The sequence below is a fragment of the Tasmannia lanceolata genome, unplaced genomic scaffold, assembly GCF_043159265.1.
Source record: "Tasmannia lanceolata isolate RefF3 unplaced genomic scaffold, GAP_Taslan_0.1 ptg000029l, whole genome shotgun sequence".
Lineage (NCBI taxonomy): Eukaryota > Viridiplantae > Streptophyta > Magnoliopsida > Canellales > Winteraceae > Tasmannia > Tasmannia lanceolata.
The window spans coordinates 4,811,836-4,946,964 of NW_027518706.1; the positions used below are offsets into that span (position 1 = coordinate 4,811,836).

Genomic DNA, 135,129 nt, shown 5'->3' on the forward strand with positions numbered 1-135,129 from the left:
TATTTATATATATTTTTTGCCCACAAAAAATTTACTCAATTAAATCCAATGATTTTTCATGTTTTGATGTATCATAGTTACTAAAGATACGAGATGATCGTTCAATCCTCACTTGATTGTCTTCCAAATTAATTTTGAAGCTCTCACAAGTCATAAGATTTATGAGTAAATAAGCATTCGTAGCCCAAGTATAGGCCACGCCCCCATCAAAACATGAGGGGAAGTGATATATCCACCCTTTTTTCTAGTTGGGACCCAGCTTATGCATAGGCTTGCGTGGAGATAGTGGGATGCATGTACAACATCAAAACACGAATTAAAATGGTAGGCCTCACCCATCAAAACATGTGTAAAATGGGTGGGCCCCACCCATTCTATGCATATGGTGTAAAAAAATTACACCATAGAAAAAATTCCAAACCAGAAGACAATAATCAGTTTTAGATTCAAAATCAATTTTCAAAATCCAAAAACCAACAAGGTCGTTCCACTAAAAATCTAACTCTTACTTTTGTAATCCCTTGTATACACCTTGTTGGGTATCCATATAGGATGGTACTAAGACCATGTGAGTCACCCGATGATGTTTTACAAGATCAATGATCTTGATTTCATATTCATGTTCACTCATGTCCCTTTCTAAATCCCAAAATTATTTGGGATGATCATAAGAAATGACCTTGTATACCATTACCAAGTAGAGGGCAATTTTGTAGTTTTAGTTACAAAATATGGGCACAACTATTGTCTCTTTAAAACTCAAAATTGCTCCTTAAACCAATCATAAAAAAATTCTTGTATGAGGGAAATTTTGTAGTTATAGTTATAAAATATGGGCAATATAAGTAGAAGGAACAAACACCCTTACAATATAAAAAAGATATTCTGTACAACCACAAATCGGCAATGCAACATAGGACAAAACATCTATATTTTCTTTCATTGTGCTAAATCGTTTCTTATGTGTTTCTCTAAAAATTCTAGACTCTTTCCATGCTACTTAGGTTTCTAAATGTGAAGAGATCATTCAATTATCTATCATCTCTTTGATAAAATTTTCACCTTTTTTTCAAAATCAAACCTCATATTTGCTTTTAGTTTCTAACTGGTATCTTATATCCTTTATCACAACAAAAAGTGTAAAAGATGTGTGGAATTGCAGAATATGGGGCAGGTGGTCATGTGTCCACAACTGGAGATGTGTATAGCTATGGGATTATTTTATTAGAGATATTCACTGGAAAGCGCCCCACAGATGAAATGTTTAAGGATGGTCTAAGTCTTCACAAACTTGTCCAGTTGTCTTTGCTTGATCGAGTGATGGAGATTTTGGATCCATTAGTTCTTGTAGATGATGATGAAGGAAGAGCCACAAACATTACTGAGAATTACAATGACAAGATACGTCGTTTGCAGGAGTGTTTGGTATCTTTAGTGAGGATTGGAGTGGTGTGTTCTGCAGAATCTCCGAGAGAACGAATGGAGATGGGAGGCGTTTTAAAAGAAATGTGTTCTATTAGAAACATATATCTTGGTGCTGGGATCCACAGAGAATGATGAAATAGGGCCTTATTTCTCACTGAAGGTTTATCTTACCTCAGTAATTTTTGAGATACTATGAAAAAAGAAAATTTCACTGCTACATCCGCTTTTGTTTCCCACTGGACAAAGATTACCATTTTACATGTTATTTCTTTGATGTATTTGTAAGTTAATGTTATATTATTTGCGTTTTGTTCGGTGGTGCCACTTGCAAGTAATGTTTTTTTCTCATATATATATTTTCTTTACCTATTAATATAAAATAACTATCAAATCTTGAGTGTGAAGGTTTCCATTGCGATACATTGATCAGTCCATCTTGGGAGATTTATGGAAGATGAATACCAAGCCATTAATTAAAATAAGGTTGCTACATGTTGGAAATTAAAGATAAGTTTGTGGAAGAAGGCTTTATTCTTCATTCTCCTTTTTTCTCCTTTCATTTGAATTTGTATGTGATGAATGCGTTTCTTCACATTCAGTATTGGAGAAACCCTCTCTCCAAGTTTGTATGGAATGAGATAGGCCTATTTTGATGAGAAACACTCTCCTACTTTTTCTTCGTTTTATTCTCCATTGAATTTTTTAGCTTTGGTTTTCCTTTCTCTTTGATTTTTCCTTCCTTTAGGAGACCCAGGGGCGGAACTAGGAATTTACACCCGGGGGGGCCGGACTAGTTGTAAAATTATTTTTTTTGCAGGTAGGGTTTCGTCCAACCAAAAAGGAAGCTTTCTACAGGATTTTTTTTAACACAGGGAGATGGGGAATTGATATTTTCACCCCTTGGGATTTTTTTTAACATAGGGAGATGGGGAAAGTGGGAAACAATTGATTTTTTTAATGATTTTGCAAATCTTTGGGGGGGCCGTGGCCCCCCCAAAGCTATACGTAGTTCCGCCCCTGAGGAGACCCCTTGATTTTTTCCTTTATCGGACTCATCACGCACAAACGAATTAATCCCATAGTTAGCAAAACGTGATTCGGCAAAAACAAAAACGGGACAGCAAAATTTCGAGTTTAATACGGTACTGGTTTAAAAAAACATAGTAAAAAAAAAGAAACACAAGAAAATGAGTTTAGAATTTTGTCATTTACAAAATATGGTGGCGTTAAAATTAGAAAGTTGGCCTAAAAAACGTGTTTAAAACGTTTATAATGCATTTTAAACGTGTTTAAAACATTTGCCTAAAAAAAGCGGAGTTTTATTCTTTGTAAAAGTTTTAAACGACACACAATAAAAAAAAAAAGAAAAAACGCCGTTTTAAACAGAGTTTTGCTAACTATGATTAATCATGAGGAATAAAGGGCGTTTTATATTACTCTGTGATGTGTAATATAAAACCAGTTTTAGGAAGAATAAAGCCTAGAACTACTGTCCTGATGGGTGAAGAATACCCTGTTTTAGGAAGGGTGAATGGCACAACACCATCTTCTACTCTGCTCTAACCACAGGAAAATAAGAAAAAAGTTTTCAATTCCAATCCATTGATGAGTGATTAATTGAGATTTGAGGTTGGTGGGCTCTCTGTCAAACTATAAGAGAAGTAAAAACAAGGGAAATGATTTCAGCACAACTATGTTTTGATACATGGGCGCATGTATCTTGTCTTTTAGCATTTAATTGTCAGGTAAGTGCTTTTTGGGGACAGTAAAAACCCTTTTAAAGCTCTTTAAATATAAAAAACAAGAAACATGAGCCTCTTGTGTCAAAAGATGTGTGTGTTGAAATCATTTCCCCAAAACAAACAACAGTTGACAAAAGACAAAAGCCATTTATAGTTTGTTTTGCCTCACTCTCCCACTTCCATTTCCATTTTCATGATAGTGTGTTGAACAAAACAAAAGCTCTTCAATTGGAGTTTAAAACCATCTCCAGCTGACACTATTTTTAAGGTGTGATTCTATAGTCAAATCCATATCAGGAATCCTAAGGAACTTAATTAACTCCTTAATTAAGCCAGAAGCTACTTCCTTCCTTGCCTTCCATTTCTTTGAGGATGAGCTTTTTTAATTTATTTGTATCAATAGCCATCCTCAAAAGCATGTTTACATCATAAGGGAAGCATTGCAATGCAAGAGGCCAAACCAACTTTTTCTTTTCTTCCATGTGATTAATTGCAGCCCTATTTTCCTAGCAATACTTCCTTCTATTTGTCTCTTCCTAAGTAATGAAAAGGGGCGCATTTATCTTTCCCTATCTTTAATTTTATCTTTTTATCTTATCCCACTTGATAAGAACAAATAACAAATAAAGAAATTTTGTTCGTATCTTCATTCTACATGTCTAATGAGAGAGATTTAGAGTGAACCTAAATTATAAACGGAGGATCAGCCATTGGCATTGTCATTGTGATTTCTCATGATCCGCCCATTTGAATTTCCATTTTCGCCAAGGTGTATGACCTCCTCATGATGTGTTTTAATTTAATTAATTTATTTATCTTTATATCATTTTAAATTCAATATGTTTATCATATTCACATGAGAGAGAGAGAGAGAGAGCTTAAGGTCCCTTTTTGAATTGCCAAAAAAAAAACAAGAAACTTTCACAGGAAATTTTTTCTTACGGCTCTGTTTCTTTCTACATAAAATTTGTTTTATGTTGTAAGAATGAACATAAAACAAATTTTATGTCCAATTTTACGTCAAAAGAAACGGAGCCTACACAAATTTTTTCTTCCCACAATTTAGAGGGAAATTATGTGATTATCAATAATTTAGGGGGATGTCATCATAAATTGATGGTCCCTGTCAATGTAAATCGAATAGGGTTGTTTCAAGTTTCCTTTTTTCTTCTTTTAAAAAAGTAAGAAATTTTAGTGACACTTTTCCTTTCCAAACTTTTCAAGAAAATTCATGTTAGAAACATGCATGTCGAATGAGTGTGGAAAAACCCAAAATGATGATGATTTTTTTTTTGAAAGCGTAAATTTTAAATGTTAGATACGAAAGTTCTAAGCTTAGTTATTTATTAAGCTTAAAACAACAACACTACCTTGCGGACAAGAGTTTTCAACTCATATTGTTGCCGATTGTCGATGGAAGGGCTAACTTGCACACAGCCCAGGTCTAGTTTTAAACGAATATGATACATTAAATGGCCCAGTTAAGAGCTGTAAGCCCAAGGGTTCCCCATGGGTTCATTCAATCATCTTGTTTTGATGATTAACAAACGCAAATTGATTAGTTGTTTATGGACTGATCATTTGCCTTGAGTGTTGTGCTTTAGACAGGTCCTACACAAGTCAAATCGTACTAGCACGCACCTTGTTGGCCTATGCTTGAAGATGAACCAAACACAATGGCAAATGAGTTTGGAACATACTTGGACCAATCACACCTTGGAAGTACCAAGGAGAAGCTCATCACAACCATCTCAAAGCATTGAACAAGCAAAAGAATATCAAGCAATGAAGGCCAAAGCTTGCAAATGAAGGCCAAAGCTTGCAAATGAAGGCCAAAGCTTGTGGATCAACAACTTGCAAATGAGCTTGAACCAAATGGTGGCATCATCCTTTGAAGGTGTCAAGCAAAGAAGCTCAACCTTGAAGATCCCAAAGCAATCCATGCACTCAAAGAGAAGATCAAGCAATGGCTACTTTAAGAGTTCATTCAAGAGAGTGGTAAAAATGGTAGATTGTATCACCTATCTCTCTTGTGTTTTCTCTTATCAAGGCACATCTTAAAACCCCTAAAAATATATTTTTCAAATAGACTAACACACCCTTTAAGGACTTAAATGGATAAGTGAATGGCCATGGTGGTGGACCAACATGTTGGGACCCATATGGCATTCAACACAAGAATGAACAAAACAGAGTTCCGAAGCAACAACCTGGACCAGCAACTAAATCCTATCAAAACTTATTTAAAACATTTTCAAATATTTTTGAAAATATTTTTAACAGATAGCTCTCATTTTTCTCATATCCGTAGAGTATAGGAACGTCAAAATCCGATGAGAAATGAGGGAGATATGAATTTTACAAGTTCAACACTGTTTGCTGGAAACCAGTCTCGGAACTCCGAGAATTATTCTCGGAGCTCCGATCTCGGAACTCCGAGAAATGCTCCAGGTTCTTAAACATAAATCTCTGTTTGGTTTCTCGGAACTCCGAGAAACCCTCGGAGCTCCGAGAAACCCTCGGAGCTCCGAGAAACCCTCGGAACTCCGAGAAGTGTATTTTCTCAAAAAATTATAGCCGTTGGAGGCCCAATGGCTAGTTGATTTTTTGACCCAGTTTTGACTGTTTTACCCCCCAAACGGTCACATGGAGTTGGGACTTTATATATACCCATTCAAGGGTCCAAAACAATAGATGAACATTGTCCAACTTCAACAAACCCTAGAAAATCATTTGTGAACTATTTTTGGGTTAAATTCTCTCACCAACCAAACTCTTTGTGCTTTGATTTGAGAAAATCTTTTGAGATTGGTTTAGGCTTAAACTTGTTTATTCTTGGGAGCATCCTTGGAGCTACAACTTGTAATCAAGCCTAGTAAGAGGCTAATACTTCTTCTTCTTTATTCAATCGGTAGCAAGGGCATCCGTTGTTTTTAATTCCCTTGGGTGAAGCGCTTAGAACTCGGCGGAGAAGGAGAGTCATTGTAAAGGTGGAAAAGCATCCTTATTTAATTCCCTTGGAGTGTAAAAGCCTTGGAGCCGGGCGTCGTGGAGGTCTCAATAGTGGAAATCCTCAAGTGCGACCTTGAGAAGAGTGGAGTAGGCCGTTTGCCGAACCACTATAAATCGTTGTGTCACTTGTGTGATTGGTATTTCTCTCACTCCCTCTCACTCTCTTATTTGATTATTTGTGCTTAGAATTGAGTGAGTAGTTAGCATTGATAATCAACCTAAATATCTTAACCTTGCTAACTAGGCTATTAAAACTACCTAATTAATTTTGCTAATCAACAAGGGTTTTGAACTTATATTAATTTGTAATATTGTTTAAGTTCAACTATTTCAAACTTAATTAAACAAGGGATAAGTCTTGGGTGAAATCTTAGGAAAAGTTTTTAAAAGCTAAAGATTTTATAAACATCCTATTCACCCCCCCTCTAGGTTGCCAAACCAAGTCACTACTTGGATTTCAAGAGCTTTTTCGAAGCTCACAGTCTATCGCATAAAGATTCAAGTCTTGTTGTCACCGAATAATTTTGGATAAATCTGAGATTCAACAAAGCAATATAAGTTATTTTATGTCATGTTTCAACTATCTCAATCATCCAGGGAGCACACATGTAAACTGATAATCTATGATATTGGTCAACGAAAAGATTAGAATGGTCATTGCACAAAACTCACATTAATTTAACAACCCTATTTGCTTGAACATGTAACAAAAATGGGCAATTGCTTGCTAAGAAATGATATCAGCACTACCATGATTTGATATTTCCACAAAAGCTGCTTGTCTTTTAATATTTAAAGTGGCACACATGTAAACTGATAATCTATAATATTGGTCGACGAAAAAGAGTAGAATGGTCATTGCACAAAACTCACATTAATATAATAACCCTAATTGCTTGAACATGTAACAAAAATGGGCAATTACTTGCTAAGAAATGATATCAGCACTACCATGTTTTGATATTTCCACTAAAGCATCTTGTCTTTTAATATTTATTAAAGAGCTGTCAAAAGGTTATTACAGTTCCCACAAGAAAATTTAAAAGAAAAGACAAGCTGGGAAAGTGCAACTATTAAAACATGGTTGTGGTGATATCATTTCCCATGCTAAAATGTGACAAAAATGTGACAGGTGGTCCTTACCACTGGCAAATGTAAAAACATCAGCTATTATTTTAAGCAAATTTCTGGTGGTCAATAAGGATGATAAGAAACGAATGAATGAATGCTTCTTTTTTTTTGAAATAGCGATTTGTATAAAATGAAAAGGGAGCACCCGAGAAGGGGCAACCCAGAGAACAAAAACAATAAAGATACAGGAAAGAAGGAGAAAAAACAACAAAAATTACAATATTATACTACGGGGGAAGATGATCGAACTAGAGAATACTCTCCCCCCCAACACCCTGCTTGGCTAACACATCCGCCTTTTCGTTTGCCGACCTCCAAACGTGTTTAAAGACAATAGCCGAACCAGCAACAAAATCCTCAATTTCATCAAATAATGCCAAAAATCTCCAAGGAGGAGCTACTCCACCCTTCAACCACCGAATCACATGATGCCTTTCTCTTTTGAACTCGATCTCTTCAAATGATGCCTTTCTCTTTTGAAACAACTAGGACCGGCTGATAAAATGATAAAGAGGAAATCAAAGGTTTCCTGGCTTAAATGATGAAGGATTTTGGTGAAACCTCCAGATTCTGGTGAGTTGCCTAAAGAAGATGAAGCAAATACTCAAATCGATGAAGATATTAGGATTTGCCTGGTGAATGAAGGTCGGATCTAATAGAAAAGAGTGTAGATCTAGGGTTCTGAGGTTTTTCAATCTACTTAGGGTTTATAAGTTGTAAAAATAAATGAGGAAAATGAGCTCTAATGTGGATCTGAAATGGAAATCAAAACAAAAGTAGTAATCATGAATGGAAAGGTTGCCGGAAATTGATCAGAATGGAGTAGAATCGGTGAACGGAGCTCCGGTGAGATCATCGGAGAAAGACAATGAAGAAACCCTAAATCGCCATTTTTCCCGCTTTCTCTCTCTCTCTCTCTCTCTCTCTCTCTAATTAAGTAGAAAAACCTTGATTATCCTGAAAAAGAGAGTTAAACTGCTATTTATAGGCAAAGGAGGGTGTTGATATTGGCACTACTGAACTTGATGGGCGCACGGTTTGATAAGGCGCGCCCGCGAATCGTGTCTTATTCAGCCCAGGTTCGGCCCCTTACAGGATAAATTCACCCCCCCTTCAGGATAAATTCACCCCTTCTGAACTTGCACCGCGACACTTCTTCGGTTTGTTCGCTAGGCAAACAAGCTCGGATTTCGACGAAATTTTTCAGGGACCTTGGTGGGACCCTAAACTAGCCTAGGGTGAAATTTGGGGCTCCAACTCATTGATTTGAAAGGATTTTGCACAAATATGGAGGTTTAGGGCACGGTCAAAATGGGGTGTCTACACTTCCATGGAGACAAACGTCTCCTTATATAGCTTTATTCTGGTAACCGCTCTTAATTACCCCACGTTCTCTTGGAGGCTGGGAACTTTTTTTGTAACTACCCATGATGGGTTCCCTTATTCTCAGGTTCTCCATTGTCCAAGTGGTTATCATCCACCTTCTCACGATTGGAAACTGTAATGCCACATCCTTGAATCAGTCAAACCGGATGTTCTTAGTAATTCGGTCCCATTTGACAGATTGGCTTTAAGTTTGAACACACACTAGAGGGGGTCTTCGAATAACTGTTCATCTTTCTAGATTCCCATACAGGCCAAAAGCTTTGAGCGACCTGTGTTATTTTATCTAAAGACCTAATAAATAAACTGATGAAGTTAAACCGGATGTTCTCTTAGTAATTCGGTCCCATTTGACAGATTGGCTTTAAGTTTGAACACACACTAGAGGGGGTCTTTGAATAACTGTTCATCTTTCTAGATTCCCATACAGGCCAAAAGCTTTGAGCGAGCTGTGTTATTTAATCTAAAGACCTAATAAATAAACTGAAGAAGTCAAGTCAATTGATTTTAAGCCCATTTTTGTTTTGGATTTTTAGAATTAATTTTTAGTCGAGACCGAGCCTTGGTGCAACGGTAAGGTTGCTCTATTGTGACATGGTGGTCACAGGTTCGAGTCAATGAAACATCCTCTCTGCAAAATAGGGGTAAAGGCTGAATACATCTAGCTCTCCCCAGGCCCCGCCCTTTTTAGAATAGATTTTTAGTCCAAAACTGATAATAGGACTCAAAATAAAACGTAATTTCAGTCCAGTAATTGATTCTAAAAATCCAACACCAACATAGATTTTAAGTCCAAAACTGATAATAGGACTCCAAATAAAACGTAATTTCAGTCCAGTAATTGCTTCTAAAAATCCAACACCAACAGGGCTAAAAGCTCTGGGCTGTTATATAATCTAAACCCTGTTCATGTGAGTCGTGTGTAACACATCGTGAACACATGTGTACGGTGTACCAAACTACCAAATAATTGAAGGGATTGACCAGGTCAATTGATGGCTACATCACCAATCACTATAATCGAGAGAACATACGATTTTCCCGCGACTGGTATTCTCACGATGGAGAAATTTTTTGGACTGGAGTTAAGAGTACAGAAATTTAATTGAAAGGTGACTTTCGTGGACCCCCTTGAAGGGAAAAAAACCAAATACTAGACTTTGAAATTTGGAGTCCAGATTCCAAATCCAACACCAACGCGAATGCATGTGACATGAAAATTAGGAGTCCAAATTTCATGAAAAAACGTTAGCTAGAGGGAAATAATTGAAGGGATTGACGAGGTCAATTGATGGCTACATCACCAATCACTATAATCGAGAGAACATACGATTTTCCCGCGACTAATGTATTTTCATGATGGAGAAATTTTTTGGACTGGAGTTAAGAGTACAGAAATTTAATTGAAAGGTGACTTTCGTGGACCTCCTTGAAGGGAAAAAAACCAAATACTAGACTTTGAAATTTGGAGTCCAGATTCCACATAAAGGTCTAGTGAGATGAAATGGAAATGGGTAGACAAAAAAAAAAGGTGTATCTGTTCAGCACAAGAAGAGCTTCAACCAGGATGGACCTTTGGTCATTTATCCTCTCTAAATCTCTTCTTGGCTATGAATGTACTACTTTCAGAATCTATAACCACCACCACCTTACTAGGAAACGAAACCGATCGAATGGCTCTGCTCGCTTTTAAGGATGGGATAACGAGTGATCCTCTTGGAGCCTTATCATCATGGAACCATACTCTCCATTTCTGCCAGTGGAATGGAGTCACATGCGGTCGGAGGCATCAAAGGGTCACTGTATTGAACCTTAGTGGGCAGAACCTGGTGGGTACTCTATCTCCTGCCATATCCAACCTGACCTTTCTTAGGGAAATCCACCTCCAAGAAAACAGCTTCAATGGCCAAATATCCCAAGATATTGGCCGTCTATTTAGACTGCGACATCTTAATATGAGCTATAATTCCTTGGGAGGGGAAATTCCATCCAATCTCACCCACTGTAGGGACCTCGGAGTCATCGATTTGGGTTACAATGAGTTGACAGGGAAAATTCCCATCCAACTTAGCACTCTACCGAAGCTATCCGGGTTGTTTCTTTTTCATAATAATCTCGAAGGGAGCATTCCACCTCAACTAGGGAACGTTTCAACTCTCACCCTTCTCTATTTATATGCAAATAGTTTGGTGGGACCCATCCCAGATGACCTGGCCCGAATTAATAACTTGAAACGGATCGTCCTTTCTGGAAATTTATTATCCGGTACGGTTCCTTCCTCTTTTTATAATAATCTCTCGTTTCTTGTGGAGTTTACCGTGTCACAAAACCTGTTAAACGGAACCCTTCCACCCAACATTGGATTCTCTCTTTCTAAACTTCGATATCTACTTTTAGGAATCAATCAATTTACCGGACACATTCCAATTTCATTATCCAATGTTTCAAGTCTTGAATGGCTTCTAATGGGAGGGAACCAGTTTAGCGGACCAGTGCCTGAAAATATTGGATGGGCAAAGAACCTACTCAAACTTCAGTTGGACTATAATTACCTAGGCCTTGGTAGAGCTGATGACTTGAAATTTATCACTTCTTTGTCCAACTGTAGTAATCTAAATGAGTTGTCCATACAGAGTAATCATTTTGTTGGCCTATTTCCCAACTCCATAGCCAATCTCTCAACTCACCTTTATTGGTTGTCAATAGGACAAAACCAAATTTCAGGTAACATCCCTAGTCAGATCGGGAATCTCATCAACTTAGAAAATTTGGGTCTATATGAAACCTTCATCACGGGTTCTATTCCCACTTCAATTGGGATGCTCCAGAACTTGCAACAACTCTACTTGGGAGATAATAAATTGTCCGAGAAAATCCCATACAATATTGGAAATATTACTCGATTGACCACCCTCGATTTAGGATTTAACAACCTGCAAGGGACCATACCTCTATCTCTTGCAAACTGTACAGAACTTTTAGCATTGAGTCTTTCTCGAAATAACCTTCATGGTACGATACCAAAACAAATTATTGGCCTTTCTTCGCTATCAAAACTACTCGCTTTGTCCCAAAATTTTTTTACTGGTTCTCTCCCATCAGATGTGGGTAACTTGCAAATTCTAGAGCAATTGGATGTTTCTCAGAACAAATTGTCAGGTGAAATCCCAAGCACTCTTGCAAATTGTAAGAGCATGCGACAACTTTATATGCAGGGTAACGCCTTCCGAGGAGATGTTTCGTCAGTTTTTACTACATTAACATCCATTGAAGCCCTTGATCTTTCATACAATAACTTCTCAGGGAAGATTCCAAAATATCTAGAGGGGTTTAAGTTTCTACAGTATCTAAACTTGTCTTTCAATAATTTTGAGGGTGAAGTACAAAAACAAGGGGTCTTTGGAAATGCCAGTGCAATTTCAGTCATGGGAAATGATAATCTTTGTGGTGGTATCCTAGAACTAAAGTTGCCCACATGCCCAGTGGTAGCTAATGACAGACGAGGAAAAACCCATGTTTCTAGAGTAATCATCCTAGTAACAAGTGCGGTTGTATGCTTGATTTTCTTATTGTGTGTCCCTGCTTCACTTTACTGGATAAGAAAGTCAAGGAAGAAACCATCTTCCCTATCTTCTATGGAGGGCCGGCATTTAAAGGTTTCTTATGCAGAGCTTTGTAAAGCAACAGATGGGTTCTCTTCAGCCAATTTAATAGGCACGGGAAGTTATGGATCAGTTTATAAGGGAATCCTCAGTCGCATTGAAAATGTTGTTGCTGTCAAAGTGCTCAACCTTCACTTAAGGGGAGCTTCAAAGAGTTTCATAGCTGAATGCAACGCATTGAGAAACATTCGTCATCGAAATCTTGTGAAGATCATAACTTCTTGTTCAAGCATCGATTTTGGAGGTAATGATTTCAAAGCTCTCGTGCTTGAGTTCATGCCAAATGGGAGTCTAGAGAAGTGGTTGCATTCAAAATTCGATGGGCAACATAAATTAGGAAGTTTAAACTTCATTAAAAGATTAAACATAGCAATTGACATAGCTTATGCGCTGGATTATCTTCACCATCATTGCCATACACCGATTGCTCATTGTGATCTAAAGCCAAGCAACATTTTTTTGGATGAAGACATGAATGCTCATGTGGGTGATTTTGGGTTAGCCAAGTTTTATCCAAGAATCATTCAGAGCTCATCTGAAGATCAAAGCAGCACAACTGGATTAAAGGGAACTATTGGGTACATTGCTCCAGGTAATAATTTTATCAATTTTCGTCATCCTATCTATTCTCAATGAGTTTTATAAAATATTTCTCACTTATTAGGTATATAATGTAGTGCAACAAAGGCTAAATTGGCATCTTGAACCAAAAAAATTACTGGATAGCATTTCTATATTTATTGACAGAGTATATATGAATGTTATTTTACATCAAGTGGTCTCGTACATGTCACCCGAATAATAGGCAGGCTTTTTAGTACCTATGACCATGAGTTGTTTATGCGAAATAGTTGTATAGAAAATGCTAATCATGTAAATGGTTAAAAAATTATAATTTTGGAAAAATTCAGAGAAGTAATTATTCAATTATTCAATAAAATCTCTAATATTATTAGAAAATAATGAGAAATTTTGTAAATATATTTCCAAAAAACCCATGACTAATGTTTCTCAACAAAAAATGGCCCAACACTCCAATGATGAATCAAATCATGCTTCTCAAATGAGCTAGAGCAGTAAAACACCCCAAAGACCCATGAGAGAAAATATATTCCAAAGAAAGAAGCAAAAGTACCATGAAAAGTACCTTTTTCAAAATTATCCAACTTTTCAAGAAGGACCAAAACGCCCTGGAGTTGGCCAATCGGAAGAGCCCCTGTTCGATTGCATCCCACTACCGCTGGGCATCATTGCTATAGCCTGAAACCATGTGTGCATTCCCTTTGCCATTTCAAAGATTGGGTGAACCATTTCCTAAGATTGTCAAGAGCTGGACGATCGGCAACCACCCTTGAACGAAGGTATAACACTCTGAGGAGTGTGACAAAGCCGAACATTTAGCAACTACTCATCCACGAAGGTATAACACAATGTCTACTCTTGCATTTGTAGATTTTGTGGTTACTGCATCTGTAAATTTTGTGGTTACTGCATTAATTGTGGAGATTTTGGACTTAATAAGATTATTGGAGCCTAGGATTGAGCATCGTAGGAGGTCGGCTAATGAGGCGGCTGATATTCTAGCAAAGGTAGGAGTCCGTAGGGAGTCCATGTTAGTCGTGTCGCCGGTTATCTTACCTATCTAACATGCTTTGTAATGGGTCTGCGGACCACTTTTAAGTATCATGTACGGGACATCTTGTCCCCGCCCAATACTTTTTGTCTATTAATGCAATGTCAATTTAAAAAAAAAAACATAGAGTTAGGTCTTTGTTTTCATTCCACTGGTTCGGACGAAGGGTGGGGTCAAGTAGCCACTTTCTAGCATCGGCCTCACAAGGATTTCCAGATTAATGACTGCCGCCAAAGATCCCAATTGGCGCATCACAAGTTCACTCCACGCCATCTGTTGAAGGTGCACACACTTCCCTCTAGATGTCAGTGGAGGATGGTTCCCACACTCAGAACCTTCTTTCTTTCTAATAAATAGTTGTTTATATTAATCCCTAGTCAAACATTTCAACTTTTGGTGATTTTTTTCAAAGAAAAGTGGTTTGGAAGAAAGATGAACTATGTTCTCCAAAAGAGCTTGAGCACATGACAAGCAGCACTTTCCTAGTCTGGTTAGATGGTTCTATACAGAGTCATGTCCGGGACTTAGGGCTCATAATCCCTATTTGGTGATCCTAGGGTAATAAGTGATGCATTACCTCATTCCTTCTAGGATCGTAAGAATGCAGTGTGTGTGTGTGTGTGTGTGTGTGTGTGTGTGTGTGTGTGTGTGTGTGTGTGTGTGTCTATGTTTGTGTGTGTCTAATCCAAGGAATGAATTTTTGGCAATCCTCGATCGGAAGAGAAAAGATGGAGGAATATTTATACTTGCCATACGTGATATATGGCAAATCTAGAATTAGGAATGCAGAGGCTAGGGCAAGACAAGGAATGATTATTGTTTAACCAGCTACCAAAGGTTGTTACAATTCCAAACAAAACTCTCAGTAGCTCATTAAAAAGTGTAAAACAATGTGAGTCTTACTCATAATGAAAACATGGTCATGCGAATAATTGTAGCCTTTTGGTAACTATCCTAAGTTCCATTTGTCAATTATCCTAAATTTAAGGTGTTTGCTAAATATAAGTCAAGGAGGTTTCTAATAATTCCTAATAATAAATACGAGACTTTTGGATTAATGTTGTGACTGAAATAGTTTTTCTCTTGGAAAGGAAGGTTAAATGATGCCATTTCCCTTTCCGAGACACGTTTGGTTGGTGTGCACTATTCATTCTACTTCCTTGTGTTTAATGGATTTTTCAACAATTGCCTTTTAAGTTGCCTCTCCCAAGTCAACATGAAAGTGAAATTAAAGATTTGACATTTTCAACTATTTTGTTTGTACTTAGAAAATGACATCATTTCACTTTCCTTCTATTCTACTTATGTTTTACCTTATCAGTAGTATGAAATTAGATCTAATCTACTTTTGTAGTGCTTTTGCTTGTGTAATCACTGGGACTTGGTTGGTTTTAGATGAAAAAATCATGTTGAGAAATTATCATGGTCCAAAATTGGCTAGCATTTTTGAGTAATACATAGTGGAATGCTATTCATCACTTACATGACTTGATTGGCTGAAACCCATGTTATATTGATTTTTCTAAATGGGTGAAGTACCCGTGTGGCACACATACGTCTCAAATTGTACGAGTCTCTAAGACAGTTCTAGATCTCTTTTATCTGTTTTCTGTTTTATTGGATACTACTGCCACAACTTCATAATTATCACACATTTTGAATTTTACCCATCCTATTAGTAATTTTCTTTAAAAAATCAAATATTATATCTACTTAACTTATAAAAATTTAAATATGTTACTGGTTGAAATAATATTATTATGTAAAATTTTAAAATTTGACAATGGATTAAAATATTTTGGTGAATCTACAAATCATTCTTTTTGAGGTTTGCTGAATTTGACACTAGATAACCATGTCAGATTCTGACACTCTTACCTATACTAGGGGCGGAGCGAGGAATTTGCCCCACGGGGAGCGAAAACTAGTTGTTATATAATAATCAATAAATTATCTTAAAGTAAAAAAATATACAACAAATTTTAATTCAAATAACTTTCAATTTAAAAATTATTTATATTTTTTTTCTGCCCACAAAAAATTTACTCAATTAAATCCAATGATTTTTCATGTTTTGATGTATCATAGTTACTAAAGATACGAGATGATGGTTCAATCCTCATTTCATTGTCTTCCAAATTAATTTTGAAGCTCTCACAAGTCATACGAGTTATGAGTAAATAAGCATTCGTAGCCAATAGAAGTATAGGCCACGCCCCCATCAAAACATGAGGGGAAGTGATATATCCGCCCTTTTTTCTAGTTGGGACCCAGCTTATGCGTAGGCTTGGGTGGAGATAGTGCGATGCATGCACAACATCAAAACATGTGTAAAATGGGTGGGCCCCACCCATCCTATGCATATGGTGTAAAAAAAATTACGCCGTAGAAAAAATTCCAAACCAGAAGATAATAATCAGTTTAGATTCAAAATCAATTTTCAAAATCCAAAAACCATCAAGGCCGTTCCACTAAAATTCTAACTCTTACTTTTGTAATCCCTTGTATACACCTTGTTGGGTATCCATATAGGATGGTACTAAGACCATGTGAGTCACCCGATGATGTTTTACAAGATCAATGGTCTTGATTTCATGTACATGTTCACTCATGTCCCTTTCTAAATCCCAAAATTATTTGGGATGATCATAAGAAATGACCAAGTAGAGGGCAATTTTGTAGTTTTAGTTACAAAATATGGGCACAACTATTGTCTCTTTAAATCTCAAAATTGCTCCTTAAAGCAATCATAAAAACTTTCTTGTATGAGGGCAATTTTGTAGTTATAGTTATAAAATATGGGCAATATAAGTAGAAGGAACAAACACCCTTAGAATATAAAAAGATATTCCGTACAACGACAAATCGGCAATGCTCTCTTAAAGCGTAACTTTTCGTTTGTAGAAGGAAAAAAAATGGTTTCTTTAAGAAAAATTTTAGGCAAAAATCGAGGGGGGGGGCGCCCCCCTGCTCCGTCCCTGACCTATACTAATGCAACATAGGACATAACATCTATATTTTCTTTCATTGTGCTAAATCGTTTCTTATGTGTTTCTCTAAAAATTCAAGACTCTTTCCATGCAACTTAGGTTTCTAAATGTGAAGAGATCATTCAATTATCTATCATCTCTTTGATAAAATTTTCACCTTTTTTCAAAATCAAACCTCATATTTTCTTTTAGTTTCTAACTGGTATCTTATATCCTTTATCACAACAAAAAGTGTAAAAGATGTGTGGAATTACAGAATATGGGGCAGGTGGTCATGTGTCCACAACCGGAGATGTGTATAGCTATGGGATTCTTTTATTAGAGATATTCACTGGAAAGCGCCCCACAGATGAAATGTTTAAGGATGGTCTAAGTCTTCACAAACTTGTCCAGTTGTCTTTGCCTGATCGAGTGATGGAGATTTTGGATCCATTAGTTCTTGTAGATGATGATGAAGGAAGAGCCACAAACATTACTGAGAATTACAATGACAAGATACGTCGTTTGCAGGAGTGTTTGGTATCTTTAGTGAGGATTGGAGTGGTGTGTTCTGCAGAATCTCCGAGAGAACGAATGGAGATGGGAGGCGTTGTAAAAGAAATGTGTTCTATTAGAAACATATATCTTGGTGCTGGGATCCACAGAGAATGATGAAATAGGGCCTTATTTCTCACTGAAGGTTTATCTTACCTCAGTAATTTTTGAGATACTACGGAAAAAAAAATTTCACTGCTACATCCGCTTTTGTTTCCCATTGGACAAAGATTACTATTTTACATGTTATTTCTTTGATGTATTTGTAAGTTAATGTTATATTATATGCGTTTTGTTTGGTGGTGCCACTTGCAAGTAATGTTTTTTTCTCATATCTATATTTTCTTCACCTACTAATACAAAATTACTATCAAATTTTGAGTGTGAAGGTTTCCAATGCAATACATTGATCATTCCATCTTGGGAGATTTATGGAAGATGATTACCAAGCCATTAATTAAAACAAGGTAGCTAAATGTTGGAAATTAAAGATAAGTTTGTGGAAGAAGGCTTTATTCTTCATTATCCTTTTTTCTCCTTTTCATTTGAATTTGTATGTGATGAATGCGTTTCTTCACATTCAGTATTGGAGAAACCCTCTCTCCAAGTTTGTATGGAGTGAGATAGGCCTATTTTGGTGAGAAACACTCTCCTATTTTTTCTTCTTTTCATTCTCCTTTGAATTTTTTAGGTTTTGTTTTCCTTTCTCTTTGATTTTTCCTTCCTTTAGGCGACCCCTTGATTTTTTCCTTTATTGGACTCATCACGCACAAACCAATTAATCCTATAGTTAGCAAAACGTGTTTCGACAAAAAAAAAAAAAAAAGGACAACAAAAATTCGAGTTTAATACGGTGCTGGTTGAAAAAACGATAGTAAAAAAACAGAAACACAAGAAAATGAGTTTAGAATTTTGTTATTTACAAAATATGGTGGTGCTAAAATTAAAAAGTTGGCCGAAAAATGTGTTTAAAAAGTTTAAAATGCATTTTAAACTTGTTTAAAACATTTTGCCTAAAAAAAACAGAGTTTTATTCTTTGTAAAAGTTTTAAACGGCACACAATAAAACAAAAAGAAAAAATACCGTTTTAAACAGAGTTTTGCTAACTATGATTAATCATGAAAAATAAAGGGCGTTTTATATTACTCCCTTATGTGCAATATAAAACCAGTTTTAGGAAGAATAAAGCCTAGAACTACTGTCCTGATGGGTGAAGAATACCCTGTTTTAGGAAGGGTGAATGGTACAGCACCACCTTCTACTCTACTCTAACCACATGAAAATAAGAAAAAAGTTTTCAATTCCAATCCATTGAGGAGTGATTAATTGAGATTTGAGGTTGGTGGGTTCTCTGTCACATTATAAGAGAAGTAAAAACAAGAGAAATGATTTCAGCACAACTATGTTTTGATACATGCCCGCATGTATCTTGTATTTTAGCATTTAATTGTCAGGTAAGTGCTTTTTGGGGACAATAAAAGCCCTTTTAAAGCTCTTTAAATATAAAAGACAAGAAACATGAGTCTCTTGTGTCAAAAGATGTGTGTGTTGAAATCATTTCCGCAAAACAAACAGCAGGTGACAAAAGGCAAAAGCCATTTATTGTTTGTTTTGCCTCACTCTCCCACTTCCATTTCCATTTTCATGATAGTGTGTTGACCAAAACAAAAGCTCTTCAATTGGAGTTTAAAACCATCTCCAGCTGACACTATTTTTTAGGTGTGATTCTATATTCAAATCCATATCAGGAATCCTGTAACTTAATTAACTCCTTAAGCCAGAAGCTACTTCCTTCCTTGCCTTTCATTTCTTTGAGGATGAGCTTTTTTAATTTATTTGTATCAATAGTCATCCTCAAAAGCATGTTTACATCCTAAGGGAAGCATTGCAATGCAAGAGGCCAAATTAACTTTTTCTTTTCTTCCGTGTGATTAATTGCAGCCCTATTTTCCTAGCATTACTTACTTCTATTTGTCTCTTCCTAAGTAATGAAAAGGGGTGCATTTATCTTTCCCTATCTTTAATTTCTTATCTTTTTATCTTATCCCACTTGATAAGAACAAACAACAAATAAATAAATTTTGTTCGTATCTTCATTCTGCGTGTCTAATGAGAGAGATTTAGAGTGATCCTAAATTATAAACGGAGGATCACCCCTTGGCATTGTCATTGTGATTTCTCATGATCCGCCCATTGGAATTTCCATTTTTGCCAATGTGGATGACCTCCTCAAGATGTGTTTTAATTTTATTTATTTATTTATCTTTTATATTATTTTAAATTCAGTATGTTTATCATATTCGCATGAGAGAGAGAAAGAGCTTAAGGTCGTTTTTGGATTGCCAGAAAAAAAAAATTTCATAGGAAATTTCTTCTTAAGGCTCTATTTCTTTCGATGTAAAATTGGACGAACATAGAACAAATTTTACGTCCAATTTTACGTCGAAAGAAACGGAGCCTACACAATTTTTTTCTTCCCACAATTTAGAGGGAAATAATATGATTATCGATAATTTAGGGGGATGTCAACATAAACTGATGGTCCCTGTCAATATAAATCAGGTTGTTTCAAGTTACCTTTTTTCTTGTTTGAAAAAAGTAGAAATTTTAGTGACACTTTACAAACTTTTCAAGAAAATTCCTGTTAGAAAGAAGCATGTTTGAGTGTGGAAAAACCCAAAATGATGATTTTTTTTTATAGAAGCATAAATTTTAAAAGTTAGATACGAAAGATCTAAGCTTAGTTATTTATTAAGCTTAAAACAACAACACTAGCTCGCACACAAGAGTTTTCAACTCATATTGTTACCGATTGTTGATGGAAGGGCTAACTTGCACAAAGCCCAGGTCTAGGTTTAAACCAATACGATACATTAAATGGTCCAGTTAAGAGCTTTTTCGAAGCTCACAGTCTAACGTATCAAGATTCAAGTCTTCTTGTCACCGAATAATTTTGGGTAAATCTGAGATTCAACAAAACCGCTTGTCTTTTAATATTTAAAGCGGCACACATGTAAACTGATAACCTATAATATTGGTGGACGAAAAAGAGTAGAATGGTCATTGCACAAAACTCACATTAATATAATAACCCTAATTGCTTGAACATGTAACAAAAATGGGCAATTACTTACTAAGAAATGATATCAGCACTACCATGTTTTGATATTTCCACTAAAGCATCTTGTCTTTTAATATTTAAAGAGCTGTCAAAAGGTTATTACAGTTCCCACAAGAAAATTTAAAAGAAAAGACAAGCTGGGAAAGTGCAACTATTAAAACATGGTTGTGGTGATATCATTTCCCTTGCTAAAATGTGACAAAAATGGGACAGGTGGTCCTTACCACTGCCATATGTAAAAACATCAGCGATTACTTTAAGCTAATTTGTGGTGGTCAATAAGGATGATAAGAAACGAATGAATGAATGCTCTCTTCAATTGAGAGTTCTTTAAAAAGGGAAATTCTATCTAAGTAATCACAACTGACCGGTCTCTTGGATAACTACAACAGTTACACGTGGGATCTGGATAAATCCAATCCAATACTGACCATTGTTAGCAAAACTCCGTTTTATTACTGTTCCATTTAAAACTTTTATAATGAATAAAATTCCATTTTTTTTCGGCAAACGTTTTGAACACATTTTAAAGGCGTTTTAAACATATTTTTTGGGCCAACTTTCTTATTTGACCCCACCATATTTTGTAAATGACAAAATTCTAAGGTAAATGACACCCCCCCCCTCTAATCGGACTCAATACTTATTGTTTGATCTTGATGGTAACTAACTTTGGCCATAAGCTGAGATTAGATCATTTACACAATCTTTTGGCACGAATTTGCTTCTAATAATATTTTTGAGCTATTTTACCCGTTTATGAGGGGCTCACAATTCGACAATAATGATATTTATATTTAGGGGATTGACATTGATATTCCCACTCCCTATCGACAGTAATCCCACACCTTTTTGTTATGTAATTTTTGGGGAGTTAGAGTCACTAATTTTAATTTCCAAATGATTAGGAGTAAATGTCAGTAATTGGTCTGATATGGTGCATTCAATTGTTGATCGGAGTACTAACAAGTTCCAACGACTAATGTTGAGGTATATTAAGCCCAAAAACATTGTTGACTTGTAGAAATTTTGGGGGTTTATATTGAGCCCTGAGATATGGACTGGTAGAAATTTTGGGGGTTTATATTGAGCCCTGAGATATGGACTAGTAGAAATTTTGGGGCTTTTGTATTTGTTTACACAAGAGACCAACTTATCAGATGATGACTCGTTTGGACCGAGTTAATAAAGTTATACCCCAGGCAGGCATTCCACAGGGATCATTGAGATGATTTTGGGTTACAAATTACTTAGGTTTAAGCTCAACAAATTAATGGTTTGGATCTTCGAACTAAGTGGCCTAGTGAATTTTCTTTTTAAAAAAAAAGCCGCGTTATAGGTGCTCTGGGCCCGGTGTATATTTTGTTGCATATGTCCGTAAGTGAGCATAAAACTAGGCTCCCGCCATTGCAGGGTCTAGGGAGGGCTAGATGTATAATGAAATCCGTAGGTGAGCATATATTTCAAAAATATAATGAAAACCACGTTGTTTGAGGATCCAAACCTTTCGGTTGTTGGGCCTTAATGTTAATAGACTGTGCTCCAAAAATCAGCTCCATTGAACGATCCTATCTCTTTAATCTATAGATAAACTACACCATAAAGAAGTCTCTATAGATCAAAGAGGTAGGATTATCCAGTGGAGATGATTTTCGTTGTGCGACGTATCTATGTTGGGGCCTTCCAACTGAAGGGTTTAGATCTTTGAAAAAGGGTCCAATGTAAATAGGTCTTTCGATGACCTTAACTATCCGTTCCTAGAGGGTGCGTACTACGCATTCCACGCATACCCGTGTAATCAATAACCCACAATCACTCACTCTTCTATTCTTCAACAAACAAAAAATTCAAGAAAAAAAAGAAGAAAAAGAAAGCGAAAAGAATCCCATCATTTCTCATATTCATCTTGACTCAGAATTTCAAGGCAAAAAAATCAGAGGAATTTTGGTTCAGACCCATATAGAAATTCAGGTACGATTCTCTTTTTCACTCTCCTTTGTTCTTTCTTCTTTTCTTCTTCTTTCTTTTTGTGCTATAAGAGATTTTAGTTTTTTTTTTTTAATTGGATTTTGGTTTATGTAATAGGATTTCGATTCCTTTGAATTTGAATCGAGCTTACTATATTGGGTCTTGGTTGATTTAGTTTTTTTTTTTTTTGAAAATGTGGGTCTTGGTTGAGTTCTTTTTTAGTGTTTGGTTATATGTAGGATCAATTCTTTTCAGTTTTCTTGGGTTTGTTACAATCTTTAGGGTTTTAGTTTGGACTAGAGGAATCAATTTCCTTTTCATGTGTTCACTTAGACGGATGGTGTGATTTTATTTTTCTATTTGTTTAGGGTTTTGGTTGGGTTTTTAACTATTTATTAGGGTTTCTTTTTCTTTTTATTAGGGTTAGGGTTTTGGCCTTTTGGGATTTCGGTATTTTTGTGCGCGTGCGTGTCTGTGTGGGGTAATCAGTTGGTTTAAAATGCCATGGATGCTTGATTTTCTGTTTCTTTTTATTACAGGTTTCAGAACGAGTTGTTGATTCGGGGCTAATGCTTTATTTGGTTTATCATGTTTACACTCTTGTTAGATGAATTTTCACATTATTTCATTGTTGAAATTGCAATTGTATCTTGATTAAGGGTAGAGAAAGCAATATAAATCAATTGTATTTGACAGTTCTTTGTAATGGATGCACTTGAAGAATTGATTCGGAGTTACACGGAACCGGATTTGGAGGAGGATTCGTTTGAAAATGCGCAGGATAGGGATTCGAGGGTTTCAGGAAGGATGGAAAGTGGCAGAGGTCTTGGAAATGCGCAGGATAGGGATTCGAGGTATTCACGAAGCCCTGAGAGAATTGAGAGACATCATCAAGAGTCTGATGAAATTGATCGAGGTTCATCTCAATCTGACAATGAAAGAAGCATTAGCCACAGACGGAGGCAACGTGAAAAAGAAGCTTACAGAAATGATAGATCCAAAGGCAGAGAGATAAGGATTGGGGAGGTTCTAAAGATAGTTGGAGGAAAAGGCAGCAGAGCTGGAATGATAAAGAGGCAAAAGATGGGGATGGTGATTTTGACTATAAAACTGAATGGGACTCACAGAGGCGTGAACAGGATAGAATGGATAATGAGAAGCCTCATGGTAGACCTGCTTATAGAAAAGATAGAACCAGGACTGAAGGCGTGAAAAACTCGAGAGTTGGAACTACAAATGAGTATTCTGATGTGATAGAGATCAGGCCCAAGTCTCTCGATTATGGGAGCGAGGAGTCCGGATCCATGTCTTCTAGGCATACTACTAGTGCAGGCCAGACTTCTATTAGGGGTTCACAGTCTCCATTTGGAAATAACCAGGGACTGGGGTCTTTCAATAGGGGCATTCCTGAAGGAAGAATAGGAGGCTGGAGAGGACGAAGAGGAAGCGTTCAGGGGAGGGACAGGGAACGTGTTGTAATCCCAGTGCCTATTGTGGGACCTCCCTTTGGTCACTTGGGCTTGCCACCTGGACCCATGCAGCCCATTGGGCCGAACATGTCCGCAGCTCCAGGCCCACCAATTGTACCGGTTTTCACTCCTCCATCTCCAGGGCCCATTGTTTGGCCTGGACCTCGAGGTTTTGATATGAATATGTTAGCTGCCCCACCTGGACTTTCTCCCATACCACACCTCGATTGTCAGGACCGCGATTCCTTCCTAATATGGGGACTGGCCCAAACCATGCAATGTATTTTAATCAACTTGGCCCTGGAAGAGGAGTATCTCCTAGCGTAACTGGTCCTGGATTTAATATAATGGGACCAATCGGACGTGGAGTACTTCATGATAATGCTCCAATGGGTTGGTGTCCACCTAGCACTAGTGCTCCCCCTGGTAAAGCTCCTTCAAGGGGAGAGCAAAATGACTGCTCCCAAAATTTTGTGGATACTGGTATGCGACCACAGAATTTCATCAGGGAGCTAGAACTCACCAGTGCTGTGGAGGTACCTCATGATATTACTCCAATGGGTTGCGGTCCACCTAGGATTAGTGCTCCCCCTGGTAAAGCTCCTTCAAGGGGAGAGCAAAATGACTACTCCCAAAATTTTGTGGATACTGGTATGCGACCACAGAATTTCATTAGGGAGCTAGAACTCACCAGTGTTGTGGAGGATTACCCAAAGCTGAGGGAACTTATTCAGAGGAAAGATGAAATTGTGGCCAAATCTGCATCCGCACCCATGTATTACAAGTACGACCTGCGCGAGCATGTGTTGTCCCCTGAATTTTTTGGCACGAAGTTCGATGTCATTCTTGTCGATCCCCCATGGGAGGAATATGTCCATCGGGCTCCTGGTGTTACTGAACATATGGAGTACTGGACACCAAAAGAAATACAAAATCTAAAAATTGAGGTACCTCATTTACTTGTCCTAAGTTTATTCACTTCAGTGTTGGCGTATTTGATATGGCTTTTGGATGTCTTTATTTTCTCTCAAATCTATTTACATAATTACATATGCAACATTTGCTGTCCATTCATATTATTTTATAACTTTGTGCCTTTTCTCTGAAGTCTTAATTCTGCTCTTACCATGTTTTCAGGCAATTGCTGACACTCCTTCATTTATCTTCCTTTGGGTTGGTGATGGTGTGGGTCTTAAGCAGGGACGCCTGTGCCTAAAGAAGGTATGTTAGTTGAGCTTAACAGAAATTACTATTTCACTTACATCGGAATTGAGTATTGATCTTGATTAGCACAGCTAAGAGAGGACCCTAAAGAAAATATCTGATAGCATTAACATGATAACATCTCTTAACTTCATTGCATTGCTTTGGACTTTATTTATTTATTTTGGAAAATGGATGCTTGGAGTTTGGACTTTATGCTCACACATAATACAGACCAAAAAAAAAAAAAAAAAACTTCACTGCATTGCTCCCTGTTGGAATGCAGTAATGTTTTCAACTGTAATATATCCTTTCATTCCCTCTAATGTGCTTCTTTTTTGTTTGTATGGTATTTTTCTCTCTTAATTTAGTGGGGATTTCGGAGATGTGAGGATATATGTTGGGTGAAGACAAACAGGTTGAATGCGACTCCAGGACTGCGGCATGATTCACACACTTTGTTTCAGCCCTCTAAGGTTGGTTATAATTGCCTTAATATTTTCTGTTTGGTGCATATAATCTTCATTTTTTTATGGATAAATATCTTGTTATAATTTGTGGCCTCATTTTGTGGACTAGGAACACTGCTTGATGGGCATAAAAGGAACTGTTCGCCGTAGCACTGATAGTCATGTTATCCATGCCAACATTGACCCAGACATAATTATTGACGAAGAACCTCTTGATGGTTAGTATTCATGATTCCAAATTTGCCACCTAAAAACGTTTTCTGGCCTTCAAATCCAGAATCTGCACGCATTTCTTAAGTGGTTTATATTTCTTATGCCATTGTCTGCACTCTGCACAATCACGGAATAAGGTTTGCTCCCATTCATAGGGATTAGGTCCATATCCCATCAAAATTTGAATAATCAAAACAATATGGACTTTTTAGGAGATTGGATGCAGTTACCAATTCACCTATGATTTAGCCGGCACTTATTACCGGCACATGTGTCGTGTCGTGTCGTGTCCGATGCAACAAGCGTGTCCACACGTGTCGACACTCCTTTAGACACCTTTAAATGTACTGCTAGAAGTTTTAGACTTAATACGGGCTTGTGGACACGTTTTTGTACCGTGTCAAGTGTGACATTCTACTTTATTATAGAATATTGTATATGCCTCTTTTATTATTAACTCTTCTTTTATTATAAACTCTTCTTTGAACTCTTCGCTATATAGTATTTGTTGTTATATCCCCTCCCCTCCCCTAAACCTAAAACTCTAAACAAACTCTCTTATTCCAATAGGACCAATACTATGTTCATTATATCATATTGGTCTCCCTTACTAGCTGTATATTGGAGACGGAAGATAACTAGATTAAATTGATGAATGTGCTGTTATTTGATTATGTCATGTTTGTTTTAGATTATAGTTGAGATTTATTAGTTTGTTAAATGATTACCATATTTATATTGTTACAAATTATACAATAATTAGTAATTTTATATGTATGTACGTTTCACCATTCTTAGATTCTTAGATGTCCTCATGTCTGACAACTCGTATCCGTGTTGAAACTTGACATAGGAATCCATATCCACAAATTATGATTATATCTACGTTCTATTTTAGTTGTGTCCCCGTTTCGAAATTTTGGGAGTTTGCCGTATCCGTGTGTCAACACGCGACACTCGAGTTCGTATCCACAAATCATAACAATTCTCCCTCTCAAGAGGAGAAAAGAGTGAATTATTCCCTCTGTTTGTGTAGTCTATGTATGAATATCCATTAATATGATGTGTTTCATTCGTGGAGCCAACCGGGTGTAACAACCTGGATTTGGGGTAAATTTTTAGACATAATTTTTTTTTCAAAATCTCAAAATCCAAATCGCTACCCCAAAAGGGAAAAAAAGCTGACTCTCAACTATAAAATAGTAATTTCATTTCCTTTTGAATTTGCAAACCACCAACACAAAAAAATCTAGAAGCCTCCTAACATAAGTTGAAACTAATCCACTGAATAAAACAAACTAAGGCAAATTGCCTGACAGGATAACTAGTCAAACCAACAATGGCCGAACACACTTTCCTCGATCCCTTTAAGCTCTCTTATTTTGTGTTCATGTCATCATGTAAACCTATAAATACTGTAGTAACTGAGTCATAACGAGCTGAACAAAAGATCCCTTAGTGCCTTGCATAATAAGAGCTACAAAATGAAAATTACATTATAAAAACATTTCTTATGATTAAATGGTTAGTATAAGCAAAACAACTATTCATTAAAATAAAGGTAGAATCAGAACTGGAAGTAGAAATATAAATAGTAATAGAGATAGAAACTAAAAGTGCAAAGATGAATGCATGCGAAAGATTTAGAGGCTGTTTGGGTTAGGGTTGACCCTCATCCCGTAATATACATTTTTTTTATATTTTTTTTCTGTTTTTGTCACGACCAAGCCGAGCTTGACCTTGTATCCTTTTATCGGGTTAGATGGGTTGGGTTAGGGTTGATAGATTTAAAGGCTGTTTGGGTTGGAGTTGACCCTCTTCCCCTAATATACATTTTTTTTTTATTTTTTTTTTCTGTTTTTGTCACGACCAACCCGAGCACGACATTTTATCCTTTTATCGGGTTAGATGGGTTGATAGATTTAAAGGCTGTTTGGGAACTGACCCTCATCCCGTAATATACATTTTTTTTTCTATTTTTTTCCTGTTTGTCGCAACCAAGCCGAACCAGACCATCTATCCGGTTAGATGGGTTGGGCTAAGGTTGATAGATTTAAAGGCTGTTTGGATTAGAGTTGACCCTCCTCAACCTGGGGTTCGGATTGAGTCAGGCTAGGGTTGAGTCATGTGACCTCTGCTTCGGTTAGGTTGGTCACAAACCGACTGAATCGGGCTCGAGTGGCACCCCTATAATTAGCATCATGGTTCTTTTTTTATCTTTTTTTTAATGACATAGGGAATACTCCCACCCTAAAAATTGGGGTGGGGACACAGTATCCTGGTTCTTATACCTATGCCTCTACAGTCTACTATATAATATAGCGATGTGTCAAATGATCTGGGCCTCCCAAATTGTTGCCCAAAGCGTTGGATAATATATAATATTGGTTGAGAAAAGGTTTCTACACACTAGTGTAGATAAGTTATCTACTCACTAGCTTAAAATACAGTGGGGCACTACAACAAAAATGGTTTTTGGCAGCGGGCAAGACCGCTGCTCAAAGCCCACAAAACCGCTACCATTACCTTTAGTAGCGGTTATTTAACCGCTACTAAATCTCTCATCGCTATATGTTATAGAGGCGGTTCTCACCGCTGCTACATGGACCGCTTGTGTATGGAACTATTTAGCAGCGGTTATGACCGCTACTGTTTTCAACTCTTAATAGTCTAGGTTCGCCAATATAGCAGCGGTTCGAACCGCTGCTATATGTTTATATTTAGCAGCGGTCCTAACCGCTGCTAAATATCTGAATATAGCAGCGGTTATAACCGCTGCTGAAGTTGCTGCTAAATATATACATATAGCAGCGGTTAAGACCGCTGCTAAATATCTGAATAAGTTGTTGTCACCGCGACTAAAGATCTAACAATGGACTGGGTTTTGCACCATACGGCAGCGGTCATGACCGCCGCTAAAAGTTACATTTAAAAAAAAAATTATTTTCAGCAGATCCCAAAACACATGAATAACAAATTTGTTTGATACATAACCTGTTTTACAATTAGAACCTGTTATGTTATATACACATCACATTTATAAAAACCAAAAACTATACTATTTAAATCAGTGGCCAGAGCAAATGGACAGACATCATCAACCTCAACTGAATTGTTTGTAGTGCATTCTTTCACTTCATATTCCTTTGCTTCTGTGTTTTCTGCTAGCGTTTGAGGGTCTGAATCCCCTTGAATATGTTCATCTGAATCTGCAAGTGGACAATGAGTTCTGTAAACACTATGAAATCACCATATGCCTCATCAGCGCACCAAATATTATGTATTCAAACCAAACAGATAAGGAGTAAACATTTGGGCATGTCATTGTACCTTTACACTGTATGAATAACTAGAGTGAACCCCCAATGCCAAAACTATAAAAATCAGCATATTATCCAATACAAAAATAGTAAAATTGAACCAGTGAATGACTGAACTAGTGCATAAACCAATGGGACAGTGGCCGAGTGTAATCACAATATGAGTGTATAAACCTGTGGGCAACAGCCATATACATGGTTATGAAATGTGAAAACCTGTAAAGTAGTGGCTATATGCTTATGACCAATCCCAAAACATAACCTGAGAATGTGAAAACTGATAGGGCAGCAACCCCGATATATCTGAACAAATACGAGTCATAATTGTAAAGTGCAGGAACCTGTAGAACAACATCTATATATGCTTCCAAACAAATGCCAATCAGAACTATAGAGTGTAACATGCAAGACAACGTCTATATATATATAAAAAAGCTATGCATACTGACAAAAATGGAAAAAAATTGGGAATGATATCTGTATCTTTCTTTGTTTGTCATTTTCTAAAATGAGGAAAGGAAAGGTAAGGTTACATTCAACATAACTAAAATTATAACTAAGATTGACACATGAATTTGTAGAAAGTGATATTTAAATATGGGCTAATTGCGAATATTTTGTAAAACGAAAGAATATATCTCTGGGCACCATCTTCAGAATCTATATAAAGGCGGCATACAAAACATAAGCACTGAACAGGATGATACCGGTATGCAGCTGCATGCAGGAAGATACGGAGGGTAGCCCATAGTGTATCTTTCGACTGTGACAACATTATTGTGCTACATTCACTGCCTAGAATGAATTCTCTTCTAGGATGATGTGCATCAGATACATCAAATCATTTGCTTTCTTCCCAAATTCAGTTAATCCCAAAACCCATCTGCATAAGAAAACAATATGCCATATGAGTTAGAGCAAACCACTAAATTTTCAGGGACAAAAAGAAACTCAGCATTAGTTTTCAATTACTACAGGGCTTACTTCATATGGTCCTTAAGGGGCTGTTTGGATAAGTGGTATTTAGAATCCACGTTTTAGTTTGAAAGACATGTAAAATTCTGGATTTTATCTATATGCCAAGATGAAAAATCCGGATTTTATGATAGCCCTCCCTAGGCCATAGCAAATGAATAATGTTACAATCTATCATTAAATTGTCCATTTGAGTTTTATGAAGTTACAAAGCTTAGTGAGCTAGATGGCGATTATTCATATCAACCAAAGGATCACAATGATCTAGAATAAAATTGATACAGTTGAGTGAGCATAAACCATACAACATATGAGGAAAATAGATAATTTGTGGGGTGCATTGTGAATAGAAAAAGTAGAAAAGTGGCCCGAGGGAAGGAAAATCACAATCCCGTAGACTAAATCCAAGAGAAAGAGCTCTCCAGAAACTTGTAACTTGCAAATATTGGTCTCTATTTCCTTGGTATCTTGTGCTTTTTTTTATAGGTATGCTAGGATCGAACCTGTAACCTCGAGGTTGAGATACAAAGCTTCAACCATTGAGCTACAGGTTGAGATACAAAGCTTCAACCATTGAGCTACAGGCCCACCCCCCTTGCTATCTTAAATGCTACGGTTGAAACAATTCAAAACCTCGGTCCACTTACTTGGTAGTTAGCCTAGAGTTCCAAAAAAAACATAATTCAAAATCTAAAATAAAACATATTGAATCAGGGAAAAAAAACAACAGCCCCCCTCTCTAAAACTGACTCAAAGAGATAAGACATGATGGCTATACAAAACAGATATCAGAAGGGGTTAGTGGGTTTATCTTCTCTTTGCCTAGGGAAGATGGAAGGTTACACAAAGATTACATGATAGTGTTTACATTAGTGAAGGGCAGACATAGACCCCAAACTTGATGGGTCAATTTCACCACATCCATGCCCCAATGTGCAGTTGCAAACAAAGTAGGTCTCGTGAAAGAAAAATCAAAAAGCTTTCTTGGAAGAAAGAAATTACAAAAGAAAAGCCTCGCAAATTTAAAGCCATACTCAACTCAACTTTAAAGCCATATTTATCTATAAAAAAGGAGGAATATTTTTTTTTTAGCATTTCCAAGATGCTGACTACTTTTTGAAAAAGATCAAGGTATTGTAGAAAGAACTTGAAGAATATCTTAAAGCTAAAGTCCATGTAATTTTCCACGATAATGCCCAAGCAGCACTTTTAGTGGTTGGACTGCAGTACACAACTAAAACACCAATATTTCAATCCATATATACTAAGAAAATATAACTGGAAACCGTAATTCAGCGGGGTTACAAAAATGATGCAATTGGAACTTGTAATTTAGCAAGGATTGTGTTAAAGATAGTGATATAATGGGAAGTACCTTCAATGTGAGAAGATGCCCATTGGCCTGTAACTCTGAGCAGAATATGCATCCCGTGCCAAACATCCCCATTAGGTTAAACATGGGATTGCTATCCTTGTGCCGAGCATCCCCATTAGGGTAAACATGGGATTGCTATCCTTGTGCAGAGCATCACCATTAGTGTGGTCCCCACCATGTCTCCCGTATGATATTGAACCATGGCAAGATACCTGAAAATTGAGTACACCATGGAGAAACATAAGTTTCGGCCAACCAAAAAAAACATAAGTTTCGATGTCAAGATAGTACAAACAGTTTGTTCAATTGATAAAATCCTTTCCCGCTCTAGAATTTGTCCTGATCAAGTGAGGCATCCAAATAACTAATTGCAGTCACTGTTACGTAGCATAAAAGCATTGAAAAAAGGCATCCAAATGAATGATGGAAAGATAAGAAGTTACAAATAAGAAGAGAATAGAAGCTTTGGCTCCATGACATAGCTACTGTATAGCGAAAATGAGTTTTTTCCCAAGGTAAATAATGATACACAATAAAAATTTCCATATCAATAGTAATGTAATTTCGAATATAAGATTCTTTGCCCACAACATAGGTGTATTTGAAGCCATTTGATTAACTAACATAGCAACCATGTAGCTCAAAAATTCCACACCAATAATGTAATTTCGAATATAAGATTCTTTGCCCACAAAATAGGTGTATTTGAAGCCATTTGATTAAAAAACCTAGAAGCCCTTGACGAACATAAAACAGGAACTCCAAAAATTTGACATTGAAAGGTTTCATGAATACTGCTCTCAAGAGACGCAACCTGTGAAAAAGAAAGTATGAACTATAATGTTTTGGTATTGCTATCTGGTTTTGACCTTACTTGATTCCATGGATTGACAGCCTTGTCTCAGATGGTTATAAATAAGAGGCAGTGAACCTATGGAAAAAAAAAGTAAGACATACTTCTTAGCACTTTAATTGACAACCAATTCTAAGCTAAATAGAGTAAAACCCACAATTCTCAACTCAATGGCATTTTTTCAACATTCACTAAAGCATGGACCATATTACCACTTTGTTGCACAGTGGAAGGAAATAAAGTTGCTTAAATTCAATGGGAATGGAAGTAGAGCCTCAAACCTGTGAGCAATGTCTTGCGGCCAGCAGAGCATGGAAAGGAAGGTGTTTAATTTTCTGCATGTCTTTTCTTGCAGGCCACTTTTACTAAGAGAAATTTGTTCACTTCTGTTGCATGTGAAGAAGCTGGATACATTAGTTTATTTTGTCTGACTGGAAAAAAGAACAGAGTAAAAAAAGAGAGATAATTCTCTTATAGACACGGTAAAAAAAACAAAGGAACCGATCCATACAGAGCTTAGAACATTGACGTAGACATAAAGAACTTATATTGGGAAACTTCAACTAAAAAAGGCTATGCTGATGTAGAACAAAATCAAAAATCAAAACCAGATAGCAGCCTAAAAAGATAGAAAGAATATAAATTGTTCTATCAAACATGAAACATGTAATCATGTACCATGTATAGTAAAATACCCATGATGTACCTAATCATGTACCAATACTGTAAACAGTCACATACCAGTGATGAAGATAAATTCAGCCAAAAATGGAAAACTAGGCCATGCCAGAAAACAATTTCCTTAATGTACCAGTGGTGCGCATCAACACCTGGAAACTACAGTAAAGAGTTGGGCAAATGGAAGGCTGCAGATGTAACCAGAAAAAAAATAGTAAAAGAAGAAGAAACCACACCTGGACATGCCTGTATTTTTTGTGACGAGCAGCCATAATCAACCCATCTTCTGTCCATGCTGTAATCTCAAGTGAATCACTAGGAAAACTATAATTTTCAATCACAAGGCTGTGATATCTACCAGCACTGAAAGGGCTGCAACGCAATGACAGACATGGTGAGCCATGTTAATACTATCAGGCTAATATGTAAACTTTTGATGCAAACAGAATACAACCATATGAAAGGTACTTAGGGTTGGAGAAATGATAGTTTTCCTAGTGACAAATCATTCCATCCATGCACTTAGAGGATGTTGAATGAACGAAAAGAAAAAGAAGTTCGAAAAGTTGACCAAATAATTCAAGAATGGCTAAACAAATTGTATGTACAAAAGAAGGAATGTATTATAGATTCTGGGAGTCTGATATGATTAATAGTCATATGATTTTATGTTTCTATTATGTAAAAACAGGGGCTGAAACGGGGGCTGAAACTGTGTAAAAACAGGGGTGAAATGTGCTTAAACAGGGGCTGAAATGTGTTTGAAAATGTGCATAAAGCGGAGGCTGACTCATGGACAAAATTGTGCTTAAAAATGAATAAAACCGGGGATGACTTGTGCTTGAACTTGTGCATAAAGCGGGGGCTGACTTGTGGACAGAATTGTGCTTAACAATGTGCATAAAACCGGGGCTGACTTGTGTTTGGAAATGTGCATAGAGCGGGGGCTGACTCATGGACAGAATTGTGCTTAACAATGTGAATAAAACAGGGAATGAATCATGAACTGCAATTGCAAAACAGAGGCTAAAATGAGGGCTGAACCTGTGTAAAACATGGTTGAAATGAGGGCTGCTATATATAAAGCCATAATATAAATATTCAAAACAGGGAATTCTCATTATCCAAGGATGCACCTTCTCATGGTTCACTGTTATAGCAGAGAAAGCCTACGCTACAAGGGCTGAATCAGTGCAAAACATGGGCTGAATCAAAGGACTGAATTGTGAAAGAACTGGGACTGATTCGGGGGGTGAACTATGGACAGAATTGTGCTAAAAACTAAGGCTGAATCCAAGGACAGAATTGTGCTAAAACAGTGAGTATATCTATGGGCTGAAATGTGCTAGCAGGGAGCATATTCATGGGCTGAAATGCTAGTAGCAGGGCTGATTTGTGGGTTCAAAATGTGCATGAAACAGGGAATGATTCATGTGTTGAAACTAAATAAATTGTTACCTGGAGCAATGAACGCAACAGTTCCCTTTAGACCATTCGTGCTGCCTTGATCTTCAGAGGAGTTGCGAATGATTTTTGAATCAAACCTCGCTATCCCAAATTCACCTACATGGCCATTCATGTCTTCATCAAGAAGAATGTTGCTTGGCTTCAAATCACAGTGAATGATTGGAGTATGACCTTGATGGTGAAGATAATCCAATGCAGAAGCTGTAATTAAAACAGAACCGCTCCTTGAGGAAAAAATATCCAAACAGAGAAAAAAAAAAAGAACAATAAAGAAGTGAGGGGGGAAATGGCAATAAAAGAAGAACATATAATCTGAGAAGAAGAAGAGGGAAAACAACCAACCTTTCCATCACCCAGTATTTCATTGTATTCTCGGAGTTCTTGTTGATGCTTTTCCAAGACTGATGAGCCCTCTGTATGTGCAGTAAGACAGGCAGCTTTCCTTCTTGCAACTTCCAACTGCTCTTCTATCCTCTTCTTCTCAAACCTGATAAAATTATTGAAACTCTAAGCATTTGGGCTACATTCCAGAGAATATAGAGAAGAGAAAAGTATATAATTGATTTTTTTTTTTTTAAATAAAACTAAATAATTGATTACCGCTCCTTCTCTAGTTCTATCTGCAGCTCTGCAACATTGAGTCTGCTTCTCTGAACCTTGGATTGTGATACATCCAAAGATTGCCTTAGCTCCTGAGATACTTTCTGTACATCCAATAGTCTACTTCTAGTACTCTCCAAAGCAACTGAACTCTGCCGCCCATCATCTGTAAGTTTTCCAACCTGCTCTGACCACATTTTCAGCTGCAAAAGAAAGTAAATGGCTCACACACACACAAAATAAAAATAAAAAATTCATCAAAGTTCCATGCTCTAAAAGTTATCTGTTACATGTCATGATGGAACTCGTAGTTCCCTGCCAACACATCTCCTCTCCTCCATCTCAACATCACCTCCTTCAACAATCCACCATCAGCCTCCTCTCCTCCATCTCAACATCATCTCCTTCAACAATCCACCATCAGCCCCCTCTCCAATACATCCCAACAACCATCATCTCTATACCTTATAAAGTTCCCATTTGGAATAGACAACATAGAGACATTAAATAGCTTAAATTTGTACGAATTGTACATCAAAATACCTTACATAAAAATAACATAATGTGGCAAAATACACTACATGTGTAGATTGACTGTAATGATGCACTACTTCAAACTTAGAAATGAAATATAAAGGTTCATACATCAACCATAGATGCACTACTGATGAAATATAAAGGGAAAAAAAACTTCTTGTACTTACTGATGGTTAATAAGTTATAATATTACTCAACAGAGATGGTAGAGTAGCACAACAAAAGTTAATAACCAAGGTAAGACTTAACAACATAATGATGAGAGAGGACCCACAAAACCATCCTTCACGGCTTCACTACACAGAATAATTGGGATCTCCATTTCACCCGAAAAGTAAATCAAATCATAAAATAGCATAGCAGCACAAAGCTCCACTCTAAAATAAACTCTAACTCAACAATAACAATACCAAGAACAATCAACAACTAATATCAATTATTCTCTTCTTATCCTTAGAACAATCAATAGAGATTTTTGGGCAGAATTTCCTTGAATTTCGGCTGAAAAAAAAAAGAAGCGTTTCAGGTATACCCGATTTCGGTTTCAGTCTTGACCGAAATAAAAAATTTCGGTTTTCGGCCAAAATTTAAAACCATGACCGTAACATAGTGCCCATTAGGAACAAGCCTAACAGCTACCATCATTTTAGCATTTCAGTATAAAAAAACATAAGAAAATAATAGAGAAAAAACAACACCAAACCTAACACAGTAAACAATCAAAGGCTAGTTTAATCAAGGGTAAAAGTTGACACCACTTTCTGGAATTGGATAAAGTAAGGCATGCTAACAGAACATAGCCCCATGAGGGTAAAAAGGACATAATAAAATCAAACAAAACTCTTTCACAATAAGAAAAGATTCAAGTCCTTGAACCAGAAAAAGATACTTCTTCCCTAAGGCAGCACCAACCAAGAACAAAACTAACCTCAAATTCTCCTCATTAACCTTAAGCTTCTAACTTCTCAACGTCCTCCAGGATGATGGCCTTTGTAGGCTTCGCTAACAGATCTGTATATTCCTGGAAAGGGAATTTTGTAAAGCGTGTTTCCCTCCAGAAATCTGGTGTAAGGAAACCGTATGTCTTCAACAGGCAGTCAAATGTTGCCTGCACACGAATGAATTTTCAAATAGTGAACAAGAAATTAAAAAAAAAGTACTGATAAAGCAATAACAGAAACAAATAATAAAGGGATCCCATAATAAAATATCAAACTTCTATTGCAGATATATACAAATGGGACACTGGGCACAGCTTGTTTAATCACCAAGCCAGTGGACTAACTTACTAGAGCAATTAGATTAACTTACTAGAGCAATTACAGTAACTTACTAGAGCAATTAGGACTATTAATCAACATCCAGGCATACAATCTTATTGTGCTTTCTTAATATACGTTTCTACGTTATTTGCTCAGAATGGCGTACATCCATACAAGTATTTGTCTACTGTGTCTTCATGGGTCATGAGTTGGGAATTAAAGCAATAACTTCAATTCATATTCTCTAACAGGCATGGAACCAAGTTAATCAACGAATTAATAGCATCAACAGACCTCAATATTTGAGCTGTATCACAACAAAAAGACTCAACATGGAAGGTAATCAAGCACTGTGCAATCATATATAAAATGCAGAACATATCATAGCATGGTGTTTAGTGTGTGTGTGTGTGTGTGTGTGTGTGTCATATGGGGATGATATTTCCACCCCTACAATTAGCCATTCCATTAACCATAAAAAACCATTCAGCAGCAAGTAGGAGAGCAGCTGTTTGCAATTTTGTTGGCCAAGCTTGATGATTTGCTCCCTCCAATTTGAGAACACGTCTAAGATCCTGTGAATGTTTAGAAAGGATTTATTCTGCATTCTTTTGAACCATTAAAATATTTTTTACAAAGGTATGGTTTTGGATTAAAATCAACTTTTATAGAGGCATGGGTATGGATTTAAATCAGTCAAGATGAAATTTTCCTTTAAATCCAAGGACAGAGGCTGTAGCTATTTGCTAGTGGCCTTCAAAAGAACCAGAACTCACTTTGCTGGTATTGGTTGGGTACTGTGTAAGTGTAGAGAGAGACTCCAACAGACTGACACACACCTACTTTCATGTTCTTAATCTTTTGTCTCTAACAGTTCATGGGCCACTAAATGGGATGCCACTTGTAAGCAAAAACAAGAAGTCAACAAGGAGAGTGGCTAGAAACGGGGGTTGAAATATCCCCCCCCCCTCTCTCTCTCTCTCTCTCTCTCTCTCTCTCTCTCTCTCTCTTCCAATGATCAACATAGCACCTATGACATTGTGGAATATATATAATTCAATAGTATGAAAGAATTTTTTTCATACATCACTTACAATCGTACATCATACATAGGTTGTACCTAAAAAGCTTATGTTTTAGCTTTTGTTTCCTTTTGATCTACATAATCCTAAGATGCTACAGAACCATATAACTAGTGACTAACAAATTCCAAATCAAATACCCAAATTTGTCCTAAACATATGACATGTGTGGCTTCAATGTTGGGCAGAGAACCTCAGCCAGTTGAGGTAGACGCAAATGTCTATAATAATGGTCAGCAAGCCAATTCATTTGGCTCAATCACTAAAGAGAATGAAGAGATGCAAGACAAAGACAGCATAAACATGGCTTTAGCTTATGAAAATGTTGGGGACTGAAGATGGAATCTCATTAGAACTCGACCATCAATAAGCATAAAGACATTGTGTTCTGGGACATAGGGATTAATGTCGGTCCATGGAGATTAGCCAATCTATTGGATGAGATTAGAGATTTTTGTATGCATGGTGATTTCTATTTTTCTCTCCAACGATTTGGCTGATTCCCTTGCCAAATTGGGAGCTACTAGAGCTGCCTTGTATATGGGGCAGTCTCTACCCCATGAAGCGCACTGGTAATCATCTTTTATTTAATAAATGTTATCTTTCTTCAAAAAAAAAAAATATAGTGCATGACGAGTACAGCCCACAACAATGTATGATACAAAGATCCCCAATTAAATCGGTCTAAAACATGAACCAGTGAGCTGCGACTTTGAGGTTGTACATAAAGCCCTAACCATTTGAGTTATAGGATCAATGCCCTTTCCTAATGTCCGCAACCAAGTCATTTGGCCCTTCCCCCAAGGAAAAGGAAGAGACGCAGGACAAGGCAGCGTAAGCATCGCTTTAGCTTATGATAATGTTGAGGACTGAAGATGGAATATCATCAGAACTCAACTGTCAATAAGCATTGAGACATATTATATATAGTGGCATGACATATATAAAGACTAACCATTAATTTCAAAGATACACTAACAGAAGTTGTCAGGCAGAAAAGGACATAATAAAATCAAATTGAACTATTGATTTATCAATTCAAAAATGTAGTACACAATGCAATAGGAAATTCTATAAACAGGACGAGGTCCCCATGAATGAAAAAGTTGAGAACATGGGAATAAAAGTAAAGGGTGTGGTGGTAGTTGCTAACCGCCCCAAGATGAACTCTATAAATTGGAGGCGATCATTTTGGAAGGGGGATCGAATCATTTGGAGAAAAAAAGAGCTATGCTAAGGATAAGAAGAGAATAAGAGAGAAAAGTGAGAAAGATTTTTAACTAATTATATTCCTTTGCTCTTGGAGACTTCCTCTGAGAAGAAGTGGATCATTTTGAGTCTCTTCCAGGAGACACATTAAGAAGGTTTCCCTCAGCGAGAAAAAGATATTCCTTGAGAGCTCTCTTTGTAAGACTCAAGGAAAGGGAAAGAAGTTTTTATCTCCGCAACGAAAATTTCTCTCATCCGGGAAGAAAAGCAAGGGTCCGTGAAAGAATCTTCCTCAGAATATACCTTACAAAATCAACATCTCTGACTCAAGGGAATTCCTCTTCCGAGAGGACTCCTTACAAAAATGGAGTCAAAATCTTTTCCGACTAAAGGAGTTACTCTTCTAGAAGGGCTTACAAAAGAAAAGAATAAGTCGTCAAAATCTATCCTCCAAGAAGAAGATTTCACTCCTCCAAGCAGCCCAAGATGAAAATCTCTCATTTGTGAAGAAAAGCCCTCCCGTTTTGGGATGCACGTGAAAGAGTCTTCCTAGGAAGATCCTTTAGGGAGGGTTAGTCGCGGGGATTTTAAAATGCCAAAAGATTTCCCGGATTGTTGGTCACTCTAATGAAGTCTTGTGGATTGCGGCATTGTGGGTCACTCTAAGAATGCCTAGGACTCTTCGAGTAGGGACATCACTAGGGATGTTAAGTAATCTGGGTTTTAAAGTTTTACATTCTAATTTTTTACCATTACTATAGGAAGTTTGTGGGGACCCAATTGAGGGTCCAAATAAATAAATGTTGTGAGACCCACTAAAAAGGATTAGTTGTAAAGAAATCAGATATTGGAGTTTTAAAATAAGAGTATTTTTCATTCCAATTTTTACTATTGTCCCAAAAAGTTTGTGGGCTAAGTTGCGAGTCCAAATAAACAATGGCGTAGGTCCAAATAAAAAATATCGTGGGTCAATCTATGGCAGGGACCAATAAAAGGGTGGCCAAGTACACGAGGCTCCCGCCATTGCAGGGTCTAGGGAGGGCTAGATGTACGCAGCCTTACACCCGCTTTGCAGAGGGCGAGCCTTAGCGCAACGGTAAGGTTGTTCCATTGTGACCTAGTGGTCACGGTCATGCAAATAGGTGTGCTATTTTCCATGAGATAGAGTATTTTAGTTATTTTCTATATGATGAGGGGATTTTGGTCATTTTTATGACATAAGGGCCCTTTGGTCATTTTTCATAAAATAAGGGTTTTTTTTGCTTTTTTGAAAGTGCATCATCACACACATTCGCTTTTTGTGTGGAAGATACATAGCAAAGACAATCACAATCAACCACTTGAGACGTTATTTGGCACTTAATAGAGGCAGAGTAAAGAATAGAAAGCAAAAGACAAGTTACAAAATAGGAGACAATCTTAGCCTAAAGAACCATACAACATGGCAAGCATAAGAGAACCAGTAAGTTGTCAAAGACAAAATGTAATGCCTTGACACCTTATTTCTGAACCGCTTTTACACGCACTAAATCCTCTTCCAAAATTTTCATGTCAAGTCCTTGATATTAAAATATGTACGTTGCCTAGAAGGGGAAACTTCCAACGAGAAGAAAGCTTGTGGAATTCAACAAGCCAACTAAACAAGTCACAAAGTAGAGAAACCTACAAAACAACTTAACTATGTTCCATGTTTTTAAAAAAGTAAAAACAACAATCCAATGTATCATTAACTACCGCAGACACTCAAATGAAACTCAAAGACTTCAATTGGCTAAAAACTACTGATGGTTAATAAGTTATAATATTACTCAACAGAGATGGTAGAGTAGCACAACAAAAGTTAATAACCAAGCTAAGACTTAACAACATAATGATGAGAGAGGACCCACAAAACCATCCTTCACGGCTTCACTACACAGAATAATTGGGATCTCCATTTCACCCGAAAAGTAAATCAAATCATAAAATAGCATAGCAGCACAAAGCTCCACTCTAAAATAAACTCTAACTCAACAATAACAATACCAAGAACAATCAACAACTAATATCAACCAAACCATGAATATATTAAGAACAAAAACAGAATAAAACAGAGCAGCAAAAAACAAATGGAAGAAACAAGCAAAATCTTTTAAAAAAAGAACAAGAAAGAAAACGATAACTAATCCCAAAAATCAGAACTACAAAAATCTAATAATTCCAGAACCTAGCAACTAACAATCCCCAATATCATCCAATAAAACCACAAACCCAACAACAATTTCCACCCAATCAGAACACCACCAATCAATCCAAATTTAATCCCAACAATAACAACTTAAAATCAAATCAACAATCAAAGCACCACACATTCAAAAAAAAAAACAAGTACTATCACAACAACCCAATTACCACCCCATCTTAAAAACAAAAAAGTATAAACCCAACAAAATCCAAACCGTCACGAAATTCCCCAGAGTCTTAGTCGATTCACGAGAAGACGTAAACACATCCTCAATCCCAGCAAACTGCAAAACCTTCTTAGGAACCCTAGCAGCAACAATCCCAGCCCCACGGGGAGCAGGCACCATCCTCACAGTAACAGACCCACATTTCCCAGTAACCTTACAAGGAACAGTATGAGGTTTCCCAATCTTATTCCCCCAATAACCTCTCCTAACCGGAATTACCGAAAGCTTAGCCAAAATAATCCAACCACGGGTGGAGCAGATAAGACAAAATGGGGGATGGATGGTGGTTGAAGGAGATGGGCAGAAATAGTAGATCTGACGTGGGGAGTGGAAATTGGTCGGAATCCGGCAATGCCTTGCCGGAGAAAATGAGGAAGAAGGGTTTAAGGAGGTTAGGGTTGGGTGGCTGGGACGGTGATGGGTGTTGGCTGAGATGGGTTTGAGGTAGAAGATGAAGAAGAAGATGGTGGAGCGATGATGGGGAAAATGAGTTTAGGAGATAGAAGAGGGTTTGGTAGTGGTAAGAATGAGGTGGTCGGTGGGGAAGGAGTATTGGCTGAGGTGGGTTTGAGGGGCGTAGAGATGGATGGAATTTTAGAGGAAGAAGAAAATGAAGAAGAGGGTTTAGTAGGGATTTAACAGGGGAAAATCGGTTTGGGTGGTTCGGCTGATGCTGGGAAGGGAGAAGAGATGAAACCTCCTCGAAAGAAATGGGGCAAAACAGTAACGGGGACGGAGAAAATACTCGCGCGGGACGGAGAAAATTTTCGCGCCCACCTTGCTCGTATATACGAGCGGTCATATTTCATGTTTAGTAGCGGTCATGACCGCTGCCGAGTTTAGTCCTTCGAGGGACATTCAACAGCAGTCTAGACCGCTGGCGAATCAACAATTGGTGGCGGATTTTATGACCGCTCCTAAATGTCCGCTCCTAAATGTCACATTTGTTGTAGTGGGGGCCCACATTTCTTTTTGTTATGTAATTTTTGGGGAGTTAGAGCCACCACTAATTTTAATTTCCTAATGATTAGGAGTAATTGTCAGTAATTGGTCTGATATATAACTTTGGCCATAAGCTGAGATTAGATCAATTACTCATATCTTAGCATTCCCATTGGTGGCACTACAAATGGATGGTTGATATGGAAAATACATAAAGTGGTATTTGTGACCCTTGATCTGTAATTTACAATTGTTATGGGGCATCCAACGTCTGATTCCATTAAATCTGGACACATCTCAAGACAATTCCATCATTCTGAAAATATCGGTACCATCAGATTTTCTTTTTTGTTATGTAATTTTTGGGGAGTTAGCCACCACTAATTTTAATTTCCGAATGATTAGGAGTAATTGTCAGTAATTGGTCTGATATGGTGCATCCAATGGTTGATCGGAGTACTAAGAAGTTCCAAGGACTAATGTTAGGGTATATTAAGCCCTAAGACATAGTTGACTTGTAGAAATTTTGGGGGTTTTATATTGAGCCCTAAGATATCGAGTTGTAGAAATTTTGAGGGTTTTGTATTTGTTTACACCCATTTTTTGGGCATTAACGGTCACAAGAGACCGACTTACTCCATTTCCGCTTCTCTTCATCATTAAGCTCGTTAATCATATTGAAGTGTCTCTCCTCTACTGTCAACCTTTCTAAGTTGAAGACAAAATCTCAAACTTCTTGTTTCGAAGGAGAACCTTGCATTGCATTAATGCTATATAAACATAGGTTTCAATATCACTCATCATACCTAATCCATAAGAAGCAAAAAAAATAAAGGCATGCATATGTGTCAATATCACTCACCATATATTTCGCCTAAAAATATTGATCCAAAGACATTGATATCTTAGTAAGACAGTGGCCATTTCATCTCTTTTACTCTTGTTATGTCTTGGAGCTGATGCATTGCTTGGGACCTGATTACCGCATGGGCGTGATGCGAGAAGGGATTATCCCCGACCCGCAACCCGCTCCCAGATCACGGATCCACACCATCTTGTTTTGATGATTCCAAACACAAGTGGTTTTATGTCAGTAATATGTTTGAATGTTTGGGTTGTAGATCTTGTGTTATTTGTGCAATTCAAGGATGCTTGGATAAAGTCAAAGGATCTAATTTAGAGCATATTTGAGTGCCAAAGACTTAGGAGATCCAAGGAGCCAAGATGGACTTGAAACCTTGAAGTTTAAGAGAAGATCAAGTCGAGTTCAACTCTTTTTAGAATATAAAAATCCTCTTCTTGTTTTGAGGTTGTTAGAGGCACTTATTTAAGCTAATTAGTGTCCCTTAACGTGATAATATACATATGACAAGACTTAGCCAACTCTCCCAAAGATTGAAATACATTGAGCTTTAAATGTGCAAACTAGCAGGGCCAAGCGATTGCCCTACCCCAGTTGACTGGGGAAGTCGACTGGAGTGGGCTGAAAAACTAGTCGTTACGCTATATCAGCTAGTTGTTTGGGAACTTAGTAGATTTACCAACATGCCATTCCAACGCTTGTTTTGGTCTAAAACTGTATATATATATATATATATATATATATATATATATATATATATATATATATATATATATATATATGAGAAAACTGTTGGTGAGCTTAAGCGCACCATTTTTTTGGTGCGCTTATAACGTCTCCCATTGGTGCGCTTAAGTGGGACCCAGCGGGACCCATATATATATATATATATATATATATATGGAGGGAGAGAGAGAGAGAGAGAGAGAGAGAGAGAGAGAGAGAGAGTTCCTGAGGTTAACCTCATATAAGCTCATTTGAGGTGGCGCTCACAAAACATAAGGCACCCACTTTGTTTAGATGATCCAAACCATTCATTTGCAAGGCCCCATCATAGATAGAGTGTGTAGCAAAAATCAGCTCCATTGGATCATCCTAACCCCTCTAAAAGTGGAGGAAAAAATGGGCAGATTTGTGGACAAAAAGATTCTATTCATTTTGTCCTCCACTATTGGATGGGTTAGGATAATCCAATGGAGCTAATTTTTTGTACACACCCTATCTATGATGGGGCCTTTCAAATGAATGCTTTGGATCATCCTAAGAATGTGGGCCCCTTATGTTTTGTGAGCGCCACCTCATATAAGCTATATGAGGTTAACCTTAGGAACACTTTTCTCATATATATATATATATAGTTACTAAACCATTCTAAATGAACCAAGAACACTAAAACTTATTTGGAACGTCTTAAAAGAGTGAATCAACTTAAGTTGTTCCTCTCTCATCTTTGAACAAGATTTGGATATAGGACTTCTTTGTACATCTTCTTTACAACTTATAACCCTCTTTGAAGGGATTTTGTTTTTCTTTCTTCAAAGATACAAAGTTTTATTGGGCGAGTGTAGGAGACTCGGAAAATCTTTGATTGATTAAGTTGGACCTTGGCGAACCTAATTCCGTTTGAGACTGGTGGGTTTTCTGTAGACTCAGTCATGAGTTGGACCAGGACCTAGATGAACATAATTATCCCCCAATGGAAACCCTACACTCAAGATTTTATATACTTTGTTGACTCGGTCATTTTTAGGACTCAGTCTAGATAAAAGCCGGACCTGAACGAACCTAATTCCACCCTCCAACTGGTAGGAGTACTCGGAAGCACAGCCTCAGTACGTTAGCTACAGGACATGCTTGTTATCGTGCTAGAGAGGTGATTGTACTGGCGCAATTGGCACCATTTCTTCGGATAGAAAACCGAATAGTCTGTCTACCTGCTTAGAAAAATCTCGCTAGAGGACTGAAAGGGCCTCATCACTTCTGAAATTTGGCGAGCTGCCATTTATGACAACTTATGGGAATTCCCGTCCATATGCTTCGTAAGGGTCTAGCAAAGGATTTTCCCAATTAGAAGTCACTTTATCATGTATATCAACACTATTGGAAACATTAGAGTCACTAGAATTCTGGGAAACTGGGGCCCGTAGTTTTACGTCATGTATTGTGAGCCATTTAAATGCTATGCAATGCATCGTGTCCACTGTGCGTGCCAAAAAGAGTGTTGGCTTTCGATTGGAATGGAGGGGTGCTCCTGTGCGGTCAGTCAGTGTGACCATCTGATTTTGGTGTGTGCGTGTGGAGCGTGTGAGAGTGTGTGCGGGTTCCTCTTTACTTACACAGATGGAAAGGACTTTTCAGGTGTACTCGTGACTTCTAAACATAGAGACTCTCAGGGTCAGCAGATCGTTCGACTCAAGCTAAATGACAAAAGGGACACAGACAAAATGCTAGTGCGAGGTATAGTTTAGTTAAAGAGATAGACTCACCAGAGAAGATGAATTCATTGCTAACTTAATCCAAGTATAGCTACAGTTACAAAAAGTAAAGGGTTCAAGTGCTTAAAAGAAAAGATAAAAGGCTAAAAACATGTTTGGATTTGGTTTTGTGACCTCTTCCATGGAGACAAATGTCTCCTTATACAGCTTTATTCTGGTAACCGTTCTTCATTACCCCACGTTCTCTTGGAGGCCGGGAACTTTTTTTGTAACTACCCATGATGGGTTCCCTTATTCTCAGGTCCTCCATTGTCCAAGTGGTTATCCTCCACCATCTCGCGATTGGAAACTGTAATGTCACATCCTTGAATCAGTCAAACCGGATGTTCTCTTAGTAATTCGGTCCCATTTGACAGACTGGCTATAAGTTTGAAACTTTGAACACACACTAGAGTGGTCTTCTAATCATGGTTTAAAATTTCAGTTTCGGTACCGGTTTTGGACCCCTGAAATTTTGAATTAAAAATGAAGACATCTGTAAAAAAGTGGGGGTGTCACCAATTGAGGAGAAGATGAGAGAGCACCGCTTAAGATTGTTTGGGCATATCCAATGCAGGCCTTTGGATGCTCCAGTAAGAAGAAGTGACTAGTGCCAAGTTGATGGAGTAAAAAGAGGTAGGGGCAAACCGAAAACAACTTGGGTAGAAACAATGAGGAAAGACTTGAGGGCTTGGAACATAACAGAGAACATGACCTTGGATAGGGGAGAATGGAAGAAAATGATCCATATAGACGAACCCAACTAGTGTCAGGATTAGACTTAGTCAATTTGGGCTAGGTAGATCCTTTCACCTTCTTCATGAAATTTTTCTAAAGGATTCATTAGCCAACCCCAACTAGTTTGGGACGAAGGCTTAGATGAGTTGAGTTGAGCATAGGCTATACCCACGCCAATTTTTAGAGTGGGACTATTCCCTACAGTGCACGCAATCACCCATAAACCACATGCATCAGGTAAGCCACGGGGATTTGAACTCGCGTCAAAATTACCCTAAGAGCCACACCCGTACGGGTTTTCTCTACAGTTTGCTGACAACTAAACACTCATCTCATAGGTTTTCCAATTCGTTCTCCACATCATTTCCCTGCGCTGCACTTTCCTAATAAAGTGAAGCAACTAAATGAATTCGTAAGGGCTGTTTGAACGCATTGCAAATTTTTACCATGGAAAATGAATTTTTCGTTGTTTGGTAAACTTATTTTTCATGATTTTTTTCCCAAATTCCAAAATCTCCTCTCTTTACAAGGAAAATTGCTAAACTTCTAGATGTGGAATTTTTTTTCCAAAGAACTTTTTCTCATGGAATTTCTTTTCCATCATTTTGTCTCCCTAGATCCAAACACAAGTGATTTTATATCGGTAATATGTTTGAATGTTTGGGTAGTAGATCTTGTGTTCTTTGTGCAATTCAAGGATGCTTGTATAAAGTCGAAGGAGCTAATTTAGAGCATATTTGAGTGCCAAAGACTTAGGAGATCCAAGGAGCCAAGATGGACTTGAAACCTTGAAGTTTAAGAGAAGATCAAGTTGAGTTCAACTCTGTTTAGAATGTAAAAGTCCTCTTCTTGTTTTGAGGTTATTAGAGGCACTTATTTAAGTTAATTAGTGTCCCTTAACGTGATAATATACATGGGACAAGACCTAGCCAACTCTCCCAAAAGATTGAAATACATTGAGCTTTAAATGTGCAAACTAGCAGGGCCAAGTGATTGCCCTACCCCAGTCGACTGGGGAAGTCGACTGGAGTGGGCTGAAAAAATAGTCGTTAGGCTATATCAGCTAGTTGTTTGGGAACTTAGTAGATTTACCAACATGCCATTCCAATGCTTGTTTTCAGTCCCCACCGAATCCGAAATTTTGGATTTTGGTGGAAATTTAAAACCATGCTTCTAATAACTATTCATCTTTCTAGATTCCCGTGGTCCGAAATTTCGGATTTCGGTCGAAATTTAAAACCATGCTTCTAATAACTGTTCATCTTTCTAGATTCCCATACAGGCCAAAAGCTTTGAGCGAGCCATGTTATTTAATCTAAAGACCTAATAAATAAACTGATGAAGTCAAGTCAATTGATGGTTTTTTTTGGAGTGGAAATTTCAATGATAGGTGAGGCTTTCGTCAAACACGAGCAAGGCCAAAGCTACTACTTTTTTCTTGGCACGAGTGAAGAAAAAAACGTTATATAATGTAATTGGTAGTCAATACATTTTCATTTCTTTCCATATAAAATGAAATTGGGAGACAAAAAAATTCGTCATCTATGACGTTGTTTTGGTCTTTTTCTTATATTTTAAAAACCACCGCTTTTCTAAAAAATTGAAACCTTTTTCAACACCACTTTTATTTTTAAAATCCCCAACACCAATTACTACTTTTTAGCCTTCGGTGGGAGCGGATAAAGTTGCCCCTTCGACGATAAATTCGCCCCTTATGAGAATAGATATAATCAGATATAATCAGTTTTCAACTAAAATCAATTCTCAAAACCCAAAACCAACAGGTCCTTAGCTAGTAAAACCAATGCTCTACAATCCGTCTGCTGATACGTATGCAAACTCTCGTTCACTAAAAATGGTTAGCAATGGAGTATTCTAAGCCCATTTTTGTTTTGGATTTTTAGAATTGATTTTTAGTCGAGACCGAGCCTGGTGCAACGGTATGGTTGCTCTATTGTGACATGGTGATCACGGGTAATGGCTGTGTGTATCTAGCCCTCCCCAAGCCCAGCAATGGCAGGAGCCTTGTGCAGTGGGTCGCCCTTTTAGAATAGATTTGTAGTCCAAAATTGATAATTGGACGCAAGCTAAAACACAATTTCAGTCCAGTAATCAGTTTTTGATTTCAAAATTGATTCTAAAAATCCAAAACCAACACCAACACCGCCAAAAGCTCTGAGCCGTTATATAATCTAAAGACCTAATAAATGAATGAATTGATGAGGTCAAGTCAATTGACGGCTATATCGTCTGTTCATGTGACTAGTAAATGCATCATCATTTCGTTCTGTATAAAGGTCGAGTGTGATCAAATGAAATTGGGAGACAAAAAATAAATAAAATCTCGTCTTTGCTCAGCACAAGAAGAGCTTCAACCCGCAGCTACCAGGTATGAGTCTTCTTAGTGTGCTTTGGTCATTTATCTTCTCTGTAAATCTCTTCTTTGCCATGAACATAGTACATTCGAATTCTGCAACCACCACCACCTTACTAGGAAACGAAACCGATCGATTGGCTCTGCTCGCCTTCAAGGATGGTATAAGGAGTGATCCTCTTGGAGCCTTATTATCATGGAACCATACTCTCCATTTCTGCAATTGGAATGGAGTCACATGCGGTCGGAGGCATCAAAGGATCACTGTATTGAACCTTAGTGGGCAGAAATTGGTGGGTTCTTTGTCTCCTGCCATATCCAACCTCACATTCCTTAAGGAAATCCACCTCCAAGAAAACAGCTTCAATGGCCAAATATCCCAAGATATTGGCCGTCTATTGAGATTGCAACATCTTAATATGAGCCATAATTCCTTGGGAGGGGAAATTCCATCCAATCTCACCCACTGTAGGGACCTCAGAGTCATCCATTTGAGTTTCAATGAGTTGACAGGGAAAATTCCCATCCAACTTAGCACTCTACCGAAGCTATCCTTGTTGTATCTGGGTCCTAATCTTCTTACAGGGAGCATTCCACCTCAACTAGGGAACGTTTCGTCTCTCATGTATCTAAATTTAAGGGAAAATATGTTGGTGGGACACATCCCAGATGACCTGGCCCGAATTAATCACTTGAAATGGATCGTCCTTTCTGCAAATTTATTATCTGGTACGGTTCCTTCCTCTTTTTATAATAATCTCTCATTTATTGAAGATTTTGTCGTGGCAGATAACCAGTTACACGGAACCCTTCCACCCAACATAGGATTCTCTCTTCCTAATCTCCAATCTCTATCTTTAGCAAGCAATCAATTTACCGGACACATTCCAAATTCATTATCCAATGTTTCAAGTCTTGAATTGCTTGAAATGGAAGAAAACCAGTTAAGCGGACCAGTGCCTGAAAATATTGGATGGGGAAAGAATCTATTCAGATTTGACTTGAGCTATAATTACCTAGGCCTTGGTAGATCTGAGGACTTGAAATTTATCACTTCTTTCACCAACTGTAGTAACCTAAATTGGTTGTGCATACAGAGAAATCATTTTGTTGGCCTATTTCCCAACTCCATAGCCAATCTCTCAACTCAACTTTTTCGGTTGTCAGTAGGAGAAAACCTAATTTCTGGTAACATCCCTAGTCAGATCGGGAATCTCATCAACGTAAATCATTTGGGTATATATAGAACCTTCATCACGGGTTCTATTCCCACTTCAATTGGGATGCTTCAGAACTTACATCAACTCTACTTGGGTGGTAATAGTTTGTCCGGGAAAATCCCATACAATGTCGGAAATATTACTCAATTGACCGACCTCGATTTAGGATTAAACAACCTGCAAGGAAGCATACCTCTATCTCTTGCAAACTGTACAAAACTTTTAAGATTGAACCTTTGTCGAAATAACCTTACAGATACAATTCCAAAACAAATTATTGGCTTTTCTTCGCTATCAATTGCACTCTTTTTGTCTCAAAATTTTTTTACTGGCTCCCTCCCATCAGAAGTGGGTAACTTGAACATTCTAGCGCTATTGGATGTTTCTCAGAACAAATTGTCAGGTGAAATCCCAAGCACTCTTGCAAATTGTAAGAGCATGCGAGCACTTTATATGCAGGATAACGCCTTCCGAGGAGATATTTCGTCAGTTTTTACTACATTAACATCCATTGAAGTCCTTGATCTTTCATACAATAACTTCTCAGGGAAGATTCCAAAATATCTAGAGGGATTTAAGTTTCTACAATATCTAAACTTGTCTTTCAATAATTTTGAGGGTGAAGTACCAAAACAAGGTGTCTTTGGAAATGCTAGTACAATTTCAGTCATGGGAAATGATAATCTTTGTGGCGGTATCCCAGAATTAAAGTTGCCTACATGCCCAGTGCGAGCTAATGGCAGACGAGGAAAAGCCTATGTTTCTAGAGTAATCATCCTAGTAGCAAGTGCGGTTGTATGTTTGATTTTCTTATTGTGTGTCCCTGCTTCACTTTACTGGATAAGAAAGTCAAGGAAGAAACCATCTTCCCTATCTTCTTTGGACGGCCGGCATTTAAAGGTTTCTTATGCAGAGCTCTTTAAGGCAACAGATGGGTTCTCTTCAGCCAATTTGATAGGCACGGGAAGTTATGGATCAGTGTATAAGGGAATCCTCAGTCGCAATGAAAATATTGTTGCTGTCAAAGTGCTCAATCTTCACTTAAGGGGAGCTTCAAAGAGTTTCATAGCTGAATGCAACGCATTCAGAAACATTCGTCATCGAAATTTTGTGAAGATCATAACTTCTTGTTCAAGCATCGATTTTGGAGGTAATGATTTCAAAGCTCTCGTGCTTGAGTTCATGCCAAATGGGAGTCTAGAGAAGTGGTTGCATTCAAAATTAGATGGGCAACATCAATTAGGAAGTTTAAACTTCATTAAGAGATTAAACATAGCAATTGACATAGCTTCCGCGCTGGATTATCTTCACCATCATTGCCATACACCGATTGCTCATTGTGATCTAAAGCCAGGCAACATTTTTTTGGATGAAGACATGAATGCTCATGTGGGTGATTTTGGGTTAGCTAAGTTTTATCCAAGAGTCATTCAAAGCTCATCTGAAGACCAAAGCAGCACAACTGGATTAAAGGGAACTATTGGGTACATTGCTCCAGGTAATAATTTTATCAATTTTTGTCATCCTGTCTATTCTCAATGAGTTTTTTAAAATATTTCTCACTTATTAGGTATATAATGTAGTGCAACAAAGGCTAAATTAGCATCTTGAACCCAAAAAATTACTTGATAGCATTCCTATATTTATTGACAGAGTATATAGGAATCTAATTTTACATCAAGTGGTCTCGTACATGTCACCCGAATAATAGGCGGCATTTTTAGTACCTATGACCATGAGTTCTTTATGCAAAATAGTTGTGTAGAAAATGCTAATCAAGTAAATTGTTAAAAAGTTATAATTTTGGAAAAAATAGGAGAAGTAATTATTCAATAAAATCTCTAATATTACTAGAAAATAATGAGAAATTTTGTAAATAAATTTCCAAAAAAACCCATGACTAATGTTTCTCAACAAAAAATGACTCAACACTCCAATGATGAATCAAATCATGCTTCTTAAATGAGCTAGAGCAGTAAAACACCCCAAAGACCCATGAGAGAAAATATATTCCAATGAAAGAAGCAAAACTACCATGAAAAGTGCCTTTTTTCAAAATTATCCAACTTTTCAAAAAGGACCAAAATGCCCTGGAGTTGGCCAATCGGACGAGCCCTTGTTTGATTAGATCCCACTACTGCTAGGCGTCATTGCCACAACCTGAAACCATGTGTGCAACCCCTTTGCCATTTCAAAGTTTGGGTGAACCATTTGCCAAGATTGTCCAGAGCTGGACAATCGGCAACCACCCTTGAACAAAGGTATAACACTCTGAGGAGTGTGAAAAAGCCGAACATTTAGCAACTAATCATCCACGAAGCTATAACACCCTCTCTCCTCTTGCATCTGTAGATTTTGTGGTTACTGCATCTGTAAATTTTGTGGTTATTGCATTAATTGTGGAGATTTTGGACTTAATAAGATTATTGGAGCCAAGGATTGAGCATCGTAGGACAGCTGAAATGCAGGTGCGACAACCCAGGGGGGTGAATTGGTCAATTAAAAATTTTTGGCTTAATTAAATGGATTATGAAAATTAATTTACTAATTAAGCACTTATTAATCTAACCCTTCTTCAAATATTCAAGATAATGAAGTTTAGGGTTTAGATATTACTTTAAGCCTATTTGCCCTAACCCTTGTTTTAATATAACATAAATACAAGAAAGGGTAGAGTTTACCAATCACCAATGTGCAAATGAGAAGGAGAAGAAGAATCAACCCACAAGGCACAAGATTTATAGTGGTTCGGTCTATCACAAGACCTACTTCACTCTTCCATGTTTACCTCATTGGGATCTTCACTAAAATGATGAGATTCTTCAACGGGCGAATCTCCAAGCCGTACACCCGACTTCTCAAACTCCAAAGGGGACACACCCGTTTTCGTACAAAGCCATGTCGAGGGATCACACCCTCTTGTAATGTCTTCACCTTTCTTAACGAGCCGAAGAGTAGACCCTCACAGCGTCTTCACCTTTGTTGCCGGGCCGAAGAGGAGACCTTCAAATACAATGAAGAAAATAAATGAAAAACTTTTAATGCCTCATTAGATAGGCAGATTACAAACTTTAATAGCTCACTAACACTCCAAGGAAAGACAAAATGTAAAGCATATGGAGTACCTCTTGAAAGAATGTGCAATGCAAGATCAAAGAGGTTTGGCTTTTGATAGAAGATTTTAGCTCAAGAAAAATGGGTTTTGATCTTTCTTAAATGTTCAAAAGCTTCTAAAGATATGTTTTAATCATCTATTTATAGTGTATTTGAAAATATGACTGTTTGGGGGTAAAACCGTAAAAAACTGGCTTGAAAAAGTCAAGCAGAAAATGCCTCAACGGCAAGTTTGCCCAACCGTCGCGGTTGACTGAGCCACCGCGGTCGCCCGCCCCTATCGGGCGCCCTTTTATATTTTCAAATTTATTACCGTTGCGGTCGACCAGCCCCATGGCGGTCGTCCTGTGAGGCTAACCTGTTAGCTCAAAAATTCAGCTAAAAAACATATCCGCAGTCGACCGACCCATTGCAGTTGTCCGCCAAGCCCAACCTGGATGTTTTCTGAATTTCCAGAAAATCAATCCGCGGCCGACCGGATTGACCCGGTCGACCAGCTCGATAAATTTTGAGATGTCCTGGACTTTCAGGTTCCATCTCGCGGTCTCCCGAAAAAGCCCTGTCGACCGGCCCTTTGTGAAATTCCATTTTTAACTTTAAAAATCAGGGGCTTTTGGGCCATGGTCTTGGGCTTAAGTCCTAGGTTTTCAAACACATTTTTGGGTGTGTATATCGTTTTCAAAGATGTAAAAAGTTAAGTATGAAAACCATTTGAAAGTGCATTTTACATAAAATCGAGAGGACTCTAAATACATTCTAAAAATAAGAACCTTGAGTCTTCTTTGAATGTATCAGCTCCTTTGGACTTCCTTGGACTTCTTTGGCTTTAGTGAACATCTTGATCTTGTCTTGGCTCTTGTGACTTCTCTTCCAATCTCCAATGCATGTTGAGGTACATGAGGTGTCACCATGGCATGTTCAACTCCAAGCTCCTTCTTGACACTTGCTTAGGAACTTATGGGATCTTCATGTTGAGCTTCTTGACTTGAACATCTTCAAATGAGGAAGTGTCCAATGTAGGTGCAAGCTCTTGGTTACTTTGCTCCTTGATCCACAAGCCATATAATGTGAAGAGTTGTGTAATGACGATTATGATATAAAAATCCTGTATACAACATAACACAACACCTCAAAGCAACACATCAGTCCATAAATGCTAATCAATTTGGTTTGCCAGCATCAAAACAAGAAGGTAAGGTGAATGATTAACCCTTGGGTACCCTTGGGCTTACATCGGCTAATGAGGCGGCGGATATTCTAGCAAAGGAAGGAGTCCTTTGGGAGTCCATGTTAGTCGTGTCGCCGGTTATCTCACCTATCTAACAGGGTTTGTAATGGGTATGCGGACCACTTTTAAGTATCATGTGTGGGACATCCATTCCCCGCCCAATACTTTTTGACTATTAATGCAATGCCAAATTTCAAAAAGAAGAAACATAGAGTTAGGTATTTGTTTTCATTCCACTGGTTCGGACGAAGGGTGGGGGTCAAGTAGCCACTTTCTGGCATCGGCCACACAAGGATTTCCAGATTAATAAGTGCCGCAAAAGATCCCAATTGCCGCATCACAAGTTCACTTCACACCATCTGCTGAAGGTGCACACACTTCCCTCTAGATGTCAGTGGAGGATGGTTCCCACACTTAGAACCCTTGCTTTCTTTCTATTAAATAGTTGTTTCTATAAATCCCTAGTCAAACATTTCAACTTTTGGTGATTTTTTTCAAAGAAAAGTGGTTTGGAAGAAAGATGAATTAGGTTCTCCAAAAGAGCTTGAGCACATGACAAGCGATACTTTCCTAGTCTGGTTATATGGTTCTAGAAAGAGTCATGTCCAGGACTTAGGGCCCATAATCCCTAAATTTAAGGTGTTTGATAAATATAGATCAATGTGGTTTCTAATAATTACTAATAATAAATACGAGACTTTTGGATTAATGTTGGGACTGAAATAGTGTTTCCCTTGGAAAGGAAGGTAAAATGATGCCATTTCCCTTTTCGAGACATGTTTGGTTGGCGTGCACTATTCATTCTACTTTCTCGTGTTTAATGGATTTTCAACAATTGCCTTTTAAGTTGCCTCTCCCAAGTCAACATGAAAATGAAATTAAAGATGATATTTACAACTATTTTGTTTGTACTTAGAAAATGACATCATTTCATTTCCTTCTACTTCTACGTATTTTTTACCTTATAAATAGTATGAAGTTTAATTTGATCTATTTTTGTAGTGCTTTTGCATGTGTAATGACTGAGACTTGGCTGGTTTCAGATGAAAAAATGATGTTGAGAACCAAAATTGGCTAGCAGTTTTGAGTAATACATAGTGGAATGCTATTCATCACTTACATGACTTGATTGGCCAAAACCCATGTTATATGGATTCTTCTAAATGGGTGAAGTACCCGTGTGGGACACTTACGTCTAAACTTGCTGGAGTCTCTATGACAGTCGATCTCTTTTATCTCTTTTCTATTTTTCTGGATGCTACTACCACAACTTTATAATTATCACACATTTTGAATTTTACCCATCCTATTAGTAATTTTTTTTTAAAAAAGAAATAAAACATTATATGTACTTAACTTATTAAAATTTAAATATGTTATTGGTTAAAATAATAGTATTAAGAAAAAAAAATAACATTTGACAAATGATTAAAATATTTTGGCGAATCTACAAATCATTCTTTTTTAGGTTTTCTGAATTTGACACTAGATACCCATGTCAGATTCTAACACTCGTACCTGTAAAAATGCAACATAGGACATAACTTCTACATTTTCTTTCATTGTGTTAAATCGCTTCTTATGTGTTTCTCTAAAAATTCTAGACTCTTTCCATGCAACGCAGGTTTCTAAATGTGAAGAGATCATTCAATTATCTATCATCTCTTAGATAAAATTTCCTTCTTTTTCTTCAAAATCGAACCTCCTATTTACTTTTAGTTTCTACCTGGTATCTTTTATCCTTTATCACAACAAAAAGTGTAAAAGATGTGTGGAATTGCAGAATATGGGGCAGGTGGTCATGTGTCCACAGCCGGAGATGTGTATAGCTATGGGATTCTTTTATTGGAGATATTCACTGGAAAGCGCCCCACAGATGACATGTTTAAGGATGGCCTAAGTCTTCACAAATTTGTCCAGTTGTCTTTGCCTAATCGAGTGATGGAAATTCTGGATCCATTAATTCTTTTAGAAGATGATGAAGAAAGAGCTACTAACATTGCTGAGAATTACAATGATAAGATACGTCGTTTGCAAGAGTGTTTGGTATCCTTAGTGAGGATTGGAGTGGTGTGTTCTGCAGAATCTCCGAGAGAGAGAATGGAGATGGCAGACATTGTAAAGGAAATGTGTTTTGTTAGAAACATATATCTTGGTGCTGGGATCCACAGAGAATGATGAAATAGGGCCTTATTTGTCAGTGAAGGTTTATCTTACCTCAGTAATTTTGGAGATACTATGGAAAAATAATTTCACTGCTACATCCGCTTTTGTTTCCCAATGGACAAAGATTACAATTTTACATGTTTTTTCTTCGATGTATTTGTAAGTTAATTTTATATTAAATGTGTTCTGTTTGGTGGTGCCACTTGCAAGTAATGTTTTTTCTCATATCTATATTTTCTTCACCTATTAATACAAAATTACTATCAAATCTTGAGTGTGAAGATTTCCACTGCAATACATTGATCATTCCATCTTGCGAGATTTATGGAAGACGATTACCCAGCCATTACTTAAAACAAGGTAGCTACATGTTGGAAATTAAAGATAAGTTTGTGGAAGAAGGCTTTATTCTTCATTCTCCTTTTTTCTCCTTTCATTTGAATTTGTATGTGATGAATGCGTTTCTTCACATTCAGCCTTGGAGAAACCCTCTCTCCAAGTTTGTACGGAGTGAGATAGGCCTATTTGGATGAGAAACACTCTCCTACTTTTCTTATTTTTATTCTCCTTTGAATTTTTTAGGTTTTGTTTTGTTTTCTCTTTGATTTTTCCTTCCTTTAGGCCACCCCTTGATTTTTTTCCCGTTATTGGACTCATCACGCACAAACCGAATAATCCCATAGTTAGCAAAATGTGATTCGGCAAAAAAAAAAAAAAATTGTACAGCAAAAAGTCGAGTTTAATACGGTACTGGTTGAAAAATCCATAGTAAAAAAAAGAAACACAAGAAATGAGTTTAGAATTTTGTCATTTACAAAATATGGTGGTGCGAAAATTAGAAAGTTGGCCGGAAAAACGTGTTTAAAATGTTTAAAATGCATTTTAAACGTGCTTAAAACATTTGCCTCAAAAAAATAGAGTTCAAAAAGAAAAAATAACGTCGTTTTAAACAGAGTTTTGCTAACTATGATTAAGCAAGAGGAATAAAGGACGTTTTATATTACTCCATGATGTGTAATATAAAACCAATTTTATGAAGAATAAAGCCTAGAACTACGGTCCTAAAAGATGGGTGAAGAATACCCTGTTTTAGGAAGGGTGAATGGTACAGCACCACCTTCTACTCTACTCTAACCACATGAAAATAAGAAAAAAGTTTTTAATTCCAATCCATTGAGGAGTGATTAATTGAGATTTGAGGTTGGTGGGTTCTCTGTCAAACTATAAGAGAAGTAAAAACAAGGGAAATGATTTCAGCACAACTATATTTTGATACATGCGCTCATGTATCTTGTCTTTTAGCATTTACTTGTCAGGTAAGTGCTTTTTGGGGACAGTAAAAACCCTTTTACATCTCTTTAAATATAAAAGAAAAGAAACATGAGCCTCTTGTGTCAAAAGATGTGTGTGTCGAAATCATTTCCCCAAAACAAACAGCAGGTGACGAAAGACAAAAGCCATTTATAGTTTGTTTTGCCTCACTCTCCCACTTCCATTTCCATTTTCATGATAGTGTGTTGGCCAAGACAAAAGCTCTTCAATTGGAGTTTAACACCATCTCCACCTGACACTATGTTTTACGTGTGATTCTATATTCAAATCCATATCAGGAATCCTAAGGAACTTAATTAACTTCTTAAGCCAAAAGCTACTTCCTTCCTTGCCTTCCATTTCTTTGAGGATGAGCTTTTTTAATTTATTTGTATCAATAGCCATCCTCAAAAGCATGTTTACATCCTAGGGAAGCATTGCAATGCAAGAGGCCAAACCAACTTTTTCTTTTTTCCGTGTGATTAATTGTAGCCCTATTTTCCTAGCATTGCTCCCTTCTATTTGTCTCTTCCTAAGTAATGAAAAGGGGCGTATTTATCTTTTCCTATCTTTAATTTCTTATCTTTTTATCTTGTCCCACTTGATAAGAACAAACAACAAATAAAGAAATTTTGTTCGTATCTTCATTCTACATGTCTACTGAGAGAGATTTAGAGTGAACCTAAATTATAAACGGAGGATCACCCATTGGCATTGTCATTGTGATTTCTCACGATCCGCCCATTGGAATTTCCATTTTGGCCAAGGTGTATGACCTCCTCAAGGTGTGTTTTAATTTTATTTATTTATTTATCTTTTATATTATTTTAAATTCAGTATGTTTATCATATTCGCATGAGAGAGAGAAAGTGCTTAAGGTCGTTTTAAAATTGCCAAAAAAAAAGAAGGTAAAATTCTCAAAAAAATGTGATTTTTATCTGAAATACAAGGTGACAACCCAAGGGGGGGTGAAATGGCTAATTAAAATTTTAGGGCTTAATTAAGTGGATTATTAAAATCAATTTACCAATTAAGCCTAAACAAGTCTAACCCTTAATCAATCAATAATGTATCCTAGAGATTAGATTTTACTTTATGCATATATACTCTAACCCGTCAATCAAGCATAAACATAAGTAAAGAAAAAGATTACCAAACACCCAAGTACAAAGAGAAGGAGAAGAGAAAGCATCCACAAGGCACAAGATTTATAGTGGTCTGGTCACGACTTGACCTACTCCACTCTTCCAAGTTTTCCTCATTGGATTTCTTCACTAACCAATAAGATTCTTCAACGGGCGAATCTTAAAGCCGTACACCAACTCCTTCAACATCCAAGGGATCACACCCTTTCGCACGAAGCCTTTCTGAGGACACCTTTCTCTTACAATTGTTTCCGGGCCAAATCGGAGACCCTCAAATATAGAATGAAAAAATAAAATGAAAGAACTCTCAATGCCTCTTGATAGGCTGATTACAACTTTTAAAAGCTCACAATCTCTCCAAGGAATAGATGCAAATGTAAAGCCTATGGAGATCCTCTTGATAGAATGTAAAAATACAAGTTCAGAGAGGTTTAACCTTTCATAGAAAAGTTTACGTTCAAGAAGATAGGATTTGATCTTGCAAAAAAAAGGGGGTTGGTTACAAAGGTTTTGATAGTGTATATAGCCCACAAGGAAATATGACCGTTTGGGGGGTAAAACTGTGAATTACAGAGTTGAAAAAGTCAACTTGCGAAAGCCCCAACGGATCTATTTCCAAGCTGCGGCGGTCGACCGAGGCACGGAGGTCGCCCGCCCTTATCGGGCTCTTCTTTTGAAATTCAAAATTCATACCAACGCGGTCGACCGGCCCAAGGGCGGTCGCCCGGCTAGGGCTTCCTGTTTGAATTAATTTTCGCTCAAAATATTATCGTGGTCGACCGGACCCATCGCGGTCGACCTCTAAGACCAACATGGATTGTTTCTGTTTCAAACAGAAACATATCCGCGGTCGCCCGACTTACCCCGGTCGACTGGCCTAATAAATTTCGAGGCGTCTGGAATTCCAGGTCTCATACCGCGGTCACTCAGCATTGCCCGGTCGACCGTCGCTGAGTGAAGTTCTATTTTTAACTTTAAAATCTAGGGGCTTTGGGCTTTGGTCTTTGAGATTTAGTCCTAGGTTTTCAAGCACATTCTTGGGTGTGTTGATGGTTTTCAAAGATGTAAAATGTTAAGTATGAAAACCATTTTGAAAACCTTTTGAAGGTGCATTTAAACATAAAATCAAGAGGACTCCAAATACATTCTAATAGTGTATACCATTGAGTCTTCTTGGAATGTCTTTGTTCCTTTGCACTTCCTTGAACTTCTTCAACTTGAGAGTGAACTTCTTGAATTTCGTTTGACTCTTGTGACTCCTCCAATCTTGAATGCATGTTGGAAGGTGCATGAGGTGTCACCAATGACTTGTTCAACTCCAAGCTTCTTTTTGACACTTGTTGGGAACTTGTAGGATCTTTATGTTGAGCTTCTTGACTTGAACATCTTCAAATGAGGATGCTTCCAATGTAGGTGCAAGCTCTCGGTTCCTTGCTTTCTTGATCCACAAGCTATGTGTTGAGATGAGTTGTGTAATGGCGATCATGACATGAAATTCCTGTTGAAATTCCAAGGGTGGTCCAGAGTACGGCAACTTATGAGGAGAGAGAAATTAGGTTACTAACAAGTTTTAATTCTTTTGAAAACTCAAACCCAATTTTGGAAATTAAGAGATCAACAATAAAATTCAATTACACAAGTTAAATCTAAAGTGCAAATGCAAATAAAGAGCAAGAGTAAGAGAGATTGCACCCGAGATTTAAAGTGGTTCGGTCCTCAAAACGCGAGGCCTACTCCACTCCACCAACCAAACCCGTTGATGGCTTCACTATGTGATCTTCTTAACTTCGGCGAAGATCGGTGCCGATTACAAATTCCAATTACCTTTAACCTTGGTGGCAATCTTCACCACGGAGAGTGGGCTACGCTTCTCCGAACACTCGCCCGAATACAATTTCTTGAATAAGAAAGAAAGAACAAAAATCCCTCACAAGGGTTTACAACTTTGCAGAAGATGTACAAATATAGCCTAAAGATCCAAATCCTAATCTTAGAGGATGAGAGGCATAATCAAGTTTGATTCACTCTTTGGATGTTCAAATGAAGTTTAAGAGTGTTAGGATTGATAATTTGGAAGTTTGGAATGCCCATATATATAGGAAAACCAAAATATGACCGTTCAATGGCATTGTAGTAATTCCAGCAAAATTCCCAACGGCTCAAAATATGACCGTTATAGTGTTCTCGGAGTTCCGAGAAAAAATCTCGGAGTTCCGGGAATACTAACAGAAGATGAAAAAAAGTCTACTGGACCATTTCTCGGAGTTCCGAGAATAATTCTCGGAGTTCCGAGAATTCTCGGAGTTCCGAGAAGCCTATGTTGAGCAGATTTTCATTTCTGTTTTTAGGCTTCCAACTTAACACCAAGTTGGGATTGCTATGAGGGTTCCAAGGTGTTGGAACTCCACAAAGACAATCACTTATATATTTAGGGTGTGTGTTTATTTACTTAATTATGCCTTTCAGAATCCTAAACTAGGATTGGATCTTAATACAATCTAATATAACTTGATCTTCAATGGACTCTTCAAGTCTTCATTATCTTGGACTTCGATGTCTTTGGCCTTCCGAATGTGGTCCAATGCGAGCTTCTTTGGCCTTAATCCAAGCAATGATGTCTTTAAGCAATTATGATCTACAACTTAGACAATCAAACACATTAGTGATCATAAATCACTTGTGTATTGGAATCATCAAAATAAGATGGGAATGCCAAGGTGGAAACCATTGGGCTTACAATCTCCCCCTTTTTGATGATGACAAGCACAAGAGATTTTCCAATAAAAGCATTCATATTTTCCTTACACTAGAATTCTCTCCCCCTTTGGCATCAATAAAAAAGATTGGGGTAAAAGAGAAACAAAAGGGATGAAATATTCAATTTAAAGCTCTCTCTTTTTCAAGGAAAAAGACAAATCTAGAACTCCCCCTATTTAGAATTTTTATTCAACATGAGAGGGGATATTTAATTAACTTTGAAAAAGATATTCAATTTTAAGCATTAGCCCCTAATCTAAGCATATATGATGAAAATCATATGGGGGCTTTGGGAACCCAAGATTTCTTGGTTCCACCATAATCCCTAATCTTAGATGCACATTGGAATTGGTAATGACCATTTATTCCACAATAATGGCATCTAACATGAGGGTTAGATACGCTAGTCCTATCATATGCATGTTTAGGTCTTTGACTAGTCTTCTTTAAGATTATGTCAATAATTTTGTCACCATTTAAGAATCCATGGAGACATAATCTTAACCTTTCATTTTCATTATGAAGATGGGTTATTTGATTTAGAAAATCATTAAATTCATCTTCATAAGATTTGGAAGAGCTTGCCACATCTTGGAGTTTTGCAATTTGGCAAGATTTCTCATCCAAACAACCCTTAAGGGTTTCAATCTCAAGTTTAAAATTTTCAAGTTGTATTTGAGATTTGGAAGAAAATTCATTTTTCAAAAAATTAAGTTCATTTTCTAGTTTTGAAATGGATTTCTTTTGAACTTTATTTTTAGAAATTTGAGAGTGCAAGGTTGAGCACAATTCATCATATGATATTTTTTCACTATCACTACTAGATGAATAACATGAAGGGTTAGAGTTTACCTCGTCTTCATGGGTGAGTGCCATGAAGCAAAGATCTTCTTTCTTTTCTTCCCCTTCGCTTGAACTCTTTCCCGAGGTGCTAGTAGCATCCCATCCGGCGGCAAGAGCTTTATGTTTCTTCCATTCCTTCTTTCCCTTGTATTTTGAGGAAGATGACTTGAGAAGTGGACAATCCGGTCTTTTGTGTCCAGCCTTCTTGCAATTATAGCACCTTATTCCTCCTTCTACTTCACTTTCTTCTTTCTTCTTCGTTTTATTCTTTTTATGTTTCTTTCTCCATAAGCTTTTAAATTTCCTTAAAGCTTCTTCTTCATCGCTATCCGCCTCGCTAGAGGATGATGAGTTTGCTTTGAAGGCTTTTAGAGCTAGAGATCGACTCTCTTTCTCTTTCTCTTTCGGCTTCTTCTCCTCTTGTCGGCTAGTGAGGAGCATCTCATGGGTGATGAGAGATCCTACAAGCTCTTCCATGGTTAGCGTCTTGAGATTCTTTGATTCTTGTATGGCGGTTACCTTTGGATCCCAATATGGAGGAAGAGACCTAAGCAACTTACTCACAAGCTCATCAGTAGGATAAGATTTACCAAGATTTGCTAATTCATTAGAAATTTTAGAAAAACGGGTATACATTTCGGAAATGCTTTCGTTTTGATCCATTCTAAACATTTCATATTTGCTCTTTAACAAGTTTATTTTGGAATCCTTAACTTGAGATGTTCCCTCATGGGTAACGGCAAGTGTATCCCAAATAACCTTGGCGGAATAAAAAAGAGCAACTCGATTAAACTCCTCCGTAGATAAGGCGCAAAACAAAGAATTTATAGCTTTGTAATTTAAATTTGCATGCCTTTTTTCTACGGCATTCCATTCTTCAAATGGTTTGGAAGGCAACATGTATCCATTTTCAACAATGTGCCAAAGTTTCACATCTATCGAAAGGAGATAGATGCGCATCCTTGTCTTCCAATGTCCATAGTTGGACCCATTAAAGAAGAGAGGTCTAGTTGTGGAATGGCCTTCCGGAAGTCCGGTTCCATTTCTATCCGCCATTTCACAATTAGAAAGTTGCCAAAGATCTTATGATATTTCCCTTGTTTGAAATTTTTAAAGAAAAATTTACCAAAGATTTAAAAAAAAAGAAAATCTTTTAAGAGCCTTTGCTCTGATACCAAGTGAAATTCCAAGGGTGGTCCCGAGTACGGCAACTTATGATGAGAGAGAAATTAGGTTACTAACAAGTTTTAATTCTTTTGAAAACTCAAACCCAATTTTGGAAATTAAGAGATCAACAATAAAATTCAATTACACAAGTTAAATCTAAAGTGCAAATGCAAATAAAGAGCAAGAGTAAGAGAGATTGCACCCGAGATTTAAAGTGGTTCGGTCCTCAAAACGCGAGGCCTACTCCACTCCACCAACCAAACCCGTTGATGGCTTCACTATGTGATCTTCTTAACTTCGGCGAAGATCGGTGCCGATTACAAATTCCAATTACCTTTAACCTTGGTGGCAATCTTCACCACGGAGAGTGGGCTACGCTTCTCCGAACACTCGCCCGAATACAATTTCTTGAATAAGAAAGAAAGAACAAAAATCCCTCACAAGGGTTTACAACTTTGCAGAAGATGTACAAATATAGCCTAAAGATCCAAATCCTAATCTTAGAGGATGAGAGGCATAATCAAGTTTGATTCACTCTTTGGATGTTCAAATGAAGTTTAAGAGTGTTAGGATTGATAATTTGGAAGTTTGGAATGCCCATATATATAGGAAAACCAAAATATGACCGTTCAATGGCATTGTAGTAATTCCAGCAAAATTCCCAACGGCTCAAAATATGACCGTTATAGTGTTCTCGGAGTTCCGAGAAAAAATCTCGGAGTTCCGGGAATACTAACAGAAGATGAAAAAAAGTCTACTGGACCATTTCTCGGAGTTCCGAGAATAATTCTCGGAGTTCCGAGAAAAACTCTCGGAGTTCCGAGAAGCCTATGTTGAGCAGATTTTCATTTCTGTTTTTAGGCTTCCAACTTAACACCAAGTTGGGATTGCTATGAGGGTTCCAAGGTGTTGGAACTCCACAAAGACAATCACTTATATATTTAGGGTGTGTGTTTATTTACTTAATTATGCCTTTAAGAATCCTAAACTAGGATTGGATCTTAATACAATCTAATATAACTTGATCTTCAATGGACTCTTCAAGTCTTTATTTATCTTGGACTTCGATGTCTTTGGCCTTTCGAATGTGGTCCAATGCGAGCTTCTTTGGCCTTAATCCAAGCAATGATGTCTTTAAGCAATTATGATCTACAACTTAGACAATCAAACACATCAGTGATCATAAATCACTTGTGTATTGGAATCATCAAAATAAGATGGGAATGCCAAGGTGGAAACCATTGGGCTTACACCTGTATATGACACAACACCTCAAAGCAACACATTAGACCATAAAAGCTAATCAATTTAGTTTACTAGCATCAAAACAAGAAGGTAAGGTAAATGATTAACCTATGGGAACCCTTGGGCTTACATTATCTGAAAATCTCAAAAAGGGTGAAGTTGGCTAATTTCTCAAAAAGGGGTGAAACGCATCCTAAGGATTGTTTTAGGACCAAAATGCCCTTTTGTTGGTTCCCCCCCCCAAGAAATTAAGCAACGGATCCCAATGCATTTCACGTAACATTTTGACCTTTTTACCTTCTTCTTCCCCACGCCAAAATGAAACTCCATTGTCTAGGAAATGTTGTAAAAATCCATTCAAATTCCATTGCAGAGAGGTGAAAGTCCCCTCTCCTAAAATCAAGATTTAATTGGATCTCTTTATTTTTCCTTGGCTATGAAACCTAAGCTTCTCTTCTAGGTCCATTGTGATACATTTGCATAGTTTTAACATGTTCCTTACAATGCTATGGTGTATTGTCATCATCTTGTGCATTTGTTAGGGATTTGTTATGGTTTTGTTAGGCATTTGTTATTGTCATCATCCTCTTTACAATGCTATGGTGTATTGTCATAATCTCTCTATTGCCCTCTATGTTTCTATTTAGAGTAAACCTGGATGAAAATCATGTCTATACAATTACAACCACTATTTAAATGTGTAGAAGCAATATTTTGCTCTCGGAACCACTGTTGATATCTAGGAACCAATATTTAAACACTTAGAAGCACCAATTACACCTAGGAACCACTATTTACCACTGTGTAGTAGTTCCGAGGTATAAGTAGTGGTTCCAAAGTATAAATAGTGGTTCCATAGTAGAAATATTGCTTCACACAATCTAATAGTACTTCATTCGGTGTCAATGTTGCAATGAATTTAGGAACAATGGGTTAAATAGTTGTCTAAAGACTCAAATCTTATTGTGGTTCATAGTTTAGATTGCCTAATACTTGTTCCGAGAGCTTAAATTGTGATTACAAAAAGTTGTGCACTAAAAAACACTATAAAAAGTGAGAATGAGTTTATTTATAGGGTTTTAAACCCTCATAACCACTAATTATACCTAGGAACCATTATTTACTAGTATATAGTGGTTCCAAGGTATAAATAGTGGTTCCAAGGTATAAATAGTTGATCCAAGGTATAAATAGTGGTTCCAGAGTAGAAATATTACTAGTACTTCATTGGGTGCCAATGTTGCAATGAATTTAGGAACAATGAGTTAAATAGTTGTATAAAGACTCAGATCTTATGGTGATTCATAGTTTAGATGGCCTAATACTTGTTCTGAGAGTTTAAATTGTGATTAAAAAAAGTTATGCAGTAAAAAACACTATAAAAAGTGAGAATGAGTTTATTTATAGGGTTTTAAACACTCAGAATCACTAATTATACATAGGAACCACTAATTATACCTAGGAACCACTACTTACCAGTATGTAGTGGTTCCAAGGTATAAATAGTGGTTCCAAGGTATAAATAGCTGATCCAAGGTATAAATAGTGGTTCAAGAGTAGAAATATTGCTAGTACTTCAATGGGTGTCAATGTTGCAATGAATTTAGGAACAATGGGTTAAATAGTTGTCTAAAGACTAAGATCTTATGGTGGTTCATAGTTTAGATGGCCTAATGCTTGTTCCGAGAGTTAAAATTGTGATTACAAAAAGTTATACACTAAAAAATACTATAAAAAGTGAGAATGAGTTTATTTATAGGGTTTTAAACACTCAGAACCACTAATTATACCTAGGAACCACTATTTACCAGTATGTAGTGGTTCCAATGTATAAATAGTGATTCTAAGGTGTAAATAGCTGATCCAAGGTATAAATAGTGGTTCCAGAGTAGAAATATTGGTAGTACTTCATTGGTGACATGTTGCAATGAATTTATGAACAATGGGTTAAATAGTTGTCTAAACACTCAGATCTTATGGTGGTTCATAGTTTAGATGGCCTAATACTTGTTCGGAGAGATTAAATTGTGATTACAAAAAGTTATGCACTCAAAAACACTATAAAGAGTGAGAATGAGTTTATTTATAGGGTTTTAAACACTCAGAACCACTAATTATACTTAGGAACCATTAATTATACCTAGGAACCACTATTTACCAGTATGTAGTGGTTCCAAGGTATAAATAGTGGTTCCAAGGTATAACTAGTGGTTCCAAGGTATAAATAGTGGTTCTGAGGTGTAAATAGTGGTTCCAAGGTATAAATAGTGGTTCCAGAGTAGAAATATTGCTTCACACAATCTAATAGTATTTCATTGGGCGTGAAAGTTGCCATGAATTTATGTACCGTTGTAAAATATTAACTTAAACCCTCAGATGTTATGGTGCTTTACACAATCTAATAATATAAATAGTGGTTCCAGACTAGTAGGCATTCTTCTCGTCCAACAGCTTCTACCCGCATCACAACCTGAAATCCATTTCATATTTGGATCACAAATTCAACTATAATAACCCAATAGACATGTAAGACAACGACCGGTATGAATTATTCTCTCACTTGTGATGCTTCGAAAACCCCGTCAGCAATATGCGTAATCAACTTTCTATGCTCCCTCCTCTTCGTATCTATCTTACCTGTACACTTCAATAGACGTGGATACACATGGGGATGAGAAGGTACCCATAACACGGTATGCTCAAATAGCCATACTTGAAATCAAGCAATATGGTTTAGACAATCCAATACTTAACAAACACGAAACATTAAAGATTGCATGTGAAATTTACCTATAATAAGATAGAACATCCCACTATATGCCCATTTCCATTCGCAACATATGAATTTAATGACTCTATCAAGAAGTCATAGACGACGTAGGCCCATGCAACATTTCCAACCGTCTCCAAACCAATATACAGAAATAGGCAAGAATATGCCTTGTGATCCCTCTATGCAAATAAGCAAATGCTACAAAACAGCAAGTCACATGCTTCAAAGTGGACCTAATTGATTCTTCCTCATTTGAGAACATTTCGTATTTATTACCTCTAAAATCTGTTCAACGGTGGTTGTTGGAGCCCCAAACCTCCATCCATCATCAACGGTCGTGCTATTCCAAACTAATTTCGGTCTCTCGCTTCTCGCCTCTCATACTTAATCCTAAAATTTTCGCTAAATCACTAGCTACAAACATAACCAAAATGCCACCTATTTTGAATGCTTTCCGTTTTGGTTCCCATCATTTCACCAATGCCGTCAAAATCTTCTTGTGCAACTCAACACCTTCAAGGTGTAGTAGCAAATCTCCAAACGGGATTTTACTTATCAAATTTCTATGTGCCTCCCCTAAGTGAAACACCTCGACGCACTCATGAAAGCGGGAATGACAACATCTAGATACAACATACTTTGCCTACAAATGGAACTTGGAAACATTAACAGTTGAAGTAGTGGTACTTTTAGGATATTCAAATGGAAAAAGAAAAAGTTCATCACCATGAGAGGAGCTGCAGATGGAATAACAACTTCCGTCCCTTCTCTGCAGAAACAAGGGAAACCAGAATTAGTGCCTTCAAGCACATTATATATCCACTATTAAACAGAAGATTGCCTTCAACCAAATCTACTGCTTTCATCCATAAAAACTCTTAAATATCTAAAAAATATTACTTTGCGATACTTGAAAACACACTTACAACCCTTGGAACAACTATTCAACTAATTACTAGTTCAAACTCTTACAATCTCAGAAATAGTTATTCCAAGATTACTGGGAATAATAATTACTGCTTTCAATGGTTCTAAACTCTTAAACATCTCAAATTTATTGCTTTGAGGCCCTTCGAACCAGGAGGTCATACAACTTGCATCAATCTAGTGGTTCCAAGGGTCCTAAGCTCTCCCGACTCTCGGAAACAGTTGTACGACCTCATTCTAAAAAATATTACTGGGTTGAAGAGTCAATGGAACCACATTTACATTAAAGGAACAACAATTAAATACTAACAATTACCTGGAACCATAGTGGTTTCAAGGGAACATGTAAACAATATTGGTTTCAGATAGTTGGAACCACAGTTACAGTCAGTGAAACCACTAATAAACTAATTACTGCTATTATTGGTTCCAGGAGTTCTAGACTCTTCAAAATGTAAGAGTTATGATTTCAACGGCCTTTGAACCACAATTACAAGCCTTGAAACCACTGTTACAACCCTACGAAGCACTTAGTGGTTCCAAGGATCTTACTCTCTCCAAGATGTCAGTAACAATTGTCTAAACATGCAGGAACAATAATAGCAGCCATGGAACCACTAATTATTACTGATTCTCACCTCTTACAAAACTCCAAAAATTATTGAAAATATATGGGTTGAAGAATGAAAATTATATGGGTTGAAAGGGTTGAAAATTAATAGCATCCTTCGAACCACAGTTACAAGGCTGGAAATTAATGGGTTGAAAGGGTTGAAAATTATATGGAACCACTAATTATCACTGCATAATATGGAACCACTAATTATCACAAGGCTGAAAATTATATGGAACCACCAATTATCACTGCATTGAAAGGGTTACAAACACTCCAACAAATTTGAAGTGAACATGACCAAACCAAATCTAAGCATAAAAACCTTATCCAAAACCCTAAAGAAGGAAAACCCTAACATGACCAACAAATTAATGGATTCAAGGGTTCTTATTCGAACATTTTGATGAAGAAAACCATAAACCAATTCAAACCATAAAGCAAACCAAATCAAACCATAAAAATATTTTCATGAAGAAACCATAAACAAGGAAACCCTAATCTCAAATTTGAACACATACCGTGGAGAAGAAGATTTGTAGCGAAAGGAAGATGATTTGTAGCAAAAGGAAGGAGATTTCCAGCGAAAATCTCGTCTTCTCCGATCAAGAGCTCGTCGTTCCAAGAGGAGGGAGATTCAGTTTCAATAAAGAGTAAAAAACAAGAGAGATAAGGGGGGAGGAAAGAAGATGGTAGGTGAAAAGTGCCCAAAGGGCATTTTAGTCCAAAAACACTCCCGGGGATGCGTTTCCCCCTTTTTTGAGAAATTAGCCAACTTAACCCTTTTTTGAGAATTTCAGCTAAAAATCATATTTTTTTGAGAATTTTCCCCAAAAATAAAACTTCACAGGAAACTGATAATCTATAATATTGGTCAACGAAAAGATTAGAATGGTCATTGCACAAAACTCACATTAACTTAACAACCCTATTTGCTTGAACATGTAACAAAACTGGGCAACTAATTGCTAAGAAATGATATCAGCACTACCATGTTTTGATATTTCCACAAAAGCAGCTTGTCTTTTAATATTTAAAGTGGCACACATGTAAACTGATAATCTATAATATTGGTCGACGAAAAAGAGTAGAATGGTCATTGCACAAAACTCACATTAATATATAACCCTACTTGCTTGAACATGTAACAAAAATGGGCAATTGCTTGCTAAGAAATGATATCAGCACTACCATGTTTTGATATTTCCACTAAAGCATCTTGTCTTTTAACATTTAAAGAGCTGTCAAAAGGTTATTACAGTTCCCACAAGAAAATTTAAAAGAAAAGACAAGCTAGGAAAGTGCAACTATTAAAACATGGTTGTGGTGATATCATTTCCCTTGCTAAAATGTGACAAAAATGTGATAGGTGGTCCTTACCACTGGCAAATGTAAAAACATCAGCGATTATTTTAAGCTAATTTGTGCTGGTCAATAAGGATGATAAGAAACGAATGAATGAATGCTCTTGTCAATTGAGAGTTCTTTAAAAAGGGAAATTCTATCTAAGTAATAACAACTGCCAGGTCTCCTAGATAACTACAACAGTTACACGTGGGATATGGATAAATCCAATCCAATACTGACCATTATTCGCAAAACTCCGTTTTAAACAGCTTTTTTTTTTCCAAAAACAAAAAGGTGTTTTATTAGTGTGCCCTTTAAAACTTTTACTACGAATAAAACTCCATTTTTTTAAAGCAAACGTTTTAAACACATTTTAAAGGCGTTTTAAACATATTTTTTGGGCCAACTTTCTTATTTGACCCCACCATATTTTTTAAGTGACAAAATTCTCATTTTCTTGTGTTTCTGTTTTTTTACTTCGTTTTTTTTTAACCAATGCCCGTATAAAACTCGAAATTTTGTCTTTCCTATTTTTTTGCCGAATCATGTTTTACTGACTATTGTTGTGGTAACTAGATTAGTATTATGAAAATACAAAGTGAGGGTATGGCAACCCAAGCGCGGGGTAAATTGGGTCTTAAAAACTTTTGCAAATCAAACTTAATGGCAAATCAAACAACCATCCACAAATCTATATATATATATATATATATATATATATATATATATATATATATATAAAGCTGAATGTGGTAAGCTGTGGTGGCACCACGTGGCACCCCTACTGCATTCCGAAATTTAAAAATGCTTTAAGGGGATGTTGCACACCGTTTTACACTTTTGAAATTCCAAAAGTTCTTTAAGAGTCGCTAAAAAATACGAAAATGAAACGCCTTTTCACACGTATTCCTCTATCACACGAAACCATAGTAAAGTATCACAAGGGTAGGGTGTCAAAACCCTAAACGACCTTTTTTTACTTCCCACTTAGATCAAAAATCAAGGGGCAGGGTTTGACACCCTGCCCTTGTGATTTTCACGGTCGGGCATCATATAAATTGTCCTTTTTCCAATAAACATTTAACGCAAAAAAGTTTTCCAATAAAGAGTCCCAAAAAACATAGGAACTTTTCTAAATTGATTTCATCTAAATTGCAAAATAAGCATTTAACGCAATAAAGTTTTTCGGTAAATATTTAACGCAATAAAATTTCCCAATAAAGAATCCCATAAAATAGGAACATTTCTAAATTGATTTGTACAAATCCGTAAGATCATAAATTTTTCTTCGCCCCGTGCATCGCATGGGATTGCAACTAGTTAAAGATAGAACCAAATGTACAGACAAGAATAGAGAGAACAGATAGAAAGTGTGCGCCGAGATTTGCTTAGTTCTTGGAACTTGGCAGTTTTTACTAAAATGCCACCTCAAACGACTAGTTTTCACCCTAGCCTATATATAAATTCCTTAACCCTCTAAACAGAATTTAGAGCATATTTTGAGTGCCAAATACTTAGGAGATCCAAGGAGCCAAGATGAACTTGAAACCTTGAAGTTTAAGAGAAGATCAAGTTGAGTTCAAGTCTTTTTAGAATGTAAAAGTCATCTTCTTGTTTTGAGGTTGTTAGAGGCACTAATTTAAGTTAATTAGTGTCCCCTAACGTGATAATATACATGGGACAAGACCTAGCCAACCCTCCCAAAAGATACATTTAGCTTTAAAAGTGCAAACTAACAGGGCCAAGCGATTGCCCTATTCCAGTCGACGCGGGGGGGGGGGGGGGGGGGGGGTGGGGCAGTTGACTGGAGTGGGCTGAAAAACTAGTCGTTAGGCTATATCAGCTAGTTGTTTGGGAACTTAGTAGATTTACCAACATGCCATTCCAACACTTGTTTTGGTCTAAAACTATATATATATATATATGAGAAAACGGTTCCTACACATATGTGTAGAGAGTTCTCTACACACTAGCTTAAAATACAGTGGGGGCCCACATTGTTTGGGTGATCCAAGCCATCCATTTTAAAGGCCCTCACATAGATAGGGTGTCTACAAAAAATCAGATCCATAGGATCATCCCAACCCTACGATTTGTGGAGGTAAAATGGATGTCTTTAAACCTTCACAAATTAGTCCATTTTTTGCCTCCACAGTTCGAATGGTTAGGATGATCCTATGGATCTGATTTTTTGTGGACACCCTATCTATGTGAGGGCCTTAAAAATGAATGGTTTGGATCACCCAAATAATGTGGCTCCCACTGTATTTTAAGCTAGTGTGTAGATAACTTATCTACACATATGTGTAGGAACCGTTTTCTCTATATATATATATATATATATATATATATATATATATATATATATTTGAGAAAAGTTTCTCTAGTCGGCCGACTAGAGAACCTTCTCTAGTCCGCCGACCCAAAACACAGTCGGCCCACATTGTTTGGATGATCCAAAGCATTCATTTGATAGGCCCTAGCATAGATAGGGTGTGCCCAAAAAATCAGTTCCATAGGATCATCTTAACCCTTCGATTTGTTGAGCTAAAAATTGGACAGATTAGTGAGGTTTTATACCCGTCCATTTTAACCTCCACAAATCGTAGGGTTGGGATGATCCTATGGAGCTGATTTTTTGGGCACACCCTATCCATGTCAGGGCCTATTAAATGAATGCTTCGGATCACACAAAAAATGTGGGCCCGCACTGTTTTTTGGCGGGCGGACTAGAAAACTTTTCTAGTCGGCCGACTAGAAACATCAACCCCATATATATATGCGTGCGTGTGTGTGTGTGTGTGTGTGTGTGTGTGTGTGCGTGTGTGTGTGTGTGTGAGTTACTAAACCATTCTAAATGAACCAAGCGACACTCAAACTACTTATTTGGAACGTCTGATGCAGCCCACACCCATGAGGTTGACAAGTTTGAAGCCCAGATGAACCATCCTAAGCAAGGGAGAAGGTCAGCCCGCATCCAAGCCCAACACAAGGCCCATGTCCAACTTGAATCCATTAAGCATAAAGATCACCATGGACACGCTGATCGAGCTGGAGTCCCGCATTAATGAGTCTGACCACTTTTTGGAGTCCGCTTTTGGACCTCTAGATGGACGAATCAGAGAAAATGCTTAACTAGGAAGTTGTAGGTCTTTGAATTATCTTTCCAACAGATATTCATAGTCCTAATTTGGCTCAGTGGGAAGAGTTATGGCTATTTTGGTAGACTGTGTATGCTAGCTTTGACTAGTTAATGTGTTTAGAGTTCCTAAACTATTAATGATGTATGTGAGCCCCTAAACTAGTTAGTGGACTAGTTTGAACGAATTTTCTCATATATTTCTCTATTTAAAGAGTATCAAACATATGTAATGGAGTTAGTTGAATATTTGAATGAAAATTTGCTTAGTGCATTTTCCCTTGAACCTTGAAGAGTTCTTCCTTGAAACCTAGAAGAGTTTCACTCCTTCCTTGAAGAGTAGGAGCTTTCCCCTATTGTTTGTATCCTTGAAGAGTTGCAACTATCAATCTAGAAGAATTGATGTTACCTATCTTCCTTGGCAACCTAGAAGAGTAGCCATTGAAGTTATCTTTCTCTATTTTGCCCCGCTCTATTTCCAAAAACATGTCCATTCGCATTCATCCACTTCCATCATCATTTCAAGCCCTTTCCAGTATTTGTCTAAGCAAACTTTTGTCAGCAAAGTTGTAGATCTTTGCGTCCTTGAAATTTTGGCTTTTGAATCAAGTCATTCCGACCTATATCGAGGGAGATACGCTCATTTTACCGAACTTGGGCAAATCTGGTTTTTTTCTTGAATCCGAATTCTTGAGCATTTGAGTGTGTGTCTGTCACTCTTCTGATCCTTAGTCCAAGAAGCCTAGGAGAGACTTGCATCAACGTCTTATAAGAGTGAATCAACTTAAGTTGTTCCCCCATCCTTTGAACAAGATTTGGATATAGGACTTCTTTGTACATCTTCTTTACCTTATAACCCTCTTTGAAGGGATTTTGTTTTTCTCTCTTCAAAGATACAAAGATTTTATTGGGCGATTGTAGGAGACTCGAAAAATCTTTGACTGATTAAGTTGGACTTGGACGAACCTAATTCCGCTTGTGATTGGTGGGTTTTCTGTAGACTCGGTCATGAGTTGGACCAGGACCTAGACGAACCTAATTATCTCCCAATGGATACCCTACACTCAAGATTTTATATACTTTGTTGACTCGGTCATTTTTAGGACTCAGTCTAGATAAAAGATGGACCTGAACGAACCTAATTCCACCCTCCAACTAGTAGGAGCACTCGGAAGCACAGCCTCAATACATTAGCTACATGACATGCTTGTTATCATGCTAGAGAGGTGATTGTACTAGCTACTTAGAAAAATCTAGCTAAAGGACTGAAAGGGCCTCAATACACTTCAGAAATTTGGCAAGCTGCCATTTATGACAACTCATGGGAATTCCCGTCCATATGCTTCCTAAGGGTGGCTTCCATCTCCTGAAATGGCATATGCAGGGCTTCGTCCACATGAGGGAGACTCTCTAGTATGCATAGCATTATTTAGATTTTCCTCTAACAAAGAATTTTCCTGGTTAGAAGTCACTTTATCATGTGTATCAACACTATTGGAAACATTAGTCACTAGAATTCCGGGAAACACTGGGGCCCGTGGTTTTACGTCATGTATTGTGAGCCATTTAAATGCTACGCAATGCATCGTGTCCCACCGTGCGTGCCAAAAAGAGTGGTGGCTTTTTATCGGTATGGAGGGGCACTCCTGCGCGGTCAGTCAGTGTGACCATCTGATTTTGGTGTGTGCGTGGCATGTGAGAGTGTGTGCGGGTTCCTCTGTACTTACACAGATGGAAAGGACTTTTCATGTGTACTCGTGACGTCTAAACATAGAGACTCTCAGGGTCACCAGATCGTTGGACTCAAGCTAAATGACAAAAGGGACACAGACAGAACGCTAGTGCGAGGGATAGTTTAGTTAAAGAGATAGACTCACCCGAGAAGATGAATTCATTGCTAGCTTAATCCAATTATAGCTACAGTTACGAAAAGTAAAGGGTACAAGTGCTTAAAAGAAAAGATAAAATGCCAAAAACATGTTTGGATTTGATCTTGTGACCTTTTCCATGTAGACAAACGTCTCCTTATATAGCTTTATTCTGGTAACCGTTCTTCATTACCCCACGTTGTCTTGGAGGCCGGGAACTTTTTTTTGTAACTACCCATGATGGGTTCCCTTATTCTCAGGTCCTCCGTTGTCCAAGTGGTTATCATCCACCTTCTCATGATTGGAAACTGTAATGCCACATCCTTGAATCAGTCAAACCGGATGTTCTCTTAGTAATTCGGTCCCATCTGACAGATTGGCTTTAAGTTTGAACACACACTAGAGGGGGTCTTCGAATAACTGTTCATCTTTCTAGATTCCCATACAGGCCAAAAGCTTTGAGCGAGCCGTGTTATTTAATCTAAAGACCTAATAAATAAACTGATGAAGTAAAGTCAATTGATTTTAAGCCCATTTTTGTTTTGGATTTTTAGTATTGATTTTTAGTCGAGACCGAGCCTCGGTGCAACGGTAAGGTTGCTCTATTGTGACATGGTGGTCACGGGTTCGAGTCAATGAAACATCCTCTCTGCAAAATAGGGGTAAAGGCTGAATACATCTAGCTCTCCCCAGGCCCCGCCGTTTTTAGAATAGATTTTTAGTCCAAAACTGATAATAGGACTCAAAATAAAACGTAATTTCAGTCCAGTAACTGCTAAAAATCCAACAACAACATAGATTTTTAGTCCAAAACTGAAAATAGGACTCAAAATAAAATGTAATTTCAGTCCAGTAATTGCTTCTAAAAATCCAACACCAACAGGGCTAAAAGCTCTGGCCTGTTATATAATCTAAACCCCGTTCATGTGAGTCGTGTGTAACACATCGTGAACACGTGTACGGTGTACCAAACTACCACATTGTGAATGCATGTGACAAGCGTGTACATGGAAATTAGGAGTCCAAATTTCATGAAAAAACGTTAGATAGAGGGAAATAATTTCATCATCATTTCGTTCTGTATAAAGATCGAGTGTTATCAAATGAAATTGGGAGACAAAAAATAAATAAAATCTTCTCTTTGCTCACCACAACAAGAACTTTAATCAGGATGGAGCTACTCTCTCTAAATCTCTTCCTTGCTATGAATGTACTACTTTCAGAATCTATAACCACCACCACCTTACTAGGAAACGAAACCGATCGAATGGCTCTGCTCTCCTTCAAGGATGCTAAAACGAGTGATCCTCTTGGAGCCTTATCATCATGGAACCATACTCTCCATTTCTGCAATTGGAATGGAATCACTTGCGATCGGAGGCATCAAAGGGTCACTGTATTGAACCTTAGTGGGCAGAACTTGGTGGGTACTCTATCTCCTGCCATATCCAACCTCACCTTTCTTAGGGAAATCCACCTCCAAGAAAACAACTTCAATGGCCAAATATCCCATGATACTGGCCGTCTATTTAGACTGCGACATCTTAATATGAGCTATAATTCCTTGGCAGGGGAAATTCCATCCAATCTCACCCACTGTAATGATCTTCGAGTCTTTGAATTGAGTTTCAATGAGTTGACAGGGAAAATTCCCATCCAACTTAGCACTCTACCGAAGCTATCCGGGTTGTTTCTTGGTCATAATCATCTTACAGGGAGCATTCCACCTCAACTAGGGAACGTTTCATCTCTCACCCGTCTCTATTTATTTGAAAATAGTTTGATGGGACACATCCCAGATGAAGGTGGTTCTTCTATAAGAGGAAGAGGGAGAGGAAGACCTCTATCCCAAATTCAATGCTATCATTGTCAAAGGTTTGGTCATGCCATGAAGTATTGTAGAAAGAAGATTGCGGAAGAAAGCAAAAAAGAATCTATCTTCATGTATAAGAAAGAAGAAAGTAAAGAAGAAGACACTCTTTTTCTTGCTTGTAATGTACAAGAAGTGGCTCTTGATGAGACGTGGTATCTTGATAGTGGTTGTAGTAACCACATGACCGGCAACAAAGGCGTGTTTGTAAAGTTGGATGAATCTCTCAAAAGTGAAGTTCGAACAGGTGATGACAAGAGGCTTTCCGTAAGGGGAAGTAGTGATATTCTTGTTCAAACAAAGAAAGGCGTCAAGTCCATCTCCAATGTTTTCTATGTTCCCGGTCTAAAGCACAATATCTTGAGTGTTGGGCAACTTCTAATGAAAGGTCATGATGTTCATTTCAAGGAAGATGTATGTGAAATCAAAGACAAAAATCATGTTCTCATAGCCAAGGTGAGAATGACTCAAAATAAAATATTTCCTTTAAAGTTTCAAAGTGAAGGTCTACCTTGTTTCAACACCATTGTCAAATATATGTCATGGCTATGGCATCTTCGCTATGGTCACTTGAGCTTTAGCACTTTATCTCTCATGAACAAGAAGCATATGACGAGAGGCATGCCAAACATCGACCGCCAAGATCAAGTGTGTGAAGGGTGTGCACTTGGAAAGCATCAAAGAGACTCTTTTCCAGTTGGAAAGACTTGGAGGGCATCAAATCCTCTTGAGCTAGTGCATTCGGATTTATGCGGGCCTATGCAAACAACATCAATTGGAGGTAATCGATATTTTTTCACCTTCATTGATGATTATAGTAGAAAGACATGGGTTTTTTTCCTTAAAGAAAAATCGAAAGTTTTTGGATGCTTTAAAACTTTCAAGAGCTTGATTGAAAAGCAAAGTGATTTCATGTTGAAAACTTTACGTTCTGACAGAGGTGGTGAATATGTTTCTCATGAGTTTGAGAATTTCTTGAAAGAAAATGGGATTCGGCATCAACTTACCACTCGGCACACAGCTCAACAAAATGGGGTTGCCGAAAGGAAGGGCCGGACAATTATGGAATTGGCTAGAAGTATGTTGAAAGCAAAAGGGATGCCTAATATGTTTTAGGCGGAAGCTGTTGCATGTGCCATCTATCTCTTGAATCGGGCATCATCAAAAAGTGTTCAAGGTATAACTCCTCAAGAATCTTGAAGTGGTCATAAGCCTTGTGTTGCTCACTTGAAAATTTTTGGTAGTATTGCTTACTCTAACTTGCCGGATGAAATAAGAAGAAAGTTGGATGACAAATCCAAAAAATGCATCCTTGTTGGGTATAGCGAAAGTTCAAAAGCGTACAAGTTGTTCAATCCCATGACTAAGAAAATTGTCATAAGTAAGGATGTGAAGTTCAATGAAGAAGACTCTTGGAATTGGAATCAAAGTGAGAAGAATAAAGAAGTTTTGGTAGATATGGATGAAAGCAAAGATACTCATGATGGTGGAATTGAAAAAATTGAAGAGGATATGGCTCCTCCTATCACTCCATACTCTTCTCCATCTTTTTCGGCTCCATCATCTTCAATAAGCCCCGACTCTCCTACAAGGAAGACAAAAAGCATAAAGGAAATTTATGAAAAGTCTAGAAGAATTACCGATGAAGAGTTGACGAATTTTTCTTTGTTTGCCGATGCCGATCCGATTAGTTTTGAAGAAGCTTGTCAGGAAGAAAAGTGAAAGCAAGCAATGGATCAGGAAATGTGTTCAATTCAAAAGAACAATACATGGGAGCTAACGGAGCTTCCATATGGGCAAAAGACTATTGGTGTAAAGTGGGTATACAAGACAAAGTTGAATGCAAGTGGTGAATTTGAAAAGTATAAAGCTCGCTTAGTAGTAAAAGGCTACAAGCAAAGGTATGGCATTGATTATAAAGAAGTGTTTGCTCCCATTGCTCGTCTTGAGACAATTCGTATAGTTCTAGCTTTGGCAGCACAAAATAGTTGTAAAGTTTATTAAATTGATGTCAAATCGGCATTCCTGAATGGGTTTTTTGAAGAGGAGGTGTATGTTGATCAACCTCCCGGTTATGTGAAGAAAAGTGAAAAAAGCAAAGTGTGTCGATTGAAAAAGGCTTTGTATGGCTTGAAGCAAGCACCAAGGGCATGGTATAGTCGCATTGACGGATATTTCATGAAGAATGGTTTCAAAAGGTGTCCTTATGAACACACCCTCTACATCAAAGAGAACACCCAAAGTGAGCTTTTGATTGTTTGCTTATATGTTGATGATTTGATTTTTACAGGCAATAGTTCAAACATGTGTGAAGAATTCAAAAGAAATATGATGCAAGAATTTGAGATGACCGACATGATCTTCTCCATTTCTTTCTTAGTATTGAGGTCAACTAAAGAGATGATGGAATTTTTATTTCTCAAAAGAAGTATGCAAAAGATTTGCTAAAGAGGTTTAGAATGGAAGGTGCTACACATATAGCACACCTATGGAAGTTGGCTTGAAACTATGTAAGAATAAGGATGAGAAAAGAGTTGATGCAACTCTTTATAGAAGTCTCGTTGGTAGTCTCATGTACTTGACGGCCATAAGATCGGATCTTATGTTTGCGGTGAGTATGATTAGTAGATTTATGGAATCACCAAAAAGAAGTCATTAGGAAGCCGGCAAAAGAATCTTAAGGTATGTGTGTGGAACCGTTGATCATGGGATACGTTATGGAAGAGTTGAATATATAAGTTTGGTTGGTTATTGTGATAGTGATTGGGGTGGAAGTGTTGATGATAGCAAGAGTACTTCCGGCTATGTTTTAAACATTGGTTCGGGTGCAATTTCATGGGCATCAAAGAAGCAATCAGTTGTTGCTCTTTCTATGGCGGAAGCGGAGTACATTTCATTATCTTCGGCGGGTTATCAAGCTCTTTGGCTACGATAGATATTAGAAGAACTCAAACATCCGCGACAAGGTTGTACGGGTTTATTTTGTGATAATAGTTAAGTGATTTCACTCACAAAGAATCCAGTTTTTCATGGCAAAAGCAAGCATATATGGATCAAGTATCATTTCATTCGAGATTTGGTAAATGATAGAGTTGTCAATGTTCGCTTCTGCAAAACTAAAGATCGAGTTGCTGATATTTTTATAAAGGTTTTGAAGACCGATACATTCATCAAGATGAAGGCAAAACTCGGTATTGTAGTGGTCTAGCTTAAGGGGGGCTATTGGAAATTTAATCTTGACCTCTAGATCTTGATCATCCATTGACTTGACTTTCTTGGCTTGGAAGATAAGACTTGACCACATTGGAAATCTCCTTTGCGGCATTTAATGGCCTAGGGACTATGTTTTGTGTTTTGGAATTGTGCTAGCCATTTACTTTTCATGTAAGAATGTGTTAGTGGTGCTTAGGAAAGCTAATAGCAACTAAGAAAAGCTAATTTCGGATTTGTAATGAGGGCTGAGATTTAGACCTTGTATATCTTCACTTGTAAGGTTTTTTAGTGAAATTTGAAGTTTTTTGAGTTGCACAACAACTTGGGTTACTTTCTTTGTGTGTTTGGCATCAAGAGAACAATCTTCTTCTCTTGAAACTCATCTTCTCCCTCCAACCTCGTTGGTTTCATTCCAACAAATTCTTAGACAACATTAAAATTCAAAGACCATCATCACATTGTTTATTTAACTCCACAGAACGAAATAACTAAGTACCACTAAATCAAAAGTAACAAAAAGGAAAAAGAAAGAGAAAAATACAGTTCCTGGATAGGCAATGTCTGACTTGGCCTCTTAAAACATATGGAGATTAAGTCAATAAGACCAGTGTAAACTAAATTAATCAAGATATGGTGTATGTCCTCCTATGGGACAACTGCATGCTTACTATTTATTTTCTAGGAAGACTGAAAATGGAAACATTTGTTTTGGCACCAAAATTGTTGCATCTATGTTGGAGCTCTGGCTCCTGAGGTGATATCACTTGTGAGACTTCTTTATTCTTACGCCACACCAAGTAAGCAATTCTAGTTAAATACAGCATCAAATCTGACCAAAAAAATGAATATTGCAGCCGATACAACTGGTACAACCCCTAAGCCATTGTTTTGGCAGGCCAGGAAGTTGAAGTTGAAAGTTCTAACAAAATTTATTCATCAATGTACTAAAAAATAAATGAATAACCTTTGCTTTTCCTTACCCAATTCATATTTAGGTAGCCAGAAATGCTTATCTACACATTGCTTTTCCTTATCGGGCTCTCTTTTTTAAATTCAAATTTCAAACCGGCGCAGTCGACCGGCCCTATGGTGGTCGCCCGGCGAGGGCAATCTGTTTGAATAAAAATTCGGCTAAAAAACACTATCGCGGTCTACCGACCCATCGCAGTCGCCCGCCCAAACTATGACGGATTGTTTCTGTTTCAGCAGAAATAATTCCACGATCGTCCGGCTAACCCCCGGTCGACCGGCCCGCTATTTTTCGCAAGTGATGGAATTCCAGCTAGCTTGTCTTGGTCGCCCGAGACACCCCGGTCGACCTGCCTTGTATAAAATTCCATTTTAACTTTAAAATTCAAGGGCTTTGAGCCATAGTCTTTGGGCTTTAGTCCTAGGTTTTCAAACACATTTTTGAGTGTATGTATGGTTTTCAAAGATGTAAAAAGTTAAGTATGAAAACCATTTGAAAACCTTTGAAAGTGCATAAAAGCAAGAGGACTCCAAATACAATCTAAAAGATGTAAACCTTGATCCTTCTTAGATTTTCTTGGCCCTGTAGCACTTTCTTAGACTCCTTCAACTTGAGAGTGAACTTCTTGACCTTGTTTGGCTCTTGTGACTCCTCCAATTTTCAATGGATGTTGAAAGGTGCATTAGGTGTCACCAATGGCTAATTCAACTCCAAGCTTCTTCTTGACACTTGCTAGGTAGCTTGTTGGATCTTCATCTCGAGCTTCTTGACTTGAACATCTTCAAAGGATGATGTCTTCACTGTGAGTGCAAGCTCTTAATCATTGTGTGTGTGGATCCGCAAGCCATGTGATGTGTTGAGTTGTGTAATGACGATTGACATATGAAATTCCTGTATAAAACACAACATCTCAAAGCAACACATTAGTCCATCAATTGTTAGCATCAAAACAAGAAGGTAAGGTGAATGATTGAACCCATGGGAACCCTTGGGCTTACAATATATATATATATATATATATATATATATATATATATATATATATATATATATATATAGAGAGAGAGAGAGAGAGAGAGAGAGAGAGAGAGAACGGTTTCTACACACAAGTGTAAATAAGTTGTCTACACACTAGCTTAGAATACAGTGTAGGGCATATTTTTTGGGTGATCCACACCATTCATGTAATTAGCCCTTACATAGATAGGGTGTCCACAAAAAATCAGCTCTACGATTTGCGAGGGGGTCTTCTAATAACTGTTCATCTTTCTAGATTCCCATATAGGCACATTCCTCCACACGCTCATTAAATGCCAGCGTGGCATATACTTTTTGACCCAACTATAAACGGTTAGTCATGAAATTCTCTAAGCCCGCTTTTGTGTTGGATTTTGTGAATCGATTTTGTGAAATTCTCAAAAAATTTATGCTAAATATTTGAAAAATGTCAGAAGGAATAAAATTTGAGATGCTCATAAATTGGACTCAGATACATATTCTATTAGAAATGCGGAATATCTGAAATAAATGCTCATAACTTGAACAAGGTGGGTTCAAGTTATTTTTTCCATGAGTAAAACGTGAGCAATTTTTTTAAAAAATTCCTTTCCAAACTTTTCCACAAGATTCCATAAATCCAGAGGAAGGGTGGGAAGATCATAATGCCACCAATAGGCCATACTACTCTTTAAATAAAGGGTATTCCTGTCTTTTTCAAACTTAATTTATCTGCCGGGTGAAGTGACGGTGGAATTTACTCCATTTGCAAAGCATATGGACCACGATTCGTTTTGGAAACACGACTCTATTCGCAAATAGTCCATAGTGGAAGTCTATTTTTGCAAAAAACCTCTTTAATCTAAAGACCTATAGTCTATAGTGGAAGACTCTTTTTGCAAAAACCCCTTTAATCTAATGACCTCTAGTCCATAAATAAACTGATGAAGTCAAGTCAATTGATGGCCGACACAATCCAAGTTACTAGTCCTAATTATGGTTTAAAATTTCGACCGAAATCCGAAATTTCGGATACCGGTGGGGACCGAAACCGGAATTTTCCAAAACTCCATTTTTCGCCCTTTACCAAATTTTGGTAATTTCGGTCCGAAATTCACCCCTTATGGGGCCTAACTAATTTTTTTAGGTGCGAATTTATCAGCCACCCTCCCACGCCTCGCCTAAAATCGATTTCCCCTTTCGTATGATTCATTTCGCTTTCCCTGTTCGTTTGGATTATGAGAATCGATATAATCAGTTTTCGACTAAAAATCAATACTAAAAACCCAAAACCAATAGGTCCTTAGCTAGTAAAACCAATGCTCTACAATCCGTGTGGACAGTCTGCTGATACGTATGCAAACTCTCGTTCACTAAAAATGGTTAGCAATGGAATAATCTAAGCTCATTTTTGTTTTGGATCTTTAGAATTGATTTTTAGTCGAAACCGAGCCTTGGCGCAACGGTAAGGTTGCTCTATTGTGTCCCGGTAGTCACGGATTCGAGTCACGGAAACATCCTCTCTGCAAGCAAACTAGGGGTAAGGCTGCGTACGGCTAGCCCTCCCCCTTTTAGAATAAATTAGTCCAAAACTGATAATAGGACTCAACATAAAAGGTAATTTCATTCCAGTAATCAGTTTTGAATGCAAAATTGATTCTAAAAATCCTACACCAACAGGGATAAAAGGTCTGGGCTGTTATATAATCTAATCATGAGGTCAAGTCAATAGATGACTCCATCGCCCGTTCATGTGACTAGTGTGTAACACTTGGTGAATACATGTGTGTACATGGAAATTAGGAGTCCAAATTCTATGAAAAACAAAACGTTAGATAAAATGTAGTTGTTAGCAAGGTTTTAAATTTTGGTTTCGGGATGCATTTCTGACCCAGCAAAACCGAAATTTCAGAATTTCGGACGAAATCCCGGATTCCGTATAAAAATTAATATTATATTAATTATAAATTTCGGTCGAAATTCTCGAAATTACGTCCGAAATTTCGGTAAATTTAGTTGAAAATGATGGGGCTCCTTTGTTTATTCTCTATATCGATTCAGAAAAGTGAGAAAAAAAAGAGAGGATCTCTTTCTATGTGAAGACAGAAAAAGATAAAGAAACATTACCGCTACTCAAGGAATGTTAAAATATAGAAGAAGGGAAGAAGCTCCCATGTGAGTGGTGCCAGTATCCAAAATAGTCAATGCATCTTCATTTCTTTCCATATAAAATGAAGGAATAGTTACCAATGGGGGATAAAAATTAGGTGGAATTATCAACAGGACCATGCTTTTCTAAAATTATCAACGAGGGACAAAAGAGGTCTAGTCATTAAAAGCTAGACGAAAATTGGAAAATCTTTGACTGATTAAGTTGGACCTGGTCGAACCTAATTCTGTTTGAGACTGGTGGGTTTTCTGTAGACTCGGTCATGAGTTGGACCAGGACCTAGACGAACCTAGTTAGCCCCCAATGGAAACAATCAAGATTTTATGTACTTTGTTGACTCGGTCATTTTTAGGACTCGGCCTACATAAAAGCTGGACCTGAACGAACCTAATTCCGCCCTCCGACTAGTAGTAGCACTCGGAAGTTATCGTGCTAGAGAGGTGATTGTACTAGCGCAGTTGGCACCATTTTGTAGGTTAGAAAAACGAATAGTCTGTCTACCTGCTTGGAAAAAATCTCGCTAGAGGACTAAAATGGCCTCATCGATTCAGAAATTTGGCGAGCTACCACTTATGACAACTCATGGGAATTCCAGTCCTTATGCTTCCTAAGGGTGGCTTCCACCTCCTGAAATGGCATAGGCGCATCAGGGCTTCGTCCACATGAGGGAGACTCTCTGGTAGGCATAACGTTATTTAGATTTTCCTCTAGCAAAGGATTTTCCCAATTAGAAGTCAATTTATCATGTGTATCAGCACTACTAGAAATATTAGTCACTAGAATTCCGGGAAACACTGGGGCCCGTAGTTTTGCGTCATGTATTTTGAGCCATTTAAATGCTATGCAATGCAACGTGTCCCACCGTGCATGCCAAAAAGTTCGATCGATATGGAGGGGTGCTCCTGTGCTGTCAGTCAGAGTCACCATCTGATGTTGGTGTGTGCGTGTGGAGCGTGTGGAGCGTGTGAGAGTGTGTGCGGGTTCCTCTGTACTTACACAGATGGAAAGGACTTTTCAGGTGTACTTGATAGCTTAATTAAAGAGATAGACTCACCAGAGAAGATGAATTCATTGCTAACTTAATCCAAGTATAGCTACAGTTACGAAAAGTAAAGGGTACAAGTGCTTAAAAGAAAAGATAAAATGCTAAAAACATATTTGGATTTGGTTTTGTGACCTCTTCCATGGAGACAAATGTCTCCTTATATAGCTTTATTCTGGTAACCGTTCTTCATTACCCCACGTTCTCCTGGAGGCCGGGAACTTTTTTTTGTAACTACCCATGATGAGTTCCCTTATTCTCAGGTCCTCCATTGTCCAAGTGGTTATCATCCACCTTCTCATGTTTGGAAACTGTAATGCCACATCCTTGAATCAGTCAAACCGGATGTTCTCTTAGTAATTCGGTCCCATTTGACAGACTGGCTTTAAGTTTGAACACATCTGAAATTCATCCCTTATGGGGCCTAACTGATTTTTTTAGGTGCGAATTTATCAGCCACCCTCCCACGCCTCGCCTAAAATCAATTTCACCTTTCATATGATTCATGTCGCTTTCCCTGTTCGTTTGGATTATGAGAATCGATATAACCAGTTTTCAACTAAAAATCAATTCTAAAAACCCAAAACCAATAGGTCCTTAGCTAGTAAAACAAAATGCTCTACAATCCGTGTGGACAGTCTGCTGATACGTATGCAAACTCTCATTCACTAAAAATGGTATTCTAAGCCCATTTTTGTTTTGGAAATTTAGAATTGATTTTAGTCGAGGCCGAGCCTAGGCGCAATTTTAAGGTTGCTCCATTGTGACCTGGTGGTCACGGGTTCGAGTCACGGAAATGTCCTCTTTGCAAAGTAGGAATAAGGCTGCGTACATCTAGCCCATCCCAGGCCCCGCCCTATTAGAATAGAATTTTAGCCCTTACCACTATAACAATTTCATGCTATTAGTGAAAGAAATGGATTCCTGTGCTCTGTTTGGATTGAAAGAAAAACTTTTCTGATGGAAAATTTTTTCTCTAGAATTTTTATTCTTCCATTTTTGTTTTGGATTTTGTGAATCGATTTTGAGAACAAAACAGATGATTGGACTCAAACTTAAGCGCAGTTTGCATCCAATAATCAGTTTTGGAATCAAAATTGATCCCAAAAATCCAAAACAAAGAGGGCCAAAAGCTTTGAGCGAGCCGTGTTATTTAATATAAAGACCTAATAAATAAACTGCTGAAGTCAAGCCGACACAATCCAAGTCGACTAGTCCCAATCACCATACATAAAGAGAACAATGATTCTTCCTCCTCAAATAGAAAGTTGATGTAACGTGTGAAATATTTTTGGAGTGGAATTATGAGTCAAGAAATTTCATTCGGAAGTGAAGCTTTCGTGAAACACGAGCTAGACGAGCTTGACACTTTTATTTTGTCATAAAAAAATGGGAAATGTTATCAGCACTACTGTATTTTGATGAGGGCACTCCTCACTTCATTAAAAGTACGGTATGGCCCCACCATAGAATGATCCAAACCGTCCATTAGATGGGCCACATCCTAAATAGGTTGTGCCTGAAAAATAATTTCCATAGGTTCATCCTAACCCTCTGATCTATAGAGGATTAGGATCAACCCTCTAACATTCAGATCGGAGGGTTAGGATCAATCTATGGAAATCTTTTTTGGGGCCCAATCTATTTAGGATGTGGCCCATCTAATGGACAGTCTGGATCATCCTATGGTGTGGGCCATACCGTACTTTTAATAAAGTGAGGAGTGCCCTCATCAAAATACAGTAGTGCTGATAACATTTCCCAAAACAATTCTTCATCTTTAGCTCTTTCTATGTTTTGGTCATTTATCCTCCGCAAATCTCATCTTTTTCTTATATTTTAAAAACCACATCTTTTCTAAAAAATTAAAATCTCTTTATTTTCAACACCACTTTTATTTTTAAAATCTCAAACACCAATTAATACGTTTTTTTGCCTTCGATGGGAGCTGATAAAGTTGCCCCTTCAACGTTAAATTCGCCCCTTATGGGGCCTAACTGGATTCTTTAGGTGCGAATTTATCGGCCACTCTCCCACGCCTAGCCTAAAATCGATTTCCCTTTTCATATGATTCGTTTCGCTTTCCCTCATTCCCACATAGGTGAAGAATGAGGGAGATGATTTTTACCCGCCAAGGATGATGCGCCAACCTTTTAAGTGAATTGTGGACAGACTTTAATGCTTTTTGACGTCACATCAAGTTTGGTGTTTACACTTGGAGGAATGGAGGATGATGCGCCAGCCTTTTAAGTGAATTGTGGACAGACTTTAACGCTTTTTGACGTCACATCACGTTTCAGGGGCGCGGGGGGCGGGGGTGTTTACACTTGGAGGAATGGAGGGCCATGGCCCCCTCATGCTATATGTGCCTGCGCCCCTTTGGGTGAAAAAATCATCGCCCAAAAAAAGAGAATGCCCAACAACAAAATGCCACGATTCGTTTTGCAAACACGACCCTATTCGGAAAGGGAGCTGATATTTACACTCCTTTTAATTCTGCGGACACCCGCATTTAAACGCCGTGACCAGCTTGGATGAGTTGCTAGTTAGTACCAAAAAAAAAAAGAAGAGTACTTCTAAAATGACGAGAATACCCTTTCAATAAACCGCCTATGTCATCTCTCACGATCAAAATCTGCAAACCTCGTTTCTACTTTTTCTCTCCCAAAACCCAAATCAGAACTTGAAGATCTTTCTCCAATAACTTTCCTTCTTCAATCTATCTTCGGTAAGCAGTAATAGCAGAGTAATCCATCTTCGTCTTCTCCATCCATTCACAACGGAAGAAGGGCGAGAAGAAAGAGGAAGTCGATTTCTTCTCCAAACCATAACCCTAACCCTCACCATGGCCACAGCTATTTCTGGCCATGCAGGACAATCCCAAGGTGAAGATGACATCATTTTGCCTTCAAGGCCTAAAAGCCTCCCTCCAAGGGAAAGAGTTCTGAACTTTGTTGTTTGAGTGTTGCCTTGGAGGTTGTGATTGTGAATTCAATACCTAAAAGTATAGTGGGAGAGAGTTCTGATTTTTGTTGAATCAACTCCATCTGGACGGAATTGTGCCAAGAGATTAAATTTAAAACTGGAATGTTTCATGTCTGAACAATTCGTATTGGAGCTTGTCCTCAATTTCAGTGTCAAGGAATTACTTTCACATATTTTTTCTCTCTGAATTGGATGCCAATATCTAATCAATCCCTTCTCGGGCATTTCACCGAACACTTGAGAAGCAAATCAAATAGCCCAAAATGGAAAACCCTGTTTTCATAGACATGAGATATTTTCATGGCCAGAGATAGAGACACCTGTGATGATGGCAAGCTCTTTTTTGGATTTGAGCTTAGAGACGGAGAGAGCTCGAAGGTCTCCATTTTGGTCATGCGAGAAAGACGAAATGAGGGTTCCAGATTTTGGTGAGGCGAGATAAAGGAATAGGGGACTTTGGTAAGGCCAGAGAAAGCGGAAAGATTTTGATTGTGAGAGATGGAATAGGCGGTTTATTGAAAGGGTATTCTCGTCATTTTAGAAGTACTCTATGTTTGTTTAACTGACAACTCATTATAGCCGGTCACTGCGTTTAAATGTGGGTGTCTGCAGAATTAAAAGGGGCGTAAATATCATCTCCCTTTGCAAATAGTCCATAGTGGAAGACTCTTTTTGGATAAACCCCTATAATCTAAAGACCTATAGTCCATAGTGGAAGACTCTCTTTGCAAAAACCCCTTTAATCTAAAGACCTAATAAATAAACTGATGAAGTCAAGTCAATTGATAGCCGACACAATCAAGTGACAATTCTCAATATCGATTCAGACAAGTTGGGGGGGAAAAGAGGATCAGTCTTTCTCTGTGAAGACTGAAAAAAATAAAGAAACTTTACTGCTACTCAAGGAATGGAAAAATATAGAAGAAGGGAAGAAGCTCACATGTGAGTGGTGCAAGTATCAAAATAGTAAGTGTGGATATCAGTGAGTGGTGCCATTATCAAAATATGTAACTGTGGATTTAACGAAAAATGGTCCCGTGTGAGTGGTGCCAGTATCAAAATAGATGTGTCGATATCAGTGTGAGTGGGACGGCTGGTGCCCGGTGAATTTATCCTCAAGTAGTTAACCATTTTCAGTCGAATACTAAATATTAAATTGTTTTTTTTAAATAAAAAGTAGAGGGTCTCGTATTCGAGTGTGATCATCATTTCGTGCTATATAAAGGTTGAGTGTGATCAAATGAAATTGGGAGACAAAAAATAAATAAAATCTTGTCTTTGCTCAGAACAAGAAGAGCTTCAACCCGGATGGAGCTACCAGGTATGAGTCTTCTTAGTGTGCTTTGGTCAATCATCTTCTCTGTAAATCTCTTCTTTGCCATGAACGTAGTACATTCGAATTCTGCAACCACCACCACCTTACATGGAAACGAAACCGATCGAATGGCTCTGCTCGCCTTTAAGGATGGGATAAGAAGTGATCCTCTTGGAGCCTTATCCTCATGGAACCATACTCTCCATTTCTGCCAGTGGAATGGAATCACGTGCAGTCGGAGGCATCAAAGGGTCACTGTATTGAACCTTAGTGGGCAGAACTTGCTTAGTGGGCAGAACTTGGTGGGTACTCTATCTCCTGCCATATCCAACCTCACCTTTCTTAGGGAAATCCACCTCCAAGAAAACAGCTTCAATGGCCAAATATCCCAAGATATTGGCCGTCTATTTAGACTGCGACATCTTAATATGAGCTATAATTCCTTGGGAGGGGAAATTCCATCCAATCTCACCCACTGTAGGGACCTCCAAGTCATCCAATTGAGTTACAATGAGTTGACAGGGAAAATTCCCATCCAACTTAGCACTCTACCGAAGCTATCCTTGTTGTTTCTTGGTCATAATCATCTTACAGGGAGCATTCCACCTCAACTAGGGAACGTTTCATCCCTCACCCGTCTCTATTTATTTGAAAATAGTTTGGTGGGACACATCCCAGATGACCTGGCCCGAATTAATAACTTGAAATGGATCACCCTTTCTTCAAATTTATTATACGGTACGGTTCCTTCCTCTTTTTATAATAATCTCTCGTTTCTTGTGGTCTTTGACGTGGCAGATAACCAGTTACATGGAACCCTTCCACCCAACATAGGATTCTCTCTTCCTAATCTCCAATATCTACTTTTAGGAAGCAATCAATTTACCGGACACATTCCAATTTCATTATCCAATGTTTCAAGTCTTGAATGGCTTGAAATGGAAGGGAACCAGTTTAGCGGACCGGTGCCTGAAAATATTGGATGGGGAAAGAATCTACTCATATTTGACTTGAGCTATAATTACCTAGGCCTTGGTAGAGCTGATGACTTGAAATTTATCACTTCTTTGACCAACTGTAGTAATCTAAATGAGTTGCTCATACAGAGAAATCATTTTGCTGGCCCACTTCCCAACTACGTAGCCAATCTCTCAACTCACCTTTATCTGTTGGGAATAGGACAAAACAAAATTTCTGGTAACATCCCCAGTCAGATCGGGAATCTCATCAACTTAAAAGCTTTGGGTATATATTCAACCTTCATCACAGGTTCTATTCCCACTTCAATTGGGATGCTCCAGAACTTACATCAACTCTACTTGGGTGGTAATAGTTTGTCCGGGAAAATCCCATACAATATTGGAAATATTACTCAATTGACCAACCTTGATTTAGAATATAACAACCTGCAAGGAAGCATACCTCTATCTCTTGCAAACTGTACAAAACTTTTAAGATTGAGCCTTTCTCAAAATAACCTTACAGGTATGATACCAAAGCAAATTATTGGCCTTTCTTCGCTATCAATCGCACTCTATTTGTCTCAAAATTTTTTTACTGGCTCCCTCCCATCAGAAGTGGGTAACTTGAAAATTCTAGAGCTATTGGATGTTTCTCAGAACAAATTGTCAGGTGAAATCCCAAGCACTCTTGCAAATTGTAAGAGCATGCGAGAACTTTATATGCAGGGTAACGCCTTCCGAGGAGATGTTTCGTCAGTTTTTACTACATTAACATCCATTGAAGCCCTTGATCTTTCATACAATAACTTCTCAGGGAAGATTCCAAAATATCTAGAAGGGTTTAAGTTTCTACAATATCTAAACTTGTCTTTCAATAATTTTGAGGGTGAAGTTCCAAAACAAGGGGTCTTTGGAAATGCCAGTGCAATTTCAGTCACGGGAAATGATAATCTTTGTGGTGGTATCCCAGAATTAAAGTTGCCTACGTGCCCAGTGCTAGCTAATGACAGACGAGGAAAAGCCCATGTTTCTAGAGTAATCATCCTAGTAGTTAGTGCGGTTGTATCTTTGATTTTCTTATTGTGTGTCCCTGCTTCACTTTATTGGGTAAGAAAGTCAAGGAAGAAACCATCTTCCCTATCTTCTATGGGGGGCCGGCATTTAAAGGTTTCTTATGCAGAGCTCTGTAAAGCAACAGATGGGTTCTCTTCAGCCAATTTGATAGGCACGGGAAGTTATGGATCAGTTTATAAGGGAATCCTCAGTCGCATTGAAAATGTTGTTGCTGTCAAAGTGCTCAACCTTCACTTAAGGGGAGCTTCAAAGAGTTTCATAGCTGAATGCAACGCATTGAGAAACATTCGTCATCGAAATCTTGTGAAGATCATAACTTCTTGTTCAAGCATCGATTTTGGAGGTAATGATTTCAAAGCTCTCGTGCTTGAGTTCATGCCAAATGGGAGTCTAGAGAAGTGGTTGCATTCAAAATTAGATGGGCAACATCAATTAGGAAGTTTAAACTTCAGTAAGAGATTAAACATAGCAATTGACATAGCTTCTGCACTGGATTATCTTCACCATCATTGCCATACACCGATTGCTCATTGTGATATAAACCCAAGCAACATTTTTTTGGATGAAGACATGAATGCTCATGTGGGTGATTTTGGGTTAGCCAAGTTTTATCCAAGAATCATTCAGAGCTCATCTGAAGATCAAAGCAGCACAACTGGATTAAAGGGAACTATTGGGTACATTGCTCCAGGTAATAAATTTATCAATTTTCGTCATCCTGTTTATTCTCAATGAGTTCTATAAAATATTTCTCACTTATTAGGTATATAATGTGGTGCAACAAAGGCTAAATTAGCATCTTGAACCAAAAAAATTACTTGAAAGCATTTCTATATTTATTGACAAGGTATATAGGAATGTTATTTTACATCAAGTAGTCTTGTACATGTCACCCGAATAATAGGCGGCCTTTTTAGTACCCATGACCATGAGTTTTTTATGCAAAATAGTTGAGTAGAAAATGCTAATCATGTAAATGGTTAAAAAATTATAATTTTGGAAAAATTCAGAGAAGTAATTATTCAATTATTCAATAAAATCTCTAATATTATTAGAAAATAATGAGAAATTTTGTAAATAAATTTCCAAAAAAACCATGACTAATGTTTCTCAACAAAAAATGGCCCAACACTCCAATGATGAATCAAATCGTGCTTCTTAAATGAGCTAGAGCAGTAAAACACCCCAAAGACCCATTAGAGAAAATATATTCCAATGAAAGAAGCAAAAGTACCATGAAAAGTGCCTTTTTTCTAAATTATCCAACTTTTCAAGAAGGACCAAAACGCCCTGGAGTAGTCCAATCGGTCGAGCCCTTGTTCGATTGAATCCCACTACCGCTGGGCATCATTGATATAGCCTGAAACCATGTGTGCAACCCCTTTGCCATTTCAAAGATTGGGTGAACCATTTGCCAAGATTGTCTAGAGCTGGACGATCGGCAACCACCCTTGAATGAAGGTATAACTCTCTGAGGAGTGTGACAAAGCCGAACAGTTAGCAACTACTCATCCACAAAGGTATAACACAATATCTACTCTTGCATCTGTAGATTTTGTGTTACTACATCTGTAAATTTTGTGGTTACTGCATTAATTGTGGAGATTTTGGACTTAATAAGAATTTTGGAGCCTAGGATTGAGCATCGTAGGAGGTCAGCTAATGAGGCGGCAGATATTCTAGCAAAGGAAGGAGTCCTTAGGGAGTCCATGTTAGTCGTGTCGCCGGTTATCTCGCCTATCTAATAGGCTTTGTAATGGGTCTGCGGACCACTTTTAAGTATCATGTGTGGGGCATCTTGTCCCCGCCCAATACTTTTTGTCTATTAATGCAATGTCAATTTTCAAAAAAAAAAAAAAAACATAGAGTTAGGTATTTGTTTTCATTCCACTGGTTCGGACGAAGGGTGGGGGCAAGTAGCCACTTTCTGGCATCGACCTCACAAGGATTTCCAGATTAATGACTGCTGCCAAAGATCCCAATTGGCGCATCACAAGTTCACTCCACGCCATCTGCTGAAGGTGCACACACTTCCCTCTAGATGTCAGTGGAGGATGGTTCCGACACTCAGAACCCTTGCTTTCTTTCTAATAAATAGTTGTTTCTATTAATCCCTAGTCAAACATTTCAACTTTTGGTGATTCTTTTCAAAGAAAAGTGGTTTGGAACAAGATGAACTATGTTCTCCAAACGAGCTTGAGCACATGACAAGCAGCACTTTCCTAGTCTGGTTAGATGGTTCTATACAGAGTCATGTCCAGGACTTAGGGCTCATAATCCCTATTTGGTGATCCTAGGGTAATAAGTGATGCATTACCTCATTCCTTCTAGAACCGCAAGAATGCGGTGTGTGTGTGTGTGTGTGTGTGTGTGTGTGTGTGTGTGTGTCTAATCCAAGGAATGATTTTTTGGCAATCCTCGATCGGAAGAGAAAAGATGGAGGAATATTTATAGTTGCCATACGTGATATATGGCAAATCTAGAATCAGGAATGCAAAGGCTAGGGCAAGGCAAGAGTAGCATGTGGGCAAATCCAAGGAATGATTATTGTTTAACCAGCTATCAAAGGTTGTTACAATTCCAAACAAAACTCTCAATAGCTCATTAAAAAGTGTAAAACAATGTGAGTCTTACTCATAATGAAAACATGGTCATGCGAATAATTGTAGCCTTTTGGTAACTATCCTAAGTTCCATTTGTCGATTATCCTAAATTTAAGGTGTTTGATAAATATAAGTCAAGGAGGGTTTCTAATAATTCCTAATAATAAATACGAGACTTTTGGATTAATGTTGTGACTGAAATAGTGTTTCTCTTGGAAAGGAAGGTTAAATGATGCCATTTCCCTTTCCGAAAGGACGTTTGGTTGATGTGCACTATTCATTCTACTTCCTTGTGTTTAATGGATTTTTCAACAATTGCCTTTTAAATTGCCTCTGCCAAGTCAACATGAAAGTGAAATTAAAGATTTGACATTTCAACTATTTTGTTAGTACTTAGAAAATGACATCATTTCACTTTTCCTTCTGCTTCTACTTATGTTTTACCTTATAAGTAGTATGAAATTAAATTTAATCTAACTAAGACTTGGTTGGTTTTAGATGAAAAAATCATGTTGAGAAATTATCATGGTCCAAAATTGGCTAGCATTTTTTAGTAATACATAGTGGAATGCTATTCATCACTTACATGACTTGATTGGCCGAAACCCATGTTATATTGATTCTTCTAAATGGGTGAAGTACCCGTGTGGGACACATACGTCTCAAATTGCACGAGTCTCTAAGACAGTTCTAGATCTCTTTTATCTGTTTTCTGTTTTACTGGATGCTACAGCCACAACTTCATAATTATCACACATTTTGAATTTTACCCATCCTATTAGTAATTTTCTTAAAAAAACCAAATATTATATCTACTTAACTTATCAAAATTTAAATATGTTACTTGTTAAAATAATATTATTATTTAAAAAATTAAAATTTGACAATTGATTAAAATATTTTGGCGAATCTACAAATCATTCTTTTTTAAGGTTTGCTGAATTTGACACTAGATAACCATGTCAGATTCTGACACTCTTACCTATACCAGGGGCGGAGCCAGGAATTTGCCCCACGGAGGGCAAAAAATAGTTGTTATATAATAATCAATAGGTTATCTTAAAGTAAAAAAAAATTACACAAATTTTAATTCAAATTACTTTCAATTTAAAAATTATTTATATATTTTTTTTGCCCACAAAAAATTTACTCAATTAAATCCAATGATTTTTCATGTTTTGATGTATCATAGTTACTAAAGATACGAGATGATCGTTCAATCCTCACTTGATTGTCTTCCAAATTAATTTTGAAGCTCTCACAAGTCATACGATTTATGAGTAAATAAGCACTCGTAGCCCATAGAAGTATAGGCCACGCCCCCATCAAAACATGAGGGGAAGTGATATATCCACCCTTTTTTCTAGTTGGGACCCAGCTTATGCATAGGCTTGCGTGGAGATAGTGGGATGCATGCACAACATCAAAACACGAATTAAAATGGTAGGCCTCACCCATCAAAACATGTGTAAAATGGGTGGGCCCCACCCATTCTATGCATATAGTGTAAAAAAAATTACACCATAGAAAAAATTCCAAACCAGAAGACAATAATCAGTTTTAGATTCAAAATCAATTTTCAAAATCCAAAAATTAATCCCTTGTATACACCTTGTTGGGATGATCTTGTATACCATTACCAAGTAGAGGGCAATTTTGTAGTTTTAGTTACAAAATATGGGCACAACTATTGTCTCTTTAAAACTCAAAATTGCTCCTTAAACCAATCATAAAAAAATTCCTGTATGAGGGCAATTTCGTAGTTATAGTTATAAAATATGGGCAATATAAGTAGAAGGAACAAACACCCTTACAATATAAAAAAGATATTATGTGCAACCACAAATCGGCAATGCAACATAGGACAAAACATCTATATTTTCTTTCATTGTGCTAAATAGTTTCTTATGTGTTTCTCTAAAAATTCTAGACTCTTTCCATGCAACTTAGGTTTCTAAATGTGAAGAGATCATTCAATTATCTATCATCTCTTTGATAAAATTTTCACCTTTTTTTCAAAATCAAACCTCATATTTGCTTTTAGTTTCTAACTGGTATCTTATATCCTTTATCACAACAAAAAGTGTAAAAGATGTGTGGAATTGCAGAATATGGGGCAGGTGGTCATGTGTCCACAACTGGAGATGTGTATAGCTATGGGATTCTTTTATTAGAGATATTCACTGGAAAGCGCCCCACAGATGAAATGTTTAAGGATGGCCTAAGTCTTCACAAATTTGTCCAGTTGTCTTTGCCGGATCGAGTGATGGAGATTTTAGATCCATTAGTTCTTGTAGATGATGATGAAGGAAGAGCCACAAACATTACTGAGAATTACAATGACAAGATACGTCGTTTGCAGGAATGTTTGGTATCGTTAGTGAGGATTGGAGTGGTGTGTTCTGCAGAATCTCCGAGAGAACGAATGGAGATGGGAGGCGTTGTAAAGGAAATGTGTTCTATTAGAAACATATATCTTGGTGCTGGGATCCACAGAGAATGATGAAATAGGGCCTTATTTGTCACTGAAGGTTTATCTTACCTCAGTAATTTTTGAGATACTACAGGAAAAAAAAATTCACTGCTACATCCGTTTTGTTTCCCATTGGACAAAGATTACTATTTTACATGTTATTTCTTTGATGTATTTGTAAGTTAATGTTATATTATATGCGTTTTGTTTGGTGGTACCACTTGCAAGTAATGTTTTTTTCTCATATCTATATTTTCTTCACCTATTAATACAAAATTACTATCAAATCTTGAGTGTGAAGGTTTCCATTGCAATACATTGATCATTCCATCCTAGGAGATTTATGGAAGATGATTACCAAGCCATTAATTAAAACAAGGTAGCTACATGTTGGAAATTAAAGATAAGTTTGTGGAAGAAGGCTTTATTCTTCATTATCCTTTTTTCTCCTTTCATTTGATTTGTATGTGATGAATGCGTTTCTTCACATTCAGTATTCCAGAAATCCTCTCTTCAAGTTTGTATGGAGTGAGATAGGCCTATTTTGGTGAGAAACACTCTCCTACTTTTTCTTATTCTTATTTTCCTTTGAATTTTTTAGGTTTTGTTTTCCTTTCTCTTTGATTTTTCCTTCCTTCAGGCGACCCCTTGATTTTTTTTCCTTTATTGGATCATCACGCACAAACCAATTAATCCCATAGTTAGCAAAACGTGATTTGGCAAAAAAGAAAAAAACGGGACAACAAAAATTCGAGTTTAATACGGTACTGGTTGAAAAAATCATAGTAAAAAAACAGAAACACAAGAAATGAGTTTAAAATTTTGTCATTTACAAAATATGGTGGCGCTAAAATTAGAAAGTTGGCCGAAAAAAGTGTTTAAAACGTTTAAAATGCATTTTAAACGTGTTTAAAACATTTGCCTAAAAAAATAGAGTTTTATTCTTTGTAAAAGTTTTAAACGGCACACAATAAAACAAAAAGAAAAAATGTCGTTTTAAACAGAGTTTTGCTAACTATGATTAATCATGAGGAATAAAGGGCGGCGTTTTATATTACTCTGTGATGTGTAACATAAAACCAGTTTTAGGAAGAATAAAGCCTAGAACTACTGTCCTGATGCGTGAAGAATACCCTGTTTTAGGAAGGGTGAATGGTACAACACCACCTTCTACTCTACTCTAACCACATGAAAATAAGAAAAAAGTTTTCAATTCCAATCCATTGAGGAGTGATTAATTGAGATTTGAGGTTGGCGGGTTCTCTGTCAAACTATAAGAGAAGTAAAAACAAGAGAAATGATTTAAGCACAACTATGTTTTGATACATTCGCGCATGTATCTTGTCTTTTAGCATTTAATTGTCAGGTAAGTGCTTTTTGAGGACAGTAAAAGCCCTTTTAAAGCTCTTTAAATATAAAAGACAAGAAACATGAGCCTCTTGTGTCAAAAGATGTGTGTGTTGAAATCATTTCCCCAAAACAAACAGCAGGTGACAAAAACCATTTATAGTTTGTTTTGCTTCACTCTCCCACTTCCATTTCCATTTCCATTTCCATTTTCATGATAGTGTGTTAACCAAAACAAAAGCTCTTCAATTGGAGTTTAAAACCATCTCCAGTTGAAACTATTTTTTAGGTGTGATTCTATATTCAAATCCATATCCGGAATCCTAAGTAACTTAATTAACTCCTTAAGCCAGAAGCTACTTCCTTCCTTGCCTTCCATTTGTGTGAGGATGAGCTTTTTTAATTTGTTTGTATCAATAGCCATCCTCAAAAGCATGTTTACATCCTAAGGGAAGCATTGCAATGCAAGAGGCCAACCCGACTTTTTCTTTTCTTCCGTGTGATTAGTTGCAGCCCTATTTTCCTATCATTACTTCCTTCTATTTGTCTCTTCCTAAGTAATGAAAAGGGGCGCATTTATCTTTCCCTATCTTTAATTTCTTATCTTATCCCACTTGATAAGAACAAACAACAAATAAAGAAATTTTGTTCGTATCTTCATTCTACATGTCTAATGAGAGAGATTCAGAGTGAACCCAAATTATAAACTGAGGATCACCCATTGACATTGTCATTGTGATTTCTCACAATCCGCCCATTGGAATTTCCATTTTTGTCAACGTGTATGACCTCCTAAAGATTTGTTTTAATTTTATTTATTTATTTATGTTTTATATTATTTTAAATTCAATATGTTTATCATATTCACATGAGAGAGAGAGAGAGAGAGAGAGAGAGAGAGAGAGACCGCTTAAGGTCCTTTTTGGATTGCCACCAAAAAAAAAAACTTTCATTGGAAATTTTTTCTTACAGCTCCGTTTCTTTCGACGTAAAATTTGTTTTATGTTGTAAAAATGAACATAAAACAAATTTTATGTCCAATTTTACATCAAAAGAAACGGAGCCTACACAAATTTTTTCTTCCCACAATTTAGAGGGAAATAATATGATTATTGATAATTTAGGGGGATGTCATCATAAATTGATGGTCCCTGTCAATATAAATCGAATAGTGTTGTTTTAAGTTACCTTTTTTCTTGTTTTAAGAAAATAAGAAATTTTAGTGACACTTCTCCTTTCCAAACTTTTCAAGAAAATTCCTGTTAAGAGTTTTTTTTTATGTTTGAGTGTGGAAAAACCCAAAATGATGATTTTTTTTTTTATAAAAGCACAAATTTTAAAACTTAGATACGAAAGATCTAAGCTTAGTTATTTATTAAGCTTAAAACAACAACACTACCTTGCACGCAAGAGTTTTCAACTCATATTGTTACCAATTGTTGATGAAAGGGCTAACTTGCACAAAGCCCAGGTCTAGTTTTAAACCAATACGATTGCTCTGTTTGGTTGCCGGGTTTTTTTTGTTCCTGGGAGTTTTGTGGGAGAGTTAGTTAAATTTTGGTCCCATCCCATGTTTGGTTGCCTTTTAGCACTAGGTTTATTTTAATCCCACTCTTGTAATGATTACTTGTGGGGTGAATTTTTTAATCCTACTTTTGTAATGATTGCCTTTTCATCCCATCCCAAGATAACCCCAAGAACAAAAATAAACTCAGGAACCAAAAATAAGCTTGAGAAGAATTTTTTTTTCTACCCAACAGTTCAAGCAACCAAACAAAGGTTTTTTTTTTCCCACCATATCTCCCAGGGTATTTTTTTCTCCCAGATAACCAAACATGGGATTTTTATTTTACCAGGATACTTCTAGGACTTTTTTTTCCCACGTATCTCCCAGGGTATTTTTTTCTCCCACATAACTCCTAGGAACAAAAAGAACCCGGCAACCATACAGAGCAAATGGTCCAGTTAAGAGTTTTTTCGAAGCTCACAGTCTAACGTATAAAGATTTGAGTATTCTTGTCACCAAATAATGGATAAATCTGAGATTCTTTTTTTTTTTTTTTTGGGATGGGTAAGCTGGGGTTAGGCGGACCCCTACCAGTATATTGATTAAAGAAAGATGTTACAATAAAAGAGAGAAGACGATGCCCCAAACCTTAGAACAATGGCTAAAGAAGGGGGCCGAACAAACAAGGACATAATACCCTTGAAATCAAAACTTAAGACAAGCACAACAAGAGAGAATACACGTGAACTCTAGAGCCAGGCCCCATTTTAGCCCCTAGTGATCAAAGACTTCTTTCATCTTTTGGCTAAATTTCCTTGCTCTCATGCTCTTCCTCAACTTCTCAACCTTTGGGGGTTTAGAAGTCCTATGATGGGGGGTTTCATTTTTCTTCTGTTGAGGGTGATCTTCTTCACCATCTTCTTGTTTCTTCTCTTCTTCATTCTCTGTTTCTTCATCAGAAAACTGATTTTCTGAATCACAAACAGATCCAGGTTCTACTTCTGAGTTAGAGACAAACACAGAGGTGTCTTCCTGATCATGATGGTGTTCTGCTTGGTGATGGTGTAAAGGGAGATTTGGCTCTTCTTGGGGCAAAGATGGGTTCTTTTCACTGGGATTTGGTTGAAGACAGGGAGAGGGGTTCTCTTCAGGAATGGAAATCAAATCAGGCACGTCCTCATCTAGGGAGGCAAGAACAGAGTAGGGGTTTGGGGAATTGAATTTTTCTTCAGTCTTGTCAGGTTCTTTCTGAGGATCGGAGTTGTTAGTATCTAGGGCCTGAAGGTCAAGCTGGGGAGAATCTTGAGGTTTGGTAAGGATGGGTTTCCAAACTTGTTGGGGGTTTTTTTTCGCAGTTGGGTGGGCAACATTTTTGGGGCAAGCTTCAGAAGGGTGGCTAATATTGTTGCAATTTTTGCAAGCTACAGGTTTCCAATCATACTCCACAACCTGATTGTGGATTCCACTGGGTGAGTGGATCGGAATAAATTCCGGATACGGGACACCGGCTTCTACTTCCACACATAGTCTGGCGAAATTTAGTCTGGTAAACTCGGCAGTATGTGAATCCATATACAGAGGATTGCCAATAAAACTTGCGATTTTACTGATTCCTTTGGCACTCCAGAATTCTAGGGGGAGCCCGGGTAGGCGGATCCAAATGGGAACAGAGATAAGCCTGAGCTTTTCAAAGGAGGTACCAGGGCACCATTTTTTCAAGACCATCGGCCTACCTCCGTAAGAGTGGACACATGACTCTAGGACATGGTCACTGTCTTCTTGGCAGGTAAATTGAAATAGATAAAAACCATTACTTGAAGCATAGATTTGCAGCTCACCTTTAAGTTTCCTCTTCTTCATGAGATTGTCTTTAAGATTTAGGGACTAGGGACGTTCTCCAATGAAATATCCCACAAGAGTATGTCTCCATTTGTTTCCAATTTCTCGAGTTTCTTCCTCCTTGAACTGAATCTTTCTATTTCCTGTTGCATCCATGTCAGGGTTGAAGAAATTGAGCTTTGATGTTTTTGCCTCCTTTCTGTGGAAAAGGGAGCTCCAGGGAGTTATTGTTAGCTGGGGAATACAAGATTCTGGTGAGTGGGTTCTGGGGGGGATAGAGGATTTTCCAGCCTCAACAAGCTGTGGGATAATGGGTGGGCTTTGACCACTGGTTTTTGGTGATTCGGATATCAAGACATCCTTGGGAAGCAAAGGAGAAAGGGCGGGAAAATTTTGAATTTCAAAAGTTTCAGGGGGGTAGGTGGGAAGGGTAATACCTATTGGGTTTTTTGAGAGATCAGGAGTTCCCAAAATGGAATCTTTCTTGTTCATGGCAACTTCCATAACAGGAAAGTTGCTGGTTTGAATGCCAGGGACATAGGAGATTAAATCGGTTAAGGTTGGGCTTTCAGGGGGGAGTTTAGCAAACTGGGTAGTTGCCTGGGAAGGGTATTTAGATGCTTTCTTTCGGGATTTCTTAGACTGCTTCTGGGAAGAAGAACTTCCAGGCGAACTCACACTAGGTGAGGTACCCTTGCTGCTAACAGCTTTCTTCCCCGAAGAAGAAGTAGGAGTTGGGGGCTTGGGGAGGATTTTGTGGGGCTTGGGGAGGATAAATCTGAGATTCAACAAAGCAATATATGTTATTTTATGTCTTGTTAAAACTATCTCAATCATCCAGGGGGCACACATGTAAACTGATAATCTATGATATTGGTCAACGAAAAGATTAGAATGGTCATTGCACAAAACTCACATTAACTTAACAACCCTATTTGCTTGAACATGTAACAAAACTGGGCAATTGCTTGCTAAGAAATGATATCAGCACTACAATGTAAACTCAATTGGAAAGCCATTTGGAGTTAGAAAACCCTTTGGAGCCTATATGAATCAATATCAAGTGAGGACATAGGATTTATTTGTACACGGCACTATTATTGAAAAAATAGCTCGTAGTTTTGCTAAATTCGGCAGAACAACGGCGATATTTGAATGATGTCGCTACAAATCTTCAAGAATTCGGTAGAATGCTAACGGCCAGTGTGAGCTACCTAAGAATTTTTCTACTTTCTCTCTTCTAAAGTAAAGAAACTAGGGTTTTCTGAAAATCAGGAAAATGTTTGGAACTGAAAAACCAGAAGAGAAATAACCAGGAGTTAAAAATCTAAACGAAAGAGAAGTTAAAATCTGATTTACGCTTACCTTCCCCCCTATTTATAGAATCCTGGCGCGGCAGGAGGGGGGGAGGGTATTTTTGTAAATTTCCACTCAAATTTCTCAAATTGCGAAATTGGAAAACCCAATTTCACAATTTGCTAAATTTGGAGTCACATCAGTGCCATGTCAGTTGTATGGGGAAATGTGATTTCCTATCTTTTGTGTTTTTTCGAAAACTGTGATTTTTCATCTCTTTTGGGGAATTCCGGCTGACCGTAAGTCCTCGATTGGACTCCGAATCACGCGCGATCAAATCCGTTGGATTCCTCGTTCCGGGGAAGATTCCAATGAATCTAATATAGTTAGTTTTCGAGACATGAAGTATTTTTGGGTTAAAAAGATGTTTTTGACTCAAAGTTAACTTCTCGGCTGACATGCCGTGTGATAATGGGCTTTTTGGTTCTGCCGTAAAAGGCGAGTGAAGTGTAAAGACAGGCTTTTGTTGCATCTCTGGGATAAAATCATTTTCGAAAAGTATTTTCCTGTTTCAATAACCTAAAGAGAGATTGAGAGAAAATGAACCGGTGCTCTAGGACTCGACATGAGATTCTTCCTCGCGACAACCTACCATTAGTTCCACCTTGACGAAATTGGGGGTCTTCAACTATTTACAAATTAGTTTGGGGAGATGATCCCCCCCACCCCACCCCTGTGCGTAAGATTATGTGCCCCCCCTTTTAACATGAATTGTGGGCATACTTTAATTTGATCTAAAAGTATATAACAAATTGGTTGATCTCAAAGTAGTTGACATGTACAAAAACGACCATGACTCGGTGCATCTCCATTACCATGCTCCATTCATGTATAGGAGTCCCTGATGTTGAGGCTTTCCCGGTGCAAAGGCAGGTTGAACGACCTCTGCCTGTCAAAGAAATGCAGATAATGGAGAGAGATTAGATTAGTGACAAACCTAACAAATGATGGTGAAAAACCCTTTTTTTAAATGTTAGTGAAAAAAAAATTCTTTCTTCGAACTTTTACATCATCAAATATGCAAGCATGATTAAGTCTTAGAAATTGGAATACAGAGTCTTCACATGCCCATTCATCCAAGTTAACAGAAAGGTATATCTTTATCCATTAGTTAACCAAAAAGTACTTATAGAAATGGCTGAATTCCGCTGACAATTAAATTTCGGGAGCTGAACTAGCAGGTTCAATGGCTATATTGAGTAGGAAACTGATTTTTCATTTGAATTTGTACTACATTATCAGTTAACTATGCTCAGGAACCCTTTCCAATCCGTGAACATGGTCACATGCATTCAAAGAGGGATTCAAAATGATATAGCAACCACCTTGTTCAGTGTTCATCATGAGAAGCTAAAACTAAAAATGCATAGAATTATTCCTATACACAGATTACATGTCCTATAAAGACTGCTAATCACAACTCAATTAACTTGAAAGAGGGGCTGATCGATTGCCTCACGACATCCAACACCAGTTGAGTCATTCAAAAGCTGGGCGACTTGGAGCCAAATTCCCATGCGTGGTGGGGAGCTCTATAATGAGATCCTCATGAGATATGTATAAGGGTTGGACTGCTTACTTAGGCAAACAAGAAGAAGGGTCTGACTTTGAAATCACTTGCTACAGAAGCATGGATCCCATTTGGATCTAAGAAAGTACGGCAATGTGCAATTGAGTAGGACCAAACCTGAACCTGATGTGTTTACCCGATTTCAGCTTGGGTTAAGTTGGCCTTACATAGGGTTGGGTTGGGTTTGAGTTGAAGTCTCGCCATCGGACCTGACCTGAACCCAAGGTTGTCCCCCTAATACCCATTTTTATATATTTTCTTTTCTGTTTTTGCCCTGACCAAGCCGAGCCCAACCCTTTATCGGGTTAGATGGGTTGGGTTAGGGTTAATAGATTTAAAGGTTGGTTGGGTTAGAGTTGACCCTCCTCAACCTGATGTTCGGATTGGGTCAAATGATCTTGGCCGCCCAAATTATTGGCCCAAGCGTCACATCCATGCTCCATTGCGCATGACCCCACTTTGATCGGATGATCCTAGTGTAATACCCGGCCCCAAAGTAAGAAGTTAGCGGGTGCCATTATCAAAGAAAGGGTATTTGAATTTAAAAGTGTAGAATTTAATTTGTGATGAGTGTCATTATCAAATGGTTCAAGGCAAATTTACCACTTTCGATTTCCAAAGGAGGCAATCGTAAAGTAATTTCAGAGCAATGAGAATTTATAGCAGTTTTTAACTTGCTTAATCGGATTGTTTGGGGCCTACTTTGGGAGAGTTTCTTAATGGAACAAAACTCCTCTTAGCTATGGACGATTAAGGTGGTACAAAGTGATCTTAGCTGTAGGATTTTATTAATATAATAATCGTGTAACGAGTTGGAAAACGAAAATAGGAAGTTTCCCCTATGAAAAGTGAACGTCTAATTCTCTTTTGTCTCTAGCTCTATCTAGGGCTTTTCAATAGCAGTAATTTTTTCCCATTAATCAAGAATTTCTTTCCTCCTTAGACCCCTATCTCAATTAGGATGGCCAATCATCTGTATTTCAAAGAGAAGGATTGAAGCATCAAGCCTTTAATTTTCATTTATTATATTGAAGATTCAACTCTCTGCCAATGGTTAATTACATATGTTATTGTTTGTGATATGTTGGAACAATTTATTATTATATTGGGATCTGTTGGAACATATGGTAAGCTATGGCAGACCAGGACATTAAAGTTGAGTAGAGGAAAACACCCTTCATCGAGGTACGTAATAACGTACTACTTTGCGTGAACCGTTAACCCATTCTCTTTAATTACATATGTTATTGTTTGTGTACCTCCGATTTGTACGTATACAATTTCAGATATCACTTGGGTCTAGCATGCTATTTTTATTATCCTATATACCATTTGATTTCAGTTGTTATGATATTGTTTTGATATTGACTCTTTGGTTTTATACCGATATGGATTACTTTGATTTTTGCCTTTGCCACGATATTGTTGAGTTTACCTATAAAGTAAACTTTCGAAACTCTTACAGAACCCTTTTGCTGAGCTTTGACGATTATCCTTATGAACTCTTCGATACCATCTGTTTAGACTCATATGGCTTTTGTTACCGTCATTGCTTTGGTTATTTTAGTTTGTTACGAACCTTTGATAGGACATCTTTGGAAAATATCTGTTTTGGACTCTGAATTTTGGATCCGTTATCTGGACCTTTGGAACTAATGTGAAACACCCATTTTGAAATGTGAACACTTCTTTTGAACTGTGTGAACTTTGAACACCTATTGAGAGGCTTAGGTTATGTGAACTTAGAAATGACCCCATCAGAGGGGCATGGGCATTAGCCTATATGCATGTGAACATAACAACTGTGATCCTGCCAATGTGGGATAAACGTTGGCCCTGTCGACAGGTATGTGAACCTAGGAACTAGTTCTGACACGTTGGCGGTCGGTGTAAGCAATAACACGCTTTTTGGACCCGTGGGCAGTCGGGGTGATAATAACTTGGTTTTTGGACCCGTGGGCTGTCGGGGAGAAAATAACTTGCTTTTGGACTCAGCCAATGATCTCGAAGTGGAGTTTGCATTTTGAACTTTGAATTCCAAACACCCTTTGGCATTGACTATTGTTTTGATATTCTGGACACCCTTTTTGGCTTTGGTTTATGTTTTGATTCTGGATTTGACTTCGATTTTGATACTAGCTTTGATTACTGTTTGATACTATTTAGTTTCGACTGCACATCCGTTTATGCTCTTTCGATTATCGTTATACCCACTCTTTCTGTTTGAGACTTATAGTATTCAGCTCTGACCTTTCTATTTGACCCTTATTGAACCTTGGCATGCTTAGACCTACACTTAGAGTAGTGCTTTATTATGTACTGAGCTTTTCAGCTGACTGTGGTTTATAACATTTTCAGATTTAGATCCTTGTGAGGCGAACGAGGAATTCGAGGCTTAACCTTGGAGAACTTTTAGTTTGATTTGGTCAGTGAGACAATGAGTATTATGTGAACCCTGTAAGAGATGTTGCTAAATTTCTTTAAGTTTAGCTTATCTTTATGCTTGGATCTAATATTTTCTGCTAGCCTTGTATACTTGTAGGGCTTGATTTGCAGGTATACGGCGTTGTCATGTCCTATGCCCAGGGTGTGGTTTGGGCCATGACACCTAGCCCCTTATCCAAAAAGTGCTTCTGCTCTAGGCCTCTGAATTAATTGGTATCAGAGCTACGTGGGCAGTTTTCTGTCTATAAGATCAATTGTCTCAATTATACGTAAAAGCCCATGCCCCACCCCCCATCGGACCCAATACTTATTGTTTGATCTCGATGGTAACTAACTTTGGCCATAAGCTGAGATTAGATCATTTACACAATCTTTTGGCACGAATTTGTTTCTAATAATATTTTTGATCTATTTTACTCGTTTATGAGGGGCTCACAATTCGACAATATTGATATTTATATTTAGGGGATTGACATTGATATTCTCACTCCCAATAGACAATAATCCCACACCTTTTTGTTATGTAATTTTTGGGGAGTTTGGAGCCACTAATTTTAATTTCCAAATGATTAGGAGTAAATGTCAGTAATTTGTCTGATATGGTGCATTCAATTGGGGCTTTTGTATTTGTTTACACCAATTTTGTATTTGTTTACACAAGAGACCAACTTATCAGATGATGACTCGTTTGGACCGAGTTAATAAAGTTATACGCCGGGCAGGCATTCCACAGGGATCATTGAGATGATTTTGGGTTACAAACTACTTAGGTTTAAGCTCAACAAATTAATGGTTTGGATCTTCAAACTAAGTGGCCTAGTGAATTTTCTTTAAAAAAGAAGAAGCCGCGTTATATGATGCATGCACGTAGGTGAGGTGGGCCCAGTGTATATTGTGTTGCATATGTCTGTAAGTGAGCATAAAAAAGGGCGGCCCAGAGCACTAGGCTCCCGCCATTGCAGGGTCTAGGGAGGGCTAGATGTATAATGAAATCCATAGGTGAGCATATATTTCTAAAATATAATGAAAACCACCTTGTTTGAGGATCCAAACCTTTCGGTTGTTGGGCCTTAATGTTAATAGACTGTGCTCCAAAAATTAGCTCCATTGGACGATCCTATCTCTTTAATCTATAGATAAACTACACCATAAAGAAGTCTCTTTAATTTCGTTGTGCGACTTATCTATGTTGAAAAAATACGTTCGCCTTCATATTACACCATATAACGCATATTTATTAGAAAATTCATTACGATTTTTATTCGAATATCCAAACCGTTCATTTGATGTGGTCCAATGTAAATATGTCTTTCGATGACCTTAACTATCCGTTCCTAGAGGGTGCGTACTACGCATTCCACGCATACTTGTGTAATCAATAACCCACAATCACTCACTCTTCTATTCTTCAACAAACAAAAAATTCAAGAAAAAAGAAAAGAAAAAGAAAGCGAAAAGAATCCCATCATTTCTCATATTCATCTTGACTCAGAATTTCAAGGCAAAAAAATCAGAGGAATTTTGGTTCAGACCCATATAGAAATTCAGGTACGATTCTCTTTTTCACTCTCCTTTGTTCTTTGTTCTTTCTTCTTTTCTTCTTCTTTCTTTTTGTGCTATAAGAGATTTTAGTTTTTTTTTTTTAATTGGATTTTGGTTTATGTAATAGGATTTCGATTCCTTTGAATTTGAATCGAGCTTACTATATTGGGTCTTGGTTGATTTAGTTTTTTTTTTTTTTTTTTTTTGAAAATGTGGGTCTTGGTTGAGTTCTTTTTTAGTGTTTGGTTATATGTAGGATCAATTCTTTTCAGTTTTCTTGGGTTTGTTACAATCTTTAGGGTTTTAGTTTGAACTAGAGGAATCAATTTCCTTTTCATGTCTTCACTTAGACGGATGGTGTGATTTTATTTTATTTTTCTATTTGTTTAGGGTTTTGGTTGGGTTTTTAACTATTTATTAGGGTTTCTTTTTCTTTTTATTAGGGTTAGGGTTTCGGCCTTTTGGGATTGCGGTATTTTTGTGCGCGTGCGTGTCTGTGTCGGGTAATCAGTTGGTTTAAAATGCCATGGATGCTTGATTTTCTGTTTCTTTTTATTACAGGTTTCAGAACGAGTTGTTGATTCGGGGCTAATGCTTTATTTGGTTTATCATGTTATAAACACTCCTATTAGATGAATTTTCACATTATTTCATTGTTGAAATTGCAATTGTATCTTGATTAAGGGTAGAGAAAGGAATATAAATCAATTGTATTTGACAGTTCTTTGTAATGGATGCACTTGAAGAATTGATTCGGAGTTACACGGAACCGGATTTGGAGGAGGATTCGTTTGAAAATGCGCAGGATAGGGATTCGAGGTATTCAGGAAGGATGGAAAGTGGCAGAGGTCTTGGAAATGCGCAGGATAGGGAGTCGAGGTATTCACGAAGCCCTGAGAGAATTGAGAGACATCATCAAGAGTCTGATGAAATTGATCGAGGTTCATCTCAATCTGACAATGAAAGAAGCATTAGCCACAGACGGAGGCAACGTGAAAAAGAAGCTTACGGAAATGATAGATCCAAAGGCAGAGAGATAAGGATTGGGGAGGTTCTAAAGATAGTTGGAGGAAAAGGCAGCAGAGCTGGAATGATAAAGAGGCAAAAGATGGGGATGGTGATTTTGACTATAAAACTGAATGGGACTCACAGAGGCGTGAACAGGATAGAATGGATAATGAGAAGCTTCATGGTAGACCTGCTTATAGAAAAGATAGAACCAGGACTGAAGGCGTGAAAAACTCGAGTGTTGGAACTACAAATGAGTATTCTGATGTGATAGAGATCAGGCCCAAGTCTCTCGATTATGGGAGCGAGGAGTCCGGATCCATGTCTTCTAGGCATACTACTAGTGCAGGCCAGACTTCTATTAGGGGTTCACAGTCTCCATTTGGAAATAACCAGGGACTGGGGTCTTTCAATAGGGGCATTCCTCAAGGAAGAATAGGAGGCTGGAGAGGACGAAGAGGAAGCGTTCAGGGGAGGGACAGGCAACGTGTTGTAATCCCAGTGCCTATTGTGGGACCTCCCTTTGGTCACTTGGGCTTGTCACCTGGACCCATGCAGCCCATTGGGCCGAACATGTCCGCAGCTCCAGGCCCACCAATTGTACCGGTTTTCACTCCTCCATCTCGAGGGCCCATTGTTTGGCCTGGACCTCGAGGTTTTGATATGAATATGTTAGCTGCCCCACCTGGACTTTCTCCCATACCAAACCTCGATTGTCAGGACCGCGATTCCTTCCTAATATGGGGACTGGCCCAAACCATGCAATGTATTTTAATCAACTTGGCCCTGGAAGAGGAGTATCTCCTAGCGTAACTGGTCCTGGATTTAATATAATGGGACCAATCAGACGTGGAGTACCTCATGATAATGCTCCAATGGGTTGGTGTCCACCTAGGACTAGTGCTCCCCCTGGTAAAGCTCCTTCAAGGGGAGAGCAAAATGACTGCTCCCAAAATTTTGTGGATACTGGTATGCGACCAGAGAATTTCATCAGGGAGCTAGAACTCACCAGTGCTGTGGAGGTACCTCATGATAATGCTCCAATGGGTTGGGGTCCACCTAGGATTAGTGCTCCCCCTGGTAAAGCTCCTTCAAGGGGAGAGCAAAATGACTACTCCCAAAATTTTGTGGATACTGGTATGCGACCACAGAATTTCATCAGGGAGCTAGAACTCACCAGTGTTGTGGAGGATTACCCAAAGCTGAGGGAACTTATTCAGAGGAAAGATGAAATTGTGGCCAAATCTGCATCCCCACCCATGTATTACAAGTGCGACCTGCGCGAGCATGTGTTGTCCCCTGAATTTTTTGGCACGAAGTTCGATGTCATTCTTGTCGATCCCCCATGGGAGGAATATGTCCATCGGGCTCCTGGTGTTACTGACCATATGGAGTACTGGACACCAAAAGAAATACAAAATCTAAAAATTGAGGTACATCATTTACTTGCCCTAAGTTTATTCACTTCAGTGTTGGCGTATTTGATATGGCTTTTGGATGTCTTTATTTTCTCTCAAATCTATTTACATAATTACATATGCAACATTTGCTGTCCATTCATATTATTTTATAACCTTGTGCCTTTTCTCTGAAGTCTTAATTCTGCTCTTACCATGTTTTCAGGCAATTGCTGACACTCCTTCATTTATCTTCCTTTGGGTTGGTGATGGTGTGGGTCTTGAGCAGGGACGCCTGTGCCTAAAGAAGGTATGCTAGTTGAGCTTAACAGAAATTACTATTTCACTTACATCGGAATTGAGTATTGATCTTGATTACCAGAGCTAAGAGAGGACCCTAAAGAAAATATCTGATAGCATTAACATGATAACATCTCTTAACTTCATTGCATTGCTTTGGACTTTATTTATTTATTTTGGAAAATGGATGCTTGGAGTTTGGACTTTATGCTCACACATAATACAGACCAAAAAAAAATAAAAAAAATTCACTGCATTGCCCCCTGTTGGAATGCAGTAATGTTTTCAACTGTAATATATCCTTTCATTCCCTCTAATGTGCTTCTTTTTTATTTGCATGGTATTTTTTTCTCTTAATTTAGTGGGGATTTCGGAGATGTGAGGATATATGTTGGGTGAAGACAAACAGGTTGAATGCGACTCCAGGACCGCGGCATGATTCACACACTTTGTTTCAGCCCTCTAAGGTTGGTTATAATTGCCTTAATATTTTCTGTTTGGTGCATATAATCTTCATTTTTTTATGGATAAATATCTTGTTATAATTTGTGGCCTCATTTTGTGGACTAGGAACACTGCTTGATGGGCATAAAAGGAACTGTTCGCCGTAGCACTGATAGTCATGTTATCCATGCCAACATTGACCCAGACATAATTATTGACTAAGAACCTCCTGATGGTTAGTATTCATGATTCCAAATTTGCCACCTAAAACTGTTTTCTGGCCTTCAAATCCAGAATCTGCACGCATTTCTTAAGTGGTTTATATTTCTTATGCCATTGTCTGCAGTCTGCACAATCACGGAATAATATCCCATCAAAATTTGAATAATCGAAACAATATGGACTTTTTCGGAGATTGGATGCAGTTACCAATTCACCTATGATTTAGCTGGCACTTATTACCGGCACATGTGTCGTGTCGTGTCGTGTCCGATGCAACAAGCGTGTCCACACGTGTCGACACTCCTTTAGACACCTTTAAATGTAATGCTAGAAGTGTTAGACTTAATACGGGCTTGTGGACATGTTTTTGTACCGTGTCAAGTGTGACATTCTACTTTATTATAGAATATTGTATATGCCTCTTTTATCATTAACTCTTCTTTTATTATAAACTCTTCTTTTAACTCTTCGTTAAATAATATTTGTTGTTATATCCCCTCCCCTCCCCTAAACCTAAAACTCTAAACAAACTCTTATTCCAATAGGACCAATACTATGTTCATTATATCATATTGGTCTCCCTTACTAGCTGTATATTGGAGAGGGAAGATAACTAGATTAAATTGATGAATGTGCTGTTATTTGATTATCTCATGTTTTTTTTAGATTATAGTTGAGATTTATTAGTTTGTTAAATGATTACCATATTTATAGTGTTACAAATTATACAATAATTAGTAATTATATATGTATGTACGTTTCACCATTTTTAGATTCTTAGATGTCCTCATGTCTGACAACTCGTATCTGCGTCGAAACTTGACATAGGAATCCATATCCACAAATTATGATTATATCTACGTTCTATTTTAGTTGTCCCCGTTTCGAAATTTTGGGAGTTTACCGTATCCGTGTGTCAACACGCGACACTCGAGTTTGTATCCACAAATCATAGCAATTCTCCCTCTCAAGAGGAGAAAAGAGTGAATTATTCCCTCTGTTTGTGTAGTCTATGTATAAATATCCATTAATATGATGTGTTTCATTCGTGGAGCCAACCGTGTGTAACGACCTGGATTTGGGGTAAATTTTTAGACATAATTTTTTTTTCAAAATCTCAAAATCCGAATCGCTACCCCAAGAGGGAAAAAAGCTGACTCTCAACTATAAAATAGTAATTTCATTTGCTTTTGAATTTGCAAACCACCAACACAAAAAAATCTAGAAGCCTCCTAACATAAGTTGAAACTAATCCACTGAATAAAACAAACTAAGGCAAATTGCCTGACAGGATAACTAGTCAAACCAACAATGGCCGAACACACTTTCCTCGATCCCTTTAAGCTCTCTTATTTTGTGTTCATGTCATCATGTAAACCTATAAAAACTGTAGTAACTGAGTCATAACGAGCTGAACAAGATCCCTTAGTGCCTTGCATAATAAGAGCTACAAAATGAGAATTACATTATAAAAACATTTCTTATGATTAAACGGTTAGTATAAGCAAAACAACTATTCATTAAAATAAAGGTAGAAACAGAACTGAAAGTAGAAATATAAATAGTAATAGAGATAGAAACTAAAAGTGCAAAGATGAATGCATGCGAAAGATTTAGAGGCTGTTTGGGTTAGGGTTGACCCTCATCCCCTAATATACATTTTTTTTATATTTTTTTTTTCTGTTTTTGTCACGACCAAGCCGAGCCCGACCTTTTATCCTTTTATCGGGTTAGATGGGTTGGGTTAGGGTTGATAGATTTAAAGGCTGTTTGGGTTGGGGTTGACCCTCTTCCCCTAATATACATTTTTTTTTATATTTTTTTCTGTTTTTGTCACGACCAACCCGAGCCCAACATTTTATCCTTTTATCGGGTTAGACGGGTTGGGTTAGGGTTGATAGATTTAAAGGCTGTTTGGGTTAGAGTTGACCCTCGTCCCCTAATATATATATATATATATATATATATATATATATATATGTAAGGAAAGTGTTGGTGAGCTTAAGCGCCCAATCACATTGGGGCCTACTTTGTTAGGATGATCCAAAGCAGTCATTTTAAAGGCCCTATCATAGATGGGGTGTGTACCAAAAATCAGCTCCATAGGATCATCCTAAGCCATCCATTTGTGGAGGTCAAAATGGACAGACATTATTTGTCCACAAATCTGCCCATTGTTGTCCTCCACAAATGGAGGGGTTAGGATGATCCTATGGAGCTGATTTTTGGTACACACCCTATCTATGATAGGGCCTTGCAAATGAATGGTTTGGATCACCACAGAAAATGTGAGACCCATGTGATTGGGGCGCTTAAGCTCACCATAAGTTTGGTGAGCTTAAGCTCACCAACACTTTCCTCTCTCTCTCTCTCTCTCTCTATATATATATATATATATATATATTTTTATTTATTTTTTTATTTTTATTTTTTTCTGTTTTTGTCGCGACCAAGCCGAACCCGACCCTCTATCGGGTTATAAGATGGGTTGGGCTAGGGTTGATAGATTTAAAGGCTGTTTGGGTTAGAGTTGACCCTGGTCCCCTAATATACATTTTTTTTTCTATTTTTTTCCTGTTTGTCGCGACCAAGCCGAACCAGACCCTCTATCCGGTTAGATGGGTTGGGCTAGGGTTGATAGATTTAAAGGCTGTTTGGATTAGAGTTGACCCTCCTCAACCTGGGGTTCGGATTGAGTCGGGCTACGGTTGAGTCATGTGACCTCTGCTTCGGTTAGGTTGGTCACAAACCGACTGAATCGGGCTCGAGTGGCACCCCTATAATTAGCATCATGGTTCTTTTTTTTATCTTTTTTTTAATGACATAGGGAATAGTCCCACCCTAAAAATTGGGGTGGAGACACAGTATCCTGGTTCTTATACCTATGCCTCTACAGTCTACTATATAATATGGCGATGTGTCAAATGATCTGGGCCTCCCAAATTATTGCCCAGAGCGTTGGATAATATATAATATTGGTTGAGAAAAGGTTTCTACACACTAGTGTAGATAAGTTATCTACTCACTAGCTTAAAATACAGTGGGAGCCCACATTGTCTGGGTGATCCAAAGCATTCATTTAATTGGCCCTCACATGGATAGGGTGTCCACAAAAAATTAGCTCCGTAGGATCATCCCAACCCTACGATTTGTGGAGGTAAAATGGACGTAGGGTTGGTATGATCCTATGAAGCTGATTTTTTGTGGACACCCTATCTATGTGAGGGCCCATCAAATGAATGCTTTGGATCACCCAAACAATATATGCCCTCCACTGTATTTTAAGCTAGTGTGTAGATAACTTATCTACACTTGTGTGTAGAAATCATTTTTTGTTTTCATGCCGAAATGTACCACGGACAAGTGATTGGATCCATTGAACTGATCAACGTTCACATCCGTGCTCCATTGCCCTTGAACCCACTTTGATCGGATGATCCTAGCCCCTTATCCTAAAATACTTCTCCTCTATGCCTATGATTTAATTGGTATCAGACCTACGTGCGAAGTTTTTTGACGGTCTGTAAGATCAACGGTATCAATTATACATAAAAAGAGAGCTGCTAATACTACCGAATTGATTTTCTGAAATGGTAATTGCTACAAGTTCTGTTTGGTTTTGAGAAAATAGTTTCCTAAATTGAAGTTGCCATCACTTCAATTGGAACTAGGGTTTTTACAACTAAACTCAGCTACCAGAACTTGTTTTCCATTCAAGCTCTGAGATAATCCATTTGAATAGATCGAGTGGCTGTTCAAATACCAGTTCATTTTAATTTGTTCACGGCTCCGCTACAAGAGACCCTGCATCAGGGGGCCATGGCCACTAAACTAGCTAAGCATGCATGTACAGCCATGCACCATAAAAGAGGTTTTGCAAGTCATTGGGCCGGCCATGGCCCCCCCTCATGCTATATGTACCTCCGCCCCTGTATGTTAAGATAGGTTGTATTTAGAGACTTACTGCTCTGTTTGGTTGCTTGTAGATGGCTGGGGGATTAGGAGAAAAAGAAGTCAGAGAAAAAGACAAGCATGGAAGATTGGGAGAAGATTAGGAGGGAGATTTGTTAGTAGTGTTTGGTTGTGTGAGAAAATTAGCGGAAGATGTAGGGTGTCATTATCAAAATGTAGGGTGGAAGAGAGAGAAAGAGAGAAAAAGAATAAGGCAAGAGAGATTCTCCTAATTCCCCACACAAATTTCTCCATTTTGGTGAAAAAGGGGGAGAAAATTATGGGGGCGAACATTTCCGCCACGTAGGCGCCACCTAGGATAAAATGCAATAATGATGTCTAGAAGTTGTCTAGTGGTCAAATGTCTAAATGACAACCAAACATGTTTTGGGGAGATCTTTGGAAGATCTCAAGCATTTGAAATTCCTACAATCCACCCAAAATAAGCAACCAAACAGAGCAAGTACTCTGTTTGGTTGCTTGTAGATGGGTGGGAGATTAGAGAAGAAGAAGTCAACGGGGAGATCAAAAGCAAATCAAAATACCGGTGAATTAGTGGTGAATCTAGGAAATGTCGTTTGCTTGCCTTGTGAATTAGTGGTGAATTAGTAGGAAATCTCGAAATATTAGCCCAAGATTCGTTTCCCCAAGAATTTCTCCCAAAATTTCTTCCATTTCACAAAATTTCACAAGCGAATTTGGAGGGTGCCACGTCAGCCGACAATGCTGGTGGTCAAAAGCCCAATTTTGTAAAATAAGCAAGCAAACAACTTTAAGCAATTCACGATAATAACTTTTAACGCTATTCTCCTAAAAAATAGCAACCAAATTGATGACTAATTGAATATATCTTATAGATTACGTATTTACACTTAAATTCTCTTTAAAATAAAGAAAAAGTAATTCTTTACATGATAATCATTGATAGCTAAACTTTTGTCTCATGATAATCATTGATGTCTAATTGAATCTATCTTATAGATTAGGTATTTGCACTTAAAATCTCTTTAAAATAAAGAAAAAGTAATTTCTTTACAAAGTAGCTCAATCCTCATATACATTCCCACACGGATAGAAATTTGCCTTATTAACTCTTATGATTTGTTCTTGAACGAGTATGAGTTTTTGAACATTGGTAGAATCTTGCCTTATTAACTCTTATGATTTGTTACCTTTACATTTTTTGTAATTTAGATTTTGAGTGTATAAGTCTCTAGATGGTGTAATTAATGTATTATTAGTACTTACTCCTTTTTCCAAGTTCAATCTTATTAAGTTTCTAATCTGTAGATTTTGTGCCATTATATCATGGTATGGGAGTGCACATGTACACTTGTTAAACTCCTCCATCTAGGAGGAATATCATATCTAGATGATTAAATCCCGACTGATTTTGTGGCAACAGTTGCAACATGGTCTTTATAGTGGATATTAATATTATTACCACAGACTTGAAGGTTTAATTGGCTTTCCCAATACCAGCTTCATGAGCATCCCTAAAACTTTCTATGAACTCAGTATTGTTATCCAAGAAATAATCTTAGGTTTTTTCAACTTAGATGACACCTTCTAATTCTTCCTGACTCTCCCACATACAATCACTTAACAATATTGAGAAATAGCAGAGTTCGTTGGTTTTCCATTTACTACCAATGCTAGCCAAAAGCATGGCATCTTGGACAGGAAGACTACAGAACAGACATCTGAAACAAGCACCTGAACGATGAACTTAAGCTGAACTTATAGCCACTAAGACGAAATCTGTGTCTCGAGGTAGTATTATTATGTGCTCACTCTAGAAGTGTGAACTGGAGAAATGAATCACATCAGGTATACCATATGTTGTTGACGTTTAGAGTTTAGACGTATGAGTAAGTTCTCTTTAGGGAACTTTCTTAAGCCTAGGCATCGAATAGGAAATTCGAGAGAAAGTTTTCCATGAAGGAGTTTCAATGAGCACTATTTCTCTTCTGCTCCAACAGTGTATGAACGGAAGGAACAGCAAGGCTCCAGTTTCTTTCATCCCAACTTCACCTCCTTTCCTGTAAAAAATAATGCCATGTTGCACTTGATTCTGTTACGAACCCGATTCACTTCGCAACATATTTGATCTTCTAATAGGGAATATCAGCTTCTTGATCCACTTCGAGGGAAGGATCAATCCTCCTCTCCGCACAAAGACACACGTTCTTGAACAAGTTTCTTCATTGAATTTAATAAAACATATCTAAAACTATCTATAACCCTTGTCTCTAAGACTCCTTTGTACATGCTATTTATAGAAAATTCCTAATCTAGATAACCCTCGTCTCTAAGACTCCTACCTATACTAAACAACTAGAGAACATATAAAAAAAACAACAGATATCTAAACAGATTTATTTCAACCAATGTGGATCCATTTAGTCATGTAACAATATCTCAAACCGTCGATCACATGCCAGCACAACAAATGATATCATAATCAGGTCCTGTTTGTTTTGGATTTTGACCGTGCGACCAGACCGTGATTAACGGCTTGGATCTCTTTGCGAGATCTTCAGCTACGGAGGATCATTCTCATCCGGTTTACTGGCTGGGGCGGTTGCACAGTTGTTTGACAGATCATACCCTTTTTTATTTTTTAACTTAAAAAATAAAATAAAAATCAATTAAGAGTCCAAAACTGATTACTGAAAATTACTCAAAATCGATTCTCTAATAAAAAACAAACAGGGCCTTAATTTTTTTTTGAAAGATAACAAACAGGGCCTTAATGATTCTCATAATTGCTTGACTCAGCCTTTGAATCCATCAGCTCTGTTCATTTTGGATTTTGGCTCCAAAACTGATTATTGCTCTCAAAATCAAATGCAATTTTCGGTCTTATAATCAGTTTTGGAGTCAAAAACATTGAAACTGGGGGTTTATTTGATTATTTCGAAGTTCTAACCATGAAGTTACAGTTGGTATACATTTTCTATCTTGTGGAGTGTTTTATACTCGGCCGAAATCTGGTAATTGAAAATGTTGATGTTTACATTTATTACATTTGCAGAAGATAAATCGGATGCTCGGCCCCTCCTCAACCTGGGGTTCGGATTGGGTCGGGCTAGGGTTGAGATCATGTGACCTCTGCTTCGGTTAGGTTGGTCACAAACCGACTGAACCGGGCTCGAGTGGCACCCCTATAATTAGCATCATGGTTCTTTTTTTAATCTTTTTTTAATGACATAGGGAATAGTCCCACCCTAAAAATTGGGGTGGGGACACAGTATCATGGTTCTTATACCCATGGTTTTTCGGTTTCGGTAACCGTTTCAGACATTCGGAAAACCGAAATTTCGACCGAAAGTCCGAAATTTCAGTTGAAATTTGGTACTCCAATTCGAAATTCCGGACTGAAATTCCGAAATTCCGGCCGTTTGTAATGTTTTTTAAAATAAAAAATAAAAAATGCATTTTCTCGAAATTTCTGACCGAAATTACCTAAATTACTGAAATTTCGGACCGAAATTCCGAAATTTGGTAAATGGTGAAATATTTAATTTCACCAAATACCGGTTTCGGTCCCCACCGAAAACCGAAATTTCGGTCCGAAATTTCGGATTTCGGTCGAAATTTTAAACCATGCTTATACCTATGCCTTTACTATATAATATGGCGATGTGTCAAATGATCTGGGGCCTCCCAAATTATTGGCCAGAGCGTTGGATAATATATAATATTGGTTGAGAAAAAGGATTCTACACACTAGTGTAGATAAGTTATCTACACACTAGTTTAAAATACAGTGGGGCCCACATTGTTTGGGTGATCCAAAGCATTCATTTAATTGGCCCTCACATAAATAGGGTGTCCACAAAAAATTAGCTCCATAGGATCATCCCAACCCTACGATTTGTGGAGGTAAAATGGACGTAGGATTGAACCCACTTGAACCCACTTTGATAGGATGATCCTAGCCCCTTATCCTAAAAGTGCTTCTCCTCAACGCCTCTATTAATTGGTATCAGAGCTAGGTGGGAAGTTTTCTGACTGTCTATAAGATCAACGGTCTCAATTATACATAAATGCCCATACCCCCCTGTCGGACCCAAAACTTAGGGAAGTGATAAATCCGCCCCTTATTGTTCGATCTTGATGATATATAACTTTTGGCCATAAGCTGAGATTAGATCAATTACTCATATCTTATGGATGGTTGGTTATGAACAATACATTATGTTCTAAATTCAATTGGCAAAACTTGTATTTCGCCTTAAAATATTGATCCAACGATGTTGATATCTCAGTAAGACAGTGGCCATTTCATCTCTTTTCCTCTTGTTATGTGAGAAGGGGTTATCCCCGACCCACGACCCGCTCTCAGATCACGGATCCACACCATCTTGTTTTGATGATTCTAAACACAAGTGATTTTATATCAGTAATATGTTTGAATGTTTGGGTTGTAGTTCTTGTGTTATTTGTGCAATTCAAGGATGCTTGGATAAAGTCAGAGGAGCTAATTTAAAGCATATTTGGGGAGAATTTATATGATGGGTGGCCGTGAAAACACGTGAAGTCTAAAAAAAGTAGGTACGGCTCATTTTTTTTTATGATCCAAACCGTTCATCTGTTTGGGCACAAAGTAAATAGGTTGTGCCCAAAAATCATTTCAATAGGATGATCCTAGCCCTCCCATCTGTAGAAGATTCCATAAATTATTTTTGGAAATCTCCATTTTCAGATCAGTTCAGATCGGAGGGATCATCCTATGGAAATGATTTTTGGGGCACAACCTATTTACGTTATGCCTAGACACCTTGTGACACGTTTTCTGACACGTAGGCAAACTCTCGTTAGCAACAAATGGTAGGTCATGGAATTCTCTAAGCCCGTTTATGTTTTGGATTTTGGACTAAAAAATAGACACAATTTGACTCGGTAATCAGTTTTGGATTCAAAATTGATTTTAAAAGCCAAAAACCTACTCGGCCGGCTTGGAGCGAGCAGTGTTATAATTGAAGGGATTGACGAGGTCAAGTCAATTGATGGCTACATCACCAATCACTATAATCGAGAGAACATATGATTTTCCCTCGACTAATGTATTCTCACGATGGAGAAATTTTTTGGACTGGAGTCAAGAGTACAGAAATTTAATTGAAAGGTGACTTTCGTGGACCCCCTTGAAGGGGAAAGAAACCAAATACTAGACTTTGAAATTTGGAGTCCAAATTCCACATAAAGGTCTAGTGAGATGAAATGAAAATGGGCAGACAAAAAAAATGGTGTATCTGTTCCTCAGCACAAGAAGAGCTTCAACCTGCAGCATGGAGCTTTGGTCATTTATCCTCTCTCTAAATCTCTTCTTTGCTATGAATGTACTACTTTCAGAATCTATAACCACCACCACCTTACTAGGAAACGAAACCGATCGAATGGCTCTGCTCTCCTTCAAGGATGGTGTAAGGAGTGATCCTCTTGGAGCCTTATTATCATGGAACCATACTCTCCATTTATGCCAGTGGAATGGAGTCACGTGCGGTCGGAGGCATCAAAGGGTCACTGTATTGAACCTTAGTGGGCAGAAATTGGAGGGTTATCTGTCTCCTGCCATATCCAACCTCACATTCCTTAAGGAAATCCACCTCCAAGAAAACAGCTTCAATGGCCAAATATCCCAAGATATTGGCCGTCTATTTAGACTGCGACATCTTAATATGAGCTTTAATTCCTTGGGAGGGGAAATTCCATCCAATCTCACCCACTGTAGGGACCTCGGAGTCATCGATTTGAGTTACAATGAGTTTACAGGGAAAATTCCCATCCAACTTAGCACTCTACCGAAGCTATTCGGGTTGTCTCTGGGTCCTAATAATCTTAATGGGAGCATTCCACCTCAACTAGGGAACGTTTCATCTCTCATGTTTCTCAATTTAAGGGGAAATAGTTTGGTGAGACACATCCCAGATGACCTGGCCCGAATTAATCACTTGAAATTGATCATCCTTTCTTCAAATTTATTATCTGGTACGGTTCCTTCCTCTTTTTATAATAATCTCTCGTTTCTTGTGAACTTTGCCGTAACAAATAACCAGTTACACGGAACCATTCCACGCAACATAGGATTCTCTATTCCTAATCTCAAATATCTACTTTTAGGAGCCAATCAATTTACCGGACGCATTCCAAATTCATTATCCAATGTTTCAAGTCTTAAATGGCTTGAAATGGAAGAGAACCAGTTTAGCGGACCAGTGCCTGAAAATATTGGTTGGGGAAAGAATCTATTCGTATTAGGCTTGAGCCATAATTACCTAGGCCTTGGTAGAGCTGATGACTTGAAATTTTTCACTTCTTTGACCAACTGTAGTAATCTAAAGTTGTTGGAAATACAGAGAAATCATTTTGCTGGCCCACTTCCCAACTCCATAGCAAATCTCTCAACTCACCTTTATCAGTTGGCAATAGGACAAAGCCAAATTTCTGGTAACATCCCTAGTCAGATCGGGAATCTCATCAACTTACAAAGTTTGGCTATATATTCAACCTTCATCACGGGTTCTATTCCCACTTCAATTGGGATGCTCCAGAACCTACAACACCTCTACTTGGGAAATAATAATCTGTCCGGTAAAATCCCATACAATATTGGAAATCTTACTCGATTGACCAACCTCGATTTAGGATATAACAACCTGCAAGGAAGCATACCTCTATCTCTTGCAAACTGTACAAAACTTTTAGAATTGTTCCTTTCTAGAAATAACCTTCGAGATACGATACCAAAACAAATTATTGGCCTTTCTTCGCTATCAATTGCACTCGATTTGTCTCAAAATTTTTTTACTGGCTCTCTCCCATCAGATGTGGGTAACTTGGAAATTCTAAAGATATTGGATGTTTCTCAGAACAAATTGTCAGGTGAAATCCCAAGCACTCTTGCAGATTGTAAGAGCATGCGAGAACTTTATATGCAGGGTAACACCTTCTGAGGAGATGTTTCGTCAGTTTTTACTACATTAACATCCATTGAAGCCCTTGATCTTTCATACAATAACTTCTCAGGAAAGATTCCAAAATATCTAGAGGGGTTTAAGTTTCTACAGTATCTAAACTTGTCTTTCAATCATTTTGAGGGTGAAGTTCCAAAACAAGGGGTCTTTGGAAATGCCAGTGCAATTTCAGTCGTGGGAAATGATAATCTTTGTGGTGGTATCCCAGAATTAAAGTTGCCTGCATGCCCAGTGCTAGCTAATGACAGACGAGGAAAAGCCCATGTTTCTAGAGTAATCATTCTAGTAGTAAGTGCGGTTGTATGTTTGATTTTCTTATTGTGTGTCCCTGCTTCACTTTACTGGACAAGAAAGTCAAACAAGAAACCATCTTCCATATCTTCTATGGAGGGTCGGCATTTGAAGGTTTCTTATGCAGAGCTCTTTAAAGCAACAGATGGGTTCTCTTCAGCCAATTTGATAGGAGCAGGAAGTTATGGATCAGTGTACAAGGGAATCCTTGGGCACATTGAAAATGTTGTTGCTGTCAAAGTGCTCAACCTTCACTTAAGGGGAGCTTCAAAGAGTTTCGTAGCTGAATGCAACGCGTTGAGAAACATTCGTCATCGAAATCTTGTGAAGATCATAACTTCTTGTTCAAGCATCGATTTTGGAGGTAATGATTTCAAAGCTCTCGTGCTTGAGTTCATGCCAAATGGGAGTCTAGAGAAGTGGTTGCATTCAAAATTAGATGGGCAACATCAATTAGGAAGTTTAAACTTCATTAAGAGATTAAACATAGCAATTGGCATAGCTACTGCGCAGGATTATCTTCATCATCATTGCCATACACCGATAGCTCATTGTGATCTAAAGCCAAGCAACATTTTTTTGGATGAAGACATGAATGCTCATGTGGGTGATTTTGGGTTAGCCAAGTTTTATCCAAGAATCATTCAGAGCTCATCTGAAGACCAAAGCAGCACAACTGGATTAAAGGGAACTATTGGGTACATTGCTCCAGGTAATAATTTGATCAATTTTCGTCATCCTATCTATTCTCAATGAGCTTTTTAAAATATTTCTCACTTATTAGGTATATAATGTAGTGCAACAAAGGCTAAATTAGCATCTTGAACCAAAAAAAATTACTTGATAGCATTTCTATATTTATTGACAGAGTATATAGGAATGTTATTTTACATCAAGTGGTCTCGTACATGTCACCCGAATAATAGGCGGCCTTTTTAGTACCTATGACCATGAGTTCTTTATGCAAAATAGTTGTGTAGAAAATGGTAATCTCGTAACTGCTTAAAAAGTTATAATATTGGAAAAATTCGGAGTAGTAATTATTCAATTATTCAATAAAATCTCTAATATGATTAGAAAATAATGAGAAATTTTGTAAATTTCCAAAAAAACCCATGACTAATGTTTCTCAACAAAAAATGGCCCAACACTCCAATGATGAATCAAATCGTGCTTCTTAAATGAGCTAGAGCAGTAAAACACCCCAAAGACCCATGAGAGAAAATATATTCCAATGAAAGAAGCAAAAGTACCATGAAAAGTGCCTTTTTTCAAAATTATCCAACTTTTCAAAAAGGACCAAAACGCCCTGGAGTTGGCCAATCGGACGAGCCCCTGTTTGATTGGATCCCACTACTGCTAGGCGTCATTGCCACAGCCTGAAACCATGTGTGCAACCCCTTTGCCATTTCAAAGATTGGGTGAACCATTTGCCAAGATTGTCTAGAGCTGAACGATCGGCAACCACCCTTGAGCGAAGGTATAACACTCTGAGGAGTGTGACAAAGCCGAACATTTAGCAACTAATTATCCACGAAGCTATAACACCCTGTCTCTTCTTGCATCTGTAGATTTTGTGGTTACTACATCTGTAAATTTTCTGGTTAATGCATTAATTGTGGAGATTTTGGACTTAATAAGATTATTGGAGCCAAGGATTGAGCATCGTAGGAGGTAGGATAATGAGGCGGCGGATATTCTAGCAAAGGAAGGAGTCCTCAGGGAGTCCATGTTAGTCGTGTCGCCGGTTATCTCACCTATCTAACAGGCTTTGTAATGTGTCTGCGGACCACTTTTAAGTATCATGTGTGGGACATCTTGTCCCGCCCAATACTTTTCGACTATTAATGCAATGTCAATTTTTTTTAAAAAAGAACATAGAGTGTTAGGTATTTGTTTTCGTTCCACTGGTTCGTACGAAGGGTGGGGGTCAAGTAGCCACTTTCTGGCATCGGCCTCACAAGGTTTCCAGATTAATGAGTGCCGCCAAAGATCCCAATTGGCGCATCACAGGTTCACTCCACGCCATCTGCTGAAGGTGCACACACTTTCCTCTAGATGTCAGTGGAGGATGCTTCCCACACTAAGAACCCTTGCTTTCTTTCTAATAAATAGTTGTTTCTATTAATCCCTAGTCAAACATTTCAACTTTTGGTGATTTTTTTCAAAGAAAAGCGGTTTGGAAGAAAGATGAATTATGTTCTCCAAAGGAGCTTGAGCACATGACAAGCGATACTTTCCTAGTCTGGTTATATGGTTCTAGACAGAGTCATGTCCAGGACTTAGGGCCTATAATCCCTAAATTTAATGTGTTTGATAAATATAGGTCAAGGAGGTTTCTAATAATTACTAATAATAAATATGAGACTTTTGGATTAATGTTGTGACTGAAATAGTGTTTCCCTTGGAAAGAAGGGTAAAATTATGCCATTTCCCTTTTCGAGACACGTTTGGTTGGCGTGCACTATTCATTCTACTTTCTTGTGTTTAATGGATTTTAAACAATTGCCTTTTAAGTTGCCTCTCCCAAGTCAACATGAAAGTGAAATTAAAGATGATATTTACAACTATTTTGTTTGTACTTAGAAAATGATATCATTTCATTTCCTTCTACTTCTACGAATTTTTTACCTTACAAATAGTATGAAGTTTAATTTGATCTACTTTTGTAGTGCTTTTGCATGTGTAATCACTGAGACTTGGTTGGTTTCAGATGAAAAAATCATGTTGAGAACCCGTGTGGGACATGTACGTCTCAAATTGCAGGAGTCTCTAAGACAGTCGATCTCTTTTATCTCTTTTCTGTTTTTTCTGGATGCTACTGCCTCAACTTTATAATTATCACACATTTTGAATTTTACCCATCCTTTTAGTATTTTTTTTAAAAAGAAATAAAACATTATATTTATTTAACTTATTAAAAGTTAAATATGTTATTGGTTACAATAATAGTATTATGAAAACAAATTAAAATTTGTCAAATGATTAAAATATTTTGGCAAATCTACAAATCATTCCTTTTTAGGTTTACTGAATTTGACACTAGAAACCCATGTCAGAAGATTCTGACACTCGTACCAGTAAAAATGCAACACAGGACATAAGTTCTACATTTTCTTTCATTGTGCTAAATCGCTTCTTATGTGTTTCTCTAAAAATTCTAGACTCTTTCCATGCAACGTAGGGTTCTAAATGTGAAGAGATCATTCAATTATCTATCATCTCTTAGATAAATTTTCCTCCTTTTTTTTTAAAATCAAACCTCATATTTACTTTTAGTTTCTACCTCGAATCTCATATCCTTTATCACAACAAAAAGTGTAAAAGATGTGTGGAATTGCAGAATATGGGGCAGGTGGTCATGTGTCCACAATCGGAGATGTGTATAGCTATGGGATTCTTTTATTGGAGATATTCACTGGAAAGCGCCCCACAGATGACATGTTTAAGGATGGCCTTAGTCTTCACAAATTTGTCAAGATGTCTTTGCCTGATCGAGTGATGGAGATTCTAGATCCATTAATTCTTTTAGAAGATGATGAAGAAAGAGCTACAAACATTGCTGAGAATTACAATGATAAGATACGTCGTTTGCAAGAGTGTTTGGTATCCTTAGTGAGGATTGGAGTGGTGTGTTCTGCAGAATCTCCGAGAGAACGAATGGAGATGGCAGACGTTGTAAAGGAAATGTGTTCTATTAGAAACATATATCTTGGTGCTGGGATCCACAGAGAATGATGAAATAGGGCCTTATTTGTCAGTGACGGTTTATCTTACCTCAGTAATTTTTGAGATACTATGGAAAAAATAATTTCACTGCTACATCCGCTTTTGTTTCCCAATGGACAAAGATTACAATTTTACATGTTATTTCTTCGATGTATTTGTAAGTTAATGTTATATTATATGCGTTCTGTTTGGTGGTGCCACTTGCAAGTAATGTTTTTTCTCATATCTATATATTCTTCGCCTATTAATACAAAATTACTATCAAATCTTGAGTATGAAGGTTTCCACTGCAATACATTGATCATTCCATCTTGCGAGATTTATGGAAGATGATTACCAAGCCATTACTTAAAACAAGGTAGCTACATGTTGGAAATTAAAGATAAGTTTGTGGAAGAATGCTTTATTCTTCATTCTCCTTTTTTCTCCTTTCATTTGAATTTGTATGTGATGAATGCGTTTCTTCAAATTCAGTCTTGGAGAAACCCTCTCTCCAAGTTTGTACGGAGTGAGATAGGCCTATTTTGATGAGAAACACTCTCCTACTTTTTCTTCTTTTTATTCTCCTTTGAATTTTTTAGGTTTTGTTTTCCTTTCTCTTTGATTTTTCCTTCCTTTAGGTGACCCCTTGATTTTTTCCGTTATTGGACTCATCACGCACAAACCGATTAATCCCATAGTTCGCAATATGTGATTCAGCAAAAAAAAAAAAAAAAAAAAGGTATAGCAAAAATTCGAGTTTAATACGGTACTGGTTGAAAAAACCATAGTAAAAAAAAGAAACACAAGAAAATGAGTTTAGAATTTTGTCATTTACAAAATATGGTGGTGCTAAAATTAGAAAGTTAGCCGGAAAAACGTGTTTAAAATGTTTAAAATGCATTTTAAACGTGCTTAAAACATTTGCCTAAAAAAAATAGAGTTTTATTCGTTGTAAAAGTTTTAAACGGCACACCAATAAAACAAAAAGAAAAAAAACATCATTTTAAACAGAGTTTTGCTAGCTATGATTAAACATGAGGAATAAAGGACATTTTATATTACTCCGTGATGTGTAATATAAAACCAATTTTAGGAAGAATAAAGCCTAGAACTACTGTCCTAAAAGATGGGTGAAGAATACCCTGTTTTAGGAAGGTTGAATGGTACAGCACCACCTTCTACTCTACTCTAACCACATGAAAATAATAAAAAGTTTTCAATTCCAATCCATTGAGGAGTGATTAATTGAGATTTGAGGTTGGTGGGTTATCTGTAAAACTATAAGAGAAGTAAAAACAAGGGAAATGATTTCAGCACAACTATGTTTTGATACATGCGCTCATGTATCTTGTCTTTTAGCATTTACTTGTCAGGTAAGTGCTTTTTGGGGACAGTAAAAAACCTTTTACAGCTCTTTAAATATAAAAGACAAGAAACATGAGCCTCTTGTGTCAAAAGATGTGTGTGTTGAAATCATTTCCCCAAAACAAACAGCAAGTGACAAAAGACAAAAGCCATTTATAGTTTGTGATTAATTGCAGCCCTATTTTCCTAGCATTGCTCCCTTCTATTTGTCTCTTCCTAAGTAATGAAAAGGGGCACATTTATCTTTCCCTATCTTTAATTTCATATCTTTTTATCTTAACCCACCTGATAAGAACAAACAACAAATAAATTTTTTTTGTTCGTATCTTCATTCTACATGTCTAATGAGAGAGATTTAGAGTGAACCTAAATTATAAACGGAGGATCACCCATTGGCATTGTCATTGTGATTTCTCACGATCCGCCCATTGGAATTTCCATTTTCGCCAAGGTGTATGACCTCCTCATGATGTGTTTTAATTTTATTTATTTATTTATCTTTTATATTATTTTAAATTCAATACGTTTATCATATTCACATGAGAGAGAGAGAGAGAGAGAGAGAGAGAGAGAGAGAGTGCTTAAGGTCCTTTTTGGATTGCCAAAAAAAACAAAAAAAAGAAAATTTCACAGGAAATTTGTTCTTACGGCCCCGTTTCTTTCGACATAAAATTTGTTTTATGTTGTAAAAATGATCATAAAACAAATTTTATGTCCAATTTTACGTCGAAAGAAACGGAGCCTACTCAAATTTTTTCTTCCCACAATTTAGGGGGATGTCATCATAAATTGATGGTCCCTGTCATTGTAAATCGAATAGGGTTGTTTCAAGTTTCCTTTTTTCTTGTTTTAAAAAAGTAAGAAATTTTAGTGACACTTTTCCTTTCCAAGAGAATTCATGTTAGAAACAAGCATGTCGAACGAGTGTGGAAAAACCCAAAATGATGTTGATTTTTTTTTATTTTTATAAAAGCGTAAATTTTAAATGTTAGATACGAAAGTTCTAAGCTTAGTTATTTATTAAGCTTAAAACAACAACACTACCTTGCAGACAAGAGTTTTCAACTCATATAGTTGCCCATTGTTGATGGAAGGGCTAACTTGCACAAAGCTCGGGTCTAGTTTTAAACCAATATGATACATTAAATGGCCCAGTTAAGAGCTTTTTCGAAGCTCACAGTCTAACGCATAAAGATTCGAGTCTTGTTGTCACCGAATAACATGGCAATATATGTTATTTTATGTCATGTTACAACTATCTCAATCATCCAGGGAGCACACATGTAAACTGATAATCTATGATATTGGTCAACGAAAAGATTAGAATGGTGATTGCACAAAACTCACATTAAATTTAACAACCCTATTTGCTTGAACATGTAACAAAAATGGGCAATTGCTTGCTAAGAAATGATATCAGCACTACCATGTTTTGATATTTCCACAAAAGCTACTTGTCTTTTAATATTTAAAGTGGCATACATGTAAACTGATAATCTATAATATTGGTCGACGAAAAAGAGTAGAATGGTCATTGCACAAAACTCACATTAATATAATAACCCTAATTGCTTGAACATGTAACAAAAATGGGCAATTGCTTGCTAAGAAATGATATCAGCACTACCATGTTTTGATATTTCCACTAAAGCATCTTGTCTTTTAATATTTAAAGAGATGTCAAAAGGTTATTACAGTTCCCACAAGAAAATTAAAAAGAAAAGACAAGCTGGGAAAGTGCAACTATTAAAACATGGTCGTGGTGATGTCTAGGGGTGTCAATGGATCCAGACGGTCCGATGGATCGTCCAAATCCAAATGTTAATGAACGGGATCTAAACATATGAATAGGATCCATGGGCATATTTCGGATCATCAAATCGGGGATCCGAAAAATGTTGGATTTTGTACGGGCATGCCACATATGTCCATTGAATAGTCACGATCCGAAATGGTTAACAAAAATACCCTCCAAATTTTGTTAATGCTAACCGTTCTATGAAGGGTATTTTGGTCAAAACCTCTCTTATCACTTAATGAATAGGATGGGAATGCGATTTCGCTCATTTCAGTCGTTTCATTTCATACTTTCACGAAGGAAAAGAGAGAGGGGTTTTGTTCTTTATGGATCATATTCTTTGATAATAGTTATACATTATATTTGTGTATGTAATTTTGATTAGTTTTATTGTTTACAAGCATTATTATACACATAGGTTAAACATAGATAAATTTTTAATTTAGTTGAAGAAAATGCATAGAGACAAACTAACAGTGGACTGCCATTCTATTTCTTTTTTTAAAAATTAATTGTTTACTTAGCTTAGTGGGACATAATAGGACATTCCAATGGACGGTCCGAATTAAAATGGATCATGATCATGACGTGGAAAGTAGGATCCGAAGAACAATCCGACTCCGACCCGACCGATAAGGAATTTGAATGGATCGTGACTGTGACATAGGTGGATCCGACCCGAAGTGGATCCGGTGACACCCCTAGTGATGTCATTTCCCTTGATAAAATGTGACAATAATGTGACAGGTGGTCCTTACCACTGGCAAATGTAAAAACATCAGCGATTATTTTAAGCTAATTTGTGGCGGTCAATAAGGATGATAAGAAACGAATGAATGCTCTCTTCAATTGAGAGTTCTTTAAAAAAGGAAATTCTATCTAACTAATCACAACTGACAGGTCTCCTGGATAACTACAATAGTTACACGTGGGATCTGGATAAATCCAATCCAATACTGACCATTGTTAGCAAAACTCCGTTTTATTAGTGTGCGCCATTTAAAACTTTTACAACGAATAAAACTCCATTTTTTTGAGGCAAATGTTTTAAACACATGTTAAAGGCGTTTTAAACGTTTTAAACATACTTTTTGGGCCAACTTTCTTATTTGACCCCACCATATTTTGTAAATGACAAAATTCTAAGGGAAATGATAAATTCGCCCCTTTTGATCACCAGGAACACCCCCTGTCAGTGCATCAATGACTAAAGAGGGGCTGTTGAACTTTTGTCAAAAGATTTAAATGCCCCAGACTGCCAAAAACACTGACAGGGGTGTTCCTGGTGATCAAAAGGGGCGAATATATCACTTCCCAATTCTGAACTCATTTTCTTGTGTTTCCGTTTTTTTACTTAGTTTTTTTTTTTTTTGAACAAATGCCATATAAAACTCGAAATTTTGGCTTTCCTATTTTTTTTTTGCCGAATCATGTTTTACTGACTTTGTTGTGCTCACTAGATTAGTATTATGAAAATTGGGTCATAAAAACTTTTGCTAGAAATAATGCGGAATTCAAACTTAATGGCAAATCAAACAACAATCCACAAATTAAAGATAGAATCAAATGTACAAACAAGAATAGAGAGACCAGATAGAAAGTGTGGGCTGAGATTTGCTTAGTTCTTGGAACTTGGCAGTTTTTACTAAAATGCCACTCAAACGACTAGTTTTCACCCTAGCCTATATATAGGTTCCTTAACCCTCTAAACAGAATTCTAACACTCGTAAACTCAATTGGAAAGCAATTTGGAGTTAGAAAACCCTTTGGAGCCTATATGAATCAATCTCAAGTGAATTGGACATAGAATTTATTTGTACACGGCACTATTATTGAAAAAATAGCTCGTAGTTCTGCTAAATTCGGCAGAACAACGGCGATATTTGAAAGATGTCGCTATGAATCTTCGAAAATTCGGCGGAATGCTAACGGCCAGTGTGAGTTACCTAAGAATTTCTCTACTTTCTCTCTTCTAAAGTAAAGAAACTAGGGTTTTCTGGAAATCAGGAAAAGGTTTTGAATTGAAAACCCAGAAGAGAAATAACCAGGAGTTAAAAATCTAAACCAGAGAGAAGTTAAAATCTGATTTACGCTTACCTTCTCCCCTATTTATAGAATTCCGGGGGGGGGGGGGTATTTTTGTAAATTTCCACTCAAATTTCGCAAATTACGAAATTGGAAAATCTAATTTCACAATTTGTGATATTTGGAGTCACAACAATGCCATGTCGGTTGTATGGGGAAATGCGATTTCCCGTCTTTTGTGTTTTTTTCGAAAACTGTGATATTTCATCTCTTTTGAGGAATTTCGGCAGACCGTTACTCCTCCGATTGGACTCCGAATCACGTGCGGTCAAATCCGTTGGATTCCTCATTTCGAGGAGATTCCAATGAATCTAATATCGTTAGCTTTTAGGACACCAAGTTTTTTTGAGTAAAAACGGATGTTTTTTACTCAAAGTTAACTTCTTGTTTGACATGCCGTGTGATAACGGGCTTTTTGGTTCTGTGTAAAAGGCGGGTGCTGTGTAAAGACAGGCTTTTGTTGCATCTCTGGGATAAAATCACTTTCGAAAAGTATTTTCCTGTTTCAATAATCTAAAGAGAGATTGAGAGAAAAGGAACTGGTGCTCTGGGACTCGTCATGAGATTCTTCCTCGCAACAACCTACCATTAGTTCCACCTTGACAAAATTGGGTGTCTACAACTATTTACAAATTAGTTTGGAGAGATGATCCCCCCACCCTACCCCTCGCGTGTAGGATTATGTGCCCCCCTTGTAACATGAATTGTGGGCAGACCAATTTGATCTAAAAGTATATAACAAATTGGTTGATCTCAAAGTAGTTGACATGTACAAAAACAACCATGACTCGGTGCATCTCCATTACCATGCTCCATTCATGTATAGGAGTCCCTGATGTTGAGGCTTTCCCCGTGCAAAGGCAGGTTGAACAACCTCTGCCTGTCAAAGAAATGCAGATAATGGAGAGAGATTAGATTAGTGACAAACCTAACTTAGATGGTGAAAAACCCTTTTTTTCAATGTTAGTGAAATTTTCTTTCTTTCTTTGAACTTTTACATCATCAAATATGCAAGCACGATTAAGTCTTAGAAATTGGAATACAGAGTCTTCACATGCCCATTCATCCAAGTTAACAGAAAGGTATATCTTTATCCATTTGTTAACCAAAAAGTACTTATAGAAATGGCTGAATTCCGCTGACAATTAAATTTCGGGAGCTGAACTAGCAGGTTCAATAGCTATATTGAGTAGGAAACTGATTTTTCATTTGAATTTGTACACCATTATCAGTTAACTATGCTCAGGAACCCTTTCCAATCCGTGAACATGGTCACATGCATTCAAAGAGGGATTCAAAATGATATAGCAACCACCTTGTTTAGTGTTCATCATGAGAAGCTAAAACTAAAAATGCATAGAAAACACCAAAGTAGTTATTCCTATACACAGATTACATGTCCTATAAAGACTGCTAGTCACAACTCAATTAACTTGAAAGAGGGACTGATCGATTGCCTCATGACATCCAACACCAGTTGAGTCATTCAAAAGCTGGGCGACTTGGAGCCAAATTCCCTTGCGTGGTGTGGAGCCCTATAATGAGATCCTCATGAGATATGTATAAGGGTTGGACTGCTTACTTAGGCAAACGAGAAGAAGGGTCTGACTTTGAAGTCACTTGCTACAGAAGCATGGATCCCATTTGGATCTAAGAAAGTACTGCAATGTGCAATTGAGTAGGACCTAACCTGAACCTGATGGGTTCAGTCGATTTCGGCTCGGGTTAAGTTGGCCTTACATAAGGTTGGGTTGGGTTGGGTTTGAGTTGAAGTCTCACCATCGGACCTGACCTGAACCCAAGGTTGTCCCCCCTAAACTCCTCTTAGCTATGGACGATTAAGGTGGTACAAAGTGATCTTAGCTGTAGGATTTTATTTTCCCTATGAAAAGTGGACGTCTAATTCTCTTTTGTCTCTAGCTCTATCTACGGCTTTTCAATAGCAGTAATTTTTTTCCATTAATCAAGAATTTCCATCCTCCTTAGACCCCTATCTCAATTAGGATGGCCAATCATCTGTATTTCAAAAAGAAGGATTGAAGCATCAAGCCTTTACTTTTCATTTATTATATTGAAGGTTCAACTCTCTGCCAATGGTTAATTCCACCATGAAGATGCTAGGGCCTGGACATCATGTGCACCCCTTTCCATCCGATGCCTCCATTAACCCCAGATAGAAAGATATTGGCCAAAGTATCTCAAATAATTATCAACCATTGATTTAGTGCTCGATCAAGAGGAGATGTACAGTTCGTCCAAATCACATATGCTAGCCAT

The 135,129-nt window shown here is 37.5% G+C and overlaps 4 protein-coding genes and 2 pseudogenes across 6 annotated transcripts in view; 5 read left to right on the plus strand and 1 right to left on the minus strand.

Annotated features, from left to right (window-relative positions):
• LOC143858931 (putative receptor-like protein kinase At3g47110) overlaps positions 1 to 1,557 on the plus strand; it is a 6,391-nt gene extending 4,834 nt beyond the window's left edge. The window contains exon 2 of the mRNA XM_077369639.1: positions 1,163 to 1,557. Within this exon, the coding sequence (XP_077225754.1) occupies positions 1,163 to 1,557 (395 nt within the window). The remainder of the gene's footprint in view (positions 1 to 1,162) is intronic.
• An 8,809-nt stretch (positions 1,558 to 10,366) lies between these two features.
• Positions 10,367 to 23,737, plus strand: LOC143858932 (receptor kinase-like protein Xa21). Its single transcript, XM_077369640.1, has 6 exons — positions 10,367 to 12,947; positions 13,808 to 13,944; positions 17,219 to 17,497; positions 23,142 to 23,204; positions 23,299 to 23,653; positions 23,730 to 23,737. Exons 1-6 carry the CDS (start codon positions 10,367 to 10,369, stop codon positions 23,735 to 23,737), a joined length of 3,423 nt encoding a protein of 1,140 aa, XP_077225755.1.
• On the plus strand, positions 22,355 to 97,805 carry LOC143859077 (N6-adenosine-methyltransferase non-catalytic subunit MTB-like; annotated as a pseudogene). The gene is made up of 6 exons (XR_013239131.1): positions 22,355 to 22,605; positions 23,299 to 25,018; positions 25,209 to 25,292; positions 25,646 to 25,750; positions 25,854 to 25,962; positions 97,327 to 97,805. The product of XR_013239131.1 is annotated as a N6-adenosine-methyltransferase non-catalytic subunit MTB-like (transcript).
• Positions 29,061 to 42,016, minus strand: LOC143859172 (small ribosomal subunit protein uS5w-like). The gene is made up of 12 exons (XM_077369862.1): positions 41,754 to 42,016; positions 36,691 to 36,870; positions 35,516 to 35,689; positions 35,226 to 35,428; positions 34,968 to 35,112; positions 34,617 to 34,826; positions 33,222 to 33,530; positions 32,762 to 32,866; positions 32,502 to 32,558; positions 31,628 to 31,839; positions 29,985 to 30,160; positions 29,061 to 29,166 (listed from the first exon to the last, which is right to left on the minus strand). The coding sequence occupies exons 1-2, from the start codon at positions 41,883 to 41,885 to the stop codon at positions 36,712 to 36,714; spliced, it is 291 nt and encodes a 96-aa protein (XP_077225977.1). The 5' UTR covers positions 41,886 to 42,016; the 3' UTR covers positions 29,061 to 29,166; positions 29,985 to 30,160; positions 31,628 to 31,839; positions 32,502 to 32,558; positions 32,762 to 32,866; positions 33,222 to 33,530; positions 34,617 to 34,826; positions 34,968 to 35,112; positions 35,226 to 35,428; positions 35,516 to 35,689; positions 36,691 to 36,711.
• An 11,284-nt stretch (positions 97,806 to 109,089) lies between the features above and the next one.
• Positions 109,090 to 112,021, plus strand: LOC143858933 (N6-adenosine-methyltransferase non-catalytic subunit MTB pseudogene; annotated as a pseudogene). Its single transcript, XR_013239092.1, has 4 exons — positions 109,090 to 109,303; positions 110,019 to 111,159; positions 111,328 to 111,738; positions 111,929 to 112,021. The product of XR_013239092.1 is annotated as a N6-adenosine-methyltransferase non-catalytic subunit MTB pseudogene (transcript).
• Positions 112,022 to 122,024: 10,003 nt separating this feature from the next.
• Positions 122,025 to 127,631, plus strand: LOC143858934 (LRR receptor-like serine/threonine-protein kinase EFR). Its single transcript, XM_077369641.1, has 3 exons — positions 122,025 to 123,567; positions 123,655 to 124,605; positions 127,237 to 127,631. Exons 1-3 carry the CDS (start codon positions 122,025 to 122,027, stop codon positions 127,629 to 127,631), a joined length of 2,889 nt encoding a protein of 962 aa, XP_077225756.1.
• The last annotated feature ends 7,498 nt before the right edge of the window (positions 127,632 to 135,129 follow it).

Excerpts from the sequence above, each read along its gene's own strand:
- LOC143858932 (XM_077369640.1), top strand. The coding sequence starts at position 10,367 with ATGGCTCTGCTCGCTTTTAAGGATGGGATAACGAGTGATCCTCTTGGA. Across the intron at positions 17,498-23,141 it reads GTCGTTTGCAGGAGTGTTTG|GTTTCAGAACGAGTTGTTGA; the intron begins GTATCTTTAGTG and ends TTTTTATTACAG. Across the intron at positions 23,205-23,298 it reads TTTATCATGTTTACACTCTT|TTCTTTGTAATGGATGCACT; the intron begins GTTAGATGAATT and ends TGTATTTGACAG.
- LOC143859172 (XM_077369862.1), bottom strand. The coding sequence starts at position 41,885 with ATGGTGCCTGCTCCCCGTGGGGCTGGGATTGTTGCTGCTAGGGTTCCT. Across the intron at positions 36,871-41,753 it reads CTCTGGGGAATTTCGTGACG|GCAACATTTGACTGCCTGTT; the intron begins GTTTGGATTTTG and ends ATTCGTGTGCAG.
- LOC143858934 (XM_077369641.1), top strand. The coding sequence starts at position 122,025 with ATGGCTCTGCTCTCCTTCAAGGATGGTGTAAGGAGTGATCCTCTTGGA. Across the intron at positions 123,568-123,654 it reads GCGAGAACTTTATATGCAGG|GAAAGATTCCAAAATATCTA; the intron begins GTAACACCTTCT and ends ATAACTTCTCAG. Across the intron at positions 124,606-127,236 it reads TATTGGGTACATTGCTCCAG|AATATGGGGCAGGTGGTCAT; the intron begins GTAATAATTTGA and ends GTGGAATTGCAG.